This window comes from Lynx rufus, unplaced genomic scaffold, assembly GCF_022079265.1.
Source record: "Lynx rufus isolate CCGP_SWC_20201006 ecotype Redwood Valley unplaced genomic scaffold, mLynRuf1.p SCAF_1, whole genome shotgun sequence".
NCBI lineage: Eukaryota > Metazoa > Chordata > Mammalia > Carnivora > Felidae > Lynx > Lynx rufus.
The window spans coordinates 32,376,634-32,520,812 of record NW_025814823.1 but is presented as its reverse complement, the minus strand read 5'-3'; the positions used below and the strand labels follow the sequence as shown (position 1 = coordinate 32,520,812).

At 33.4% G+C, this 144,179-nt stretch overlaps 2 pseudogenes; one reads left to right on the top strand and one right to left on the bottom strand.

Annotated features, from left to right (window-relative positions):
- Positions 1 to 35,999: 35,999 nt before the first annotated feature.
- On the top strand, positions 36,000 to 120,131 carry LOC124508458 (ATP-dependent RNA helicase DDX3X-like; annotated as a pseudogene).
- Positions 120,132 to 139,569: 19,438 nt separating this feature from the next.
- On the bottom strand, positions 139,570 to 140,894 carry LOC124512257 (elongation factor 1-alpha 1-like; annotated as a pseudogene).
- Between the last annotated feature and the right edge of the window lie 3,285 nt (positions 140,895 to 144,179).

Genomic DNA, 144,179 nt, shown 5'->3' with positions numbered 1-144,179 from the left:
CTAAACTGGTATTTCACTTTATTTTATATAGCATTACTTTGAGAAGTAATTCATCAAAGCATGGCCTTAACTTATATACTGACCCATGGGTATTTCACTGTATTTGTTTTTTGACATTTTGCAATTTTGTAATTTTGGTTATTATTTTTTTCTGACAGAATATTTGCCTTTAATGTTAAGATTTATTTTTTTTTTAAATATCTGGAATTAGAGTTTTTGCCCTATTTTATGATATGTATCCTTTTTACTACATTGAGATTAGGAACTTGTCTTTACTCTCTCGGATTTCTATGGAAATTAACTGAGTTTTAATTCAAGGTCTAATTCATGACGATTTTCAGCTGATATTTTTTTCAATTAAGTTAATCCATTTAAAAAATTGTTTTAGGGACACCTTGTTGGATCAGACTTCAGATTTCAGTTCAGGTCATGATCTCACAGCTCACAAGTTCGAGCCCTGTGTCAGGCTCTGTGCTGACAGTGTGGAGCCTGGAGCCCACTTTAGGTTATCTGTTTCCCTCTCTCTCTGTCCCTCCCCTGCCCCTGCTCACACTCTGTTTCTCTCTTTCAAAAATAAATAAACATTTAAAAAAATTTTTTTAATTGTCTCATCTTTTGTTTCCAGAAAATAAAATTGCCTATTTATCTATCATCTGTATCTGTATCTCTGTATCTTTCTATATATAGCTATTTAATGAAAGAGTGCAGCTCTGGGGCACCTGGATGGCTTAGTCAGATAAGTGTCAACTTTGGCTCAGGTCACAATCTCACAATTTGTGAGTTCGAGCCCTGCATCGGGCTCTGTGCTGACAGCTCAGGACCTGGATCCTGCTTCAGATTCTGAGTCTCCCTCTCTCTCTGCCCCTCTGTCACTCATGCTCTGTGTCTCGCTCCATAATAAGTAAACATTAAAAAAAATTTGAAAAAAGAGAGAGGGAGTGCAGCTCTATAGGATGCAAATAAAAAGCATTACTTTTTTTTTTTTTTCCAATAGCCATTCAAAACCATTTTATGAGTCTGGTTTTTCATAGTTCCCTAAATGAAAGTTCTGATAGTTCCCATAACTTTTATTTACCCTTAGATAACATACTAGTCCCTACAACTTGGATAAAATTTCTACTTCATTCTAATGATGAAGATCTCAAACTTCATGTAAAAAAAATTTACTCTCTCCCTTGGCAGTGCTTCAAGCTACAAAACTTTCAGTGAAGGAATAGGTCATGCTTGATTTGTTTTATTTCCCTCTTTGTGTTATTCCCCCACTTATCCCCCATTGGACTACCTCTAGTTCCCGTAGGGATCCAGCTATAAGAGAGAAGAGTGATATAGGTCAGGAAATAATCTGCTTGACTAATATTGTCTTTATCTGTCATTGGTAGTTAAGGGTTTAAGGAAAGCTCTAATTGATTTTCCCAGGATGCTCCTTCATAATTTCCTCAGAGATATCTTCCTGCAGACATCTAATTGAAATAGCTTCTTTAATAAAGCCAAAGCTGCCCTTTTCCTAATCATATAGCTACCATCTCAGCCTCAGTACCTTCCAGCATGTCTATAGCCTTTCCAGACTGGCCTCACTTCCAGCAGGAAACACTTTGGTTCACGGAGCTTTATGCTAATTCTCGGGCCAGGGGCATCCTGCCTACCCCAAATCTGATTAGAAGGAAATATTTATTATATTGAAAGTGCAGAAACTAAATGGGGTGTTATCATAAAGCAAATATCTTCCACTCTTAAGACCTATAAATCTTAATACTCATTCTTCTTTTGTTCCTAGGTGAAACCTGAACTATTTTTAGAGTTCTTAGAGAATATTAAGTTATCTGGTCATACCCAGTCACAAAAACAGTTTCACCTTGGTAATTAATAAGTCATTAGTCCTAGAAGATATCAACACACAGTGATTTTAGATCATGGATTCTCCAGACACTTTGCATGTGCTCAAATCCCAGTGTCAATGCTCCAAAACTCTGTGACATTGAGAAAATTCATAACAAATGTATGCTTGTTTTCTGATCGTAAAATTAGAAGAATAATAGCATGCACATCATAAGGTTTTGTGCATATACGAAGTGTCATAAAAGTGTTCATAAAACTTGGAATATCTAAAATATATCTTTTCTTGTAGCTTGGGCTACTCCAAGTCTAAAAATTTCATTGGGAAGATGTGGGGGTATACCTTGGGAGATTTATTTCCATTTACACAAATTCCATTTCTCTCTCCACTTCCGTAAATAGCTACTACTTTTTGCCAAGTTCTTGGATCATGTAAAAGAAAAATAAGAGAGTAGAAATATCATACCAGCCTTGACTTTGCATTACCAGTTTAGGGGATTGGCATGTGTCTGTTTTGCTCTCATTATGGCTACATGACTGTAACTCCTTTAATATTTCTTCACTGACTGGTAAAGACCATGTTCTTAAAGTTCTGAAAATGAGCTCTTGATGACTGGAGCGTATATCGGTTAAGTTATTTTGTATAGAATTTAATTATACCAGAAAGTCAAAATGCATGTACTTTATGACCTTTAAATTTCATTTCTAAGTGTCTACCCTAGAGAAACTCTCACACATGTGTACAAGTAGACTGATATGAGAATGTTTATTGAAGCACTCCCTGTAATGATGAAAAAGAAGAAACTACCTAACTAGTTCTCAATTGACATTTAAACTAGTTTTCTCCTATGTTACCTGAACTCTCAATATAACTCGTCACAGTTTCTCCATTAATTTTTATACTCATTATTTCTATACCATTTCATTTGAAAATATTAACTTATTTAAGTTGTAATGTCTTTCCTACATTTGCCTTACTTATCTAGTGTATGCACGTAATTCTTAAGGATGCATGGAATTACAACTCCCAAGTATTGAAGGCCATAAGACTTAATAATGCTTATCTCAAGTGATTATTAAAACTGAAAGTTCTGGATTAGCTTGGACAATAAAAATTTAAAGCATATCATCCTTCTCTGTACTTTCACTACAATAAAAACATTCAATATCTTTTTAATGCTTTTAAAGTGACCTAAGAGGTCCAACATGCTTTGGCCCCAGCCTGGATTTTTCATTTCCATATAACATACTCCTATTATCCTTCTGTGGTTTTCTGAGTGGACCCATAGCTTCTCATGTTAGAGTTTAAAAATGCCTTTGCAAATGTCAAAATCAACACCCTTATATTTTCCTCACCCATCACTCTGTTTCTTTCTCATTCCCCACACATTCTCTCTCAAATACACGCACACACACACACACATACACACACACTCATACACCATGCACATACATACAACCTTAACATAGTCTATACTGTTACAAATTTTTTGTCAGTGTTTAACATCACTTCCTTGGGGAAGTCTCCATTGATGACATGTGGCCATAAGCTCTCATTGCAAACTACAATCTGTTTTCATAGTTATCATTACAACTACAATTAGATAATTATGTTTCAATTACTTTTGTTTTATATCCATCTCTCCCACTAGACTGTGCACATATTGTTAAATAAATGGATGAGTGCATGCATGAATGATTGAATGGATGGAATCAGGCCAACCTAAATTAGAATTTCCAATTAATGTCAATAAGCTACAGGTTTCTTATCTGAAAAACCTATGGTAATAATACATATTTTACAGAGCAGTGAGTATTAAAGTCAAGTATGTAAAGTGCAATAAAGTATGTAATGTATATATAGTAAATTGATAAATCACTGTCTCACTGTCAACTATTAGCAATAATGCTCTTTTCTCTAGAAGACTCTTTAAATATAAAAAAGTAATAAAGTATACGAAAACACTATATGAGAGATTAGATAATCTGAAAACTCTCTTAACTACAAACATTTAGAAACACTTCAGAAATGAGTAGATAATTTTCAAAGAAACTAAGGGAAATTTCCAGGAGTTAAAATCAAGTGGAAAAAAAAAGAACACTATCCTGAATATTTCATAATGTAGATTGATACTTATGGAACCAAGAAGATTAAGTTTTGATGTCTCACTAGGGATAGAAATTGAGATTTTGAACATGAGAAGTAAGAGGTTGAATTGAGATAAATATCTCTATTTAGCATCCATGAAAGGCTTTATACTCAGCAAGAAGCTGACTAGGATAATAAAATAATTAACACAGAGAGACAATAAGGAAGATGGGAAGAATTTGTTAGCACAGTGAGGGTGGGGCAAGAACTATCATCTCAGAGGGATGTCAGGAAACATTTTTTTTTCCCTCAGAGTGTGGTCCAAAACGATGAGTTCACTATCCAAAATTATAAAACACAAAAGGAGGAAAACAACCCAACATACTCTTGAGTTAGCACACATATCAAATAAATCAATGGACAGTATACAGAAACAATATCTTTAACAACACTAACAGAATAGACCAACTTTTGACCAGTTTATAAGTGAAACAGAAGCAAGATACTCATAAACAAATGGAAGAAGTAAAATGCAAGTTTGTAAGTTTTTGGAAAACAGGGTTATTAAATACTAGAGAATACATGCACTAATACTCAGAATCTATCAATATGTTGCTAGATGGCATGGCTAGGCTAAATTAAAATTACAGACGGAATTAAGAATTAATTTGTTACAGCATCAGAAATAAGTAAATGATATAGTTGCAATTTGCCTTTACTCTAAAGTGACATAATATATCTTTGCCCAGATCCTTGTGGGGTACCTCAGTGGCCTTACACAAAACACTTACAGACAAGATCTTAACCCCATCCTATTTCCTCTAGGAGATATCATTCTGATGATCTCTTCCTCTGGAGAGAATCATTTGAACACTACTCGAGAGCATACAAATACTCACAAAGGAGCTTACTGGAAGGGGGGTGGACCATTACCCTACACATAGTACAAGGTTCCCCTTTCTCAGTTAAAATCCTAAACGTTAGTTGGAAAAACCAGAGCCACTCCATCCCTGACATTGTCAAGTAATGATTACTCACCCTCTCAGCATCCACAATGTTACTACTAGCTCAGCATCTTTTAGTTGTCTTTGAGTTCTAGAAGCAACACACCCTTCACCAATAAGTTTTACTGAAGCTCATTTGTTGTTACTTGCAAATCCCCACAGTTTTGTATAGGGGTCCCTCCAGCAAAAAAAGCCCTAAAATCTGTCCAAATTGCAATAAAACAGGTGCTTCTATTAATGCCAAAGAAGAGAAGAAACATTTTCTTTAGAGGCTTTGGCCTGCTGAGTCTCAGGACCACCTATGATGTCCATAAGTTGTTTGTTTATTCTCGTAGAAGAAGTTGCCCTCCTCAGGCCCATTTTATGTTAATGAAAGGGACGATTGCTGGCCTTATAGTGAGCTATTCTGGAAACAAAGTCTCTGATAGGACCCATGCCCCCCATCCTCTGTACCTAGCTGCTTATTGTACTTTGAGACAGAAGCAGCACCCTACTCGTTAGGAATGGGCACCAAAGCCTGTCTGCTAGAGCATAGAGCCAAATCTGAGCCCTCTGGCATATCCAGTATGCAGGAAGGACAGCCTCCCAGTCTTCTGTCTTTTGCAGTCCCAGCTCTGGAAGATTTCAGTCTTCTCCTAGACTCTTGGTGCTATAATCTGAGTGTGACGCCCAAATTTCATTTAGTTGAAATCCTAATTCCCAATATGATGGTATTAGCATGCAGGATCTTCGGGAGATGTATAAGTCATGGGGGTGGAATCTTCATGAATGAGATCAGTACCATTATAAAAGAGACCTTATAAAGCTCCCAAATACCTTCTACCATGTAGACACATCTAAAGATCTACAGTCTATAATCCGAAAGGGGCTCCACTAGAACCTGATCAAGCTGGCACCCTGATCTTGGACCTCTAGCCTTCAGAACTGTGGAAAATAAATTTCTGTTTAAAAGCTACCTAGTCTGTGGTATTTTGTTATAGCAACCTTAATGGACTAAGACACTCGGTTACCTAGGGAATCATTTGGATACAACTAAGTGAATATCAAAGGAGTTCACAAATTTTATAGATGGCATCACTGTTATTAAATATCAAAAAGCTCTGTGGGGAGTTGCTGCCTTTTCATCCCTTAAAGAGAACATACCTAATAAAGAATAGCACCTGAGCCAAACATAATGTAATGTTAGCATAATGAGCCAAGCATCAAGTAAGCATCTTGGCAAGGGATGCCCTAGCCAGAAATAAGCAATAAATGCACGTTAACAGAATTTTGGGGGGTCACCTGCTGGCCAATGGCAGCAACAATGATTCTTTATTTAAGGGAGAAGCCTTGTCTTGCCTTGTATTTATCCAAAATATAAATCAAAGTTATGCTTGTCCCTACATCCACTAAAACAATGACATGAGGTCTAACCAAAACACTATTATTACCTTCATACAGTCTAGACATCACTGGTAATGAATGACCAAGGTTCTGATTTTACTTCACAGAATGCACGATGTTGAACTCTTTTTTTTTTTATTTTTTAATTGTTTATTTATTTTTGAGAGAACATAATGTGAGCAAAGGAGGGACAGAAAGAGAGACACAGAATCTGAAGCAGGCTCCAGGACATGGGGCTTGAACTCACAAACCGTGAGATCATGACCTGAGCCAAAGTCACATGCTTAACCAACTGAGCCACCCAGGCATGCTGTGTGATGTCAAACTCCTAAATAAGCTTTCACCGTGATTTTCACCTCCCTTACCAGTCTCAGTCTGCGGGCATTATAATGCAATAATGGCTTGCTTAAGTAAGTTAAAATACAGTGAAATGAAACATGACCCATTTCATTTATCAATCAAACATTACAGGTTAAGTGTAATAAAGAGTCTGGCCATTTTTTGATCTTTGGCTGCTGAGAGCTTTTAATCCTCACCTCACTCTTCCTCCTGTCATTTTATCTCACATCTGGGAAGACTGGTAAGAAAATTTGGGTGCTCCCTTCTCTTGTGCTGGCAAGAATTTAAAGTTTAAACCATATGTGGGAACACTCAGCAAGGCTTCATCCTAAAAAACACAAGTCAGTCTTCTTTGCCCACTCTGAAACCAATTTCAGACCAGCTTTGGAAAATGGACCTGCTCACTGCATATTTATTATGTAACCAACTTTCACACCTCTTGGTGTGTGTGTACATCATTAGTCCTCACACTGAAAGCTAACACCCTTGTAAGATGATCATAAAACACAGGGTATATAAATATTTACTAAAAATCAGTTGCAAAGACAAAAAATTAAAAAGATAATTGGGTAATAGATCTGTTCAGAAATTTTAGGAAGAGATCATAAACATAACCAGGTGACCATGGATATGCTAATGAAAACTAGAAGTATATAATTTTCCTACATCAGACTAGAAAATATGATGTAGGAAAATTTTGGCTAGAATGGAGATGAAAGGAAATTCTCAAATACTGTTGGTTTTATCTTAGCTTGGAACTAATTTACAATTTAGTAATATCTGGTTAATTTGAAGAGGCATATGCTATATGACTGAGATGATTCTAAACATTAGTTTTGTATGGGATAGTCCAACTATTCACCTGTTTTCTGGCATAATAATGAATATCTCCCCTTTTTGTTCCAAAAATGATCCCAGTTTGGGCAGTAAATTATTTAGTTATTCTATTTATGACCTTATATTTAGACAACTATATACATCCTAAACAAGTACATATACATATGTGTAAAATAAATTCATAAGAATGTTATTATTGTATTATTTATTACAGAAAAATTACAAATATAATTTATTCTCTTTTTCTTAAAAATGTAAACTTGATTTTACTTGGGTGTTATTGTGCCCAGTCAGAAAAGAAAATAAATTACCAAACCTCAATTGCTTTTAGGAACATCTGTATGACACGGCATTGGTTAATCATACGCATATGGAAAACTTCACGTGGAATTTTCAGGAAAACTCTTTAAGAGGGAGATCAGTTGACACATACCTGTATGCACTTTTCTTCCTTTATCCTCCTCATTTCAAAATGACCATAATGTCTATAGTGTGGTCTTCATAATTCAATTAAGAGGGGAAGACCAAGAGAATCACATACCCTTCAGTACTCATATCCATGAACTGTGAATTCAATACTAGGAACAAACTAACTTCCTGTGGATAAACATTATTTGGAAAAAGTGAACTACTTTTTGTTAGATTAATGTTACTCTCCCCTCCCATTATATGCAATTTAAATATCCAAATATTGAATACAACAAAAAATCTGGTATAATCATAGACTGAATCATTATCCATTGGTTAAAATGATTAAACTAGAGTTGCATATAACAACATGGATATATAGTTTTTAAGTTGTGGAATGATAAATCCAATGTTTATATAAAAATTTTAAATATGCAAAAGTGCTCTACTATATTAGCGAATATATTTATATATGGAAAAGTTACATAGGGATAATAGGGAAAATATCAACAACAATATCATTCTTATCTGAGGATAGAAAGAGAGGATAGAGATTAAGGAGGGGACACAATGACTTAATTTGGAACGGCTAATTCCTAGTTTATTTAAAAATAATTATAAAAGTGAAACAAAAAATGGTAAGACAACTGATTTGTCACTGCATAGTGGTTAGTTATATTATTCATTGTATTTTGTGTTTTTTTCCTATAATAGCTGATGATAACTGACAATTTTCATGTATGAAAACTACATAGGAGAGAAAATGCAAAATTCTCATTCACTACCATGAGATTTTCTTTTGGATCTAATATCTTGTGTGCTATAATTAAAGAGGAAATGTTAATATTTCTCAAGGTAGGGTTTTAGTCAGATTATTCCACTTAAATGAAGTTCAAGTGAGAACCATACATTTCATGTAAGTATATAAACAGGTCATTTTATCATTGTTGGGTTTGAAATTACATTCATTAAATCTCAAATACATCCTGCTTTCTCTTGGAATGTTTTACCTATATAATTTCCCAAAGCTACTGCCACTTAATAAATTCTATATTTAATGGTCTGTTTACATATGATAATTATTCTGTTTACTTTTTCTAAAGACCTTTTACTTGTCAATTATCATGTGCCTTTTCCTTCAATGAAAGTTTGAAGTCCTCTAGTAGGTGGATGACAAGCAAAAATTTAAACCACAATAAAGAGATTTCATCCATCTTAATTTTTTTGTTACAGAAAAAATACATGTTTTATATTAAATTCATCTTATTAAGTGAAAACTGCATAGTGGTTAATTTTGTCCATTTTTAGCAAAATTTTGAAATGACTACCATGCTAGTAGATATCATCAGCTATTTTATCAATTTTACCTAAATTAACACAAATAATAATGCTTTATTAGCATACAAAATAGAATATGAACGAAATAATCTTTCAGTTCAAATGGTTCTAAAGGCATCCCTTTTATTCTTTGGCATTTATTTGCAGAACTGGGAGCATACATTTTCTTTATGTGTTTGTGGGATTCTACTCTTTCTTACAATCACTATAATTGATTCAACACCACCAATGTTGTAGACATATACTCACCTACCTCTTACTAAAGAATATCATGGGCAATGAGGCCTAACATTTTGACCCATTTTTCTATTAACATCTGGGTAACAATTAGTATACTAAGCTTCTCTAATAAATGATGCGTTGTTTTTTCTTTCACTGCTTTTGAGAATTTCTCTTTAACTTTGACTTTCAATATTTTGACTATTATATGACTGGGCTGAATCTCTTTCATTTTACCCTTCTTGAAATTTGCTGAGTTTCTGGGTGTATAGATTAATGTTTTTCTTCAAATTATGGAATGCTCTCAGCCATTGACATTATTTCCTTGCATATAATTTCCATTAGTGTCCCTCTCATATTTCCTCCATAATATCCCCATTCCTCAACTTTGGTTGAATAATGGCGTTCCACATTTCTAAGAGAATCTGTTCCTTTGCCTTTTTTTTGTTTTTTTCCAGATTGCATAGTCTCTGTTGATCTATGTTCAAGTTCATTAATTCTTTCTTCTGCCAGCCAAAATCCACTGTTGAAGACATTTGGTCAATTTTTCATTTCACTTATTAAACTTTTTATCTACAGAATTTCCATATGGCTCCTTTCTTTTACAGCAATATCTTTAATGATATTTTCTCCTGGATGTGACATTATTTAATATCTTCCTTTATATTTTAACTGTTTCCTTTGGTTCTTTGAATATATTTAAAATAGTTGTGTGTTTTGTTTAATTTATTTAAATTCAAATTAGCTAACATATAGTGTAGTATTAGTTTCAGGAGTAGAACCTAGTGAGTCATCACTTACATATAACACCCAGTGCTCATCCCAACAAGTGCCGTCCTCCATGCCCATCACCCATTTAACTCATCCCCCAACCCACCTCCCCTCCAGCAACCTTCAGTTTGTTCTCTCCAGTTAAGAGTCTCTTAATGCTGGTATGAAATATTTGTATCCTAAGTCTCAGTCTGCTATGGCTGGGTAGAACTTCTGCCTGACAAGTGAGGGCAGGATGGGACATCAGAGACTTCATTTTCACAGCTGTACCTGCTGGAAGTACAGCTGCTGCTACGTGCTTCAGGGAGCACAGGGATGATGAGGATGTCAGAAACCTGTCCTTTTCAGGTTGAAATTGCAGTGTCACACGAGAAGGTGAGAGGTGAGACAAACCCCATCTTCGTGGCCATGCCTAACCAAGATAGAGCACCCTGTGTAAAGCTTCCACACCACAGAGCTAGAGTGGGAGTAAGGGAGTAGGCCCCGTCCCACATGCCACAGATGCTCTTACTGTTGTCACTGGGATTTTGTAGATTAAATGAAAGATTCTCCAGTGACTGTGTTCTTTTAGAACATTTTCCAGAGTTCTTAAGTGATTTTATTTTATAATTTTCATGAGTGAAACTATTGTTTTGATGAGGAGCAGTTCTGTTGACATTTTTTTTTCTTGTGCCTTTACAGAAGTTCTACACCAAAATGTATTATTTTAGTCATCACAATATAGAGAAATAAATATTATATAATACATGCCTATTACTTCCTACTATTTATTTGATGAGCTTAAATATCATGTTACCTTGGGAGCTAGTCTCACACGTGCAATGTAAATTTGCCTAATCCTCTTCCCTAGTTATATATCAGTTTTCTTTCATATCAGCTGTTTTTATTTACATAGTAATTATAACTTAATATAACTTATATTAATATAAACCATCTTACTGTATATCTTCTGTATCCCACAAGGACCATGTTCATTTATTTACCACTTTTTCAGAGCACACAATATGTATGAATTTACAATTTTAATTTTTTTAAAGTTTTTAACCAAATGAATGAATGAATAAGGGAATACATTTTCTCCAACCTATCTGAATTACAGTATAAATTTAGAGTATAAATTAGAGTATAAATTTAGATGTATACTCTATGACAAAATGTTAAAAATATATTTTCACTCATTTTGATTAATGTGGTATAATACTAATGTAGTGTCATCATTTGTGAAATAAAAAATGTTATTTTAGACAGAGCTACCTTGAATGTAAAGAAGCTCAAACCTTAGGGCCCATTGCTTGTAAAGATCCCTTCAATATTTACCCTATATAATATATAATATACTATATAGTAGGTACTATAATTATATATAGCCTGTGAGTATATAAATTACATAGTATTTCAGTAAATAAATATATACACATACACATATATAATATACAAGCAATGTAATGCCTAATTATTTAGATTTATACACTATCATGTCAAATTCTAAAGGAATTTGAATTACTGTTTCATATGTCTTACTACCTTATTAAATTTATTTGTTTTTTAGAAATAATGATCCTATAAAATTAAAACATAATTGAAGAAACTATTGCAGTTGAGACTCAAGGCATAAACTGAGAGAAAGAAGATTTCATAAATTTTGTAATGTCGAAACTTTTATACATGAAATAGAAACTAAAAATTTTATGGTCATTTTATAAAGACAGGGAATAGAGTCATGATAGTCACTAGACTAGAGATAATGAAAATTACAACAAAAGATAAAGAACACTGTGAGAATCATAACATTGCCAAACTAAAAGTGAAAAAGCAGAAGGAATATGCAAGTAATGGTAAATAAATACACAGTTTATAGGGTCCGAAAAGCACATAAAAGTGTGCCAATAATAGCTTCATTTTGAGGAATTAACTTTGGTAGATAAAATTAACTTGTACAATTTTTATTGAAATACAGTTTATGTTGTCATGACGTAAAATTCATAATAAACCAATTTGAAGTAGATGCTGACAGCAAAATAGTGAGCGTCAGGAATTAAAAATTATTTCAGAGTTATCACTACACAAGAATAGTTAAAATACCTTGAACTCTTACAGCCCATATAATACAAGCACTTAAAGTTTTCCTTCTTGACAAGTCTGAAAATGTACACCACATTACCAATAAAAAGTTGCAGTGTAGGAGTGCCTGGGTGGCTCAGTCAGTTGAGCATCAGATCTCACAGTCTGTGAGTTTGAGCCCTGCATCAGGCTCTGTGCTGACAGCTCAGAGACTGGAGCCTGCTTCAGATTCTTTGTCAATCTCTCTCTGCCCCTCCCCTGCTCTCAATCTCTCTCTCTCTCTCTCTCAAAAATAAACATTAAGAAAATTTAAAAACAAAGTTGCAAAGTGGAGGTATATTTCTTTAAGCCATCAATGCTGATGAGCAAAATTAGCCAACCATGCTAAAGAAAAGGTTGAATTTTCTTTCTGTTCTCTCTTTAGAATATTATTTTAAAAGTTTATTGTCATCTGAAGAGAATTTTTTTTAAAAAATAGGTAACCAAAATGTAAATAAAATGTAGTTATTTTGGAAAGTTAATCAATATCCTTTGTTTTCTTCTAGATTAAATGTTTGTGGTATACATAACAGTTTTATAATTTATAGTTCGTTGTAATTTATCATTTCAAATATTCACTTTCATATGTGATATTCATAATTTTGTAGACTATTATATATAATTTTTTAGTCCCACAAAATTGGGATATGACCCAGGGTGGTGATAAATATTTAATAGATTATCACCTTTTATTCATTCATGTAACATGTATCAAGGTATGTGACATAAACATATAATATGTATCAAAACATTTGACATCAATGTGTAACATGTATTTATAAAGTAATGATAGGGCATTTTCCCTGCATCTGTAAGCAATAGGATATTATAGAGCCCACAGATGAGTCCAAAGTGACTCAATTGTCAAAAGCCCACATCAAAGAGACTTGCATCCTGACTCTTGTTATAAAATTCCCATCAGTCTGCAACAGCTGTATTAAAAAACAAACAAACAAACAAACAAAACAGAAACAAAACAAAAAACTGAATCATGCTCAATACATCTATGAGATCCTGAAACCTGAGAAGTTTTGGGTATTTTAAATTGCTGGTAGAGGCAAGAAAGTCCACATGATTGCGTCTCAAGGAAGAGTTGGGTTGGTTTTGACAAATATGACTATAAGAAAACATCACTGATGACAAGCTTGCCAAATTAGCCAAGGATATTAATACCACTCTAACCAAGGGGACTTGGGGGTTCTTGTTTTGTCACTGAAAGCACGTGATTGTGCCTTTAACAGCATCACCAAATCTCACTGCCAGATCACAAATAGCTGCTACCCTCTCTGCTGGCCAAGGGTATTGTGTCTCACTGGAGTCAAGTTGGAGGCAACAGGAGGAAGGTATGAGAGAAAAAAAGGCATAGGGAGTGATAAAGAGCCTGTCCCAGTTGAATTCCAAATCACTGAAGATTTAACTCCATCTTGTGTGGGATGAGGGGGTGAGCTAAAATCAAATATGAAATCTAATCTTTAAAATACAAAACACATGATTTTAATAACATACAGTTATCATTTTTAATCCAATTATTCTGTGGAAACAAGTAGGTGATTTCTCCAGAGTATAGTGTGTATTAGTTACTGACAAAAAAAATATTCCGTGTTGAATTCAAAAAATTAACAGCAACAATAAATACCTAATACAAATGTGAAAATATTTTAAGAATCATATACTTAGTTGTAGATTCAGATTTCTAGTCTTTAGATATTACCTTATAAAAATAAGAGTAAGTATGCTTTAAAATGTTATTTCAAGAAATGATTATATATTAAATAATCTGGTAGAAACACTGATAAACTATTGCGGTATCTGAGGGGAGGGAGATACTTCTTTCAGTTATTGTTAATAGAAGAATGTTTGTGGATGTTGACCATGAAAGACTAATAGGTTTTTAAATTCTGGAGAGATGTGAAAGAATGTAATTTATGGCACAGAAATTTTAAATGAGAGATATAGTTTGTGTGGGAGATTAATGTCATGAAATATGCCTAAATGTACTCAACACAAACTCACGATAGTATTTTTTTCATTGGAGTGTAAGTGATAGAATTAAGCATCTGTATGCTTAACTCGAAAACTGGATGCATTTCACATGCTTATGATTTTTATTGTACCATAGTAAAAGATTAAAGGTAAAGTTTTACATATTTTATTTGTGTGTCTATTCTGTTGCTATCTAATTCATAAAGTGGCAATATGTTTTCTAGAAACATCTTATTTTTAATGAATTACTATAAACCACATAGCTTTGCTATTAAAAAGGAGGCATGGAATCAAATGACAACTATATAGATGATCCAAAGATGAAAATGATATCAACAAGGTCATATCTGCAAGAAAAACTTAAATCATTCAATTGGTTAATATGTGCCTTCATTTCTCCCTGTTAAGTAGAAACCAATCTGATTCCTAAGCAACACAAAATATAAATTGTACCTTTTCTACTTATTTCCTTTATGGGATATTAGAAGTTTACTTAAAAGAATCCCTGGGAAGAAACAGCAAGAATTCTCAATTATTTTCTATACATATGCATAGGGAACTTCTCTAGGGTAGAAATAAACTGAGAAAAACTCATTCTCCTTGAAAACAATCCTTAGCTGAAAACAGGGAAATTTCCTATGACAAAAACACTTTGTAACAAACACAAAAAAGAAAGACAGTTATGATCTTAACATACTCACTTCTGTTGATTTAAAACTGTTTGGTAGGCATCTTGGATATACTAGAATTCGGTTCAGATATAAAACTATTTAAAAATGAAAAATAAATTTTGTCTCTTCACCCTTGAGATTTTAAAGAAACCTTATGAAAATATAGACCAGTATCAAAATACATTTTATTCTCTCCTTGAGCCAACTATAAGCTCTGTGTCTTCAAAGGTTGCTTTTTTACTTCAGAATGTATGTTTGAAAAATATTAAAGATCTTGTTTCTCTAATTTGATTTTATTAGTGGATAGTAAAGCAGGAGAAATTTAGATTAAAATGCTAAAATGTTTATGTAGGGTGTTTATGTGACACCAATGCATTTGTGTAGAAAACAGAATAAAATTACCAAACTAACATTTATGCTTATATGATAGATAAATGTGTCAATGGATATCTCCCATTTTGTGGAACTTGGTATGTGTGTGTGTGTATATATATATATATATATATATATATATATATGTTTTATAAATGTATGTCATGAATTTGTTTAAAGGATATAATTTGTTTTTGTTAAAAACTGTGAATGCATGTACTTATTGTAATTTTCCTGATAGAACTTTGAGTTGATAGACTGAATACAGCATAGGGTGAAATGGGATTACATTTGCAATTACGAGATAATAGGTAAAGAGTTTGCATCAACTTCAACCAAAGATTATAAATTGCTGAACTGTGCAAGAATTTCATGCTTAACAGAAATCAGAGTACGTTTCAAAGTAAAACTTTTTCAAAAGCCACAATATTTTGAAGGTACACAGTAATGTGATCACTATGGATTCTTCTATATACATGTTTTATAAATACCTGTTTGCTTTTCAGCAATTGTTGCTGAATATTTTAGTGTTGTTTAAATTACATATTTTTTCAAGTTTTCCATGAAAAATTTCTAGAGCTTTAAAAATGTATTCATCACAAATTGCTGAGAGGATTAATCTATGTGTTTGAAAATAATTTTAGGTAAGTATTTTACTGAAGTTCATGATGTTACATTATACATAAATGTGCATAAATCGTAAACAGATTTTCCCAAAATTAATGGACCATTGTAACCAGCACTGAGATCAACAAAGGAGGAGGTCTTGTTTTTTAATCTATTTTTATATGTCTTTTGATTGGGGCATTTAGTCCATTTACATTCAGAGTGATTATTGAAAGATATGAATTTAGTGCCATTGTGTTACCTGTAGAATTGGTGTTTCTGATGATGTTCTCTGCTCTCTGGTCCTTTCCATTTTTGTTTTTGTTTTTCTCTCAAAGAGTCTTTCCTTAAAACTTCTTGTAGGGCTGGTTTAGTGGTCATATTCTCTTTTAGTTTCTGTTTGTCTGGAGCACTTTTTATCTCTTCTATTGTGAACGACAGTCATGTTGTATAGAGTATTCTTGGCTGTGTATTTTTCACATTCAGCATGTTGAATAGACCACTCCTTTCTGGAGGCCAAGTATCTGGGGACAGAGCTATTGTGAACCTGATCTGTCTTCTCTTGTAGGTTAAGGACTGCTTTTCCCTTGATGATTTCAGGATTATTTCCTTGTCTGCATTTTGTGAATTTGACTCTGATACCTTGGTGATGGTCATTTTTTGTTGAATGCAATGGTAGTTCTCTGTGCTTCTTGGATTTGATGTCTTTGTCCTTTCCCAGATTCGGGAAGTTTTCAGTTATAATTTGCTCACATAATACTTCTGCCCCCTTTTTTTCTCTTTTCATCTTCTGTTACTCCTATGTTACGAATGTTTACATTTTAATAAATTGATGAGTTCCCTAAGTCTGCCGTGGTGATCCCTGACCTTTGTTTCCCTCTTCTTTTTAGCTTCAGTATTTTGCATAGTTTTATCTTCTGTATCACTAATTTGATCCTCTGCCTCATCTACCTTCCTTTTTATGGCCTCCATTTGGGTTTGCATCTGGGTTATAGCATGTTTAATTTCCACCTGACTTGATCTTAGTCTTTTATTTTTACAGAAAGGGATTCTCTGGTGTCTTCTATGTTTTTTTTCAAGCCCAACTAGTTATCGTTATAATGGCTGTTTAAATTCTAGTTCAGACATCTTACATATATCTACATTGATTAAATCCCTGGCTCTCATTTCTTCCTATTCTTTCTTTTGAGGTGAATTCTTCCATCTTGTATTTTAGGGGAAGAAAAACCAATAATAATAACAGAATGAAATAAAAATTTGAAAATTAAAAAAAAACAAATAAAGGAAGTAGATCCTAGGTGTGTTTTGGTCTGCTTCTTAAGAGAAACTTGATAGAAAAAAGAGAAAAGAGAAAAGAGAGAAAAAAAATAATAAAATAAAAAATATTTTTTTCTTTCTGTATCCAAGATACAAAAGAAGAGAAAAACAACAAAAACAAAACAGAAGCCACAGCAGCAACAAATAATGAACAAATAAACAAACAAACTAAAAAAACCCAAATGAAGCTAGATCCAGTTTCCCTTAGAGCTGAAATTTTGCAGCATTCTAAGGTCAGTAGACTAAGCTCATGGAAGAGATTTTTGCTGATCTTCTGGGTGAGGGGCCTGCTGCTGCTCTGATTATCAGGCCTACTTGCCCTACTGGGGATTGGTCTGAGGGCACATAGAAGGGCTTGATGTAACTGCTCTGTTCTCCAGTTGGTGGTGCTGTTTAGCTCATTGGAGTTGAAAAGTGTTGGTGGGCTAATGGTGAAAATGGTTTCACCCCATTCTCTAGTCTCCAGAGCAAGAGTTCATGCCCTCAGAGACAAGTTATCAGTCACCCCTTCCATGTCCCCTGCTTCTGTCAGTTCCCTGCCTTCCCCATGTCTGTGTCCAAGCTATCTACCTACCAGGTGGTGCCTCCCTCCAGAGTTTTATCTCAGGTGTGGCTGTGTTTCAGAACCACACTTCAGAGACCCCTAGGGCTCAGACCAACACTGATCCTCTTAGGGAATGTTTCCCCACACTTTGCCTGGTACTGACTTGTCCCAGGAAATGGTCACATGACCACACAGAAGCTTCAGAGTTTGTGATAAATCACAACATAAAGCTGGCACCAGGATTTGCTGCCCTCAGCTGGTGACTTTGTTCCTATATGGGTGAACGTGGTGACTTGATGGCTCCCATTGTGTCTTTTGTCCATGGAGAGGTAGTATCACCTCCACCAAATACACTCCAAGCAGGGAAACTGCTACTCCCTGTGCCACCCAAGGGATCTTTAGACCATGCTGCCCGCTCCCAGGCTCTGCCCCGCTTCCTCCCTAGAGCACTTCCAGGTGCTGACCTCTGACTTCAGACTCTGTGTTCCTCTGTTAATAAAAAAAAAAAACAAAAAACAAAAACTGGCGGTATTGCAATCCTCTACTTTTTCCCCCATCCATGGTTTTGGGGCACAGTTTTTTTTTGTTTTTTGTTTTTTGTTTTTTTTTGGTACAGTACTCTGTGCATGTTTTCTTTCTTTCTAGCTGCCTTCTAGGAGAGTGCTATCTTGTGCAAACCTGATGCACTGCTCTACCCCTCCTTCTGTCTTCTCTTCTACATGAAAATGGCTGCCTGCCCTCTGTGGTACTGTGGCTATTTTCTTCCCCAGTTTGCTTCTCTACACCATGTACCTGCTGCATTCTCTCCCTCAAATTATGCAGACTGTTCTCATAATTCTCAGATTGATTTCCTACGTGTTCAAAATGGTTTGATGTTGATCTAGCTGTGTTGGAAAGATGAGACTAGCACAGGGTTCCCTAACTATGCTGCCAACTTGTCCTTTGGTGATTTTGAACAGCCTTCACCTATTACCTAATTGCAAAACTCCTCAGTTGTCTCCTTGAAGCTGAATTCTTGTAGGATTGGGTGTAGACTAGTCCTTGACTTACAATTAGATTAAAACATATGTTAAATTGAAAACCGATGGGTTGTTTGTTATCGGAATAAATAAGTACATTAATTGTCTTCTTATATCTATGATCAAATCTTTTTTTTTCTTTTTTTTAGTTGCATGTTGATGTGTGTATCATCCGTAAGTCCATCTCTGGCATTCTTACTTTGCACATACTATTTTAATGGTATTAGTTTATTATCTTAGGGCATGGCCCTGACTAATATGTATACATTAGTCCATGTTCCTCAAATATGTACTTAGCTAGCCACATTTTAGTGTTATTGGTCTCCCTTGAAATTTTCTAAATCCACTTGATTCAACAAGTTCAAATTTACACACATTTTTTCCTTCAAAATATAGTATCCATGTCAAGCCAGAAAGCTAGAAATCTTTTAAATTTGCATTATTAATTTTATTTCTTACCACTACATGCAGTGGGTTACCACATCTTAAGAATAGTGAAGTAAATTTAACTTTTCTTTGACTGTAAGTATAATAGAAGTCTCTATTAAAATATTTTAAAAATAAATTTTAAAGAAAAAATACGAAATGATCTTATGACCTAGTGTTAAAATTTACAACTTTGATCAATCTCTTCTACTTTATGCACATTTTTCAGTAGGTTCGATATTATAGGCCATGTAATCTTGTTTTTGCTTTATACTATTCAACATCTACTTTTTAAAAACTGTACACTAAGAAATAATTACTGAATTGAAGATTTAGGCAATTTCCATTTATTTTACTATTATAAATAATGCTTTATTGAACTCCTTGTGTAAGACACTTTTATTTACAGTTATTTCCATATGATTGATTCCTAGAAGTAAAAATAACTGTCAATGATCATGAGTAATCTGAAGACTCTTCACACATATTACCAACATATTTCCCAAAAGAGATATAACAATGTATACAATCTTCAGGAGTGGCCATTTCCTTTTACCCTGGATAGTATTGACTATTTTCATTTTAAAGGGAGTAAAAGACATCAAAAATAAAATTTATGCTTGATATATATGTTACATTAATTCTACTTCTTAACAGTTTCTTAAATCAATACACTCCTCTTTGTTATTACTGCAACTGCCTTGGATTTGGCTCGTATAATTTGTCTGTTGTGTGGCATTTGCCTCTTAAATGGTATTTCAGCATTGGTTCTAATCTTCCTCCATTCTTTTGTCAACATTTTAAAAAATGATTTTCTAAAATTCTAATTTAGTTCTCCATCTCTCATGTGTATAACATAATCTGTAAATAATTCTGCATGCACAATAAATACACAATAGAATCTCAACCCTATGATAAAGAATTCAGAAGAGACCTCATTTCAACAGATAAATGTTTCTGGCCTTTGAGTTGCTGCAAAATCCTACCTTACATTTCTTTATCAGGGCTGTATGTCCTCACACCATGTTTTTATGATTATTTTCTTAATACCTTTTCTGTACCCCCATTCCCAGTCCTTGCCCCTTTGATTGTAAGGTCTGTGAAGACAGGGATATGTCTATCTCATTTGTTCACATAATCTCTAATACCAAGCCCAGTGCATGATACAGACATGACATAATTTTCCAAGTGGATTGTGAATAAATTATCTTTACTGTCTCTTTCTTGACATCTCATTTTCATTCTCACAGATTTATAAAACAAATATTAATAATATATTATCAGTAATTCACTGATATGCAGATAGCTTCCAGGGTATACTATGCTTTGTTATTCTTCTTTTCTTTGAATATGCTTTTTGCTGTTCTATGTCTAACTAAGAAATTACTTCTTACGATGGAACCTTAACATGAATTAATCTTTCTTTCTCTGTAAATTTCTCACCCTGCCTTATCACTCATCTCAGGAAGATTTAAAAGGTCCCACACTATAGTCTCCATAAGCCTATTTGAGAACCTCTATGTTAGCAACTAGCTACAATCCCTCTCTCCCCGTATTTGTCAGTTTCTTGCCCTGACTGAGATTTGCCTGAGGAAGTGTAGCTATGAATCAATTGCTGCTTTAACATTATTTGTTCCATTAAGCAAAACAACAAGGAAGAATCAACTATTTTTAGTGTTTCGTAAGGAGAGTGACTATAAGCTTTAAAAAAAATAAGTGATGTGCCCTATAGACCAGAAGCTGGAATGAGCGTTTACTAGAAATATAGATTAAGAGTATAATTTAGATGAACCATGGAACCTAGTTCATATTGTTGTTTAACATAAGGCTCTTAGGCAGACTGTCTTTGTTGACCTTACAAGGTTCAGGTGAGTGAGGGGAAGACTATGAGACAGACTATTTGTTCATGATAGTAATTTAAAAGTGTATGCTGTATCACCAATCACTGGAAATTATTTGAATATTTTGTACAGGTACAAGCATCTGTCATTTAAGTCATGAAGGCTAAAATGAACCATATCACTAACCCTATAAAATTGGGCCTTCAATTATTACTGAACTCGTGCTAACTTAAAACTGAAATGCTCTTAAGTTCTAATTACACTATGCACCACATCGTTACCTGACTCCACGAATCTAGCTTGTGATCTTGCTACCTAACATCATAGTCAATTAACTCTTCTTATTGTTAACAATTTGAATTATTCCTCTGAAATTGATGCCTAAGGCCATACTAATCAAGAAGTTCCATTCAATTTAACCAAGTTCAGTGCCATATATTCTTTATTTGGTTCCATAATGGGAGTAGAGAGGTTGACTAGGGAGAAAAGCTCACTCTATCCAGTATCAGTTCGACTCTTTCTTAACGTCCCAATTCAAAGGCTATGTCTTGGACTTCCAGAAGAGAGAAGTTTTAACATGTTTTATAGGCAATTGAATATCACTTAAGGCTACCTTGAAGTTTCAGAGATGATAATATATACAACCCCAAATAATATCTATTAATACATTTAAAACAGCATTTTTATTTTAATGGTACTGAAACCTATAGATTGTTTTAAATTTTTAAAACATTTCCCTGAGAATATTTAAAAACTATAGAAGATGATAAAAAATAATGTTTCTGAAAATAATGTGGAATAGGCAAAGCTAGGATATGAGAAAATAGAAAATTAATGATGCTGCTTCCCAGCAGGGATATTGATATGCACATTACTGTGTTACTGGAATAAGACCAGAAGCAATGAAAGAATCAATGTGAGTCTGGTCCCATATTTCAAACATCCTTTTCTTTTACCAAGAGAATAATATATAAGCATACATAAAAAACTACCCTGAACTCTATTTTCTCTCAGATTCATTTTTCTAGTCTTTATCTAGAATATACTGGCTTTAACTAGTTTGATCTCAGAGTACTTGTTTTTCATGTTCTTGATTACTCTTGATAATAGAGAACCTTGCATTAAAACATGAAATTTCTGTTTTGTGGAAAAAGCATAGGTTGTAGGGGCACATGAGAATACTAATTCTCATTAAATCCTAAATCACTTTATCTGAAACACTTACAAGAAAATATTGCCTCAGGTTCAATTAGAAAATTCACCTATCAATGGAAAATTTCAGTGATTCTTATAGTGTACCTTATAATAGTATCATTACATGCTGTATAATACATTATTATACATTATGTACCTTATAATAGCATCATTAATACCCATGTTTCCCTTCACATTTCAGGCATTTTTGGGCCTTTTATATATTAAGACAATTCCGCAAAAGAAGGTGAATTCTAAGTAGACAAAGGAATGTTTTCTAAGGGCCATGCCAACATATTACATGGATGTACCCTAATTAATGAATACATCCAACTTTTAATTTACAGGTATTACTTAAATACTTACAGATATTAAATATTTTGTTTTAAATATAACTGTATATATTTATTTTCATATATGTTAATGTATGAAAATATTCTCATGCTAATTCCATAATATATGCCAACATTTTATAGATTTGGGCACATAATAATATTACCCATATGAAATATTTGGCTAATTCATTTCATTATTCTACTATCAATGTAAGATGATGGTAATTTTTGACATAATTATGCTTAATATTTCTTTTCTAAATATCCTAAAAGTTAAGATCTTTAAATTTTTTGTGTAATCATTTTCATAAATTTTATTTATGCATATACATTTTTAAAGCGATTCCTTAAAATATTTCCTTAAGAAATTTTAATTAGCTTTTTGCTTTAAATAGTATTTATTTATATATATCAATGTATTTACCTTTATCATGGTCTTCATTTCATTTCGCATGGAAGCATGGCTTCTTGCTGGGATTGGTTTCCTTCTGTTGGAAATACATTTGCAATCATGTCTGCTGAAATCAACTCTGCTGTAGACAAACAAAACTTAACTTTTGTTTGTCAAAAAAATTTTTACTTTCATTTTTTTAAGTCAGGTTTACTAGCGTGTAATTTACATGCAGTAAGCTTCACTCTTTAAACGGTAAAAATTCAATGAGTTTTGGCAAATCTTGACAGTTATGTAACCACCACCAGAATTGGGATTTGGAACATTTTTATCACTCCACAAAATTCTCTCCCTCAGGTGCCTTTGTAGTGAATCTCTTCTCCCCACCCACAACCCATGGCAGTCCTGGATATGATTTTGTCTCTATAAATGTTACTTTACCCAAATGTGACATTTTCATCCTTTACCAGCAATATGTGACATTTTTACTGATTCTTTTTTTTTTTATTAACACATATATGTCAGATATTGCTTGTTGTTTTCATCTTTGGTTTTATATATTTTAGGCATTCTAGAAAATATGAAGTCATGTTTCATTATAGTTTAAAGTTTTATGTACCTAATAGCTAAGAATTTTGACCATCTTTGCATGTGTTTATTTGATATCTATTTTTCCTTTTTGGTGAATTGTCTGTTTTTTCCCAATATTGCCCAATTTTAATCAACTATTTTTTTTCTTATTTAATTTTAAAACCTTTTAAATTCTGCTTATCGATCTTTATCAGATGTATGTTTCGGAAAAATGTTCATCTTGTCAGTGATTTATCTTTTAATTTTCTCAACAGTGGTTTTAAAGAGCAGAAATTTTAAATTTTGGCTCAGTATATTAATTTTTTAAACTTTTATTTCATTGATTTATTTTTTATTTATTTTTTATATTTGAGAGAGAGAGAGAGAAACAGAACATGAGCAGGGGACAGGCAGAGAGTAGGAGGGAGCCACAGACTCCCAAGCAGGGTCCAGGCTCCAGCTGTCAGCACAGAGCCTAACACAGGGCTTGAACTCATGAACCACGAGATCATGACCTGAGCTGAAGTAGGATGCTTAACCAATTGAGCCACCCAGGTGCCCCAGTCTTGTACTTATTGTACTATGTTTTGTTCTAAAAACAATCTTTGGATAACCCAGTGTCACAAAGATTTTTCTCTTCTTTTAACTTTAGAATTAAAAAGATAATAATATTTAAGTACGTAACTTATTTCATCTTATTTTTTTAACTATAATGTGGTGTAAAAGATGAAATATATTTCAATTATTTTTTCTTGTGAGATGTTCAATTGTTCGTGTAACATCTGTTGAAAACACTAGACTTTTTCCCAATTGCTTTTCCTTAATACCTTATTCAAAAAAATCAATTGATTCTATATGTGTGAAAGTATTTCTGAACTATTTCTTTTGTTCTATTTTCCATATGTCTGTCTTTATGCTAATATTAAACTTCCTTAATCACTGTCTTAATTTATATATATTAAATCATAATGTGAAGTTTTCAGGGCGCCTGGATGGCTCACTCAGTTGAGCATCAGACTTTGGCTCAGATCATAATCTCATAGCTTGTGAGTTCAAGCCCCACATTGGGCTCCGTGCTGACAGCTCAGAGCCTGGAGCCTGCTTTGGATTCTGTGTCTCCTTCTCTCTCTGCCCCTAACCCACTCGCATTCTGTCTCTGTCTCTCTCAAAAATATATAAACAGGGGCGCCTGGGTGGCGCAGTCGGTTAAGCGTCCGACTTCAGCCAGGTCACGATCTCGCGGTCCGTGAGTTCGAGCCCCGCGTCAGGCTCTGGGCTGATGGCTCGGAGCCTGGGGCCTGTTTCCGATTCTGTGTCTCCCTCTCTCTCTGCCCCTCCCCCATTCATGCTCTGTCTGTCTCTGTCCCAAAAATAAATAAACCTTGAAAAAAAAATTAAAAAAAAATATATAAACATTAAAAATATTTTTATTGTGTCAACTTTTCCAACTTTCTTTTTCTTTGCACAAAATTAATTTGACTGTGATAGCATTTAAGCTATACATCAATTTGAAAAAATTAACATCTTCAAAATATTGAGTATTAAATACATTGAGTCTTCTGTTCATGAAGATGGTTTATCTCTTAGTTTATTTACATCTTTCATTTCCTTATCAATCTCCTTTAGCTTTCAGAATGTATATATTACACACGCCTTGTTGGATTTATTATAAGAACTGATACAAGGCTGGGTTGTCAAATTAATCTGTTGATTGACTCAAGTTATTGTCACAAATATATAAAGTATTAATTATAAACTCTTGTGCTCAGAAATTTCATTGATTCAATCTCAGAATTTTTGACTGGTTTAACAATAATAATAACTAATATTTATTTAGTGCTTATTATGCACTGGATCACTTACAAAGTATTTCACACAAATTTTCTCAGTAATGCCAAAAATCCTAAAAAATGAATGCTATAATTTTCTTATTCTATAGACTCATAAATTGAGGTAGATTCTTATGTTGTTTTAAAGTGTATAGGTCAACACAAATAAGAACGTATGTATGCACATAAATAAATATGCATATATGCACATATATATGCATATACATATATATAAACAATAAAATTCACTAATTAAAGCAGAAAAAATTGATAAATGGACTTCATCAAAGTTAAAACTATTGTTTTTCAAAAACTTCCATTTTAAAAAATGGAAAGTAAAGCCACACTGGAATACAGTGTTCACAGTAGATATATATGACCAAGAATTTGTATCTTGAACATCTAAAAAAAAAAAGTATAAGTCAATAAATAAGAAGAAAAACACAACAAAAGTATTTAGAAAGTTAAAGACACCACACATATGAATGTACACACATAAACATGCATATAACTAATATCCCCAGAAAAATTGTTCAGGTTTTTAGTTATCAGAATAATGCAAATACATATTAAAATCACAATAAGATGGCGCTACACACTCACTAGAAGCCAAAATTTAAAAAGATGGACAACACTAAGTTTTGGAGAGGATGTGCAGAAACCAGAGTGCTAATACATTATTGGTGGAAATTTAAAATTGTCCAACCAATTTGGAAAGCCATTTGACAATTTCTTATAAATGTAACTCTACACTTACCATATGCCACAACAATTGCACACCTAGATATTGACCTAAAAGAAATGAAAATATATGTCAACAAAAATGTATAAGATTGTTCATTGTAGCTTTACTGTTAACAGCACCAAATTAAAAATAATTCAAATGTTCAAAACCAGAATAAACATATGTAGACATAAACATAAAATGGAATACTATACAAGAATTAAATTTTTTTAAACTATAGATATCACATCAGTATAATCTCTAAAGTATTATACAATTATAAGTAACTATGTGATTCAATTCATATCACTTTTTAAGATAGGCAACACTGTGTGTTGTGACTATTGTGATAGTCAAATCAGTGATTTTCTGGGATAAGAATGGGGAGTTGGCTCCAGGTAGATTTTAGGGTGGATGGGAGTTTTCAATGTATTAATTGTGGTAGGTATTACACAGCTTTGTCAAAATTCATCAATCTGTACATTTATAATATGTGCATTTTATTGTAGGTGATTTGTATTTCAATGAACTGATCTTTTCAAATTTTCAAAATAAACCAGGAGTGAGATAGGATAAAATTTCATTATGGCAGTCTTTCAGTAAGCTTAGAAATCAATTGGTTTGTTCTAGAAATGACAGTCAGAGGTTTCTAGGAAAATTGTCTTCACAAGATAAATGAGGAAAAAAACAACATATGTATATGATTGCATATAATACTGTAGATTATTAATGTGAAAGCATGCCTAAACCTTGTTATATATGAGAATAAGACATGATCTCTTTAGTAATGTAAAAATATGTAAAATTTACAACAAAAATATGTTCAAATTTAAACAGATTTTAAACATATTTTGGAAATTTATGGTATTTTTTGAAATTACAAAGCAAGTTATTATCACATTATAGACAATGTCTAATTAATAGTCTAGGGTTTCATTAGATTCTACTTATAATAAATTACTTTCCTATTCGTGTAGGTTTTATGTACTTGTATAGCAAAGTTTTACTATTATATATTTTTATTCTTAAGTAGTAATTCTTAAAGAATATGCAAGATTAATATATTATTTATTTTTATATATAAGTGAAGAATACTTAATATTTATTTTTTAACAATTGAGGTAGTCTTCTGATTTTTGAAAGTAGTTTGACTACCCCTCTGATATTTAGTCATAACATTTAGTTTTTAAACTAAAAACCCTCATAAATATCCTTGTTCTTTTTAAACATTAAAGAATCTTTTTTGAGAGTACTATATTCTTTTGAAGGAAATTATCTGAACTTCAAAAACTCCTCCCTTCACTGTATCCGTTTCTGTTTAAATATGCATTTTTCTTTCAAATTGTAAAGAAAATCATTTCACTTTAAAGTGTCAAGAAAAATGTTTTACACACACATGAATTTTTTTATTTGGAAGATAATAGAATGCTATTAAAATGTTATGAAGACCTACAGAAATACATGAGATTTTCAAGGAATCACTTATACCAAAGCTCTCAGTATTCAATATGTCATATTTTATATGAGAAAATGTGCAGAAGTGAACATTAGTAACAACAATAATAGAACATTTTTTGTCTATTCAGAGCTGGAAAATGTATGCTGATACTCTTGGTACATAATTTCTGTTTCTATGGAAGAATAGTAATTGAAGATTTGTTTCTGTTTTCAATTTATTTTCAACTAAATTAATTTAATTAATTTTCAGAGTTAAAGTTAAAAAATAAATGGAGATTCTTTTTTCCTAAAATGAAGGGTTTATGACAAAACTATTAGGTACTGTTAAAATGTCAAATGTGTTGGAAAATTTTATTGAATATTTGTGGGCAAGAGGGAACGTTTAAATTAAGGAGAATGTGGTAAGACCCCAAACAGCTTATATTCTATCAAGAAATACAGGGGAAAGGGCATGATAAGGTCCAAATAAAATGTCTTCTGGGGAAAAGAAAAAAAAAACTTCTAAGGAATTTGTGAGCATAAACTATGTTCTTACCCTTCTCCAATAGGTTCACTTACACTTTGTATGTGGTTTTTTTGTTTGTTTGTTTATGTGGGGTGTGTGTGTGTGTGTGTGTGTTTTGTTTGTTTGTTTGTTTTACAATTAGAAGGAAGAAGCTCATTGTCAGCAGCACTGAAGGTGTGTAGAACTATGGGGGCAGAAAACAAATGATGGATAAGAAAGAATGCAAAAAGTACAAGGGAAAGAAGCATCTCAAACAAGCGGAGATTATAAGAAAGAAGTACAATAGTTTCCAATATATCAATGTTGAAGGCACAAAGTTATGAGATCTCTGAGAAAGGATTATATAACAAAATGTTTCCAAAATATCAAGCTGAAGTGTGGTGTAAAATTAGAAATAACTTAGAATTGGACAGATACTTCTTAAAGCGTTTTATATCAAAATATCTAATTCACTTAACATGCTCCCAGAGAGAATATTCATGCTTAATTGTCAAATGTCAATCCCTAAGAATATAGTAAGTTGTTAGCTTCCAACAATATTCTAATGAGTGAATGAATAAATGATGGAATGAATAAGAATTTACATCTGCATATATAGGCACCTATACTTCTAATCTTCTGTCTCTCCTCCTTGCTATATAAATAATGCCAATATTTCCTTATTCAGACTCTTGCCTACTTTCTCTTCAGCTCTCAACTTAGAAATCATGTTCTTTATGTCAGTTTACCACAATCCATCCAAGACTGGGCTAGGTGATTTCCTGTGATCAATCATATATTCCTCCTCATACTGTGTTTTATTGTCTTCTGTGCCCATCCCAGCCCTTGGTAGCAGGGAAAACCAGGCATTGTTATTCTTCGAATATAGTCTGTAAACCTTACCTGCACATAGTGGGTTCTCCAAAAATATTAGTTGAATGAACACATTCAAATCTTCGTCAATCAAATTGTAGATCTTGTTTCTTTGAGATCAGTTGCAAGTATTAGTTCCCTTTGGTGTTGTCATATTTGCCTGATTCTTCAAGGTGTGGGTAGACTTGTATTGGTGCCTGTGCATTGAAAAGAACAAACACCTCTTCCATTCTCCAAAGACTGTTTTCTGCAGATAAAGTCCTCTTTCTCTGTCTGTTCCCTGGACTGATAGCATGACCTCCAGAAACACAGTTGTGCAATGTTGGAGCCAGTTCTGTGGCTGTCATTGAGACACAGACAGAAGTGTCCTCTGCCTGGTCTCTATGCCAGCAAGCCTGAGAGGGGGCTGGTGCTTAGTATAGGTCTCTTTCAGGATTGCTAGGGGGTGCAGACTATTTTCTCCCACTGGGAATCTGGACCCTCAGGATCGCTGGTACAGTGGCAAACTATGGCTGCCAGGAAGCTGAAGCTATGGATAGGGCTTTTTCAGAATCTCCAAAGGTATAGACAGAGGTTTCTCCTTCCTAGTCCCTATGCCAGCAGGCCCCCTTGAAGACTTTGGCTGAGAGGGAGCCTACGCCCAGTGCAGAGTCCCTTCAGGATCTCTGGCAACACAGATGGGGGTGTCTGCTGCCTGGTTCCTATACTAGCAGGACTGTTCATGGACTGAATCTGAGAAGGTCAGGACCCTTTCAGAATCTGCAGTCTGACTGAGGTTAGCAGACTCACCTCCAGGGGCCCTCGACCATGGCTGAGAGGAACTAGAGGCAGTTCATGGGCCAATTCAGGGTCCACAGCCAAGACCAATATCTGTATGCCTAGTACCAGATATGCATGGGGCCACGACTACTCCAGGTCTTTTGATATATGGTGCTGGTGATAAACACAAAGCCAAACAGGGGCATAACTGTTCTCAGGAGTGCAGAGCTGTGTCTGGGTTTGTAACCAAGATCATGATCAGTGAGCCAGTTGTCTGGGTGAGAACCTGTCTTCTCAAAATTGCTTTCCAGGGTCTTGGGGTGTACAGGGGTTTCATAACCTTCTGTTTTGATCCCAAAGCTCCCACAAAGACACTTTTCTCCATGGATGGATGGCATATTATTGTTGTTAATAAGGGGTTATGTGCAAAGGAAATCTTATTTGGTCAACTTGCTGATGTCACTCCTAATTTAGTTTTTTAAATGTCTTAATATTTAACTTTATCTTACATTTTCCCCAGCCTCCCATTTATTAAGGGCCCGTCAATAATCTTTAATCTCATAATGCCTCTTAATTTAGAACAAATTGTAGATATTTTTCATAGTTTCTACTCCTACATGCCATTGCTCTACATGAGCCTGATACAAATGTCTGTAGAACCTTCAAACATTCTCAGCTCCAATAATTCAGACTTTTTTATATCTTTCAGAAACATTTAACTCTATTATTCAAATGCATTAAATTGTTATGAGCCAGTTTGTGAAGTCTATTAATAAAAAGCTGATGCCAGTATAAATAAACCAACCAATTTAGTTTTTGAAAAAAATCCAACTTGACTTCACAAACTCTCTATAGAGTCAATCTATAGAGATAGTTAAAATACAAGAATTTGTGAATTTCATATGCATAAACATGTATATATGAACCCAGTAACCAAAGGATAATGCAAAATGAAGTAATTTCAGCAAAAATATAAAATTTATATAGTTTGGTTTGATTTATTCTTTATAGGCTTAGGCACATAGTTTGATGTGGGACAATAAATTATCGATATTTTTGTCAACATTGTAGTTACCTAGGAGGTTAATGGTAGGCCATGGAAATAGGTAAAAGTGGATGAATGAAATAGTTGCACATTTTGAAGTTTCACATGGAGAAAACAGAGAGGAAGAGGGAGGAAGAGCTACTGAATATAAGAAAAATACAGCACTAGAAGTTTGGAAAACGGAACACAGAGGAAGGATCAAAACTTTGAGTAACAGTGTTAGCCATAGGTTTCCTGCTGTTCATATGGATCATTAGCTACCTTTTGAAATGATAATTAGGAACAACGATAATTAGGCATAGATCTTCAACATCTTTATGCCTCAAATTTGGTACATTGTACCTTGAAAGAAAGAAAAGTGACATTTTATTTAAAAAAAAATCTCTCAGAGCATCCGTAACCTGTGCAACATAATTTCTAGGAAGACAAGGATAGAATTATATACCATACCAATTTTTTCCTTCTCGACAGTCCAATAGCCAACTTAATTTTGGTTTTTCATGGTGATTTAAAGAATATGTGAGGAAATTGATGCTAAATTTGAGTCTTTATATATTACCATTTCTATGTATGGTGTGTGTGTGTGTGTGTGTGTGTGTGTATTGGTATATAAACTACACAAAGATGAAATTTTTGTTTCTGTCTCATCTACATGAAGAGATACAATTATGCATTGTGTACATGCTGCTACATAGCAAGGAAAGAGCACATTTGAAAAAAATGAACTTAAATGAAGAGCCACAGTTTTTAGACAATTGTGTGCCAAACTCAGGCAACACATGGATTTTCTACTAAATTACTAGGAATGTGATGCTTCAAAAACATTGGCTTTCATCAAGCAGATTTGAATTTGAATCATAGTCTCTTTTTCTGTGTGTTTCCTTGAAAGAGTTACATATTTATCCCAGAGTTTCAACTTAGGAACCTGTAGTGCAGGAATTAGTAAACTAGATTTCATATTTTAATATCCTTAACGAATAAGCATATGTAAAGTTACAGTGTGTGTATATATAAGACAGCCCAAAATGATAGCCATTATTTTTATTGTTGTTAATGTTATCATTATTGTTAATTGAAATTCACACTAAAAAACAATACTTGAGAAGTAAATTATAAATCATTTTATATTAGAAGGATTATTTAGGATTACTCTTAATAATCAAAACTGACTTTGATATAATTAAAATTAAATGTGAATATAAATGAGTAACTTATTTTACTGCAAAATATTGTCTGTTTTTCTTGGAAAGGACTGTTGTTGTAGTTTTTCTGTAATTTAGTGGCTTGCTATGGTTTTCCTAATCTGATTAATTGTATTTCCAAGTTCCATGTCCTCATTCATAGTAGATGTCGAAGTCCACTGCACATAAAACTTTAAAAATGGTCTTGATATTTCTTTCCTTAAAAATTTTGCCTGGTCATTTTTCATCCAATAGTACTTTTCCCATACTTACACACATCTTGTCATATACAAATGAGGGGTGACCACTGGCACACAGAATCACAGTATCAAAGTTATTTCATTACAGCAGACACTAAATCATCCAAAGGAAAGGTTATGTACTCTTTCTTCTCCCTTGCTCAGGTGGTAGTGCCCCATATAGTTTTCATAAGAAGAATAGCTTATATATTATCAACATGAAAAATTATCTTTTTTCTTTCATTACTGCAGCAGATCCTATCCTATTGAAGAAAAACTGCTCACATACACCAAAGAGTTTCTCGTGTCTAGGACATCTGAACTGAAATTAGAAATTAACTGCATTACTCTTCAAACCACTTAAGTACAGTGCTTGATAATGCTGTTATTTTGTTCCTAGTGTTGACACAGTTTTAGAAACAGTTATTTCAAGTTTATATTGACATATTATCATCAATTATGTTTCACCATCTGTGGATCTAATTAAGTTTACTCTTAAATTTGATTTTACCAGACATCATTCACAAGTCAGACATGTTTACTAAACATCCTTTATGCAAAGAGAAGAAATAGAAAATCAGTTAAAATAGCCCCAAAATAATTTTGATGTTAAAAAATTGAATGTCAAGTAACACTACTTAATTTAGACTATTCTAAGGACTCAGTAGTGGCTGGTCATCCTGGGATAGGGTGGTTGGTATAAGGATATCAATAGATAGCAAGAGCATTCTTGAATTTTATTATGTAGAAAGAAGGTTAAGTTCATTTCTTTCTACTTCCCACTTTATTGTTCACTATAAACAACTATAATAAATGTTATATTTTAGATTTTTCAAAACTGGCCCCTCCTTAGAAACAATGGTACTATTATACTTGATTTTATGTTTTTATACATATTAAACCAGTACCCTGGACTAAGTAGGCTCTTCATAGCCACTTTAAAAATGAATAGTGCAATGAATAATGAAAGGATGAAATGATCTGGTCTTTTCTCCATAGTTTATTTAAATAATATACTTTTTAAAGTTTATTTTAATTTATTTTCAGAAAGAGATAGAGAATAAGTGAGGGAGGGGCAGAGAGAGAGGGAGACAGAATCCCAAGCAGGCTTCACACTGTCAGTGCAGAACCCAATGTGGGGCTTGCACCCATGAAGTGTGAGATCATGACCTGAGCCAAAGTCAAAGGTTAGACGTTTAACTGACTCAACCACCCAGGTGCCCGAAAGAATATACTTTTAAAATAAGTTTTTTTCACTTTCAGTTTCAGGTTTTTGAAGAAATGGCAAAGCACACAAGGAAACAGAATAAAATATGAAATAAGGGAAGTAGGTATATGATTAAGTATCACCTTTCAATTACTTTGGATTGTGAAAGGTGTATTTCAGTCACTGTTTATCTATGGTAAAATATATCCCTCTTTTAAGGAGTATATTATGAAATATTTTTGTCCTAGATTAAAAAAAAACCCAAATAATCCAGAAAGGGAAAAATGTGCCAAGTGATGACAAATAGAGGATTTGTACTTATTTAATTGTAGAACTATTTTCCAAAACCTGAACATAAGGCAAAAAAGGAAACAGCAGTATTCTATTTAGTGACTTTGCACTGAACCATATTTATAGTCATCTTTACCAAGATTAATGTAAATAAAATCTCTGGAATTATTTTTCAAATAAGAGATTTGTTGGAAGACAGTGAACATTCTGCAGAAGGATATTCTATTGCAGTCACTGGGCTGGGTTATAGTAAAAAAAGAATATTTAAACTCAAAATAAAGAAAGGTATTATCTAGCATACTCCCCAAGTATTCCTGTGAAAATTGACAGAAGAATTGCATCTCTAAACCAATGTCAAGAAAATCACTCACGTGTAATTTCATTTTCAGCAGATATACTCTCGGCAGTCAGAAGGAAATATACAATTACAAGTAAGAAGATATCTGTGGACAGATATTTGCAAATAATGTTAGTATTAAAACAAACCAATATATGGAAAATTGGATGTTTAAAAAAACATCACACCACCAAAATGTCATTTAAAGATAACCAAGGTGTATAAACCTACCCAACAGTTAATAAAGTTAATCTGTTCTCAATTACATCCATGCCATCAGGGTATGGATCTCTAATCCTTTATATCACATCATCATTAGTATAATTAAGAAATACTAAAAATGGACTTAGTATTATGAATGTTTTAAAGGCATTAATTTTTATTATCGGCAAACTAGATCTTTTTTATATCAGTGGGTAGAAATCAAGAATTATTTTCATGGAGAACATAGTTCACAGAACTGAAATAAGGCAAATGGTAAGTATATAAAGTGTTGGGTATTTGAATTACACAATAAAAGATTCTTATAAACCCATATTCCCTTTGAGCAAAGGGACTGGCTTCACTAATTGTGTAGTAAGTCAACTCTCATAAAATTGCCAAACAGAAAATCTATATGAAAACGGCAATGGAGTGCCAAAGATGTGAGCATTTAAAATGCCCCTGTCTAGAATCCCAGGCAAATTCATATTTCAACACATGGACAAATAAAGCAGTGTGATCAATATTATATTGAAGCCTCTAAATACAATCCCTAAAACCTATAATCAAGTGCTAATAGCTACACTGTAGTCAATGTACTCTGGAGCAGTATTTCTCAGAATGAAGGCCTGATGGTTTATCAAGGTTTGTAAAAAGAGATTGTATAGGTAAGATGCAGGAGAGATTTATCCTGTCTTTCAGAGATGAGAGATTACAGAATCAAGCCCTTAGAATTATAGTGACTCTGTGTGTGTGTGTGTGTGTGTGTGTGTGTGTGTGTGTGATTTTTCATAGAGGAATGTTGGTCTCCTCTATCTCCTGGGATACATATCAATGTAGTCTTATTATGTCATCTTTCACTGTGTTTTAATTGTATGGTGTTATATCATTATTTTAACATCTTCATTGAAGTTGGAGTTGGAGAGCTTAGTGATGCCCCATGAACACTAAACTGTGAAAATGCAGTAGTGGTGTAGGTGAGAATCATGAAGTCATGGGGCATTGATGACCTAGGAGAAGCGTCTGAGGATTAGCTTCTTACATGGAAAAAAAAAAGCAAAATAGCATATATGGTAGTTAATTTTAGACTAACCTCTTTGGTTATGTTTATTCAGATACCAGCTTGGTTTGCTTTTTGTCTTGTTACTCAGTTTCCAAATATCAGATTTTTTTCCCAAGCATTTTAATTGTCATGGTTGTAATTTACACCATAGACTTCTGGGATTGAAAGCAAACTACTCATTCACTGTAGCCATTTACAACAGGGTACAACATGTTTCCTTTCCAAACGTTTTGATTTTTTAAAGCCATGCCAGCATGGCATTTAGCAACTCTGCTTCCCGTATGCCTAGCACTGTTTCAGTTTTCTTTGATTTATTATATCTGAATTCCCCACTAACCTGATGAATCAGAAATAATTCTGTGCTAGAAAATCTGCTAAAACGAGATAAATTATGTTTATTTTATCCCCATATCTATACCCATATTACACATGAAAAAAATGGAAACACAGATATTTTCTTAAATACACACTAGTAAGTGGCAGAGCCAGAATTTAAGCCCAGGCTTCCTGACTCTAAAATGTACGTGTCAGTTAATATGCATGTTCATCCAGGCATTCATAAAGGACAATTAACCATTTGGAGCAGAGAAGGATGGGTGGACAGCAGAGTTAAAGCTTTTTGCTTCCTCCTCAAATAAAGGACATGTTGGATGTTGGTGTTCTTCCTTCTTCATTCTTAATTGGTTGAAGGTAACTTGTAGAAAAGTCAAAGGTTAAGATGCCAGAGGAGGAGAGTGACCAGAAGAACCATTACACCCAGATAATGGGAAAAGGATTTAGCAAAAAGTAAGTTCGGGGGATCTTAGCAGAAGTGGCAGAAATCGGATCTCTGTCAGTGATGGGTAAATGAGATGGCGAGAAAGAGAAAATATGGAATTCAGACTATTTAGGGAGGTTTGGATGAAAACGGGGACAGTCTGAATAGCAGCTGGAGCAGAAAGTGAGTCATGGCAATGAGAACTTAGGCTCGCTTTTTAAGTTTGAAAAGGACACAGGAAGAGTTTCATAATGAAGCATTGGGTAACTTGATGATCTCAGAATGAAGTAAGGATACTGCATGGTGTTTATAGATCTTAAATAGGGGTTGAAAAATTATAATCCTAGTATAAATAAATGCTTTCTTATTCATATGGATGCCTAATCAAAGTATCTATCACTTTGAAAGCTTAGACTCTTGTGGAATCATCAGAGATCCTTTGTATGGTATTGTCATTCTCAAATACTTGGTGTTATAGACATCAAACAAATATATTGTTATCACTGTTATTATTACTGTTAAAATAGCACATATTATTAAAAATTGGTCCATTGTGATGAGGGAAACAAAGACAAGAGAAATGTAGCTTAAATTAAATCTCTGTACAGCTTGCAGCTCACTGATAGACACTTGGAACACGCAGAGCATGATCTTCCCAAGGAGCTCAAGGCTGCCTTAGTGCCTAAATGTTTTTGTTTTATTAAAGACTAAAAGTAACCTTATCTTAACAGTAGCTAGCCCCTCAGGATTCTGAAAGCCTTGCTTCCAAATTCCTTACAGACCTGTACTATCCCTAAACCTCACTAACTTAAAAATATATGATCAGTCACTCCTCCACAACCCCAATGCAGCTCTTTCTGCCCATGGGTCCTGGACAGAAATCACCTCTTTGCACCAAAATAATAAAATCACCTCTATAATAATATAATAAAATCACCTCTTTGCACCAAAAACGTCTCAAGAATTCTTTCTTTGCTGTTTGCTCATGAGCCCCACTTTATAATTTCATCAATTGTACCATACAACGTAAATGTATGTAAATAATTTGGTTATTTTGAATGAGGCCTGAATGGCCCTATTTGTTTTGTTGAATGAAGATTATGAATTAAAATGAAATTTCTTTGAGTGTCTGGGGGGCTTAAGAGTCGGTTAAGTGTCTGGCTCTTTTTTTTTAAGTTTATTTATTTATTTTGAGGGAGAGATAGAGTGTGAACACGGGAAGGTCAGAGAGAGAGGGAGAGAGAGACAATCCCAAGCAGGCTCTGCACTGCCAGCACAGAACCCAGAGTGGGGCTCAAACTCACAAACCGTGAAATCTTGACCTGAGCTGAAATCAAGAGTCAGATGCTTAACCAGTTGAGCCACCCAGGCACCCCAGGCATCTGACTCTTGATTTTGACTGAGATCATGATCTCACAGTTGTGGGATGGAGCCCCATGTTGGGCTTCCTGCTGTGCCTGGATCCTGCTCGGGATTCTCTCTCTTCCTCTCTCTGCCTCTCCCCTGCTCACATGTATGCTAAGTCTCTCTCTCTCTCTCTCTCTCTCTCTCTCTCTCTCAAAATAAATAAATAAAATTAAAGAAATTTCCAAGATTCAAACAGCACTAGGGTAATATACAACAACAAACTGAATAGTCATATTGCTAAATAAAAGCTGTACGTTCTTGAGCGACTGTCAAAATGAGGACAGTGACAGCAGTAAATATTTTATTATGCATAGGTATGCAGACTATGAAATTCTTTTCTTGTTTTTTTTTTTTTTCCTCTAGTATTTTGGGTAAAGAGTGTTGATGGGGCTTAACGTTCTGATTTTTAGTTCATGGCTAATCGCACCTTGAGTGGCTGCCTTTTGACCTGGGGAGAGAGATGAACATCCCGAGCTTTGAGAAGACTACAGTGATTGATGGGACAATGTGTCTCTCCTTATTTTGGGACTGTAAGGGCAAATATAAACTACAAATAAAAGGCTTAATTCTCATTGTTGAAAATGATGTTTTTAGAACATGTAGCTTAGAAAACTTATAATTGTAAATTCATTCTCTTGTTTCTTTGAAATGAATATAAATCTTGTTAAAATTTTAGTAAGGCTCTTGCCAGCTTTCAGCCCTAAGGATTTCTTTCTCAAGGAATTGAGAACCATCTCCTTGAAATATAAACATCAGAGAAGATAATGTCCGTATCTCCAGTTTCTCTGGGGGAGTAGGAGTCTAACATTGGTGGACCAAATTGCAAATTGCAAATTTCCAGATTGCATAATTACCTTCTGTCATAAAGATATGAGAAGTTTACTTTCCTTTAGATAAAATCAATTAGCTAACACAGATGTCCACCCCAATTTTCAAGTGATTTTGGATTAACTACGTGACGAATGATGCTGTTGAGTCCTTTTATTTGAAGACCAGTTCTCAAGTGTTTATCCTGAGAACATGCAAGTAACATGTTGTAAATGTTTGGCTATATACAATGATAAGATTTCTTCCTGCCTTTGCAATCGCTTCGTGGATTGCCTATGATGTGCATCATCACCTGGTTCAATGCATATTCAATATATAATAAAACTTTGTTTTTCTTCTACCTTTGTCAGGAGGTTTTCTGGGTTCAGAGATTTTGTTTTTAATTATATTTTCCCAATAGGAGATAAGGTGAGATGATATCATTTTGTGTAAAAGATAATTACTTCATGTTTGGTGAAAGTGCAAACTTTTGCTTTGTGACACATTGGAAGAAAGGTTAAAACATTTACTGATTAACAAAATGGGTGGAACCTGAAGTGAAGACATTTGCCTTTCTGTTCTTATGTAGCTTCCCCATACCACAGATTTACCAACCACATTTTGTGGGATCCCCTGCCAACTCTTTTCCTATGAGTTTGGCCAATAAAAAGTATTGCCAGGAGATTGGAGAATAGGAGAGAGGAGAAGCCTAGGGTATTTCTTTCCCTGTTTCTGCAGCTGGAAGGTTCTGTTAAGAATGGCTGCCTCTTCACTGACTCAGCTCCATTGACCTACCCCAGTGCTGGATCCTGGCACAAAATCCCCTCCCTCGGTTCCTTCAGTTTTTAGGATATGTAGTAGGTTCCAGCTCTTTCTAACTTTGGAATTCCTCAAAAGTTCTTATTTGAATTGGTACTTATTCCATTTTTAAACCTGATTTTCTGAATTAATGTTCTATTGCACTACCTGGTTTGGACTCCCATTAGTTTTTTACATTTAAAATTCTTATGAGGATTTTAAGTACACTAGTGTTTATGGTTTTCCACTTTAGGGGAGATATAAAAATATTCTTCTCATGTTATGAATAAAGTGCCCACTACTGAGATGCCTGGGTGGCTCAGTTGGTTAAGTGGTCAACTCTTGATTTAGGCTCAAGTCATGATCTCACAGTCATGAGATCAAGCCCTGTGTCCAGCTCCCCTCTGAGTGTGGAGCCTGCTCGGGATTCTTTCTCTCCCTCTGCCTGTGCCCTGCTTGTGCATGAGCCTGCACCTGTTTGCTCTATCTCTCTCAAAAAGTGAAAATTAAAAAAAAAATTAAAAAGAGAATAAATCATCCACTATCATATATTCTAAGACTAATTAGTCTCAAATATATACATTCATATGTTAAAAGGGAATCATAATATAATGGAAGTGGCATGCCTCTTGCTTTTTAGCAAGCACAATACCTGAACATTTGCAACCATTTTAAAACTCATATGACACATTTTTAATATAATATTCGCTTATAAAAACTAGGTTGTAATCAGTCTCTTGTTTGGGGCCACCATTTTATTTCGGTCATTTATATAGTTCACAAATAAACATCCTCTGACTATAATACTGTCACTCAAATAATTTCTGGACTAATTTTATCCCTCTGAACATAATGCAGTCACTTAAATTATTTTGGGAATAATTTTTAGATGTATTGTGCAAACAGTGTTTACAACATGAATTTCTCTTAATATGTAGTAGGGCTTCAATAGGAAAAACTCTCAGAGGGTATTGAAAAGAATTGATAATAATTGCAAATATACTATGGATTTAAATTATTGCATGTGGTTTAGCACAGGAGGCTTCATCTTAATTATATGTAGCAATTCATAAATGACAGGTAGGTGATAGGATTACTCTTTAAATTTCCAAGTGCTGCTCACTATGAAAATGTAGAAATTCTTATTAAAATAATTTTATATTGTGTGGATGCTTGATTTAGATTTCTCTTTGTGTTGTTTTGTTCGTGTTATGCTGATATATTTCCTATATCCCAAACTGTTTTCATGGTCTGCTACACAGTAGGTTTTTACAAGGGCTTTAATTCACAATCACAGTTCAAGTAATAGCTCAAAAAGCAGCTGAAGTACCATGTTATCACAGAAAAAAATGTGCCAAAAATTAAAAAGCCTATGATTTGACAGAATCAGTTTGATCAGACAGAATCAGTTTTCAATACAAACTGTACATTTACCAGTAATCTGGGTGTTAACGTGCAAGTTAACTACTTTTTTCCTTTGGTTATCTCTTTTTGAGGAACTATAAATGATTTATTATACAGCAAAATACTGTAATAAATGATATTACATAATATTTTATGCTCAGTTACTATGTCACATGTATATTCTCAAATTTCCAAGTACAGAAATTAAAGATGTAAAGGTTAATTGACAATACAGGTAAATAAATATGGGGTTTATTGCCATGTCTATAGAAAGTGAAGAATTAGACCCTAAGTCAGAAAATGAATTCCCTATTATTGCCTGTTTTAGAAAGAAAAAAAAAAGTGGCACAATTGATGTTCCTTGGATTTGCAGCACCCTGAGTTAAAAGGAATATACCATTTTATATTAGAATCTCTTTCATGGATACTTATACTTTAAATGCTTTAAAGCTCATCCTCATGGATTGGAATGGTAGACACAATTATCCCAAGGGACAAATGGACCTATTCTGGTACTTTCATCATCCTAGATATCTGAGAAAAGTCGGAGTTTACTGGATACATGATACTGTATGACAAAGTGATATAATGCCTTTAGGCAGATAGGATGGGGAAAAAAATGACCTCACCGAATTCTCCTGGTGGTAGGTTTTTAACAAATAGCAGGGAAGACAACTTAAATTAATGTAATGAACAAACAGGTGAGCAGCACACTCTAAAAAAATCCTTTAATCTAGTTTCAGAAGAGATGACAATTAAGTAAAAACCTGCAGAGCATGATCGCAATTACACAAACCCCCTGCCTTGCAAACTGTCTGAACTTAATCAGGCATGATTTCTTGCATAATAACAGAAACAAGGAACATGTTAAGTAAGGACATGCAAATCCCAGAGAACAAACTGAAAAGGTGAAAGACATATTCTACATATGTAATGTTCCTATACATATTAATTGTGCAGACAATTCTTATGGGGGGGGAGACCTGAAAGACAGGAGATTATGACCATATGTACACATACTATGATATGTTTCTTTCGGAGAATAGCAAATAAATCCTCTATGATATTTTCTAGTAGAGCTTAAAGATAATGAGCTCTGTTCACAAGGACTAATAATCTCTATTCGTTATTTAAGAATTGTGAATAACAGGATTTTACACAATTATTTACAAGGGTACTTATGAAATAAACAGAAGTAATACTATGTTTCCTTTTGCCAACTCTCCTAACAAACGCTGAACAGCAGGCCAAGAAATTTCCAATTAAGGAGAAGAACCCTCTTATTAATAAAGGACTGTTATCATCACAGATGCAGGCACATTAAGGATACAAAAAGGCCTCCTAATCTATCCCTCTGCCACATCTGGATGTCCCTTTTACAAAATGGTGCAGTTTATCCCATGTCATTTAAAATCTATAGAACATTTTATCTCCACAATATATTTGGCGTGAATATTAATCCTGTTACTTAAACGGTTTATGCAATGAATTCTACATATGTAACCTAGGAAATATAAAACTTAAGTAGAAGAGCTATAGAAACATAACATTTAGTATATTACTATCTCATTTTTATAATGTTTATTTTTATTCATTTTAGAATGTAAGAACATAAAAGATGAACAGGAAAAGAATACCAAAAACTTACAGCTGTAAAATTAATATTACTGACAATATCAAATATTGACAAGGTTGGAAAGCAATGGGAACTTTCACACTCTACTGGTAGGAAAATATATTGGTAGAACCACATTGGAAAACTGTTTGGGTGTAGGTAGTGAAGTTGAGTATAGACATGAGATGTGACACTGGCATCCTACTACTAAACGTATAGCCAAAAGAAATTCACACATACGTGCACCAAGAGATGTATGTAAATATATTCATAACAGTGCTATTTGTAAGAGCCAAAAATTAGAAAAAAATTTTTGATATACTTTTCCAAATCTTCTATCTTTTCACATTTGTGTTCTTAGGTTTTAAGGTACTAAAAATAGGCAACATGTGTTTTATTATTTTGCATACTGCTTTTTAAATTTTAATATTAAATACTAATCACTTTACGTACAACTGAATGTGTTTCAAAAATAATGTTATTCTGTAAATATGCAATAATATATTTGAGTTCAACATTCTGTTACCTATAAATTGCTCCTATGTTTTCTTGTTAAATTAACACAAAGGCAATGGCTCTTCTATTTAAATGTTATTTGCATTGCTGCTTTTTTCTCTCTAAAGATTAAATATTGCTTATCAATACATGAATACCGATAAGAGTACTGATACACATTGCAAAACTTCTCATAAAGCTTATTTAGAAGTCACATTCCAAACAATAATGTACAAGAGTGTCTATATTAATAAATATTAATAAAATGTTGCCATTGTTGATTTAATAGACAGTAATACCTTGGATTGTGAGTAACTTGTTCTGTGAGTGTTCCTCAAGTGAGCAAATATTTCTAATAAATTTCAACTTGATAAACTAGTGATGTTTTGCAATACGAGTAATATGTGATGCCGAATATCACATGATCACAACTGAACCAATGGCTCTTGAAACTCGCTTTGATATACAAGTGCTTTTTTTTTTTTATATGAAGTTTATTGACAAATTGGTTTCCATACAACACCCAGTGCTCATCCCAAAAGGTGCCCTCCTCAATACCCATCACCCACCCTCCCCTCCCTCCCACCCCCCATCAACCCTCAGTTTGTTCTCAGTTTTTAACAGTCTCTTATGCTTTGGCTCTCTCCCACTCTAACGTCCTTTTTTTTTTTTTTTTTTCTCCTTCCCCTCCCCCATGGGTTCCTGTTAAGTTTCTCAGGATCCACATAAGAGTGAAACCATATGGTATCTGTCTTTCTCTGTATGGCTTATTTCACTTAGCATCACACTCTCCAGTTCCATCCACGTTGCTACAAAAGGCCATATTTCATTTTTTCTCATTGCCACGTAGTATTCCATTGTGTATATAAACCACAATTTCTTTATCCATTCATCAGTTGATGGACATTTAGGCTCTTTCCATAATTTGGCTATTGTTGAGAGTGCTGCTATGAACATTGGGGTACAAGTGCCCCTATGCATCAGTACTCCTGTATCCCTTGGGTAGATTCCTAGCAGTGCTATTGCTGGGTCATAGGGTAGGTCTATTTTTAATTTTCTGAGGAACCTCCACACTGCTTTCCAGAGCGGCTGCACCAATTTGCATTCCCACCAACAGTGCAAGAGGGTTCCCGTTTCTCCACATCCTCTCCAGCATCTATAGTCTCCTGATTTGTTCATTTTGGCCACTCTGACTGGCGTGAGGTGATACCTGAGTGTGGTTTTGATTTGTATTTCCCTGATAAGGAGCGACGCTGAACATCTTTTCATGTGCCTGTTGGCCATCTGGATGTCTTCTTTAGAGAAGTGTCTATTCATGTTTTCCACCCATTTCTTCACTGGGTTATTTGTTTTTCGGGTGTGGAGTTTGGTGAGCTCTTTATAGATTTTAGATACTAGACCTTTGTCCAATATGTCAAGTGCTTTGGATTACAAGTATGTTTCTGGAATAAATTATGCTCACAAACCAAGGTGTTACTATAATTTAATTAATGTTCATTTATTTTTATTCAATAATACAACTTACTAAAAGTGTAAAGCAGTACTAAAATGGAAGTAAAAGCACTAACTCCCATAATCTCTTTTCCTCCTGATAATGATGTAACTATTTAGTGTATCTACAACATATTTTACCTATTTACCAACAAATTGACAGTTTCAGGATTTTTGTGAATACATTGCTGAGTGTTTCATAAATGAATTAACATATTGAAATACATTTTTGAATCTAAAATAGTTATGTATCTATGAAACGTATGTCCTCTAGAATATATATAAATACATGCACATATTTAAATTTTATTTATTTATTTTTAGAGAGAATGTGTGTGCACACAACTGTGTGCACACATGAGCAGGAGAGGGGCAGAGTGGGAGGGAGAGAGAATCCCAAGCGGCTCTGCACCATCAGCACCGAGCCCAGTGTGGAGCCTGATCTCATGAACTGGGAGATCATGACCTAAGAGAAGATAAAAAGTCAGATGCTTAACCAACCGAGCCACCCAGGTACCCTTCTTCTAGAATATATTGAATAACTACCAAGATGATTTACACAAGTTGCTTTAACACACCAAACCATTTCTTAAAAATGTTTTTATGTTTATTTATTTTTGAGAGAGAAAGAGAGACAGAGCATGAGTTGGGGAGGGGCAAAGAGAGAGGAAGACACAGAATCTGAAGTAGGCTCCAGACTCCAAGCTGTCAGCACAGAGCCCGAAGTGGGGTTTGAATGCACAAACCATGGGATCATGACCTGAGCCAAAGTCAGACACTTAACTAAGCCACCCAGGCACCTGATAATAAATATTTCTAAAATAAATAGATGAAAATTTAAACATTAACCACTAAGCAACTGCAAAATGAGAAAAAACCCTTAAGATATACTAATTAACAAAAAGCAATGTACAGGGTATATAGCATGCATATAATTTGTTTAAAAAAAAAAGAACTTCCAGCTTTAGCTACAATATATAACTGTTTTGGACATTGTCACTCCTATCCTAAAAACAAGGAAAAAACATTTAACAAATGGAAATTCAGGAACTTTTCTTAGATCCATTAGAGATTTGAAATCACATCCAATGGAAATTTGAGAGACAGACAAGTACAGAGAATCAAAGCTGAGATTAACTTACCTGAAATAAATCACAGGAGCTAGTAACTGGTAAGAACATTAACCGGTAATTTGGCAAATTGATGGAGACTGAATATAGACTCTCTTGTGAGTTAAAATCTGCTAGGCCCTAGTTTTTGAAGTCTTTTGAACTTTATAAGATTTTGTCTCTATGAACCATACCAGATTTTCATGATGAAGATCTGAAAAATATTCTTTTATGTTTCATGCAGCAGCAGGGAAAAAATCTTGAAATATGCCCAGAATATTCTCCATTACAAAGATCTCCCCTTGAAAGGAAATTTACCAGATACTTATCTGCTATAGAGAAAGAGCACATATCCAATCCCAGCCCCCTTTAACCTGCTCCTCTGAAGTAGAGAGGAAAAGGATAAGAAAGACACTCAAAAGTCAGAGCTTGGGAAGTCAGGCTCACCAATAACTTAAATTTAATCATACAATTAACAAATACATTCTACTGTCAATCCCTTTCCACCACATTAATAGAAAGAAGTAAAAGGGAATGCTAGAAAAAAATTAAACTGTAACAGAAATAAAGAATGCCTTAATGGTCTCATCAGACAGTTAGGACCAGGCTGAGAAAAGAATCCGTGGGACTGAAGATAATGTCAATAAAAACTTCTCAAACTGAAATGCAAAACAAAACAAAATGAATGGATGAAAACAACTAACAGATCATCATGAACTGTGGGGTAATTACAAAAGGCATAGCATACTTTGCTAGAAAGATCAGAAGGAAAAGAAGGAAAGGAGGAAAAGAAGTATTTAATTAATAAGAGCAGGAAATTTTCAAAAATTAATGACACATCAAACCACAGAACTCAAAGCTCAGAGAATGCAAAGCAGGATAAATACCCTACATCCAGGTTCATCTTAAGAGACTGCAGGCAGCCAAAGACAAAGGGATAATCTTGCAAACAGCCAGAAAGAGAAAACCATCTTTCCTACTGATGAAGGATAAGAATTACACTGGACTTGGGGCGCCTGGGTGGCGCAGTCGGTTAAGCGTCAGACTTCGGCCAGGTCACGATCTCGCGGTGCGTGAGTTCGAGCCCCGCGTCAGGCTCTGGGCTGATGGCTCGGAGCCTGGAGCCTGTTTCCGATTCTGTGTCTCCCTCTCTCTCTGCCCCTCCCCCGTTCATGCTCTGTCTCTCTCTGTCCCAAAAATAAATAAACGTTGAAAAAAAAAATTTAAAAAAATAAATAAAAAAAAGAATTACACTGGACTCCTCATCAGAAACAATATAAACAAGGACAAAGTAGAATAAAATACATAAATTGTTAAAGAAAACAACCTCAGAAACATAGAAATCTGTATCCAGCAAAGTTAGCCTTCCATAAAATGAAGGGAGATAAACACTTTCTCAGATAAACAAAAACTGAGAGCATCTATTACAAATAGATGTAAGAGATGTTAAGTATTTCAGAGGGAAGGGAAATAAAATAGATCACAAATGCAGATTACATAAAGAAAGGAAGAAATCAGAGAAGGAATTAAAGTAAAATAAAATCTTTATTTTCCATACTTTTAATTAATCAAATATATAACCTTAAATTAATAAGAACCACAATGTATAGAGTGGTCATAGAATATTCATAAATGAAATAAATGATAGCAATGATTGAGAGAATTGGTCTAATCTATTAAGTCTATCTGCAGTAACTGAAGAGATATAGTGTTATTTGCAAGTAGAGTTATATTGGGGTGCCTGGGTGGCTCAGTGGGTTAAGCACCTGACTTTGGCCCAGGTCACGATCTCACGATTTGTGAGTTCAAGCCCGGCGTCCAGCTCTGTGCTGAAAGCTCAGATCCCAGAGCCTGCTTCGGATTCTGTGTCTCCCTCTCTCTCACTGTCCCTCCCCTGCTCATGTGCACACTCTCTCTCTCTCTCTCAAAAATAAATAAACATTAAAAAAATGAAAGTAGAGTTATATTATTTATAAATGTATAGGGAAATATAGAAAATTAAAATAAGTAGTACAACTGATATACTAAGGTATAAAAGTTCATAACATCTTACAAAATGATTTAAGTGGTTTATTAATTTAAACTGGATTAGTAAGAAAAAAAGGAAAGTAAAAATGAAACAACAAATGTAAAGAAGATAAACAGCTATAAACATACTAGATACTAATTCAACTGTATCAATAGCTACTGTAAATCTAAAAGGTCTAAATATACCAATTAATGGACAGAGTTTAACTGCATGGATTTTAAAACACCAAACAAAACAGAGACACAACTGTGTTGCCTATAAGAAACCCACTTTAATTATAAATACATCGTTTAAAATTAAAGAGGTGGAGAAAGATATATACGATGCTAACACAGCTCAAAGAAAACTGGAGTAGCCCTATTTATTCTTGAAAAACCAGTCTTTGGAACTACAATAACATTATCATGACAAAGAAGAACATTACTTAAAGTTAAAGGAGTCTATTCTCCAAGAAGACATAACAATCCTCAACATATGTGCAACTAACAGTAGAACATCAAAATATGAGAGAATAAAACTGATAAAAGTACAAGGAGAAATCTGCCAAGCCACTATCATAGTTGGATATTTCAACAGCCCTATGTCAGTAATTGGCAGATTCAATTGGCAGAATGTCAGTAAGGATATAGTGGAACTGAATGGAACCATCTATGAACTGCATCTAATTAACATTTCTAGAATATTTCATCAATCAATAGCAGAATACAAATTCCTCTCAGGTACAATGGAACATTTGCCAAGATAGACCACATTCTTGTCCAAAAACACAGGCTTAACAAATGTAAAAGAATAGAAATCATACATATCATGCTCTTAAACCACAGTGGAATTAACTAGATACCAATAACAGAATGAGCTGAAAAATTTTGAAAATATTTTGAAATTAAACACTACACATCTAAGTACACATGGGTCAAAGTGGAAGTCTCAAGAAAGGTGAAAATGTATTTTAAACTCAATGAAAATAAAAATACAAGTTATCAAAATTTGTGGGAGGTAGTGAAAGTATGCTTAGTGGAAAATTTATAGCATTGAATCCACATGTTAGAAAAAAAAGATGTAAAATCATCAATCAAGGTTTTTACATTAGGAAACTAGAGAAAGAACAGTACTATAAGCATAAAACAAGCATAAGAAAACAATAATTAAAAGTTAAAATTGCAATTAAAAATAGGAAGCCAATAGCTAAAATTGCATGAAAAGCTTGTTCTTTAAAAATATTAATAACATGATAAATATCTAGACAGGCTAATCAAGAAAAAAAGGGAAAAGACACATATTACTGACCCCAAAATAAAAGAGAGGTTGTCACTACTGACTCTGTAGACATTTAAAGGATAATAAATAGATAATATTTACAAATTACAAATATGACCACAAATTTAACAAAGTAGATGAATTTAACCAAATCCTAAAAGATCAAAATAGCAAAACTCACAAAAGAAGTAGGTTTTCTGACCATACCTTTATCCAGTAAGAAATTGAATCAACAATTAAATTTGGAAAAATAAAACACCAGTCTTAGATGGTTTCACTAGTGGCTTCTATCAAAGCTTTAAACAAGAAATATCAATTCTCTCCAATCTGTTCCAGAAAACTGAATCCAGAAATTTCCAGAAAATTGCTACCCTTAATACATTCTATCAGGGTAGCATAACTCCAATACAAAAAAAAAAAAAAAAAAAAACAGATAAAGCCATTACAGAGAGAAAAACTACAAACCAAAACTAATGGATGCAGATTCAAAATGTATTAAGAATATTTTAGCAAATAAAACCCATCATTACATAAAAAGCATTATTTTGCATCATGGCCATTTGGGATTTATTCCTATGCAAAAGCTTGTCAACATTTAAAAACCAATTGGTGTATTCCACTACATTAACAGGCTAAAGAAGAAAATCAAATGATATAACAACTGATAGAGAAAACATTTGACAAATCTAATACCCATTCATGACAAAAATTCTCAAAAAACTAAGAAGAGAGGTAAATTTTTCAAATTGCTATAAAACATCTACAAAAGCTCTACAGCTAACATATTTTTTAAAGTTTATTTATTTATTTTGAGAGAGAGAGAGAGAGAGAGAGAGAGAGAGAGAGGAATAGAATCCTGGGCAACTTCAGCGCTGTCAGCGTGAGATCTAACAAACCGTGATCATGACCTGAGCCAAACCAAGAGTTGAAAACTTAACCAAATGAGTCACCCACGCAACCCTATTACTAACATGTTCAATGGTGAAAACCTAAATGTTTCTGTCTTAAGATTAGGAACAAGGCAAGGATTATTCTTTTCATTACTCCTATTCAACAGTGTGAGCAATCCAGCTAATGGAAGCTAATATAGGATGAAAAAAAGAGAGTTCTATAGTTTGGAAAAGCCAAAAATAAACTGCCATTATTAACAAATAATACGATTATCTATGTAGAAAATCTCATATAAAAAATTCCTGGAATGAATAAATTATTAAAGTAAGGTTAGAATAAAAGTCATTTCTTTCCTATATATTAGCAATGAACAATTGGAATTTGAAATTAAAAACACAAAATCACTTACTTTAGCACCAAAGAAAGAAAATAAAGAAAAAAAGAAATGCTTAGATGTAAATCTAACAAAATATGTACACAAATTATTTTCTTTAAGATTTTTTTTAAGTAATTCTATGTCCACCATGGGGTTTGAATTTACAACTCTGAGATCAAGAGAGTCACATACTTTACTGACTGAGCCATCAGGCACCCCCATTAATTATTTTTGAAAAGTAATGAAACTCTGATGAAAGAACATAGATGTAAATAAATGGAGATAAATGTTGTGTTCATGAATGGGAAGACTTGATTTGTTATGATGTCAGTTGTTTCAAATAGACCTACTGATTTAACACATTCCTAAGCAGCATTCAGAAAAAATTGTTTTGCGGGTATTGACAAATTGTATCTAAAGTTTTTACTGAAGAGTAAAAGATCTAGAATAGGCAAAACAATGACAAAGAACAAAACTGGGGGACTGACATGACTTGATTATAATGCTACTATAATCACGACAGTTTGGTATAAGTAAAACAATAGACAAATATATCAATGGAACAGACTAGAAAGCTCAGTAATAAAAGAGCAGAGGGTGTTCAATGGAGCCATAGCCCTTTCAACAAGTGATACTAGAACAATTGGATCTCCATATACAGAGAAATTAATCTAGACACAGATCGTAAACCTCTCACAAACATTAATTCAAAATGGATCACATACCTGAATGAAAATACAAAACTATGAACATTCTTGAAAGTAACAGAGGGGAAAATAAATGAACTTGGGTTTAAGGATCAGTTTTTAATACAATCCACCAAAGCATGATTTGTTAAAAAATTGAGGTTGGTCTTTATTAAAATTAAAACCTTCTCTTCTGTGAAAGGCACTGTGAAGGGAATGAAAAGCTAAGCCAAAAACTGATTTGAAATACTTGTAAAGCACATACCTGATAAAGAAATTGTACCCAAAATTTATAAAGAGGTCTTAAAACTCAACAATAACAAAACAGATAATCCAGTTAGAGAAAGGGCAAAGCATCTGAACAGATATCTCAGCAAGATAAACATGCAGATGACAAATAAGCCCATGAGAAGATGGTCAACATCGAATGGTAAGACATTGTACAATGAAACAATGAGACACCACTTCACATCTATCAGAACGGCTAAAATCCATAAATCTGAAAATACCAAATGCTAGTAAGTATGCAGAGCAAAATAAATTCTCATTCATATCTGGTTGCAATTCAAAATTGTATAACCATTTTAGACGACAGCTGGCATGATTTTTTTAGAAAGCTAAACATAGTCTTACCATATGATCCAGCAACAGCGCTCATAGGTATTTATCCAATTGAGTTGAAAACTTATGTCCACACAAAAACCTGCACACTGATGTTTATTCCAGCTTTATTTGTAATTGCCCATCATTGAAAGCAACCAAAATCTCCTCCAGAGGTGAATGGAAAAACTGTGTTTAATTCATTCAGTGAAATATTTTTCAACGTCAAAAAAGAAATGGATTTATCAAAGCATGAAAAGATGAGGCACAAAACAATTTTAATTACATAGTGCTAGTGAAAGAAGCCAGTCTGAAAAGGCTACAAGCTGTATGATTCTACTATATAGCCTTCTGCAAAAAGAAAGACTGCAGAGAGTGAAAATACCTGTGGTTGCTGGAGTATTAAGGGGGAGAATTGAATATGTGAAACACATGATTTTTAGAACAGTGAAACTATTCTGTATAATACTGTAATGGCAGATCCATGACATATATTTTTCAAAACTCATAGAAAGCAAAACACAAAGAATTAAACCAGATGTAAGCTATGGAATTTAATTAATAGCAATGTATAAATACATATATTTTTTGTAACGAAGATACCATATTAATGTAAAATGTTAATAATGGGGCAGTTGTGCTGAAGGGTGGGTGTATGGTCTATGGAGACTCTTTACTTCCTGCTCAATTTTCCCTAAATCTAGAACTCTTCTAAAAACATAAAGCCTATTAATTAAAAATAACAAAAAGTATATATCTAAAATATCATAATTTGCATGTAAATGAACAAAATATTCTTGGAATAATTTAGAAGAAAATTATACCAGGTTGCTTTGGGTAATGAGTAGCTGTGGGACACTAATGGAAGGCAACTTTTTACTCATTTCCTTTTGTAGATTTTAAAAAGGTATGAAAGACTTGCAGTTCAAATATAATTAATTAAACTGCATTAAAAATAGGAATAGCAACAATTCCAAAATGACTTCAGCCTTATCCAAACCATTTATTGTGTATAGTTCATACTTTGAGAAGACTTAAACAAGGAATATGCATTTTCAGAAGTACAGTTTTTTCAGTCCTTTTGAAATTTGTCAGTTTCAAAAATAAAAAAAGTCAAATAACTACACATTAGTACTGTAAAAAAGCAAAGTGCTAATATCAAGAATTTTATTTCTCAGTCTAATTAATTTTGCCCTCTCTTGTGCCCCCAAATCACTTATTTGATCTGAATGTAAAACAGTGTCTATAATTTATCTTTCTGAATAAATATCAAGTAACTTCTGTTAGTGCAAAAGTTAGAAAAAAAAAGAAAAAAATCATTAAAGTTAACATGATTAAGTCTCTTCCTTGGATATTTGTTCCAGGGCATTTTATTGAGGAATCTGTTGGAATAAAATACACTTTCTTTGTATCTCTAAATAAGCAAGGTCTGAAAACCTGGAAATTTTCTTGAGATTGCTTACAATTTCCTACATTCCAAATTTTGTGTATTCTTATTATTATTTTATTTTATTTTATTTTATTTATTTATTTTTAATGTTTCAAATTTTTATTTAACTTCTAGTTAGTTAACATATAGTGTAATTAGTTTCAGGAGTAAAATTTAGTGATTCGTCACTTACATATAACACCTAGTGCTCAACCCTCTTTAATATCCATCATCCATTTGGTCCATCCCTCCACACACCTCCCCTCCAGCAACACTGCTTTTTCTCGACAGTTAAGAGTCTGTTGATATGCCTGGGTGGCTCACAGTTGGTGAGATCAAGCCCCGTGTCAGGCTCCTTGCTGACAGCACAGAGCCAGCTTGGAATTCTCTCTTTCCCTCTCACTCTCTCCCTCTCCTGCTCAAGCATATGTGTGCACACACACTCTCTCTCTCTCTGTCTCTCTCTCCCTCTCTCAAAATAAGTATATAAAGTTTATTTTTTTTAAGAAAGAGTCTCTTTTATGAATTGCCTCCCTCTCTTTCTTCCCCCTATATTCATCTATTTCTTAAAATCCACGTATGAGTGAAATCATATGGTATTTGTCTTTCTCTGACTGACTTATTTTGCTTAGAATAATACACTCTATTTTAAAAATGAACATGATAGATAATTTTCAGAGAAGTTCTAGAAAATGAGATCCTCGCCACAGGCAAAATGTCTGGTAGTGGGATTGGATTTTTGTTAAACATATTTACATTATTTTACTTTCTTCATAGTATCCTGGTGTCCTGTAGCATTTTAGTGAAAATATTTATGTGATTGATTATTTTATTTATTATTTTTTTCTATTTATTACTCTCTCAGATATATTTGTACAAAGAGAGGACAAAAATGTTTTGTTTCATATAGACTTACTATTTTTGCTCTTATTTCTTATAATGTATCAAAATGGCATGAATGGCATAATGTTAAGCGGTAAAAAGCCCATCTGCAATTTCACTACCACATTAACTTTTCCAAGTAGTTTTATTTGTTCAGCTAGTTTACCCTAGATGCAATGAGAGATCCAAATGTACAATTTATCTGTTACATTTTTTTCTGTTACAAAATCATAATTAGATAGTTTCTTTCCTGGTGAACATATTTTAATGATCAAGAGTAATTCTATTACATAAATTTTAAATTAAAAATTTATTTTTATTTCAGTGTGGCACTATTTTGAAGTTATTGTAATTTATTGATTTTATACAATTTAGCATATGTAACAGAAATTACAGTTTTGCCAAAAATATTTCCAGTTTCATGCAATAATAATGATAAAATTTGGTGATAAATATATGAGTTTATTAACCTGGTTACTTTTCTATTTCTAAGGAAATTTCTTTAATGTACACATCATTTTTTTTTCCTGGGTTGATTTTATTATTGAGTAACAATTGACATACAATGATTTGTGAATAAAGTACAATTTAACAAACATTTCCAATATTGTTACACCAATATTTACACCCATGAAACCATCAACACTACAAGCAAGATGATGATCATATCTAGACCCTTCAAATGTTTCCCCATGTCCTATTGTACTTTTCTTCCTCCTTACCCTGTGCCCAGGCAACTACTAATATGCTTTCTCATTATAGACTCATTTGCATTTTCTAGAGTTTTATATTAATGGAATCATGCAGTATGTATTCTTTCTTTATTTTTACTCAGCTAGTTATTTTGTGATTCACCTGTGTTGTAGCGTATGTTACTAGTTCACTCCTTTTATGGCTAAATAGTATTCTACCATAGGTATATACAACAATTTGTTATTCATTCACCTGTTAATAGTTATTGGGCTGTTTTCAGTTTTGCCTATTGCAATCAATACAGCTATAAGCATTATCTCTAAAAAGTCTTTGTGTGGGTCTATGCTTTCATTTCTCTTGCAAAAATGCCTATAAATGAATGATTAGATAATATGGTAAATGTGGGTTTAATTTTTTTGACTACCTGACTTCCAATAGCGTTCTTTCATTTTACATTCCTCCTAGCAATTTATGACAGTTTCGTTTTTTCATATTCTCACTCTTTTAATATAGTCAGTCTTTTGAAATTATAACTATTCTAATAATTATGCAGTACCATTTCATTTTGTCTGTAATTTTCATTTCCTTAATGAACAATGATGGAAAGCATCTTTCTAAGTGTTTAATTGCCATCCAAGTATCTTCTCTGGTCAAGTCCTGTTCTAATCTTTTGGCCACTTTCTATTGAGTTATTACTGAATTTGAGGACAACACATGTAATTGCATTTTATGTTGTTTATTGAATACATGACTTTCAAGTGTTTCTTCCCAGTTTAAGGCTGATCTCTTCATTCTCTTAAAATTGTCTTTCAAATAGAAACTATTTTTAATTTTGATGAAGTCCAATTTATCAATTTCTCTGTTTTTGTATAAACAAAAACATAAACATTTTGTATAAACATAGAAACATATTTGGTATCTTTGACTAACAGCATTTTTTAATGTATTCCTCTAAACATTTTATAGATTAAGTCTTTACACTTTAACCTATGATTTATTTCAAATTATATATTTTATTTGGTGTAAGATTCTTGTCACTGTTCAGTTTTTTATATACAGATACTCATCTAATCGAGCACAACTGTTGAAATTTTTTTTCTTTCTCCATTTACATGTCTTTCAACTTTTGTCAAAAATAAGTTGTCTATATGCAAATAGATCTACCTCTGAACTCTTTTTTGTTCCATTCAACTATGATTATACCAATACCAAAATGCTTTGGTTGCTTTAACTTTTAAGAGTCTTGAAATTAAGTAGTGTTAGTCCTTCATCTTTGTTTTTCACTTTTCAAAGTTTACTTGGCTGTTCCAAGACATATGCATTTCCATATGAATTTGGGATTTTGTTGGACCTCCAGATCAGTTTACAGAGAACTGCTACCTGAGAAATACTGAATCTTCCAATCAATGAACACGGTGTGTCTCTATTTTTCTCAAAATCTAATATTTAGTTTCTCTCATCAGTCTTATATTTCTTCAATGTACAGGTTTTTGCATTCTTGTCATATATATCCCTTAGCACTTCACTAAATTAATTGTATTATAAATAGGATTTTCTTTTAATTTCTGATTTTAATATCTGCTGGTATATAGAAACACAATTGCTGTTTGTATGTTGATCATGTATTCTACAACCTTGCTAATATAATTTATTAGTTCTGGTAAGATTTACAGATTGCATCAGGATTCACATGTATTCTACAACCTTGCTAATATAATTTATTAGTTCTGGTAAGATTTACAGATTGCATCAGGATTCTACCTAGATGATCATGTAATCTGTGAATAAATATAGTTTACTTTTTCTGTTTAAATGTTCATTGTTTTTCTTTCTTTTCTTTTTTCTTTTTTTGGATTATTTTGCTAGGTTGAACTTTTAGGACAATTTGAGCTGAAGTTTTGAGGTCAGATACCTTTATCTTGTTCTTTTTTAGGGTTTCCCCTAAAAACTCAACTTTCAAAATATTCAACTATTTTATTCAAAACAATTCAACTATTCAAACTTTCACAATTAAATATAGTGTTAGCTTTCAGTTTTTCATGGATGCCCTTTATTGGGTTAAAAGGTTTGTTTCTATTTCAGGTTTACTGAAAGTTTTTATTTAGAATGGATCCACTTAAACACATTATTTTTTCTGTATGTGTTGAGATGATCATGTGGTTTTATGCTTTTGTCTATTAATGTTAACATGCTGACTGATTTAAAAATATTACACCACGCTTGAATATGTGGGGTAACTCCATTTTGCCATGTGCTAAAATATGTGTAAAATAGGTAAGTGATATCCTATTTTTTACATATTGTTGAGTTTGATTTGATTTTCATAATTTTCATGTCACACACACACACACACACACACACACACATATATATATATATACATATTTTATTATTATTATTTGTATTTTGGGTAATAGTTCTCTGGATATTTGTTCAAATTCTTCCTTTCAGTTTTGACCATGAGGATGTGATTCAGCTGACTCCTGTGCTTACTGATGTGCCCCCCCACAAATGCGCGCGCGTGTGCGTATTTATTTTCTTAACACTTTCTTTTTTCTGACGCTGTAGGGTGACCCATGCTTGCCATGTATTTCCCATCCTAGTACTAGAATAAGCTATTTCAGTAAGGAAGACTGATTCCTTTCATTGAAGAAAGGTATTGGAAGCTAAGATAGTGATGTGAGACCAATGCTTGCTGCTCCTAGAGTGTCATTTCTTCTAGGTTTTTCAGCAGACAGGGCACAGAAAAACGTGTGTATACTAAAGCATGCATAAACACATATCTGTAAGCATTCTTATATATAACAATATGTTATAGGTTAATATGTAGATTAAGCTAAACATCAATATTTCCTGATGTCTCAAACTCTAACCTATTACCGCATAGAGCTTTCTAGCCTCCTCTTCTGGCTTATCTGTAAATTCCCATTCTAAGAGTGGGAAACTTAACTTCCACCATCTACCATTTTTTCAAATTCAGTTCCAGTATTCCAGTGTGTATACCAGTATTACTTTGTAAACCTGTACACCATGGGGAACATTTTATCAACTAAAATACAGTCCATTTGTGCTTTTAATTTTACAGATTCTACTCATTTCCAAAGTTAATTTGGTCCCCACCCTATCTCCTGCTCCTCTTCTGATTTTTTTCAATATATTGTAATAAAATTGAATTCTCTGATCTTTATTCCTTTTTGGTTCTCCCACCTCCTAAGTGATTTTTTTTTAGCTGCACACATTAAGGTCCACTCTTTATGCTTTTATGTTCTATGGGTTTTTACAAATGCATAACGACATGCATCCAGCATTAGGGTACCAAAAAAAATTTTGCCAACATAAGGTTTCCATAAGGATAAATAAGTTATTTATCACCTCACTCCTGTAAGCCACTGACACCAAGCGATGATCTAGTTAGTGCACCTATATTTTTTTTCCCTTTTCTGGATGTCATATCATTGGAATTATATGCTATGTAGATTTTTCAGACTCTGTTCTTTCAGTTGGTGGTATTTGATTACGTTTCTTTCAAATCTTTTTGAGGTTTGAGAGCTCATTTTTTTTTCTTATTGCTGATATTCCTTTGTAAGGATATACTACAGTTTGTTTATCCATTCATCGATTAAAGGATTATCTTAGTTGTTTCTAGTTTTTGGTCATTATGAATTAAGCAGCAATAGATACTTGTCTGCAGATTTTTATGTGATCATAAGCTTTGAAAACAATTGCATAAATACCTACTGACAACTTTGCTGGATTTCATGATAAGACTGTTTAACTTTGTAACAAACTGCAGAAGTATCTTCCAAAGTGGCTGTAGAATTTTGCATTTCAATGTATAATGAGTGAGAGTCTTGCTGTTCTACATCCTTGTTAGCATTTGGCATAGTCAGTTGTTGTTTTTTTTTTTAATTTTAGCCATTCTAAAAGATATAAAGTGGTATCGAATTGTACTTTTAATTACACAGATGAAAAATAATGTTGAATATGTTTTCATAGACGTTTAAAGTCAGTATATCTTCTTTGGTGAGGTATCTGTTTAGATCTCTTGCCTTATTCTTATTTTGTTTTCTTTTCTTACTTTGAGTTTTAAGACAGATCTTAACTATTTTGGTTACAAGTACTTTTCAGATATGTGCTTACAAGTATTTTCTCCCAAATTTCTAGTTGTCTTCACTTTTTTTAACTGCTTTTTTTTAAATGTTTATTTATTTTTGAGACAGAGAGACAGAGCATGAACGGGGGAGGAGCAGAGACAGAGAGGGAAACACAGAATCTGAAGCAGGCTCCAGGCTCTGAGCTGTCAGCACAGAGCCCGACACGGGGCTCGAACTCATGGACCATGAGATCATGACCTGAGCCGAAGTCGGACGCTTAAATGACTGAGCCACCCAGGCGCCCCTGTCTTCACTTTTTTTAAAACAGTGTCTTAAATCAGTTTAAATCAGTTTTTAATTTTAATGAAAAGATCAACTTATCAATATTTCATACCATGGATTATGACATTGGTCTGCATCTAAAAACTTATTGCCAATCTCTAGATAACTAGATACTGTCCTATGCTTTTTTTTATAAGTTTTATAACACTAAATTTGAAAATTAGTCCTGTTATCCAATGATACAGTTTGAGTTGTTTTTTGTGAAAGCTGTAAGGCATTTGATTAGATCTATTTATCCATCTATTTCTTGCTTACACACTTACAAACTAAAAATTTTTTAGCACTTTTGCTGAAAAGAATATCCATTTTCTACTGAGATCCCTTTGTACCTTTTTGAAAGATCAGTTAGTGTGAGTCTATTGCTGGAATCTCTCTTCTGTTCTATTGATCTATTTGTCAGTTCTTTTGCCAATACTAAACTGTGTTGACTATGGTTGTTTATAGTAAGTCTTGAAGTCGGTAGTGTCACTCCCCCAAATTAGTTCTCCTTCCTCAATATTATGTTGGTTATTCATATAAACTTTCTATGTCCAAAGAAGAGTTTGCTGGGATTTGACTGAGGATGCCTTAGTGTAAATGTTTATTTTAATCTGGCTAGGAGTTAGGCTGTTTAATGTTTATTGTAGTAGTATATGTGAGAGGTTTAAACTTCTCTTGTGTTCTGATTTTTTCCCCTTTTGTCTTTGGATATCCATAACTCCTCTTCCTCCTTGTCTTGCAGGTCTTTTAGCTATAATCCAGTTATACTGAAGCCCTGTTGATGTGGTAGTAAGTGTTGAGGGGGGAGGTAAAATATTCTATAATCTTACAATTAAATCTGTCTTCTCCCATATCCCAGGCTCCTCACAAATGTTTCTCAACATTTGTTTATTACCTTAGTTAAAACTGGAGGGCTAGTGTGTGCTGGAATAGGATATTTTTATTTTATCCAGGAATAAGTTTCAGGTTAAGTGTTTACTTCGCTTGATTAGACCTTTGTGATGGAGAGCGCGCCTGGGCTGTTTCAGAATGGCTACTTTTTCCCTTCCCTCTGCCAGAAACAACAGGGTTTTTCTTGGCTCTTCAGGATGAGAACCTGATGATGCGTGAGCAGGTTAGCTCCTTAGCTAAGAACTTAACTCTTAAATTTAAATTCCATGAATACATTAAATAAAGTTTCCGCTAACAGAATGCTAGAGTCTATGGTGATTTGTCCTTTGTCTTATACATTAAAATCCTGTTATTTTCTCACCTACAACTATTATCAAATTTCGATTAGAAAATCATGTATTTTCATCTGCCTTACCCAGAATTTTCAAAACGCTCATAGTACTTTATGTTTTCTTAATAGTTTAATGATTCTCCCAACCTACTTGAAATATTCCTTTGCAAAATAATAATTTAGCAAAAGGCACTGGAGTGGTATATTGGAACACCAATTAAACTATTTTTAAAATAAAATCTTATAAAGTTATCCAAATGACGATCAGCCTAAATCACTAAGTTGGTTATTTATTTTTATTATTGATCATTAATTTTTTCATCATCACAAAATTGAAAAACACAATTTTAATAAATAAAGCATTTTTATTCCTCTTTATAATTCTCTATTATACCAAAGCAGTTCACAGAAGAAAGTAATTACATAAGTAGAAATAGACATAAGGTTATCAAGGATTCGGGTGCCTGTCCAAGGGTTTTGCATGTACTCACATTGTTGCTTGACAACAAATCCATGAATAGATGCAAGGTAAACACAAGAAAATTGTGAAACATGAAACAATGGCTCTCCAACACGATTTTCGCAAACTAGACACTTGGTTAGCTAGGTAAAACACCAATTCTTCTTTGAAGATAATTATGTACATTTAATTGTGTTCTAACCAATGGAATACAACTGTTAGTGATATGCTAAAGTTGGTCAAAAGGAAATTTTTCACCCTCACAATTATTCTTCATAACTCTTTCTGAAGGTTGAAAAAGCAGACTTCATCATGGTCTTATTTTGACCATGAAGAATAGGGCAATATCTAAGTGAATAAATGAACAAAATGATTCTTAGTGCTGTGAAACACATTGCTGGGCAGATGTGCCATCATGTGGACTGCTCAGTTCTAGAATATTATGTAACTTAGAAGTAATCATCTCTCTTAGCTAAGTCACCACAATTTTTTGTATGCTTGTTACCATGTCTTAACTTGTACCCTAACACATTGCCCTAGTTTACCCAGCTAGCAAGTGAGAAAAGTGGAAATGGAAAATCAAAACATGGAAGTCTGACTGAAACACTGAAGTTCTTAATCAATACATCGTATTTTCTAAAGTGATGATAAACAAATGATAATTCTTTCCAAACTTCTACAACATTCTGGCTCTTTCCAGTGACACTTTGCATATACTGGCTTCTAAACAGACCTTAAAATTAGTTTCTAAGCAAAACTTGATGTCTAAATCATAGGAAATTGGGGAAAAAAACCATAATCCTTATAATTTTAGAAATTCCTAAAATACTTCATTTGTGGGTATAAGTCAATTTCACTTGTAATCAACTCTTCTGATTATACAGCATTTCTGATTATTCAGAATACAGAAGAGATTTGTGGTTTTCTTACAATGACAAAAGTATACATCCAAGGCAATTTACATTCTACAGATATGCAGTTAGCAGGTGCAAGAAGTGATTCTCTTTAAACTGGTATTATTGCTAAAGATTGGCAATATGAAAAGTGATTTCTTATACATGTGATCAAAGGCAATCCTTCTGGAAGAAATAAAAACTCTACAAATTACATGACAAATGTGTTTGTGAAATATGCCAAAGTCAAACAAAATCTAAGGTAGTATCTTTTACTTTTAAATCAAAGTTCATCTTTTTTTAATTTTTATATGTCCGAATATGAACAAAGGTGTAATTTTTATGCAGAATATTATGAAGACTGAGGAATAAAAATATATATTATGATTCAAAATATATATTACGTTATTCAAATGTTTTGTTTAAAGAATAAACAAGGAGCGCCTGGGTGGCTCAATCAGTTAAGTGTCTGACTCTTGATATGCGCACAGGTAATGACCTCACAGTTCATGAGTTCAACTCCCACACCAGGGTCTGCACTGACAGTATGGAGTCTGCTTGGGATTCTCTCTCTCTCCTTCTCTCTCTCCTCTCCTCTGCTCATGCATGCTTCCTCCTTCTCTTTCAAAATAAATAAATAAACTTTAAAGAATAAAGAAAAAAGTGTTTAAAAAGCATTTTGTGTCACCCTTGAAGAAAATATTTACATGTAGCTATTATATCAATATATGTTTATGACAGTTAGACTATTGTTTAGACCATGGCCCAGCAATTCAGCAATTTTTTTAAAGATTCCAATTATCAGTATTTAGACTTTGCTGGCCATATGGTCTATGTTGCAAGTACTTGATTCTGCCAATGTTGTATAAAGGCTTCCACAGACAATAAATAAATGGATGGGCATAGCTGTGTTCAGCAAATTTTATTTACAAAAATAAGTGATGGTCTGTGAATCATAGCTTGCTGACTCTTGATTTAGACCAGTGCTGTCCAATTGAACTTTCTGCAATGATGGAAATGTTTTATGTGTCTGTTGTGCAGTGTGGGAGTCACTAGCCACATTTGACTACTGAACACTTGAAATGTTACTGAGAAACTAAATTTTTAATTTTAATTTAAACCAATTACTTTAAATATGAATGTAAATAATTACATAGGGCTAGTGTCTGTCTGGTGGACCGTACACATTTAGACATGCATATTAAACATTAATGAACACCCACATTATTTTTCTTTAGTATAATTATTTCTATTCTTATGTAGTTAGTTTATAATATGCTATTTGATCTTATAACAATCCCTTTTGAATTCATAGGACTTTTAATTCTATGAACACTTAACAGACACTGTATATTAACTGTAGATGACATTGGTTTTGGGATTTTGTCTTTTTCTGGAAGCCAAGACATTTTTATGCCATAGAACAAAGTTCTTGTGGACAAAGGATGATTACAATAAAATTATGTTCCACTGTGATATAAGTAATAATGTGCATAGCCTTAATAACAAAAATCTAAATAAAATTACTTTAACCAATATCAAAATTCTAGAAACCAGAAAGTTCCATTATGATTTATACGGGGCTCAACATTGTTTTCCAAGTTCCAAGTTCTTTCTGTTTTTTCAAATTGTCCCTCTCAGAATATTCTTTCTAGAATAACTTTCCTCATGGCTTATAAAGGGAACTACTGCAATACTAGGAATCATATGTAAAACTGAAAATATCTACTCAAAAGAGGAGTGTATCTCATAATGAACAAGTTAAACCACTCTCAAGATTATTCTCAATATATTTTCATTAATTATATTGCCCAAATTGTTGCAAATACCATTACATATTTTTTTCACTGCCATATGCAATTGGACTTCACAATGGGATGAGACAAAATTGTAGTCCCACCCTTTGGTTGAGAACTGTGTTACACATATCCTGAATCCAACAAAGTTGAGATACCTGAACAAACTTTGGATTTTGTTAATAAGGAAGAGAGGCAAAAATTTGTTGATGATCAATAAAAGTTATTTTCAACAACTGCATATTTAGGAAACAAAGAATTGGAAAAGTACTATGTAATAAAAATCAGTGTAGGAAAAAAGTTTGGAGAATATGTAATGTCAAAAAAAATAGATTGCTTAATTTGAAATAATTAGTGACTATTGTTAATTCATTTGTTGTAAAAATGGTTTTAATAAATAAGTTGACACTGTGTTTCAAAAATCTTACTAAGAAATTAATTGAAATTGGCTTAGACATGAGTACTGTCACATGGACTGAAACTGACTAACAGACCATAAACATAAACTAATGATAAATGGCAACACATTGACAGGAAAGCATGTAGAAAGTCTTTTCAGTTTAAAAAAATTAACATCTCTATAAATACCATAAAATGTAAAGATTTTTATTAATGGGAATTAAATTAATTTTTTCAAAGAAATTATAAATCCAAGTAAATTAATCCAAAGAGTTTTTACATTGTTTTTTATTGCTCATCGCTTTTTTGGATGCTTGTAATTGTGACAGAAAAGAGTTAATGAAAGATTGCACACAAGAATTTTTTATTCTAGAAAAGGCTTGCAGCTGTGAACATCCGTGTAAGGCTTAGGTTTGTGGTTTATGGCTTAAAAGACATTTCCCTTAAAAGGCTTTTCTGGTGTGAGTCAAACTGTCAGCATTTTTTAATAAAGAGGTTATTTAAAAGTATCAATTTTCCTTTCTTGAGGTTGTTTTCGTATACCTACTTTTTCATCTTGAATTGCATTTTAGTTGCTAATATTATGTCTGCACAGACTATATATCTGTCTGACCTTTATTATACATTTAAGTAGCCATGCCAAAATCACTGAGATAGCCTAAATGAAAGATAGTCTCTGAATTCGTGGCAATTATAGATAACTAAAAAACAGTTTTTTGAATAAATTTCTAACTTTATTTAAATAATTTCTTTCATGTTACTATTTTTCTTGCACTGTTCCAAGGCTTTACAATATCTTCTTTATGGATAAAAGTAATTATATTGATATCCATAATAAAATGTATTTTCTCATTTAGAACAAATCAAAATGTTCACACTTCCCCCCATTATCTCCCCAAGCCCTATACCCTAGATTCCAATAATTAGTCACAAAACTGCTGGAGCAAAGTACTGAAGCCATGGTGGCAAAAGACACCATGGAACCACCATATTGGCTTGACAACTTTGGAGATTTTACATTAGAGAGGGACGCTTCTATTTTCTTCAACCCACTACTATTTTAATTTTTTGGCTATATGTAAGAAAAAGTAATACAAATATATATATATATATATATATATATTTGTATATATATATATATATATATATATTTAGAAAGCAGTATATGTTTCAAAAACATGCATACAAATACGCACACATACATCCCACATGCATCTACCCATACCCACAAAGTCTATTTAATAACAAATTAAAATATTAAAAATAAATTGAAATATGTGATGAGTGGCTTCCATCCTCAAAGTCACTTTATGGTCCAAACCTAGGTAGGTACCGATCTATCACATCTGAGTTACATGCCTGAAGAAGGGGAGAGAGAAGGATAAAGGGGGAGACCCCTTCTGACTGAGTTAGCTCCCCTAAGTAGCCCTTTCAATGTCTTAAAATGTTTCGCTTGAAGTTAATAAATTAGAACTTTATCACATAGTCATGCAGAAAGGAGGTTGGCAATGCAGTCTTTACTCCAGGAGGTATTTCCTAGCTAAACATCAGAGCTCTCTTTCTAGTAGGAGATGGATGTTTTTTAGGCAACTAATGATCTGTGAAACCATACATAGCATAGGCTGAAATGAGAAGTAGAGCTCACAAGCCTAATAATCATCTTAAGAGTATATTTTCCTAAAATGTAGATCTGATCATGTATATGTTAGAAAATCACAGTTTTTCCCCAGTATTTATTTTTCCCTAAAGGATCGTATTCTAAATAAATTTTGACAAAATCTTTATGATCAATTATATCACAGTCTGGAAGCACAATGATCTTAACTTGAACATTAGTGTCTCTGTGTATCCTTGGAATTCCTCTTGATTTTAGACTTTTAAAAGGCTACATAAATGGTAGCACAAATACCACATTCATTACACAAAGATGATCACTTTATTATACTCTCAAAACATTTGTGTCTACTCATGGCCAATTTAATATTATAACACATCTTATAAAATACCAAGCTTCCTCCTCCTCTGGTCATGTCCTTTTTTGAGTATCCTAAGTGATAAATGAGGAAGCAGCCCACTAAATTGAGGGATTTTCTTTACACATGAATTCCTCAAAGCCATGAAATCAGGTGTTGTCAACTCTAAACTTCACTTCCCAGGGAGATTTCTGCACAAATTTTGTAAGCTTAAATTCCTCAATCTTCTTCCCATATCTTAGTCCCTTCTCTGATGTTACATTATCATCCCTCTACTTTTGACAAACAATAAGAAGTATAAGAAATATTATTTTTGATATTTGAAGGTGTTTCAACTTTACCATTTTTCCAAGTATCTTAATTCATCTTTTGATATTACAAATTTGTCATGACTAAAACTTTTGGCCCTCACAGTCAATCTTAAATTCTGGAGTTTACTTTCTATCTCTAACACACACACACACACACACACACACACACACACTACACACACACACACACACTCCACACAGAAACACAAAATTTAATCAATAAAAAAGAAAATATTCTTAATCATAATTTTATTTGCTTCTCCCTTACTAACTTGCTTGCAAATACATTGAACACCTGCTATGTACATACCCATGGGGTAAGTACCGAAGAATAATTTTAAAAATCAAAAATACTATGTAGTTGTTTTTGTTTTGATTTTTGTGCTTTATTTTTGCTTTGCTTTGATTTTCTTTGCTTTATTCTAAAATGACTTCCTCTATATTTGGATAATTAACATAGACATAAAACACCATATGAACAAAGCTAATGCTAATATTAAAATACCACAAAACTAAAGCTAATGGTACTATTAGCTGAATGTAAGAAAATTCTTGATAAAAGAATACAAATAAATACATTAAATGGATAATAAAGAATTAGATCTAATTCTGTTGTGCTTATGGTTATTCTTTATGGAAAACTGTGAATTTTATATTTTTTTGATATCTTTTCAGTCTAATTTAACCTTTAATGAAACATGGTATTTGATATGTCCCCTGGAGGTATGTGTATGTTGTTCAAGACATTAATTGATTTGGAGTTTATGTAACATAAGAGAGAACATCATGTAAATCTGTACAAATGTGCCCTGCTTTCTTGTTTATAATTCCAATATTTTCTCTTTTTTTGTAATTACCAATCTTTTCTACAAAATCGAAGGTCCAGGATGCCAAGGCAAATCACTTATAGGTAAGAACAAGCAAATGCCATTTCCATTCTTAAATCACTTTCATCCAAGACCACAATTGAAGGGATTCACATCAAAACAAAAATATATTATTAGAAACAGATTTTCAAGATTTTCCTGAATAAAATTAAACAAGATTATTCAGATGAAGACACTATATTAACTTCATTATTCCTACAATTGCAAAATTGTGTTAGTTCATTACAATGAGATTTAGTTTTGATATTAATTTGCCCATATGTAAATACACAAATGGTAAAATTGAAGGAGCCTGAAAGAGTGGTGTTTCATACTATACATATTAGGGCACTGAAAATTTTTAGTTGTTTTACAATTTTTAGTAAATAGGGCTTAAGAATGTTAAAATCTTATTCTTTTCCATTTGTATGAATAATGAAAATTGAAGAGAATACTTCTATACTCCACCAGATTCTAGGGTATTATTATTCTAATTTGCATTGAAATTCAATCTTCTATTACATGGAATGAATATATACCAAGGTTGACATATCTTTGGCTGAAATTATAATCTAGATTGCCTGAAATCATTTCCCCAGTCTTCCAAAACATAAATCCATAAAACCACTTACTAATATCTTTAAACTAATGTTGTTTTTCCTTCCTGTGTACCTAGAGTATTTTTTTTCAGTTTATTTATTTATTTTGAGAGAGAGGGCAGGGAGGGGCAGAGAGACATGGAAAGAGAGAATCCCAAGCAGGCCCCATGCTGTTAGTGTGGAGCCTGAAACAGGGCTCGATCCCAGGGACCATGTGATCATGACCTGAACTGAAACCAAGAGTCAAAAGCTTAACCAACTGAGCCACCCAGGTGCCCCTTTTTAGCCTATTTTTATAGTACATATATTAGTACTTGAAAATTTTTTTTTTCGTGTTCATTTTTATTATTGAGAGAGAGAGAGAGAGAGAGAGAGCAGGAGGGGGCAGAGAGAAGGAGACACAGAATCTGAAGTGGGCTCCAGGCTCTGAGCTGTCAGCATGGAGCCCCACGAGGGTCTCAAACTCATGAGCCGTGAAATCATGACCTGAGCTGAAGTTGGTCGCTAAAAGTACCTGAGAATTTTAAACATGGCACATTGTACATGCATTTTGGTTTGTAATTATTGAATTAATTATTTTTCAAAAAATTCCATGACAGTTTGACATTTCTTTATCAAAGACTTCTTAGAATTCATTTATAAATAAGCTGATATTTATTCTCTACAGAGCAGTCTCCATATATAATACTTGAATTAAATGTCTTCTTTAACTAAAAGCATATATGAATTATTTAACTTACACTTAGGACAAAACAGTAATGAACTACTTACTTTCCAAGTAGAAAAGATAAACATTAAAGAAATTATATAAGAAAACTTGGCAAATTTTACCCAGACGTTCTTATATCTGCTAAATTAATTATTATTCATATTTACTAATCAAGCCCTAATCAATCTATATCAAACACACTTCATGTTTTTGGTTTCAAAAAATAAGTCTTCCCTTAATTAAAGGAATATGTCATATATGTAAGCTAAGTGAAGGAATTTTCAGGAATACTATATCATCCCTAAATTATTTTTATAATCCCTATATAAGCACATCCATTTAAACAGTGTGTAATAGCTATAAAAGTTGTGGATAAGTGTCAACTGTACCAATATCCCAGCTGAAATTGCAGTAAGGATGTCTGATACCTTAAAAAAAAAATAAGATAAAGTAAAATAAAATGAGAATGACTTGGATTAGAGTCAATGGAATATGACAAATTAGGGCACAAATTTTGGAATAAGACCCCAACACTGAAAACACAACATTAATTTAGATTAGGAAACATGAGCAAATTTCTTGAAAAACAAATATTTGAAATCTCACTCAAGAATACGTGTTTAGCTATTAAGAATAATTTAATTTGTAATTAAAACTTCTCCACAAAGAAAACTCTAGATTCAGATATCTTCATTGGAAAAAATATACCAAATATTTAAAAAGGAATAATACTAACTCTACTCAAACATGCCCAGAAAATTCAGAAGGGGTATATATTAGTAGAGGTTCTCCAGAAAAACAGAACCAATAGGCTCTATATTAAAAATAGACAGATACAAGAGATTTATGATAGGAATAGTCTCATATAGTTATAGAGGCCAAGAACTCTCCCACAATCTGCCATCTGCATGCTGGAGAGTCAGGAAAACCAGGGTTATAATTCAGTGCTAGGCTGAAGGCCTGAGAACCAGGGGAGCCAATGGTTAATTCCCAGAGCCCAAAAGCAGGACAGCCAACAGCTCTAATGTCTGAAGGCAGGACAAGATCAAAGTTCCAGCTCCAGAAGAAAGAAATGATTTACCCTCTTTTTCCTTTTTTTTTTGCTCCAGTTGAACCCTCAAGGGATTGAATGATGCCTGTCCATGTTGGTGAGGGTGAACCTCTTTATTCAATCTATTGAATCAAATACTAATCTTTTCCAGAAAACTCCTACAGATACTGCCAGAAATAATGTTTCACCAGATTATCTGGTCATCCTATAAGCCAATCAAATTGACGCATAAAATTCATCATCACAGGGATATTTAACAGTTCACTGAATGATGTCAACGTTATCCTGATACCAAAACTAAAATAAGACATTATAAGAAGATAAAACTAGGGGCACTTGGGTGGCTCAGTTGGTTGAGTGTCCAACTTCAGCTCAGGTCACGATCTCACAGTTAGTGAGTTCAAGTCTCACATCTGGCCTGCTGCGGTCAGCACAGAGCCTGCTTCAGAAACTCTGTCCTTCTCTCTTTCTGCCCCTCCCCACTGGCTTGCTCTCAAAACAAATTTAAAAAAAAAAAAAAGAAAAGAAAACTAAAATTCATATCCCTTTTAAATATATATGCTAAAATTCTTAACAAAACCTTAGCAAGTCGTATTAAAAATACCTCCCTCTCCCCAGAAAAAAATAGAAAATACATCTTGGCATCTTGACTAATTGCAATATATTTCATAAATACAAGTTTGTTGTTACACATATAAATCAATCATTTTAACTTATGTTCATAGACTTTAGAAATCATCTGAAAGCATCAGAAAAAGCATTTGGCAAAATTTAACATCCAGACATGATACTAATGCTCAGCAAGTTAGAAATAGAAGGGAATTTCTTTAACTTAATAAGGGGCAATATAGAAAATTTAGTTAACATCATACTTAATGATGAAAGATTAAGTATGGGTCAGTGTGGTGACATGACAAAAATTGGAAGGAAACAGAAATCAGAAGAACTGACAAAAAGAAGTACATATATAAAATAGGAAAATGTGAAAAAGTATATTTTGAACCAATGGTATACAGTAAATATATAATTGCAAACATAAATCTTAATGACTTGACATTGTTTTTGCCATAGTGTTAACATGTCTCTAACAGTGATATGTATCTACTATACATTGGGGCCAAGATTGCCAGTTTTCCTCCAATATGATTTTTTCTTTTTTACATAGTAATAATATTTTAGCCTTTTCTGGCAGTCAACCTAAAGATCCCAGTCATCTTAGAAGCAAGATATGCCCTTGTAGCTAATTTCTGGCAAACAAGTGCGTTAGGTCTTTAATATCCACATTAATTAATGTCCTGAATTCACATTCAAGGTTTGTAAAATACAGGATATTTTTATTATTTACTTATAAGTAAACAGTATCCCTCCGGTTGCCAATACCCAGTTCTTACCCCTAAGCATACTGATAAGAACTAAATGAAACACTCATATACAGAGGAAGTCTACATTTTAGGCTAGAAACACACACGTAAAAATGAATTTGGTGCATTTGTACTGCGAAAAGGAGCAACCATTACACTTCCCCTTCTGAAAGAATTCCCTTGGAATGGTGATTGTTAGGAAGAATCTTTAACATTTTGGTTTATAAATAAGTATCTTCAGATAGATGATAAGGGTACATGCTCAGTAGTGTTGAATGAGTCCGGTCACTGTTCTGATTTTCATTTTTCTACATAACAAACTACCCCAAAACTTATCAGGTAAAATCAGCAACTATCTTACTACATCTCATGATTTTGTGGGTCAGTGATATGAACAGCTCGCTGGCCAAGTCTTCTGCTCTACATGATTTTGAATGACTTTGGCATGTGATATTCTGTAGGTGGCTTGACTTGAATGGAGAACCCCAAATGCCTTTACTCACATTATAGGCATCTTGGTAGAGAGGCCTGCAAAGCTAGGCCCATCGCCCTTTCCACTGTAGTCTCCGTATTTTTCCATGTGTTCTTTCTACCAGGTGAATGAATGTCTCACACAGGAACTGTAAATTCCAGGAGCAAATCTTTCAAGATTTATAAAATGAAACCTCTCAGCTCTTAAGGCCAGTGAAAGGAAATTGGCACAGTGTCCATTCTGCCATAGTCTATTGGTTAAAGCAATTATAGAGCCCATTCAAATTGAAAGGGAGGAAAAAGCACACACATTACTTGATGGGAAAAATGTCAAATGTTTCCATCTTTAATCTGCTAGAGTCTCTGTCATTGAGAAAATTCCGTACTCACTTGGATAAATATAATTTTATGTTAGAAATATTATTTTACACTTTAAGCAGCTACAGTGAAATAGAGTATCTTTTTTATAATGGTTCATTATGCAGAATCTTTTTAAAGTAATTTTAATGTTTACTTATTTTTGAGAGAGAGAGACAGAGTATAAGTGGGGGAGGAACAGAAAGAGAGAGAGACACAGAATCCGAAGCAGGCTCCAGGCTCTGAGCTGTAAGCAAACAGCCTGACACGAGGCTCAAACCCAGGGACCGCAAGATCATAACCTGAGCTGAAGTTCGACACTAAACTGACTGATGCACCCAGACACCCCAGTTATGAAGAATCTTTTTGATGTTATTATTCTTTAAAAAAATTAATGCTTATTTTTGAGAGACAGAGAGAAAGAATCTGAAGCAGGCTCCAGGCTCTGAGCTGTCACCACAGAGCCCAATGTGGAGCTTGAACCCACAAACTGTGAGATCATGACCTGAGCTAAAGTCTGATGCTCAACCGACTGAGCCACCCAGGTGTCCCTTGATGTTATTATTCTTAATATGACCTAACTAGATATCAAACTCACATCTAGAATATCTTGATTAACTGATTGTATTTACTTTTCTATTTCCAATCTAGACCACCTTTCTCAGTCATCTTGTACACCATTTTTTCTCAAAAAATTATATCACTACATTTTCCTTAAAATTAAATAAATAATATAAATTTAAAAATTACTCTTCACAAGTTGGGCATTTTACTCTCTTTGAATATAACAGCGATTGCTAAGCCTATTACTTCAATTTCCTCATAATAATAATGATAAAATCTCACTATTGGGTAATTTTCTCAGTGTTATGAACAATACTAACAATATGCTGAAATAAAGTACTAGATAACTTGATAAAAATTTAATATATGTGTCAGTGCCCAAGATGCTTTGTCATATTGAGTTTTAACCATACTTTAAAAAAATCTCAGTGATTAAATATATATATTTAGTGTGGGTTAATGCTCACATCTCTTTTTGATGCCATATTAGAGTCGCAAGATTTTATGCACAGAAACTGTTAAGACTTATGGGACTACCTCTAATACCATGGAGCAAATGTTTTACATTAACAGAAAAGCTAGAGACAAAGTTTACAGATTTTCTTCAGTTCTATTTCTATTGCAAGAATGAAGAATTGAGGTATTATGGTGATGTGGAAAACATTTATTTGATGTCACTTGAGGAAAAACTAATAACAGATAAAAGAATAAACTGTAGTTCATGTGAAAGGTACAAAAAGAAAGGGGTTACAGGCTCTTTGCAGCACTTGAGAGAAGTAATCATTTCTTTTGATTGCTTGACATTCCTGAAGAGAATATCTTGCATACAATTTTATGCTAGTATCTGAGCATCTATTTTTATGATAAAGACATTTTCCAAGCAATCAGAACTTCAACACCTAAAAAAGAAAAAAAAAAAAGACTAGCGTGTTTTAATAAAAGGCATTTCCCAACATGAAAGGAAAGTTTAACTTAGCCTTTACAAACTTCTTTAAAGCTAGTCCCAGAAATTTGGCATACTTTTAGACCTAGCTAAATGTGGGAAATGATATTGATAAGGCAGTAATAACATTGGCCCTTAAAGAACACGTGTAACTTCAGAATATTTCTGTCAGGAACAAATGTATAAATGAAAACTGAGGCACAGAATTGAAGTGAGAAGTAAGATAGGCTGGCATTTAGAAGAGATGTTCTAATCAAATAATATTGAGATTCTGTGCCTGATACAGAAGCCGTTATAAAACAAAGCATGACAATGCTAGATATGGAGAATAAGCTTTTAAAATCAGTGAACTAAGACTGGATCTCTGTTTAAAATGTTTTGTCTCGGGGCGCCTGGGTGGCGCAGTCGGTTGAGCGTCCGACTTCAGCCAGGTCACGATCTCGCGGTCCGGGAGTTCGAGCCCCGCGTCAGGCTCTGGGCTGATGGCTCAGAGCCTGGAGCCTGTTTCCGATTCTGTGTCTCCCTCTCTCTCTGCCCCTCCCCCGTTCATGCTCTCTCTCTGTCCCAAAAATAAATTAAAAAAAAAAACGTTGAAAAAAAAAATTAAAAAAAAAATGTTTTGTCTCTTCCAATGGGCATTGTTTATATTGTGTTTTATTAGTGAGCAAGATTAAGATCAAGGTTATTTATTGTTCTTTGTTTTTACTTTTTTTTAATGATCATTGTCCATATATGTGATAGAAACATAATATCTAGAATTAAAACAGCAAACATATTGTCAATAATGGAAGTTTTTATGTGATAAAATCCAAGATTTTAGCATTCTTTTACTTTCTAAAATTTGATAAAGTTTGCTATTTAAAAGATACTTTATAATGAATATCTTCAAACATAAAAGAAGAGATAATGGCAAGATAAACCATGATACATTACCATGTAGATTTAAGAATTACTCATATTTTTGAACATTTGTTTCTTATTTTTTTCTTTTCATTGAGGTATTTAAAGCAAATCCAAGATATCATGACATTTCATCTCTAAATATTTCAATATAAAATACTGAAAAATAAGGACATTTTCTTGAATAACTGCAATATCATTATCATAGTGAAATAAATTTACAATAATTGTTCTGCATCAACTAATTAGCAGCTACGTTAAAATTTCTGTAATTGCCCCCCAAATGCTTTTTTTGTAGTTCATTTGTTTTGATGGTGATCTAAACAAGGCCTATATATGGGAATTACTTGTTCTGTTTCAAATAAATATTCTTTGTTTTCATTGTTATTGTTAAAATTGCTGTTTTTGTTCTAGTTTTAGAATCTATATGATTGAATCTATATGATTATTTTATTTTTTCATTTTCTTTACCTATTTCTTAAATTGCAGTATAATTCATAGAACATGAAAATGACCCTTTGAAAATGTAGTTCAGTGCTTATTAGTATATTCACAAATATGTGCAACCATCACCATTTTCTAAAATCCAGAATATTTTCATCATTCCCTCAAAAAAGCTCATATCCATTGTCAGTCACTTTTCAATTTCTCTCTCCTTCCAATGCCTGGCAACCCCTAATGTGTTCTCTATGTATTTGATTACTCTGCTTTGATCATTCAATGTGTGGTCTTTTGTGCTGCCCTCTGTGTCATAGAATAATGCTAAGAATATCATCCAAATAGTACTGCGTATCAATACTTTACTTCTTTATGGCTAAATAATATTTCATTTTATGGAAAATCCACATTTTTTTATCCATCCATTCATTGACATACTTTGGGTTATTACTACTTTTTGTCTATTATGAATAATCATGTTCAACTTTGCACGTAACAATAAACTTTCAGTTCTCTTGGGAATAAACCTAAATTGTTAGGTCTGTAACCAAAATCACAGGCAATAAAAGCAAAAACAAACAAGTAGGAACTATCCCAAACAAAAAAATCTTCTGTACAGCAAAGGCAACAATCAACAAAACAAAAACACAACCTACAGGAAAGGAAAATATTTGCAAACCACATATATGAAATCAGGGGTTAAGACTGAAAATATATAAATCATTATATATTTTTAAATATATATATCATATATATATATCATATATATATCATATATATATCATTAAACATATATATATATATCATATATATATCATTAAACTCAAATAACTAAATTAAAAATGGACAAAGGAATGAACAATTTTCCAAAGAAAACATACAAATGGCCAACTGGTGTATAAAAAGATACTCAACATCACTAATCATCAGTGAAATGCAATTCAAAATCACAATGCATATTGCCTCACATCTGTTAAGATGGTTGTTATCAAAAGATAGGAGATAAATGTCAGTGAGAGTTTTGAAATTGAGGAGTCCTACGGCTTTGTTCTTTTTCAAGATTGTATAGCTATTACATCTAAACAATGCTTGAGGTGACTCTCATACGTGTTGGTATGTTGTTTTCATTTTCATCCATCTCAACGTATGTTCTAATATCCTTTTATATTTCTTCTGTAACTCTTTGATGCTTTAAAAATATGTTTAAAATTCACATATTGTGAATTTCCTGAATATCTTTCAATTACTGCTTTAAATTTTATTCAGTTGTGAATAAATATATTTTGTATGTTTTCAATTTCTTCTAACCTTATTGAGACTTATTTTATGGCTTAATATATATTATGATTTCTCCTGGAGAATATTTCATGTGCACTCCAGTACACACGAATGTGTATTCTCGTGTTTTGGGGTAGAGTGTTATATAGAAGTCTGTTAGGTCTTATAGTTTTGTTCAAGCCTCCCAATTCTTTTTAGTCTTCTATCTAGTTGTTATATGTGTTACTGAAAGTGAGATATTGATGCCTCCAACTCCTCATTACTTTTTTTTTTAATCCCCTTTCATTATAATGGATAGTCACACATGAGGAAAGAAAAAAAAATTCTGGACAGTGCCATTATACAGCAATGGTTCTTGGGCCCAAGCTGATATGAGAACTGTTTGGTCATAGACTGTAACATAAATACCAAAAATGAGAGTAAGAATTTAGATGTTTTGCTAACAATTTAATATGATAATTTTGGTTCTGTTGACAATATTATGAATTTTTATTCAATATGACTTTTACTTCATTTTATTTTTATATATTTCCTTTTATTATATTTTTAAAAAGTAATGGTTTGTGATAGATTGAAAAATATTTTCTTCTACATAGATAGTTTGGAAAAGATTGAGCATTAGCATTCTCACCAGCAGTAATTTGTCTTTGGGCCTTATCTTAATTTTTAGAAAAGACACTATTCTCTTTCTACCACCCCTGCCAACCTAGGGAAAAGATCAGATCTCTCTGTCACTGTAAGTATGCAGGTGGATAGATAGATGGATCATAGCTAGCATAGATTTCTTATAGAAACTTTCCATTTTGTGTATGTGTTCATTCCACATCTCAGTTCTAACTTTATAAGAGATTACAATTCCATATAAAAAGAATACATATCTAGATACTGATAGGTCAAGAATTGAATGAGAGGAGAAGAAATAGAGATGGTGTCTACAGACCTTAAAGGGAGGTAAAGTGTCAAAAATTGTTTTGTGTTTGTTTCATTAGGTCATTAGTTTTAGAAAGTTTTTGAACCTATTATAATCCTTAGGGGAGTAGAACTAAAGATAGAGCAATTAAACATTGAAAGCAGAAAATAATAACTATAAGATAGGAGTATAAGTTGGGAGCAGGGTGAATGGGTCAATCTTAAGTAGCAGAAAGGAAACATACCATTGTGACTATCATGATGGTACTAGGCATAGATAGCTGTACGTTTGCATGAGTATGTATGTATGCTTCTTCCTATTATTTGTTCAGGTATTATGTGAGATTTATTACTCTTGAATACATTATTCTAATGATATTGAGGTTGAAGGGATACAGGTTGTTCAATGGCATGTCTTTGGAACCCCAGAAGCAAAATTCAGAGTGTATAAAAAAAACTCCTCACTAGTTGGGTGAAATGTTTACTCATATGAAACCAGTCAATTACTTCAGGCATTTGTACTTTATTTGCATAAGTTACCATTCATGAAATTCTGCTTTTGTTTACCAAAACAGTTTAAGTGTGCAGGAACAAAAAATTTAATTTAATAATTTTTTAATGTCTCATAACATTTATTCCTAAGATATCATCTGAAACTTTAAATGCTCTGACATGTAAGGAGAAAAATGCAAATTACCTGTATAGGTATAGTATGTATATCATATATATTGTAGTGTAGAGTGGAATGTAAGTTTCTATGGTAATTAATCTCCCATGTGGCATCCCAGATAACATACAGAAAGCAATGACCAATTTGGATCACACCATTTTGGAAAATTCTACTGATAATTTGTTATGTACCATCATGATGGGAGAAATCTATATCTCCTGTAATACTGAGTGTGGGGAGGACACTTTTATAATCTTAGTATCATTGAAACTGTATCATTAAAATGTCTTCCCATTTTCACCCCAATTTTCCATCAGCCATCAAGACAACAACATGATATACACATAAAATAGAATCATTAGGAAAAACGAAAACAAAGTTAGGAGGATACTCACCTATAGGTGACTGTCCTTGTAGAATAACCATTTGAGTAGATTTTTCCCAGAAGTCTAGAGCATCTCATCATTCATCACTTATCTGCTCATAAGAATTGTTTCCTCTAGAAAATCCCTAAATCTGTGCATTTAATATGCTATTTTAAGACGCAAGATTTCTTGCTCACTATGTTCGGTATCTGATTATCAAAGATTTAACATTGTGCAATTTATATATGCCATAGAGGAAATGTGACCTTTCTCTCATATATATACAAAATGATAGATGATAGATCAGAGAATAAAAATATATGATATAAGGGAATGAGTGCTCTAAAGAACTCGTACTCAGTGCATTTATGAAAATGAAGAGAACAAATAAAAGCTGTCAGGAAACAGGTAGATTCTCAGTAATGATACAAATGAAGATGAGCCTTGTCCCAAGTCTTGTATATTTCATCACCAATCATCTATCCTATATTTGAAAGTTTTGGTTATTATTATACTTCTGCAACACTTAACTCCAGGATTTTTCAGGATAAACCAAAAATACTGATTTTTATACTGTTCTTTTCTAAAACTGAGATGAAATTCACATAACATAAAAGCAACCTTTTTAAAGTGACCATTCAGTATAATTTACAGATTTACAATTTCATTCAATTCACAACTCACAATGTTATGTTGGATTTTTCATAAACATCACCCCCATGTTTATAGCAGCACTATCAACATAAACATATTTAATCATGTTGAGGATTTCCCTTCTCTTTCTGGTTCTCTGAACTGTTTTGTTGTTTTTTGTTTTGTTTTGTTTCTGGTTTTTTTTTTTTTTTTTTTTTTTTTGTCAGGAAAGTAAGTTAGGTTTTGTCAATTTTTTTTTTTTGCATAAACTAAGCTGGTGTGTGTGTGTGTGTGTGTGTGTGTGTGTGTGTTTTGCACTCTTAAGTAATATTATTGAGTCTGTTTCTTAATTTCCACATACTTAACGAAGTTTTCAATTTTCCTTCTGTTAATGGATTTCTAGCTTCTAGCTTTTAAGATCTATTGAGCATTGTTTTGTGGCCTTACATATGGTCTATCCTGGAGAATGTTTCTGGGTACTTGGGAAGAATATGTGCTCTGTTATAATTGGGTGAGGTGCACTATATATGTCTATTAAGTTTAATTAGTTTACAGTTGTATTAGCTTGCCAGGGCTTCTGTAACAAAGTGCCTCAAACTAGGTGGTTTAACCAACTAACATGTATTGTCTCATAGTTTGGGAGGTTGGAATTCAAAAGCTCAAGACATGAGGAGGGTTGGATCCTTCTGAGAGCCATGAGGAAGAATCAGTTCAGAGCCTCTCCTTCAGCTTCTGGTGCTTTGCTGGCAGTCTCTGGTATTTCTTGGCTCAATGGAAGCATCTCTCCAATCTTCGTCTTCATCTTCCTGTGGTGTTTTCCCTGTATGTGTGTCTGTGACAAAATCTCTTTTTATTAGGTCACTAGTCATTTTGGAACAGGAGCTCTCCCTACTCTAGTATAACCTCATCTGAGCTTCACTAATTACATCTGCAACCACCTGATTTCCAAATAAGGTCACATCCTGAGGTACTGGCATTTTGTACTTCAGTATATGAAAAGGACACAATTCAACCCATAACAATGGGATTGTTCCAGGCCTCAAATTCACTATTGCCTAGTGTTGGGAGAGCTCATTAGCTAGTTGAGTGGTTCCGAATTGAGATGCTCTTTGGGATTTTGGTCAGGGCCCTTGGAGTCCATGAACGGTTGGTAGGATGGGTAGCCAATTGTTGAGTTCCACCCCTTTTCCCTGGTCTTATCTGTTTCCAGACTATTCCCCTGTGCCAATCTACTCAGGGTTCTGCATGGGTGAGACAGGAATGGACCTCTTAGGCCAGGTCCCACAAGGCTGAGGAAGCTGGGATCTCACTGCTTTCATGTAATCCTGTTTGAGAACTTGCAGGCTATGAGGTCTTTCCTGGCAGTGAGCTGTACCACCTTGGAGGAACAGTGACCCATGTAAAGCAAAACTGTTCTTTTTATCCTTTTCAATACATCTATTAGCATATTTGCCTCATTGGAACCTCTCAGCTGGACTTAATGGCTCTTATAAAGGTATTCTCAGGGTGTCTGGGTGGCTTAGTTGGTTAAACACCCAACCTTGGCTAAGATCATGATCCCTTGGTTGGTAAGTTCAAGCCCGGCATCAGGCTCTGTGTTGACAACTCAGAGCCCAGAACCTGCTTCAGATTCTGTCTCTCTCTCTCTGTCCCTCCCCTGCTTGCACTCTGTCTCTCAGAAATAAATAAACATTTTTTTTTACATTTATTTAAAAATGCATTCTCACCTAGAGATATTTGTTAAAATTGTTTTTCTGTGAGGTTGAAAGCTACAAGCTCTTATTCTGTCATCTCGCTTATGTCACTCCCTTATTCTTAAATTTCTTTCCACAGTGTTTTTTTTTTTTTAATTTTTTTTTTCAACGTTTATTTATTTTTGGGACAGAGAGAGACAGAGCACGAACGGGGGAGGGGCAGAGAGAGAGGGAGAGACAGAATCGGAAACAGGATCCAGGCTCTGAGCCATCAGCCCAGAGCCTGACGCGGGGCTCGAACTCCCGGACCGCGAGATCGTGACCTGGCTGAAGTCGGACGCTTAACCGACTGCGCCACCCAGGCACCCCAACCACAGTGTTTTTTTTTATTAAGTTTTCCTTATACCAGTCTTATACCTCCTTTGTTAAATTTAACACTAGTTATTTTGTCCCTTTGAGTCCAATTGTAAATGGAATTGTTTACTTAATATATTTTTCATATTTAGTTATTATGGTCCCATTCAAACAATTGATTTTTATCTTACTTTGCTACTGAGGTTAGTCTTTTTTTATTAACTCGAGTATCTTTCTTGTGGAATCTTAAGATATTGTATGCATGGAATTTTACCATTTGTAAACAGAGATTATATTGATTTTATTCTAATGTTGAACTACCCTTGCATTCCTAAAATAAATTGCACTTTGTCATAATGTATAATTTTTTAAAAATATGCTATCGAATTTGTTTTGCCATATATTGTTGAGAATTTTTTCATCTTATATTCAAAAAGTTTAGTAGTCTATAATTTTCTTTTCTTGTCATTTCTTTTCTTTTTTAATGTTTACTTATTTTTGAGAGGGAGAAGAGCACGAGCAGGGGAGGGCAGAGACAGATGGAGACACAGAATCTGAAGCAGGCTCCAGGCTCCAGGCTCCGAGCTGTCAGCACAGAGCCTGACATGGGGCTCAAACTCGCGAACTATGAGATCATGACTCGAGCTGAAGTCAGACACTCAACCAGCTGAGCCACCCAGGTGCCCCTCTTGTGATTTCTTTATGTCTTGATATCAGAATAATGTTGACCTCATAGAATGAGTTAGGAAAAGCTCCATCCTTTTCATTTTTGAAGAGTTTGAGAAGGATGTTGTTAATTCATCTTTAAATTTGTGGTAGTATTTGTTCCTGGACTTTTATTTGATTTGATGTATTTGGTTACCTATTCAACTTGATTATTAGTTATAAGGTGCTGAGATTTTCTATTTATTATTGAGTTTGTGTCTCTAGACATTTATCCAATTAATCTAGGTTATTTAATTTGTCAATATATGACTGTAGAATTTTCTTATAATTTTTTTTTATTTTTAATACTAAGAGTAGTAATGGTTTAATAGTAATAACCCTTCTTTTATTTCTGATTTTAGTTATTTCCATCTTTTTTTCTTTGTCAGATTAGCTAAAGGTTTGTCAATTCTTTCGATCTTCTTGAAGAACCAATTTTTGGTTTTATTGATTTTCTCAAATTTATTTCTATTTTGTGTTCCATTTCTCTACAATTTTTATTACTCTTTTATCATCTGGTTTTTGATTTTGCGAGTTTTTCGTTTTCTAGTTCCACAAAGCATAAAATTAGATTACTGATTTGATAGTTTTCTTTTTTTAATGTAGATATTGACAGCTCTAAATTCCCCAGTGTATATTGTCTTCACCATATCCCTTAAGTTTTGGTATGCTGTGTTTTCATTTTCATTAATTTCTGACTTCTTTTGTCGTTTCTTCTGTCTTATTCATTGTTTAATAATATGTTGTTTAATTTCTACATATTTGTTTATTGATTTCTAGATTTCCTCTTTAATGGTCTTTGAAAACACTTTGTATAATTTAAATATTTTTAAATTTATTCAGATTTGTATTTTGGCTTAACATGGTCTCTCCTGGAGAACATTTTGTATATTTAAAACTATGAGTACTTTGCTACTGTTGGCTGGAGGGTTTTATATATGTTTGTTAGGTCTGGTCATCTTTAATATCGTCCAAGCCCTTAACTTCCTTATCAATCTTCTGTCTAGATGTTATATCCATTACTAAAAATTATGTATGGAGTTTTGCAACTATTATTGTAGAACTATCTAGTTCTCCCTTCAATTCTATCTATGTGTGCTTCATACGTTTTGGGCTCTGTTGTTTTTTGCATATATGTCATACTGCTTTTTTACTGAAACTTAATAACCTCCTAGTTTATTAAGACTTTGGGCCTTTATGTTGAAGTTTCTCCTCTTTCTCCTACATTGTATTAAACATATTTCCATCAGATCCCTTGCCTCATTGTTAGTATGACTTCTGATTGCCTTCAGGGAACAAGAGGGAAAGGTGTATAGAATAATGGATTTAGTAGTTCGTAAATCTAATGTAGGTGATCAATAAATTTGTTTGAATGAGTGAATGGAAGTAATGAAATATGCCTTAGCATTTATTTTACTTCTAGCAGAAATGATTATTGCTATTAAGCAGTTTATTTACAATAATATTCAAAAGGCCCAATTTTCCACATTCATATTTTAAAATTATAATCTTTCTATGGTGTTTTAATATACTTTGCAATTCTTCACCATAGGAATAGTGTTGTGTCCTGTTTGGTACCTAGTATTGTGCTCTATAGTAGCAGTTTAAAATTTTTCTTAAGGCTAGAGCTGGTTTAAAAGTCATTCTAATCATTGTGTCCAGCTGGTTTGTAAAAGCAAACAAGACTGATGATAACATTAAACCCAAGGGGCTTAAACATAATGGGAGTCAGGATAAAATTCTGCTTTTCCATTCGTTGTAGAAAACTGAGAAGGATCAACACGTTTAGATCACTGTACCTCTCCATTCTTAGTGGATTCCTGGTACCAGGGTACTCCAACATCAAAGGGAATAAATTCAGAAAACTTTACCATATGAAGGCATGAGAAATAAGTTTTATGTTTAGGTGTAAGCTAGAATCTACTTGTGTATGATGATGATGATGATGATGATGATGATGAATATAGTGTATTAGAAACAATACTACCTTATGTTTCCATTAATTCTCAACTTGCAAAACATTTTAGCATGCATTAATTATTTTATCTTTTTTGGTATCCCTATGAACTAGTGGAAACAGCTTGCATAATCCTCCCTTTATGAAGCAGAAAACAAATCCTCTGATACAGTAAATGCAATCTTCAAGAACACACTCAGACTAAATGGAAAGTCAAACCTAAACTTCCTCTTCCAACTCCTGCTTCTTTTGTCATTACATATACTACTCTGGCAAAATTTGTCACAATCTGTTAAAATAAGTGTAACCAAAAGTTTTCCTTATGTAATGTGAGACAGAGCAGGTTAAATGTATCATATTCTCACATTGATTCTACTTTTAATGAATCAAATCCTTTAATGTTTGACAATGTTTATAAAAAAACTTTTATATGTGATTCCTTTAAAGTTATCTATATATGTGCATTAAAAAGGAAATCAGACATTTCCTGAAATATTTCCAAAACTCTTCCTTTCCTGCAGAAAGCAATTTTAAAATTGCATAAAGCAATTTTTTTGTGTGTGTGTTTTTTTTTTGCAGAAAGCAATTTTAAAGAAAGCATTTTATTTTATATTTTATTTTATTTCAAATTTTTATTTAAATTCCAGTTAGTCTTTATATTTTATTTTATTTCAAATTTTTATTTAAATTCCAGTTAGTCAACACTTAGTGTAATATTAGTTTCAGGAGTAGAATTTAGTGATTCATCACTTACATGTAACACGCAGTGACTATCACCAATTTGGCCCATTCCCCTGCCCACCTCCTTCCTCTCCAGCAACCTTTAGTGAAGAGTCTGTTTTATGGTTTGCCTCTCTCTCTTTCTCCCCTGCATACATGTGTTTCATAAGAAAACATTTTGACAAAAATAATTCTTATTCATTTTCTCAAAAAATATAAGAATTAGAACTTCTTTTTTTTAATGTTTATTTATTTTTGTGAGAGAGAGGGGGGCAGGGAAAAGGGAGATACAGAATCTGAAGCAGACTCCAGAACCAGCCATGAGATCATGACTTAAGCAGAAGAGGCTTAACTGTCAGAGACACCCACGTACCCCAAGAATTAAAACATCAGCACATTTTAAGAAGCCATCATAATCTGCCTATTTCAAAAAGTCAAATGAAAATGACAAATTAGATAAGAAAACCTCATTTCTCTCATTTTCAATAGTAAACAGAATTAAAGTTTAGAGGATTTGAGATGATAACTGTGTTTGAAATAACTTCCCTGTATCACAAAATGCTTTTTTTTGTTTTGTTTTTTTTTTGTTTGTTTGTTTTTGTTTGTTTTTTTTGAAGCTACTTAAAAAAAGACAATGGTGCCTGAGTGGCTCAGTCAGTTAAGCCTCTGACTCTTGATTTCTGCTCAGGTCATGATCTCATGTTCTGTGGGTTTGGGCCCTGTATCAGGCTCTGTGCTGATAGTGTGGAGCTTACTTGGGATTCTCCCTTTCTCCCTCTCTCTCTGCCTTGCACGTTCTCTCTCTCTCTCTCTCTCTTCGCCCCCCCCAAATAAATAAATAACCTTAAAAAAAAACAAATGGATTAGTTGAAACTATTTATATGGATGCAAGAACTATCAGTGGAAATATAAATTATCATTTTTACACATCTGAGAATTTGCTATTGAATGTTTTTTTCTTCTACTTAAATTATATCCCTTGCTAGTTTAGGTAATGTCAATTACAAATGAAAATAAAAGTGGTGTGAAAGGATATAATGTGTATTGAACTCTTTAATCAACTGAAGGAAATGCACATTTTATATGAATACACCTATTGGACCAAGTCTCTATATAAATGAATCTGTGGAAAATATTAGTTTTAAATAATTTTATACCATAATATCAAAAATAGGATAGTAAGCATAGTTTACTTTAATCACAACTCAGAGGTGAATCTTAAGGGAACATGAAAAACTTATGAAATAAATTACCAGGGGTCTTCAGAATTGTAATAATGCAATAGCTTGATATAACTTGGTAATGTTTAATATTAGATATTCCAGGGGATTTTGTCATGGAATAAAGCACTTTAGCTTTACTGTACCACTTTTTAAGTGTAAATATAGATGTTAAATGTCATAACTTTATCCTATGATGTTTTAATCCCATTTTCTGAAGAAAAAACTAACTCATAAAATATAATGAACAAATAGAATTCCAATATTGCAAGTGCCACATAATTGTCTCTTATACTGACTGGGTTTCCATGACTTATGATATGTATTACCCATAATATATTTTTGTGTTAATCTGTGCTTAACTAAATAGAAATACAATGTTAAAGAAAAATTATTTAAGTGTATTCACAATATTAAACAACAATTTCAAGGATTGCATGTCTAAAAAAAATAGTAATGGTAAAGGAAATTAACATTTATTTATCTACTACTAGTAACCAGGAACTTGCCTAAAAGTTTATATATTTTTCACCTGATTTTTTGATCAAATATATGAAATAAATATTGCTATTTCTATTTTACGTACTCAAAAGCACAGTCCCTGAGATAAGTAACAAGTGGCCCAAAGATATAAGGAAATAGAGAAGTAAAAATACAAACATGTATGTGGCTAATTCCTCATGTTGTCCCTTGCCAACTATTTTAGACACATTTATAACATCTACTTATTTAGGTTCTCTGAGAAGTGAAGCAGTTAGCCATTTGGTGAACAAAAGATACATAGTTAAAAACAAAATTTTTTTAGTTTATATACATGTCATACCTTTTATGACTTAAATTGCCTACTAATTTCAATGGACTTTTACACAAATATGACAAAATTAGCAAAATTTTATTTCATTCTAATTTATTTAGGTTTCCTTAATTTAAAACAATATATTCTACAATAGTTTTGTTTAATTTAATTCTTAGAAAAAATGTTTTGGCTTAGCAAGGCAGTTTGCTTCAGTTTTCATTACAATATTATTTTCTAGATTGGAATCTTTTAAATTCATGCCATGTCAAATATCAGATGCCATCTATCAGCATGATATGTGAAATTACAGGATGACATTAAAGTTGTAGTATGATGACAGTTTTTTCTGATTAAATATGCAGCATTTTATTTTCAGAGGGAATTTATTTTCTATTTCTTTTAGCATTCTCTTTTGGAAGGCAATTTATCATGTTTGATCTACATTGTTCATTATTTAAGATTTTTGCTGGTATTGTTTTGACACCTAATGCAAGAATCTTACAAAACTGAAAACATTTTTTTCTGTATCCCATATTCTAATTTAATCTCATGTTGTCATATTTCATTTTGCATAGAGGAGTTTCCACTAGTGGCTTTAAATGTAACAGAGTTGAAAATGAAAACATTTTAAAATAGGTTTATCTTTCATTATTATACCAATTTCATCTTTTTGAGTATTGAAATCATACACATCCAGACTCTAATTAAATGTATTTCTAATATATCACACCCAGGGTATATGCATTTTAAGGCACAAAATAAAAGAGTTGTGCTGTTACATTAAAAGAAGTTTGGTTTAATAGAAAATGCATTTCCATCATCAGGGACCTAATTACCTATTTATGAATGAAGATGAAAGTTACAGAACCAAGACAGGTACTTTGTTGTTAAATAAAGCCTTAATTTTTAAAATCCAGTACAAAGTAGGAGAATTGGGATTCACTCTATATAGGAAATCTATCCCTCCGTCCTTCATAATTTAGATTTTTGGGACTTTCTAATCACTGAATTTGATGCATGCTCTATTGACTTGAGAAGTCTGAGAAGCAGCAAATTTCCAACATATCCTCTGTGTCATTTTTTTTTTTGTCTGTTAAGAGTTATGACATAAAGGCCTGCAGTGAAATGCACAGATTTTAAGTATTATATTTTAGTAGCTTTGGCAAATGTGTATACTCTTATATCCCACAACCCTATAAAAATACAGAATATTCATCAGAGAGCCAATTCTGTCCCAAATCCTGATAAACCATAATAAAATAGCCTTAATTAGACCTTCATATAGTGGAAATACAAAGGCTGCTGGAAGATATAACAAACTCCTATAACATTAACTCTGTAAAACATTATTTTTCTTCTTTTATGCATTGTCTATGGTTTAAGGAAAGATGTAACGCCTTGAAATGCAACTCTGTAAAATTTGTTTTAGTTTAATTATGTTCTGATTAATGGGAGGTAGATGCCCACATTTTTTTGAATATATGATTGAATGTTTGTGCAGATGTATCATTCAAATTTCAGAGTCATTTTCTGTGATATAGCCTAGGTTATTTTTCAAGCTGGTGTTGGAGGATAGTATGGATTTTTTGCTTATCTTACAAATGACTATCTTGTTAAGCATCCTGAGTAGGTCTGATCAGTGGATTTTTTTTCTTCTTTTGTTTTTCTTGCTTGATGGTCCTGGTTTAAGCAAATAATACTTAAAACACACATAAACACTAAATTTTATATTTAAAAAACCCAAATGGAACAATTATCCAATCATACAAAGTTAAAAAGTCAGTCTCATTTTTGTCATTTACTAAGTTACCTCCTCTCTCTCTCTGAAAAACCATTTATTTGTCATGAATTTTGATGAGTTCCATGGGGTTTAAGACAATGGTGGTATTTTTAATTCAATGTTAGTGCTTTTGAGAAACAATAAAGTGTATTAACATTTGACCTTTAACATTTATGCCACTAACTAATGTAGACCACACTTGTATCCTCAGGATTCTTCCTGGGTCAACATTGGACCTTTCTTTAATAAGCAATATAAATAGTTATAAATAAAATAATTTACACATCACTATAGAAATAAAACTTCTGACTGGGTAGTAAGACCACCTTATCAAATAACAGTATAAGACTCAGAGCAATAATACATTCTTTCATCCTTGGAAAACTTATAGCTAGTAATCTTTAAATGCATACAAAATATTATGAAAATACTACCACTTGCCAATTGTATTTTAATCAAGCTTCAATGTTATATTTAATAATGATTTATTATGAAACCTAATGGTTGAACTTATTATTAATACATCATTTTTTTCTTTAACCAAACACATATTTATTAAATGTTTCTTTGATTTCTTTCTAGAAAACTGCATTCCTTAGTTGGCAACCAAAACATAAATATCCTAATTTTCACAACTCCCTACTTCCCCTACTCTGTGTTAGATTTTAGATGACAGTCTCTGAGCGACAGAGAGCAAAAGACAAAACTACAAATCAAACTAAGATATGGTAGGGCAGTGTTTTTCTGAGAAGGTCAGAGTATCAAGTATGCTGTCATAGAATAAAAGAGCTATTTGTTGGGAGTAGTAGGGATTTGTTGGTAATGCCTTCTCTCTTTGGGGCATTACCTGCTGATACTTCAATTTACTATCCATCAACATTCTTTACTGATTTAAAGGCTGTGAATGGAGGATTGTGCTAGATTTATTCATTTTTTCTTCATTCTTTCATCTCCCAAGTTTTCAATTATCTGCTATGCACCAGTTGTATTCTAATGTCTGAGCTTATCTCTGTTATCTGTCTTTGAGAAGCTTGCAACCTGAAATTGTGGGAACATTGTCAGCAAATGCAGTATGTGCTACGTTAGAGACATAGACAGAGATGTTCATCAGAGCAGAGCATGGAGAACTCAGTCAGACTGTACCAGGCAATCTGTAGAAAGAGAAATACTGGTTACATATTAAAGAGTGACTAAGAACTCATCAGAGGAAGAAAAGGAAGAAGGACAATAATATCTCTGCTTCTGTGCTTTTGAAAGATGTGAGAGAACTCCAGTTCTTTAAATTCTTTATCTTAGAAACCTTATTTAATTAAATAAACGATATGGTAAAATAAGATAAATCATCTCTCTTAACCAAATTTTGCTGAATATCCGTGTCAGATTCTTTTGGGAATAAAATAATCACATGATCATCCTGGTTTTTATGAACCCTTGTCAAATAAATCTTTTTCTGATGAAGTGTTAGAGAATATCCTTACATTTTTCTCTTCCCCTGGATCCCTGAATGTAAAGCACATTAAGGGCTCAACTGATAAAATCGAAATACAGATGAACATTATCAAGTTATCACCTGCAAATGTTTTCTTTGAAACCTCAGTGGAATTTAGCAATTTTGATTATATTCATGTACTGCAAAAATCTCTTACAGTCTTCTGTTTTGGTAAATATTCTCATTTGTGGCATTTACATTTTCCTTCTCTTGTTTTCCAACTTTTCTCATAAACGTGGACATTCCATACATTCAGTTGTTTTTTGCACTTTCATACCTACATTTCATCATGTATAATTCATTCATTCACAGTTTCAATTATTTTATTGCCTTTTACTATTTTTTCTCATTTGTATATAGTTTCAAATGTATAGAACAGTTGCAAGAATGATACAAAGAACATCCATGACCCATTTATCCCAGATACTATCATTGTAAGCATCTTGTCTCCCCTCTCTTTTTTCCCGTCTTTTCCTCTGTCTCTTCTCTGTTTCTCCTTTTTCCCTTCACCATACAGGCATGGAAAGAGTTGTACAAGTGGAATATAGATTTTAATTATGTTTCATTATGCTTGTGTACTGAATGCAGCACATACTCTAAAAACCAGGGAACTGTCTAATTTTATTAAGGTGCAAAACTCTCCATCAGGAAGCCAACATCCCAAATCTCATTTAAATTACACCAGCTGTCCCAACAAAGACTGTTTTCAACTCTGTGCTAAGGTCCAATTCAGAAGGAACATTATATTTAGTTGCCATATCTCAAAAATCTACTTATTTCTGGACTATTTCTCTCTTGTCTTTCCCTGTCTTGTATGTCTTTGACAGTCTTACAAGACATAGGCTGACCACCCTGTAGAAAAATCCTCTATGAATTCCTGGCCAGTATTTTCTCATGACCAGACTTTGGCAATGTGCTTTTGGCAGGAACACTGCAAAATGATTTCTTAGCTCTTCTCACAGCATCATATCACATGTGCACTCTGCAGACCATCCTCACCCCTGGTGATGTTAACCTTAATTAGGTTTTTCTGTCAGACTTCTCCATGTAAAGTCATCTTCCCTCCCTTTACGTGTCATATATTTTGAGGAAGATATTCTGATGGTACTACTACTGTATGCTAAGCATCTTCTATGCTCTTGAAAAATATCAATAGAAAAGAAGAGTGCTGTCAAAAACTGACCTCTGTGCTTCTGGTCCAAAATATATCATGAAACAGAGTTCGGGATACAGAGGAGCAATAGCTTTATTGCTTTGTGGGGCAAAGGAAGCTACAGCAGGCTATTGCCTTCAAAAACTGCAAGCCCTCCAGTAGCAGGGGGCTGGTGGGTTTTATAGGGAAATACAAGATCTAGCTGGTTTCAACAGAAATTGTGTGTTTGATTCCAGGCTCCTTTGTCCTATCTTTAGGGTGGTACCAGTCTCCTGAAACAAAAGGCTAAGAAGGGAAGAGGGGAGATTTGCGGAAGACAGGAAAAAGGTTACTTAGTTTAAATTGAACTTTGAAGCATTAGTGTAGCCATTTTGATTTTTGTTCAACTTTAATGCTTCTTTCTTCTTCTTCTTCTTCTTTTTCTTCTTTTTTTTTTTTTTTTTTTTTTTTTTGCTTTAAGACCAAACTTTATCTGTCATTTGTGCCTAGGTCTGACCCCACCCCCCACTTTCTTTTAACGTTTTATTAATTTTTGACAGAAACAGAGAGTGGGCGGGAGAAGATCAGAGAGAGAGGGAGACACAGAATCTGAAACAGGCTCCAGGCTCCAAGCTGTCTGCACAGAGCCTGACACTGTCTTGAACCCAGGAACCATGAGATCAAGACCTGAGCCTGAAGTCGGATGTTTAACTGGCTGAGCCACCCAGGTGCCCCAACTTTAATGCTTTTAAGGGGTTTCATTAAGCTAAAAAAATTCCTGTTTACATAAAGGTTATATTACAGCTAAGGAAGAGAAAGCCTTCAGTTAAATAAGTAAATTGTGCAATAGGTTAGGTCTTTGTAAGTTAAAAAAACAAAAACAAAAACAAAAACAAAAAAAAGGCCAAGATAAGCAGAATTTGTAGGCTTATGGAAGGGTTCCAAGGTTGAGTTGATTTTGTTTGCTTGTTTATTAAAGTAGCTTTATTTAGATATAATTCATATATCATGCAGTTAATTTCTTTAGAGTATGAAATTTATTGGTTTTTAGTGTAATCACAGAGTTGTACAAACATTATCACACTCCATTTTAGAACATTCTCCCCCTCAGCCCAAAAGAAACTCCATGCACATTAGCAGTCGCTTCTCATTTTCCTCTAACTACCCCCTGGCCCTGTGCAATCAGTAATCTATTTTCTCTCTTAATTTTTATTTGAAACTTCCTTTTAAATTTTACAATTTGTGCTCTTTTGTGACTGGCATTGTGTTTTCAAGTTCATTTATGTTTTATTATCTATCAGGAATGCATTCATATTTGTTGCCATAGTAATCTATTAAGTGGATACATTGCTTTGGATTTATTAATTCACCAGATTTTGGACCTTTGTTTCTGGCTTTGGGCTCTTATGTGTAATTCCTTTTAAACACTGTTGCACAAGTTTTAGTGTGGGCATATGTTTTTATCTCTCTTGGGTATATGCATAGGAGTGAAATTTCTGGGTCATATGGTAAGCTCTATGTTCAATTTTTTGAGGGACTATCAAATTTTTTTCAAAACAGCTGTACCATTTACATTACCACCTACAATCTATAATGGTCTCAGTTTGTGTTCATCCTCACCAATCCTTATTACCACCTATTGTTTTTTTTTCATTTTACATCCAATTTGTCTGAAGTGGTAGCTCTTTGTGATTTTGAGTTGCAGCTTCCTAATGGTTGACGATGTTACACATCATTTTAGGCCCTTATTGTCAATTTGCATATTTCCCATGGGGAATCTCTCTTCAGATACTTTTTACATTTTTTGAAAAATAAGATATCCTTTTATCATAGTTATAATTGATCTTTTCATGTTCCAGGTACAACTTCTTTAAATATGATTTGCAAATATTTTTTTCCACTCTGTGAGTTGCCTTTTCACTTTTTTGAAGTTATCTTTTAAAACAAAACATTGTTAAATTTTCATGAAGTCCAATTTATCTACTTTTATCTTTTGCTTTTTGTGTCCTATCTAGAAGTCTCTTTGCCTAAAATACAGTTAACTAGATTTCTTCTTCTTTTTAATCTAATAGCTTGATATGTTTAGCTCTTATATTTAAGTTCATGATTTCTCTTATTTTTTTGTGTATGGTGAGGAAGGAATCCAACTTTATTCTTTGCATATGGGTATCAGTTGCCCCAGACTGTTTGTTGAGAGGACCATTCATTTAGGATTGAATTATCTTGGCTTGTGTAAAATATTGACCATAATATGAAGGTTTATTTATGGACTCTTAAAAAAAAAAAAAAAGACTGCTGCAAAAGCCAGCTGAGCTGTTATGAATTTGTAGATGAACTTATGGATTATTGTCTCCTAATAGTATTAAGTATTCTAATCTATGAGCATATGATTATTTTTATCATGAAAGGTTGTTGCATTTTGTTCAAATGATCCTGTGGTCTTTGTTAAATATAAATATGTATTTCTACTTATTAAATTATTGATTTTTGGATGGTAAAACAACATAGAATTCTGGAATAAATCCCAGTTAGTCATGGTCTGTACTCCTTTTTATGCACTGTTGATATTACAACTCTGCTTTTACATTGGATGATTTAATCCATTTATAATTAATATAACTATTGATATATTATCAATCACATCTACTATTTTGATTTCTAAATTTCTCACGATTTTTTTGTTCCTCCAAACACCCCCATTTTTTTGCATTAAATAAATACTTTCTTATTTAACATTATAATTCCTTTATAATTCCTTTAATTTCGTCTTCACTATAGTTTTTTGAATTATGTTCATAGTGGTAATATTCTGAGATTTATAAGATAAATCCGTTCTTTGCAGAATTTCCATTAGACTTATACTAATCTAATTTCAGTGAGATATAGAAATTTACTCTTATATACCACTATTCTCTCATCTCCCTTATTATGCTACTATTTTATACAATATTACATCTATATAGGTGAAAAAAACAATAATATTATTACTTTACATAATTTTATTGGTTTTAAAGGAGATGAGAGGAAAAAAGAAAGTAAAAATATGCTTTTGAGAATTTCCTTACCATTTCTGTGTGTCTTCTTTTGTTTCTCTGAATTTGAGTAATCATCTGGTGTCATTTTCTTGTTCCAATAAGAATGTACTCCCCCCAACTTCTCTTGGACTTCTTTTATTCCCAACAATACATGTTGTTTTATGCTATTGTTTTATTTGTGATTCAGAGTATTAAAAATATGCTATAATATTGTTTGATATTTACCTTCATGATTACCTTTAATGGTACTCTGTTTTTCATTGTTGTTGCTGTTTTTAATATACATTTTAATTACTCTCTGGTGTTTCTTTGTTTCAGCCTGAAAAGCTTCTATTATTATTTATCATAGTAAAAGTTTGTTAGCAATGGATTTTCTCAATTTTTGTTTATTTGTAAATGTTTTTATTTGCCTCTATCATTGAAACATAGATTTACTGTATATAAAATTCTTTGTTGACAGGCTTCCTCTCCCCCCTTTCTTTCAGTACTTTGAATATGATGTCTTAATGCCTTCTGGCCTTCATTTCTTTTTATGATAAGAAGTAAGCTGTTATTTTTCTTGGCATTTGTTTGTAAGTGAGGAGTTATTTTTCTCTTGCTATTTTCAATAATTTTGTCTTTCAACATTTTTGTATGACTAGTCCAGATATGAATCTCTTTGATTTATCCTATTTGGAGTTAGAGATTCTTTGATGTGTGGATTAATGTTTTTCATACAATTTAGGGAGTTTTTGTTATCATTTTTTTCCAATATTTTGTATGCTCTACTCTCTTTGCTCTGATTTGGGTATGTTGATGTCCCAGTTGGCTTCCTCATATTTCTCTGAAGCGTTTTTCATTTGTATTTATTCTTTTGCTCTCTGTTATGCAGATTGAAAAATCTTAATTGATCTATCTTCAAATTTCTGGATTGCTTCTTCTTTCTGGTGAATTTGTCATTGTGGCTATTGTGCTTTTCAATTTCAGAATTTCCATTTGCTTCTTATTTTTGAATTTTCTGTCTTTTCATCAATATTATTTTCTTGATAATACATTGTCATACTGTCCTATATTTGTATAAGTATGTTTTTTTAGTTCTTTGAATTTATTTAAAATAAATAACGTCCTGTCTGCTAAATCCAACAAGTGGCCCCTCTTGAAGACAATTTTTGTTGCATACTTTTGTTCTTTTTATGGATTACACTCTTCTGTTTCTATGAATTTCTTTTTTTGTTGAAAATGGACATTTTAAATAATGCATAATTCTGTACACTGACCCACGAACACTAGGACTTTTTGTTGTTGTTTGCTTATTTGTTTACTGATTTGGCTGAGCTGTTTTAATGATTCCTATTACCTCCATAGTGTGCAATCTCCAATATTGCTTCTCAAATGCACAGCTCCTCTAAGATGACAGTGGCTTTTCTAGGGTTCTCTTTGTCTCTTTCCCTGACCTTTCTGTTAAGCTTTATGCTTTTGTTGCTATTAGACCCTGAATAGAAAAGACTCCTTCATAAATTAAGAGGAATGACCAATAAATACCTAGTTTTCTATGACGATGGTAAAATGAATGCTATTATTTTAATATCTTCAACCACCAGCTCCCTACCAGTGTTTTCCAAACATCTATTTCTGTTTACATAGCTCTTACTAAAATTAACTTTATTGCCTCTAACTCATATCTAAAACTAGCATCTTTTTAAAAATAACTATGTCGTGAGGATAGCATAAAGAAGAATAAGAGTCCGTGTTGTTATCATTGAACCTATTCTAGTACCTTCTATTCTAATTTTTCTCAATTTCTCAACTTACAGTACATTTTTAGCCATTACAATGACCATCGTCTATTTTTCTTTTTTCTCTTTTGGCTGAATTCACAAAGGGACAATTTCATTGGGTTAATGTAGTTGCCTAGAAAGTCAATATCAGTGTTCATATTTATGAGATGGATTGAAGAACAAGATTACTCTTCCCAAAAGTTTGGATGCTTGCAAAAATTTTTTTTCTGTTAACTGGCATTATTTGTCTTTATAGGAATGCAAGGATGGGACTATTTAGTTTATTACAGCTTTATTTGGTTATCTGTGTATCTCCCTCCTCTTAAATCTTATGTAGTCTCTAAGACTATAGTAGACTGTGAAAAGGGCTTATTCTGGTGCTACAGACAGAGAGAGACACTTTTCCATTCCCCAAGAAGACATAATATAATTGCTTCACTGCAGCCAAAGAAATGAATTGTGAGATAATAATAGCATGTAATTCAACCTTATAGTTTTACAAATGAGATGAAACTGAATTGTAGCATTTGATATCATCAACAATTTAAAACCGTTATTTCTCTACACTCTCTAAAATGAAAGGTCACTGGGGTATAAAATCCGTACTACTATGATGTAGAAATCATAATTACATTAACATATATTTGAAATGTTTAAATTAAACCACTGAAAGTACTAGCTTGGACACTTTAACACCTCTGTCTTGCTGAGTTTTAACTTTTCAAAGAGTAATGTGTAGCTTAGAACTTATTTACTTTCAAATCTAAGTAGATAAGATATCAAAATCTATGTGTACCACTCTAGTTTGTGTTTAGATCAGTATACACTTTTGGCCCAGAGCATGCCTTTTTCCAACATACATACCATATACACTATTACTAAAAACAACAACAACAAAAACTAATGTCTTTCACTGCAGCCACTGCTTTCTTTGCTGCATACTTATTTCTCTGCATTTGACCAATTTTCCCTAGGCCTCATTTCAAAATCCTCTTTCCTACTTCCAGTAATCTGATGTGCCATTGCTGATCTTCACTCCCATGTGTAGGGCCTCATGGCCAAAAGTTTCATCTGTGGATCATTTTAATAGGTACATTAACCTAAATAGGAAGGAATCATGGTTGACAGTAGACACCCAACTGAATGCATCTGGCATCACACAATGCCGGCCCAGAATAAGCTGACCCATAAGTTATTACAGCAAAAAGGAAAACAAATGTGAATATCTTCTCCTGTGTTACTCGAATAGCCCAAATAATAGCTGTAATCACAGGTATTTCAAGACTCTTCAGAATGACTGAGAAGCTACTTGAAGGAAAATTGGTTATTTAATTTTATTTCCTTTCTTAATATCCAAAGGGTCCACCGTGATAACACACTTAATGCAGTGACTTTATGGTAAGTATTTCAAAACCATTTAGTCAGGAAATATATTTTAAAATATGGCTTATTTAATTTTAAAAAGTCGAAATTGTGAACATTGATAACACCTTTCTTCTAATATTCTATTTATTTTAATTTTATAACATCATGAAATTGCTCTTATTCTGCTAAATACCAAGTGAGCTCCATGAAGTTAAACATGTGATAAGGCGTGAAGATATATCTCAATATTATTTCTTGTCAACTTGAAATAAATGGTTTTACATAATAGTTTTCAAGAAAAAAGACTTAATATTATATGAAAACAATGTAAATTAATTGAAATTAGTCTACTCTTTGTGAAAAATTGAATAAAATGTAAAAGTCAATTAAGAACATATTTTTTTTCTGTATGTCTATCTGTCTGTCTACCTATTTATCTAATTTATTTATGACCCCATATTTCTGACCTGAAGGGTAAAATTATATTACAGTGATAGTGACTGTTAGTTGACTTATTTATGTACTTATATTTACCTTTATACTATGAGACATGGAAATCCTATTAACTTAACAGACGTTAAATACTTTCTATCAGTAAAGTGATTTACTAAAGAAATGTAGGTCTGAATCTAAGGATAGGTATGTTATTGTTGTTGATTTTTCTCATCATTAACCATATCTTATTTATGTTTAACTGCTATCATCTTTTTATAATGGATATATTCAGCAGAACAAACTACTGTTCAACATGAGTTAATGCAAAGTTTTTGCTGGTCAGAGGTCTTGAATATATTTTTTAAAGAGAGCTAATCCAATTTTTAACTTTAAATTGTCTTAGCTGGTGTATAACTTATTTTGCATGTAAATCATTAAGTTTTAAAATTTCTTATTATTTAATTTGCATTACCTTGAAATAACAATAGACTCATTAGATTTCTAAATTTCATTTTCTTCTAAAATGCTGCAAATTTGATTGATCTTTATGCAAAAGTGCATAGTAAAATATATCCTCTGATATTGGTATCTCACAGTGAGAGAAGAAAATAGAAAAAGAAGTATAGAGTCTTCTTATCTTTCTACCTACTGTTTCTATTATGTATGAGGGAGCCATAACATCTAAGCATTTTCTCTGTCACCATCTAAAACAATGTGAGATCTAAAAGGTGTATGCACCTAATAAGAGAGCTTCAGGATACTTAAAATAAATAGAATGGAATGAACAGAAAGGACAAACACACACGATAATTGGATACTCCCAAGTTTTGTCCTAATAAGTGATATAATAAGTCGGAGAGAATAAATGTGATGCAGATGGTTTGAACAACACTGTCAACTGACTTGGGCACTCCATCCAGTAGGGGTCCCAGCAGAATATGAATTCTTCTCATGGGCATGTATGACACTGACAGACCACATGTAAAATACTTCACTACATGTACAACAATTATTATCACATAAAAACATATTCTGACCACAAAATTTAAACTAGAAATCAATAATCAAAAGATATCTTGAAATCTCCAGTAAATTTCTAAATTCCCCATGAATTGAGGAAGAAATAATAAGAAAATAGAAAAGATTTGAAATGAATAAATATAAAAACAAATCATAAATATTTGTGAGATGCAGCTATAGTCATTCTTAGATGGAAATTCATAGAATTATGAGAGAAGAAAAAATACTCTTAAATCAATGATCTAAGCTTAAGTCTTGGGAGATAGAAAAATAAGAACAAAATAATTTAAGTAGATGGAAGAAAATAATAAATATAGACATAGACATCAATGAAATTAGAATCATAAAAATATCAGATAAAACCATAAAACCAAAAACATTTTCCTAGAGATTCATATAGCCAAACTGATAATAAAACAAGAGAGAAACCATAAATTATTAAGAATGAAGTTGACATTTATGCATATACTTTACACATTAATTTTAAGAAAATATTATGGAAATAATGGGAATATTATGAACAATATTATGCCAACCAATTTGATAATGTAAGTAAATGAAATGGATTAATTTTTCGAGGGACTGAAATTAAAATACTCAAAAATAAATAGTTTTCATAGCTGTATAGCTATTAAAATATTAGATTTCACAAAATAATTCCCATATAAACTCTAGGCCCAGATAACATTACTGTTGAATTCTCCCAATATTGAAAGAAGAAATGAATCTATTCTATACCGTTTCTTCCAACAGTTGAAGGGGAGAGAGAGAGCCTTACCAGCTCATCTTTTGAGGCCAGAATTACCTTACAGCATACCCAGGCAAAGATACAGCAAGAAGAAAAAGCTATAGAATAATATTATTTATGAATATGGATACAAAAATCCTTAAAATATTAGCAAATCACATTCAATAATTAACAGGAGGAAACTCTTCATGACCAGTTTTTATATTCCAATAATGTAAGGGTAGTACATTTGAACACCAAACAATATAGTTCATCATATCAACAGTCTAAAAAAAGGAATTCGTCCAATCTTACTAATAGATGCAGAAAAGGAATTTGACAAAATATTGCATCTCCTCGTGAAAAAACTCTTAGCATATTAAGGCAAGTAAGGAACTTATTTTGGTACAGCAAATACTTGGTGCCCAGGAAGAGAGGAGCAATATGCACTTGGGGAATCAAGAAAGACAGTTTATTTCACACCAGTGCTGGCAGAGCGGAGTCACCTCCAAAGGCTGAGCCTTGAGCCTTGGCCCTGGCATCTTTTTATGGGTGGGATTGCAGGGGCTTGAAAGGAAAAAAAAGAAAAAGGGGAGGGGGCACTTATCAGTTGTGCTATATGAGCAGGTGGCAGATGCAGGAGGCAAGCAAGATTACAGAAGCCAAAAGCAAGCAAGGGGAGTATCCAGCCTCCAACATCTGGCTCATCCCTTTTATCTTGTTTTTACCAGCTTTCCTTCTCAATTTAACTTAATAAAGGAAATGTAAAGAAAACTCTATGGCTAACATTATAGCTAATAGAAAGAAAGAAAAAGAAAAAGAAACTGACAAAGTTTTTCACCTAAGATCAGAAAGCAGGCAAAGACGTGTCTACTCTCACTCCTTATTCGACATTATACTGGAGGACATAAGTAATATAGTAAAGCAAGAAAATATAATAAAATCATAGAGACTGAAAAGGAAGAAGAAAACCTTTCTTTATTTTCAGACAAAATGACAATGTGATTATCTATGTAGAAGATACCAGGGGTGCCTGTAGCTCAGTTGGTTAAGTGTCCAACCTCAGCTCAGGTCATGATCTCACAGTCCATGAGTTCTAGTCCCACACCGGGCTCTGTGCTGACAGCTCAGAGCCTGGAGCCTGCTTTGGATTCTGTGTCTTCCTCTCGCTCTGCCTCTCCCCAGCTTGCTGTCTCTCTCTCGCTCTTTCTCTCAAGAATAAATAAATATTTTAAAATTAAAAAAAAAACCTAAGATTGTACATAAAATATCCTGTAGCTAATAAGTTAATTTAGTAATATTATAGGATAAAGGCAATGTGCAAAATAAATTGCATTTCCACATAATGATTTAGTGAAAATAATCATTGGGCATTATTTTTGTAAATCCATTTATATATATATATATATGTGTAAATATATATATATATATATATATACACACACACACACACACACACATATATGTATATATAGCATCAAATAAAAATTAATTTTTAGGATAAATTTAAGTTAGCAAATTAATATATTTAATATAAAAGATGCAAGACTTATGTGATAAAAGCAACAAAACATTTGTGAGAATATTTAAACCAGAACAAAATAAATGAAGATGTGTAATAAGTATATTGATTAAAATAATTAATATTGACTTAGCAATTCTAAAAGGCATCCTACAAAATAGGAGAAGATACTTGCAAATGACACATCTGATAAAAGGTTAGTATCAAAAATATATAAAGAACTGATATAACTCAATACCTAAAAAGCAAACAATCCAATTAAAAAATGGGCAGAAGACATGAATTTACATTTATCCAAAGAAGACATCCAGATGGCCAATAGATACATGAAAAGATGCTCAATATCTTTATCATCAGGGAAATGCAAATCAAACCACAATGCATTATCACATCACACCTGTCACAATGGCTAAAATCAACAGCATAAGAAACACAGCTGTTAGTGAGATGTGGAAAAAGGGGAAATCTCTTGTACTTTGGTGGGGATGCAAACTGGTGTAGCCACTTGGGGGAAAACAAAATGGAGTTTCCTCAAAAAATTAAAAATAGAGCTACGCTATCATCCAGGAATTGCACTACTGGATATTTACCCAAAGAATACGAAAACACTAATTCAAAGAGATACATATACTCTATGTTTATAGCAGCATTATTTACAATAGCCAAAATATGGAACCAGCCCAAGTGTCCATGAATTGATGAATGAATCAAGAAGAAAGAAGATGTGATATATTCAGCTGTAAAAAAGAATGAAATCTTGCCATTTCAACAACATGGATGGATCTTATAATGCTAAGTGAAATAAATCAGCCACAGAAAGACAAATACCAAATAATTTCACTCATGTAGAGTTTAAGAAACAAAAGAAATAAGCAAAGGGAGAAAAAGAGAGAGAGAAAGAGGCAAACAAAGAAACAGATTCTTAACTATAGAGAAGAAACTGATGGTTACCAGAAGAAAAGTAGGTGGGTGGTTGGGGGGGGGGATGGGTAAAATAGGTGATGGGGATTATGTAGAGCACTTGTCATGATGAGCACCAGGTGATGGATGGAACTTTTGAATCACTATACTGTATACCTGAAACCAATATAATACTGTATATTAACTACTGGAATTAAAATTTAAAAAGAATAGAAGAATTTATATTAGACAATGGCAATTTTCCTCAAATTGATTTATAGATCTAATGCAATCTCCATCAATATCCTTGAAGTATTTTTTACAGAACTGTCAATCTGATTCTAAAAGTATACATGAGAAACCAAAAGACCTAGAATAGTTAAATAGTTTAAAAAGAAAAAAGTAAAAGAGAACTCATCTGAATTTGAGACATGGTATAAATTTACCATAAATAAAGCAGTGCAGAATTGGATGATAGATGGATAGATAGATAGATAGATAGATAGATAGATAGATAGATAGATGCAACAGCATAAAAAGACTAAGAAAAAAAACAGGTAAACATGTATGGTCAATTGATTTTTAATAAATTCCCAAGTAAATGCAATAAAAGTCTTCTCAGCAAATAGTGCTAGAGAAGTCAGATATCCACTTAAAAAATAACTCAAAGTGGGGAGCACCTGGGTGGTTCAATTGCTTAAGCATCTGACTCTTGATTTTGGCTCAGGGCATGATGTCACAGTTGGTGGGATCAAGCCTCATGTCAGCTCTATGCTGACAGCACAGAGCCTGCTTGGGATTCTCTCTCTCTCTCTCTCTCTCTCTCTCTCTCTCTTTCTCTCTCTCTCTCTCTCTCTCTCTCTCACACTCTCACTCTCTTCCTCTCTCTCAAAATTAATAATAAAAAAAAAACATTAAAAAAATAACTCAAAGTGGGCCATGGCTCAAAATCAAGGGTGAAACCATAACTTTCTATAAGAAACTTAGAATATATTTGTGATACTGGGTTAGGGAAAGGCACAATACCATAAACTATAAACATGATGTATTGGATTTCATTCTTAAAATAATGTAAAATGTAAAGACATGCTACAGATTGGAAGAAAGCATATGCAAAACATGCATGTGTTAAAGAATTCTTACAACTGAATAATAAGGAGACAAAAAAACTCAATTAAAAAAGAACTAGGCAAAAGATTTGAGCGGACATGTGACTAACAGAAAGATAAGGATTATAAATAAGCACATGAAAATATGCTCAATGTCTTCATTTTTGGAGAAAGGCAAATTGAAATCATAGTGAGATATCACTACAAACATTCTAGTATAAATAAAATGAAGATGAAAGATAGATGACAGATAGGCAGATAGATAGACACAAGTAGACAGATGGATAGATAAACAGTAACAACCCTGACAATACCAATGGCTGATAGGATACAAAACAATTGTATTTCTTTTATATTGCCAATGGGAATTCAAGTTGGCACAGCCACTTTGCCAAACAGTTTGACAGTTGCTTATAAAATTATGTGTATACTTCTAATGTGACCCTGTAATCCTACGCATAGATATTTATACAACAGACATTAAAATATCCCCACAGACATCTGTACATGAATGTGTATAACGTTTTCCGTGATTGCCAAGTTCTAGAAACATCACCGATGTCCATCAACTGTCATATTGATGAACATATTGTGGTACATCTATAAAAGGAAATACTATTCAACATGAGCTATTGATGCAAACCCCTCAAAATGGATGGAGTGCAAAAGTTTTGTGTGATCAAAGAAAGAGAAATGAGAAAGGCATACTATCTGATTCTATTTATATAAAATCTTGAAAAGGCAAAATAATAAGGATGGAAATCAAGTTACTAGGTGTCAGTATCTGAGGGAGGGAGTGGATATTGATTGCAAATGACTCCAAGCAATTTTTTTTTTTTGAGTTTGTGGTAACATTCTATATCCTGGTGTTGGTATTGGTTACCTTACTGCATACATTTGCCAAAATTCCCCAAACCATATACCTAAGAAGTGTGACTAAAAAAAATGTAAGTCATATATCAATAAATGTAAAAAAATAAAATTAAAAGTTGTAAGCAATAAAGATTTAAAAAACAGTTGTGGAGGTTACAGTGACATATCTCTATTTCCCTTTTTCAAGGCATCACACTGTTAATGTGTGTTCAAAGCCGCCATTCAAGAACCCAATCTTCAAACCCATGGCTTAAGCATAACTGGGATACACTTCCAGAAATTTTGGCCATTGTGGAAGAAATAAACCCATTTTATGATAATCTTTTACGGTAGCTAAAATCCCCACAAAATCAGAGGCTACTGAAACTTAGCAAGCTAGGTTCCTTTGATGCCATTTAAGGTGAGGAGAAGACAGAGGACATAAGAAGGATTTATAGGGAATAAATTACAAACACTAGCTCCATCTCAGAACACAAAAAGGAAAAAAATATCAGGTGGTTTATGTTTGCAATTTGTCATGCATGCTATTCCACGACTTTGACAGTGATGATTATGTGAATCAAACAGTAAATTCACCCTGGTCTATTATGTACATAACTCCCCAAAACTATTTTGGTGAAAGCTTTTCTTATGCTTTAAGGATTTTCATCTGTATACTCTTCAACATAAGGCAGATTGTAAAACTCTAAAATTCATTTTGAACGGAGAGTTATTTGTTCTATTGTGAAATATAGATGGAAATCAGATTTTACCTATGAGTAAAAGGAGCCCCTATTGCTAACATATTTTACATTTTCCTGAATATGAATATGTACTTATTTATCCCCTTAGATTTAGATATTCATATCTGTATAGTGCAATTGATTCATGTTCTGTTTCCTTCCTTTGTCCCCTTTCCTATAATAAATGTTAGTGATTTGTTTGAAATAACTGAAGCCTCACCAAGTACAATACCTATTCCTAAACAATGTACCTTCGTGTTCCATCTGTATGAAAATAAATAAATTATATAATGAATACATGACATTAAGAGACAAAATACAGATAATTATCACCATGTATTGAAGTAATAAATGCACATTTTAAGTAAGTAATTTTTTCTTAGATGTTTTAATGCTAAGATAAAGCTCTAGCACTTTCTTCAGGTTTTGTATATATCTACTCTCTAAAGGCAGACTATAATTTATAGCCTGGCTGTGTTTCAAGAACTTGTTTATCATTACTTATGAGAAACCTGAAACATATTTTCCCCATATGAACAATAGTATTGTAAAACATTTAATTTTCTAAGCCACCCTTCCATGTTCTGTTACTATGATTAGGTAAAATACTTTATTTGAAGTTAAAAAGAACCAAAAACCCCTAAAATAACATTGTTCCTGGGCAAAATGGTGTGAAAGTCAACCATTTTCAAAGAGTTCTGATTAAATTCACTGGAAGCACACTTCCCTATATATGGAGTCATGTGGGTTTGATGTTTGATTCTTACTGGGTCACCATTGGTTGGACATGCTTGGACATCTGAATCACAAGTTGCTCTTTAGGACTGCCAGTATCAGATATGAAATGTAAACATATTGGAAGTCATCATTGTCTTTATGACAAGAAAAAGCGATACAAGCTGAAAACCTGTGGCTTTTCTGAGACCCATCAGATTATTGACGTAGTTGCACAAACGCCTACACTGAGATCTTGAAAAATCAGCACATCCAAAGAGATAAAAATCCTGAAATTTTATTACCTGCAGCAGAAGCTGCTAGAATCAATAGGGTGGTAGGAACACAAAAATGTCTATTTTATAAGGTTGCTGTAAGTTGAGTGAAGCATATAGTGAGAGTGAGAAACTCCTGGGGCTCACTGTCATAAGTCATCCCTCATAGGTATGCAGAGTTTTATGTAAGGATTCCCTGCAGTTCCTCAAGGATTGGATCTGAGAAAAATTCTTTCCTGGCATGATCAGAGTGAGGGGACAGTAATGACCTGGAAAACTGCTGAAACTCTTCTTCTTTTAAAAGTTCTAATTTTGGGGGCACCTGGGTGGCTCAGTCAGTTAAGTGTCTGACTTCGGCTCAGGTCATGATCTCACAGTTTGTGAGTTTGAGCCCCACATTGAGCTCTGTGCTGACAGCTTAGAGCCTGGAGCCTGCTTCAAATTCTATGTCTCCCTCTCTCTCTGCTCCTCCCCTGCTCATTCTCTGTCTCTCTCTCCTTCAAAAATAAATTAAAACATTAAAAAAAATTTTAAATAAAGTTCTAATTTTGGGGCGCCTGGATGACTCAGTTAGCTTTGGCTCAGGTCATGATCTTAGTTCACAGTTCAAGCCTCACACCAGGCTCGCTGCTGTCAGTGCAGAACCTGCTTTGGATCCTCTGTCGCCCTCTCTCTGTCCCTGCCCCACTTGCACTCTCTCCCTGTCACTCAAAAAATAAACATTAAATTTTTTTTTTAAAAAGTTCTAATCTTGAGGGGGAAAATTTACCTAAAGGGATATTCTGAAATGTTACCTTAACTGGAAAAAGAGAATTATGTCCCAGTTACAGGTTTTTTGTTTGTTTGTTTGTTTTATCAAAGGGGAAAAATCAGCAGAATATAAGGTTTCAAAAAATAGATGTGAATGCTGCTCATAGGAAATGAAACAGATGTTTGGGGCAAAAGTCTATTTCATTGGAGGGGGAACAGAAACACTTGTGAAAGCCATACCCCCAAAAGTAGTCCATGAAAAGACAGACAAAATCATGAAATTATAGAATACTCCCTCCCCCATGTCCCACCACCAAACCATGAACCTCCAGGATAATAGCTATGAACTACAGCTAAAAGAAATGTCAGACACAGAATCTCTCTCAGAATCTGCACAAAAGGAAACCTTAAAGCATAAGAAGACAAAAATAAGGACACTAAAGGAATTTGATGTCTATGGTACCTATATCCAAAATATATAGTAACATAGCCCAACTCTCAGCCAGATTAACATAAATCCTCACAATGAAGGCCCATTTATCTCAGTCCTTATCACTCTATATAGCATGTTGGCATCACTTGACAAAAAAACCAAAACACATTGAAAGGCATGCTAAACGGCAAGAAAAACAAATTCTGAAGAATTAAAGCAACCATCAGAATGAGACTCTGAAGTCATGAATTACTGAATTCTACACCTGAAACCAATTTTACCATATATGTTAACAAATTAGAATTTAAATAAAAACTTGAAGAAAAAAAAAAAACAGACTGAGATATGACCCATGTCGGAATTATCAGACAGGAGATATAATTAATTTGGTGAGGAACCAAAAGGAAAAAATAAACAGTGCAAAAGAATATGTAGATAATATATTAACAGAGACATGAAAATACTGAGAATGAATTAAAGGAAATTCTAGAAGTTAAAGATACAGGAACAAAACTGAAAAATGGCTTGAACAGGTTCCTTAATAGATTCTACACAGCTGAGGAAAGAATCAATGAACTTGAAGATAGGTCAATAGAAACTTCCCAAACTAAAACCCAAAGCGAAAATGAATTAAAAAAAAAAAAAAAAAGGAAAAGTGCACAACATCCAAGAACTGTACAATAATAATGATAATAACCAGGAATAACTTACACATAATTGGAAAACCAGTAGTAAGAAAAAATGGTAGAAGAAATATTTATTTATTCATTTATTCAATGTTTACTCATATTTGAGAGAGAGTGTGCATGCGGGTGTGAATGGCTAGGCACAAACTGGGAAGGGGCAGAGAGAGGGGAAGACAGGACAGGAAGCAGGCTCTAATGCTGGGCTCAAACTCACAAACCCCAAGACCTAGACCTGAGCCAAAGTCGGATGTTTAACCGGCTGAGCCACCCAGGTGCCCCAGAAGAAATATTTAAAGTAATATGGCCAATTATTACTAAATTAACAATAGGTACTAATCCATAAATTCAAGAATCTCAGAGAACCACAAGCAATATTAGAAAAACAAAAACAAACTTCCCCCCCCAAAAAATAAAACTAGGCATATCATATTTAAACTCTGGGGGGAAATAGAAGAGAATATTAAAGGAAGAAAAAGGAAAAAAATAAACGCTTACATATAGAGAAATAAAGATAAGTATTTCAGCAGACTTCTCATTAAAAAAACATGCAAAAAAGCAGTATGGATTAAAATAACTGTTCAGAGATGGAAAAAAAATCTAGAAATCTATTCCAATCTATATCCAGGGAAATTATCCTTCAAAAGTGAAGGAGAAGTAAAGACTGAAAAAAAAAATGAGGGAAATCATTTTTTAGCAGACTTGTTATAAAAGAAATATAAAATAAAATTCTTCAGGCAGGAACAAAAAAGATATAGGTCAGAAACTTAGAACTACCTAAAGAAGAGGGTTGCAAAAACCATAAATGAAAACAAAATAAAATCATTTATGTTCTTTATTCTTTGTTGATGTAAAAGACAACCACTGTTCAAAGCACTGTACCAACAATGTGTTGCGTGTGTACAACATATGAATAATTGATATAAATGGCAGCAACGTCATAAAGCATACCAGAGAGGAATGGAGGATAAATTCATAAAGGTAACTGCGAAGTTTGGTTCCTAGTTAAAAACCTATGTGTGGCTTATTTCACTTAGCATAACACTCTCCAGTTCCATCCACGTTGCTACAAAGGGCCATATTTCATTCTTTCTCATTGCCAGGTAGTACTCCATTGTGTATATAAACCACAATTTCTTTATCCATTCATCAGTTGATGGACATTTAGGCTCTTTCCATAATTTGCTAATGGTGAGAGTGCTGCTATAAACATTGGGGTACAAGTGAAATAAGCCATACAGAGAAAGACAGATACCATATGTTTTCACTTTTATGTGGATCCTGAGAAACTTAACAGAAACCCATGGGGGAGGAGAAAGAAAAAAAAAAAAAGAGGTTAGAGTGGGAGAGAGCCAAAGCATAAGAGACTCTTAAAAACTGAGAACTGAGGGTTGATGGCAGGCGGGAGGGAGAGAAGGGTGGGTGATGGGTATTGAAGAGGGCATCTTTTGGGATGAGCACTGGGTGTTGTATGGAAACCAATTTGACAATAAATTTCATATATTGAAAAAATAAATTAAATTAAATTAAATTAAATTAAATTAAAAACTTCAAAAAAAAACAAAAACAAAAAACCTATGTGTGATTTTTCAGGCCTGAGTACAGGCAATTACAAAGGCTTTACTTGTCACATCTTACAAAGGAAAGCTGCCCTCTCCACACAGACATGGTATACTACAGTCTCTGAAGGAAGTTGAGTCAAGGTCTGAGGCCCCCTGGACAGTCATGCTCTTCACACACGTGCATTTCTACTGCCATCACCTCCATTTCTAGGTCTCTTCATCTGAGGCCTTGGACAGAGGTCTTTTTTAGGCTCCTCCGCTGATGTCTCATATGGGGGAGGAAGAGGAAGTAGAAACCATGAAGACACTTTTCCCCAACCTCAGTTCCTAGTACTTTTCCACTCCTATCCTTTCCCTCTAGCTCTCCCTGATTTCAGGGTCCATGAAAGTGCCAGAGACTTTAGGCCAACAGTGAGCCAACCCCCACATTTGCATTGCCCCTTGATTGGTGGGGGCAAATGGAGCAGGAGTGGTTCTGTGGGGTAAAATGGACTAGGAGTGGGGGATGGGCTTCCTTGGTTTTAGCCTTTTGCTTATTATCCATTGAAGCAAATGATTAAACACTTAACTCTTCCACTTTTTTGGCTTGTTCCTTTAATTGGCCAATTGACTTCAGTCAGCTCAGTCTCTCTTTCCCAACTCTGCTGAAATCCGTTCAGCAACTGCATCACACATGAAGCTTTACAGTGAAATTTCATTGTGTATATACATTACTTACATATACATGTTGTGAATACTAGAAGAAGCACTAAAATAGTTTTAAAAGAGGATAAATAATACACAAAGAAAAAAATATAAATTACAATTAAAAAGTTGGAGAATTTGAAACTTCTTTGTTATAAAAATCAGTTAGGGTGGAGTTGACCGGAACAGTACTATCAGTTAACTTGGTCATTTTAGCATTTATAGAACACTCCGTCCAAACCCAACAGAAAACACATTCTTCTCACCCACACATGAAACAGTTGCAGTTAGACCACATTCAGGCCATCAAACAGAAGTTGGCAAACGGATCAGAAAGCCTGAGTGCGCCCTCCTTTGGCGCTCAGGGGAAGGTCAGAGCACACCCAGCCCTCACATAGGAAACCTTCACCACAATCTCACGCTGCAACCCCAGTCAATATGCTTTTCCTGCCTTTTCAAGTTATTTTCAGACCTCCTTGGGAGTCAGCCCTGTTTCATGCCTTCTTGGTGCGCATGTGATGTCATCATTCTACACACTCAAACCATTAAATACGTGTGTTTGTGTGATTTACACACATTTGAGCTAAAGGTAGAATATAACATAATAGGTACTCATAATAGTTACTCACAAATTTTATCGTAAGGAATTTAACATTTAGTTTGTCCTAAAATAAAATCCAATGAAATATTCTTGCTAGTCCTAAACCTTTTCTAAAGAGAAAGAATTGTGATTTCTCTTTAGATGCATTTAATTTAGCGAAGCTTATAGATGATTTAAGAATAGATGATTCTTTCCAATTCATTGAATCTTTTCAGGTACTATTGACTTGCTCATCCCATCTTAAGCCCATATATTTTTCTATACCCTCACTGTTTCCCAAATATGTAAGAAAATATATCTGTGGATCTGAGTAAAAATCTTTCTCATCCAACACAAATTCCTTTAAAAACCTAATAAGAAAGCAATTGGAAAAAGAGACAGCGGTTCTTCTTTACTTTCTCTCATCCTTCCTGTTTAATTTCTTTCCCTCATGACTTGGATTTATTTTGGTTTGTGATCACATGCTAATTTGCACAGTTCAGTTCACCCAGATGGAGCATATAGCTACCTACAGGGGTAACAGTACATTTCTTTAGATACTTTCTCAAGGTCTAATGGTTTATATATCCCCAGGATCAACTTTCTTAAGCAGCAGGCAGTAAGTATCTTCACAATTGTTAAGTTATAAAAGTGTTTCCTAAACTCTGTGTCTTAACTTCATGAGGTTCCTATTTAATAGCTGTATGTCCTTATAATTCTATAATATCAGAAGAGAGCAAAAACTCACAAAGAAACACTTTCTGGAGGGGAATATACTTATGCAGAAGTTTGTAGAACGTATCACATTTATATATTAGGTACATCTTAGGTTCTGTGTGTATTGCACAATTTATTTATCTTATCACAAGCTCAGCTACTTTGGGTACTAGGTTTTGATTAATACCTTCAGGAAAGATAAAAGTTTTCTTTCACACAAACTGAATGTTTTTATGAACATATCTAACACCCGATCCGTTTCCTCTTCTTCTTGCTTGAGGGTAAATGTAAGGCAAAAATCAGTTTGCCAGTAACTTTTAAAATTTAATTTAAAAGGAAGGGATATTCATTTAAGGGGAAATAGATTTTATTATCTGAGGCAATTTTTGCAATTAAGATACTGAAGAGTTCTGCCAGTAGAACAGGTCTATACCCTTCCAATGAAAGGGAATTGCTTTAACATGAGGAAAGCTTTAAAGTTTCACTCTGTAATTTCACTTGCTTTAATGGAAATACTTTAACACCTCCGCTCCTATCAGCCCCTGCCTCATGTTATAACATCCCCATCTAGATCAAAAGCAGAAACAGAAACATTGACATTATCCAGGGTGGTCTGATTTGTATTGTGAAATCACACTTCAAAATGTCTTCTTATATTATTCTAGCTGACACTCAATATTCTATTAGTTTCGGGTGTACAACTTAGTTATTTGACATTTGCGTACATTACAAAATGCTCACATGATAAGTCTAGTTACTGTCACCATACAGTTATTACAATATCATTGACTCTACTCCCTATGATGTGCTTAACATCCTTAGGATTTATTTATAACTGTAAATGTCTTTTATACTTCATTTTTATCAATAGTTGCTACCTTAACAAAAACTAGTCTAAATGCAATGAAAAAAAAAAAAGGAAATGTTATCTTCCTCACGTAGGTAGCTGAATTCATGTGCTGTCTTCCATTTTTTTAATACTATTTCATACAATTACACGTTTTCCCCCTCTGGGACCTTAGAAAATTGTATTGTGATTTGCTTGCTGAATGCATTAACTAGCAGGGGGTAGAGCACCATGATATGATTCCTTGATGCTATGCTCTCTTTATGTGCTACCTCTAAGGCTTCAGTTTTCACTCAATAAGATGATCATATTCATGGGAGTAGCCAGAGTAGGTTTTTACATAAAGTGAAACTTCCCAAGAAATATCAGCTATTTTAACTCTTGGTCAGTAATTTAATGATTAAAGGAACTTGATCAAACGTGAAACTGTTTGCTCAAGCTTTCACATTAAGGCAATGGAAAAGCCTGGACTAGATTCTATTTCTACTGATATGTAATGTCCATGTCTCTTTTCTGATACCTGCTACTTTGATCACTTTGTATCTGTCTGCCACTGATAATCTGCATTTATATAGTACAGGTATTTTATATACTGCAATACATGGTGATTTCATTATAATGTCTTCCCCAATAGATTGCACTCTACTAAAGGAACAAGGAAAGAGAGAGAGAAAGATCATGACATTCTCTTAAAAATCTCTAGTGCTTAGCACATGATTGCAAATTTCTAACATCACTCAATATTTGGTGATCTGAATGAAAGCGCTATATTAATGACATTTTTGTAATGCAGGTATTGAAATGAAATAAATGAAATAAATTAATTAAATGCCACATGTAATCAGAGTATATTAATCTAGAGTCTCACAAAAATATTATAATTTAAATCATACCATTTCTCTTCCTCCTAGTACTTAGCATTTTATTATTTTTACTATAATAGTATCACTATAAAAAAACAATAACAAATTCTCAAAGCATCCATGCTAAAGGTCATCTTGTAGGCAACATCTCATCATAATTATTTTTTGATGCTTGTATCAGAAATGAAAAAATACTCATTCTTTATTAAATTAGGCCTTAGGGAGATCTTTGGTATATTGACGTAGTGGTTATACTATTTACACTGCAGAGGTATAAGAACAACAGGGAATGATATCTTTGGCAAAACACTGTTTATTTTTAATTTTTTTAAGTTTATTTATTTATTTTAAGAGAAATAGAGAGAGACAGAGGGTCACAAGCAGGCTCTAAGCTGTCAACACAGAGCCTGATGCGGGGCTGGAACCCACAAAGCCGGGAAATCATGACCTGAGGCGAAACCAAAAAAGTTGGACACTTAGCTCACTGAGCCACCCAGGTGCCCCAAAACACTTTAAAAACAAAATGCCTAGGTTAAAGTTGTCCTATACCTCAATTTTCAGAATCGTATCTAGTTAAAATCTAAACTTAGAGGTAAAGAAGTCCACTTCAGTAGAGAAGTCATTGTTTACCCTGGAGGTGAAGCCAAGAAAACTGGTTAGATTTTGGGGTGAACATATGAATTCAATTAACTTCACTGGATTCAGTGCAAAATACGGTGGGGAGGGACAGAGTTTCATATGGAGAGTAGAAAGAAGGATTTCGGACACATAGCCAGTGCTGTAATCTAAGCCCTGTCATGTTACATGTATTTTTCACCTCAGTATAAGAACACTTCAATTTCTCCAGATGTTCTTAAATAGAGATAATTATACATGTATTAACTCAGCTATAATTTTGGAAAAGTAAATTTTAAATGAATATCTCAGTATTACCAAAGTAAATTTATTTACAACTGGTTTTCCATTGCTTCAATATGATAGCATAATAAATTTACATTTATCCTCTTAACTTTTATAGCATTATATATATATATATATATAATTCTTAAATTTGTGAGCATGATATTACCTATTTGAGTTGGCAGTAGCATATAGAAAGAAATGTATATGCTTCATAATAATAATGATATTTGTAATATAAAATGATAATAAGTAGTAACATTTATAATAATAATAAAACTAGTATATCATTATTTTTATTTTAAAGGGCTTTATTTTTTTAATTAATATATTTATTTTGAGAGAGAGAGAAAGAGAGAGACAGAATGCATGTGCAATTCGGGTAGGGGTAGAGAGAGAGAATCCCAAGCAGGTTCTGCACTGTCAGTGTGGAGCCCAATGTGAGTCTCGAACTCATGAACCATGAGATCATGACCTGGGCTGAAAACAAGAGTCAGATTCTTAACTGACTGAGCCACCCAGGCTTCCCTTAAAGGACTTTTATAGACAGTTTTAAGTTCACAGAAAAACTGAGAAGAAGATGCAGAGATTTCCCATAAATCTCCTGTTCCTACACATGTAGAGCCTTCCCCCCCATTATCAACTTCCTTCACCAAGAATGGCACATTTATTACAGTTGATAAACTGATGTTGACACATTGTAGTCACACAAAGTTCATCTATAGTTTACATTAGGGCTTGTTCTTGATGTGCATTGTATGGTTCTGGACCAATGTATAAAAATATATGTCTATCATTATAATATCATACAGGATATTTTTAGTGCCATAAAATTTCTCTGTGCTTATTCTATTCATCCCTCCTCACTCCCAAGCCCAGTTCCTGGAAAGCAGTGATCTATTTATTGCCTCCATAGTTTAGCTTTTATAGAATGTCATATAGTATATAGGCTTTTAGATTAACTTCTTTCACTTGGTAATTATGCATTTACGTTTCCTCCATGACTTCTCATGGCTCGATAGCTCATTTCTTTTTAGCACTGAATGACAGAATAATATTCCATTGTCTGTATGTACCACAGTTTATTTATCCACTCACCTATTGAAGAACATCTTGATTGGTTCTAAGTTTTGGCAATTATGAATAAAGCTGCTGTAAACATCCCTATTTTATGTGGATATAAATTCTCACCTCACATCTTTTGGATAAATGTATTTTGAAAATAGTATTTTTACATGTAGTTTTTTGTTGTTGTTGTTGTTGTTGTTGCATTTATCTTGTTTGATGTTTTCATAGCTTCCTAGATCTGTGGTTTGGTGTCTGACATTAATTTGGGGAAATTCTTGGTCATTATTGTCTTAAATATTTCTTCTGATCCTTTCTTTTTTTCTTCTCCTTCTAGTATTTCTATTATCCTATGTTATACCTTCTATTGTTACCCCACAGTACTTGGATATTCTATCTTATTCTTTTTCAGTCTTTGTTCCCTTTGCTTTACAGTTTGGGAAGTTTCTATCGAGATATCTTTAAGACCAGAAACTCTTTCCAGTCTACTAATAAACCTATCAAAGTCAGTTTTCATTTCTGTTACAGTGATTTTTTTATCTACAAAAAAATTTTTGGTTCTTTCTTAGGATTTCCATCTCTGTTTATTTTGCCCATCTGTTCTTGGATGCTGCTATTTTATCCATGAGATCCCTTAGCATATTAGTCAGAATTGTTTTAAATTCTCCTTCTGATGATTCCAACATCCTTGTCATGTCTGGTTCTGTCTCTTCAAATTGTGTGGGTTTTTTGGTTTGTTTGGTTTCTTTTTTTTTTTTTGCCTTTAGGTATGTCTTATAATTTTTATTTTTAGTCAGACAGGAGAGACTGGTAAGAACTGCTATAAATAGGCCTTTAGTAACGTGGTAGTGAGATGTGTGGGGGGTGGGGGAGCATTCTACAGTCCTGTGATCAGGTCTCAGGTTTTTAATGAGCCTATGCCTCAGGACTGTGAACATTACAAGTGTTTTCATTTTTTTCTTACCCTCCCCCCACTTCCTTGGATGGGACACGTGGGCTAATGTAGTATGAAGTTGGGTTTTTCCTTCTCCCAGGTAAATTAGGTTCTGATAATATCTTATCAGGTTAAACAGTTTCTCCTAAGGGCAGGCCATGTCTGGTATATTTCAAAATAGCTCCTTTTTCCTTACCCCTGCCGGAAGCTGCAAGAGTTTGGTGAGAACCTGGTTGAGCCTCTAGAGGTAAACCTCATATTGTGGGTGTCCCCCGAGGACTGGGTTCCCCATGGAGTGTTTTGTTTTGTTTTGTTTTTGCTTGAGAGAGAGAGAGAGAGCCTGCAAGTGAGCAAGTTGCAAAGAGAGTGAGAGAGGGAGAAAGAGAGAGAGAGAGAGAAGCCCAAAGTGAAGCGAGGCTGGAGCTCACAGGACATGGGCTGAAACTCACAAACCATAAGACCATGACCTGAGCCAATGTCAGATGCTTAACAGCCTGAGCCACCCAAGCACCCCTCCCTGTGGAGTTTTTAACACTGAGTTGCACACACTGAGCCTCCAGCAATTTGGCAATTACAGCTCAGGTCTCTTCCCTGACACTGGTTCCTGCAGCAGTTTCTGCTGGAGTTTGTACTCTGCTAAGTTTGTTATTCTGTGTATTTGTTTGTTGGTCAGATTCTCTTAGGGACAGTGGTTTGCCTTGTGCCTTCACCTTTCTAAGGGATTGTAGAAGAGTGACAATTTTGTCAGTCTCTTCAGCTTTTTTACTTGTTGTTAGGATGGAGTGGTACCTTCCAAGCTCCTGACATGCAGAACTGGAAACCCCAGAATTATTTATTTGCTATATGTTCATTGAAATTTTACTAAGTGCCAGGAATCTACTACAAGGGGAGTCAACACAAATAAGACAGACAAAATTTCTGTCTTATAACAGAATTTACCAATGGACAACTGAAAAGACATTTAATATTAACTGCTTTAATTTTAGAGTTAAAAAAGGCAGTATAAGTCATTAAAAAGAGGCAAAACCTAATTTTGCCATCAATGCATACCGAAGTATCACTGAAATTTGGTATTTATATAATCTAATTGATCCCATAACAACATTGCCAGAAAAAAAAATATTGTAGAATACTAAAGATACTATGACACAAAGAAGTAAAGTAATTTTCTTATAAGCAACCTATAAGGCAAATGAGAATTCAAATCTCATAGCAGATGCTATGCTCTGAATGTTTTTATCCCCCAAAGTTCGCATGTTGAAATCCTAACCTCTGGAGGTGATGGTATTAGTAGGTGGGACCTTTCAGAAATGCTTAAGTCATAGAGATGGAACCCTGCTGAATGGGGTTTAATGTCTTATAAAAGAGGTTTCAAAGAGATTCCTGGCCCCTTTTGCCATGTGAGGACACAAGAACACTCATTTGACCATGATGGCGCCCTGGTCTCAGACTTCCAACTCCAGCAGAACTGGGAGAAATGATTATCTAGTGTGTATACAGTGCCCAGTCTGTGGCATTTTGTTATTGCAGCCTGAATGGACTAAAACAGTAGATAGTAGACTTGTAGAAACTTCAGTGAATTGTTTTCATAGTATATGGAAATGAAGAGAAAAGGTAAAACCCTATATTACTTTATCTTTTTTTCACAATTAAGTTTAATGAAACTGACTGAATATGATAACTCAGAGATAGAGCTGGTTGATGGATATGGCTAGGTAAGAAATTCTCTGGAATTACTTTGTTGCAGAGTTTTTCTTCGGCATTGTATATTAATAATAAAAATCTAAATGATTCTCAATAGCCATTATTTAGGAAATCAGATAGTTTCCTTACTTTTATTTTTGAGTGGGAGGAAATGAGTAAAAAGATTAATAAATCATAATTTTAAAAAATATGTACCTAGTGACATGGCTTTCAGTCCTGGGGCTGTGAAGGAGATAATCTTAATAGTTTGGCAATACGTGGATCTCTAGAGATTTCCTCATTGACCACCTCCTGCTCAGTGGTAATAAGGGGACCAGTTGCCTTATTATTCATTGGATTAGAAATGCAGGTATTTGAAGAGTATGTAGACTTTTATTGTCTCTGTTTTTTCCCCCTTTTTTCTTTTTTACAGCTAGTATGCTTGTTTGGGGATTATTTATAACTTGAGGAAGAAAAGCCTGAGGACCTAGTTTTTCATATTTCTAACTTTCAGGGAACAAACTACTAAGTTCAAGGGACCAAACGACCACTAATCTCCCCTAATTAAATCCCACACTACACAGTTTTGGGAATGTTTGCTCTCCATTTAAATAACCATAAGGAAAAATGTTTTGATATTTCATTTGAGAGCTGAGGGTTCAGAATGTAAAGTTAAGCTAAAGTATATATTGAATGTTATGTCATTTGAACTTCTCTTCTAAAATTATATACATATAGTTTGTTAATCTTCTAATTTTAGTAGTTACGAATTAAGGTATGTAAATATTCTGATTATTTATTTTTAGTCATGCTGTACTGAACATATATAAATTTAGAAAACATTGATTCTCTAGTATGTACCACCATGTTCACTTTGCATTAATATTTTAAAGCAAGAAAAAAAAGAAAAGGAAGAGAAACAAATCAGGAGGGAGGGGGAGGGAAGGAAGGAAGGATTTTCCTGAACTAAAGTTTGATCTTCTCTATTTTCTTTCCTCAGAAATCATATATAAGGTGAAAAAGCATACATCTTTCACATACTTAAACATTCTTCACCAAGAATGCTTAAATTATCACCAAATGCAAACTTCTAAACATATGGCTTGCCCTCTCCTTAAGCCTTTTGCTGCAATTATTTCTGGGACATTTCTGAATATCTGAGAAAGGGAAGAAATTAATTTTCTGATATGCAATGGATTTTTGTAGAGGTAGAAAATTTCACATAAGGTAGAGTTTGGAACAACTGTGTACTCAGAACAAAAAGAAGAAATCTGATGGTTATTTTCCTAGTTAATCCAGAAAGCATAATCATTGTGAAACAGAAAGGCTGAATTCAAGGAATAATAGTATCAATGTGAAACATTCCTTTATTATGCATTTGTGTTAGCTGAAAGGAAGGGTTGTATCTTGTACAGAAAATACGTTGACCTAGGAATCAGGTATGTTGATATTCTCTCAAATCTGTCCTAGATAGCAAGCTTGACATAGGCAAGTCTGTTAACGTCTTTACCTCCATTTCTTCATCTATAAAATTATGGGCCAGGTATATATTTTCGTAGGTCTTTTACAGCTTGAAAATCATGTCATTCTGAAGGCTTGTATTTCATTATCCCTTATCAATAGCAAAGAAACAAAAAGTACAAAAAGCATTGATTTACTTTATCTGTACATAATCCAGAAAACATCACTAATAAAATAATTTATTTTGTATCGGGAATTGGATTATTTGCATTGTATCTTGGGACCTGAAAAATTCTATACATAGAACAGGATTATGGAAATCTATTAACCTGTGGCATTTGCTCATGTTGCATTTTACATGTAATATTTAAAATGAGGAGGGTGAAGAGTTTGCACAGCACCTGTCAACATTTAACCTTGAATATGTCAAGAAATATTAGCTATTATGTTTGTTTGAACAATATGTTCCCAAATCCATATAGTCATAGTGATTCTATCTATACATAATATTTGATACAAACCCATTTATGATCAGAATTGGAATTCAAAACAATTCCTAAAATTATAGTTTTGATTTTGTAGTATTACATCGTGCTACTTGCAAACCATTAAGTGAATTCATAATTCTTTGTTTAGTGGCCAAAAACTTAATTAAGTAAACTCCTTATTAAAGAGAAAAGTATAGACCATAAATCACACTGTAACTCAGAATAGAATAAACAAGTAAAAAAGTTCAAAATCACAGTCCTTTTGACTGAAATGTATATAGTAATGTTTAATCTAAAATGACAGCATGATTAGAGATTTATCAATTAAACAAATATGAAGAGATGATTTTTAAATAATTTAAAATTCATCCAGAAACTGTGTAAAATGTCGAAACATACCTGTATCAAATAGTTTGCTCAGCCATGCTTTATAATTATTGAATAATAATGTCTTAAAACTTTTTTTGAATCATAATTTGTTCAAAAATACTTTTTTTTCAAACATGGTTATATATCTGGAGACCTCATTTTTTGAAACAACATTCTGCACGTTTTAGAGAGCCATGGAAGAAGATTCTGAGTTCTCTGTACTCTTCAGATATGGATCCTATGGTGGTATAAAATGAGCTCAGACTGAACCAGCAGCTTGCTAACACATATATGAATTTTTCTGATAATTCAGCATAGAGGAGTTACAGATGATAGCCAAGGGTGCTATATTCCTCCGCATTTAAGGAACAGAGAAGTTACTAAAACAGTCTATGATAAAGACAGTTCATAGTTTGAATAAATGATGTGCACAACACTTTTGAGGTCCATGGTGACTCAAGAGGAAAGTCTAGTTTCTCAGTGATTGTGGAAGTGGATAAAGGGGAAGGTTTGGTGATCACGGTTAAGGAGACTGATAGCACTGGCAGCCATGATTACGGAAGTGGCTCTGACAAACTTGAATATGGTGGAAACAGTTGATGGTATGACAAATCAGATGAAGATGATTGATCAAAACCCCTCCCATTAAGTGAGTGCTTGGAACAGAAACCCTTCTCTGGAGATAAGACTGGAATTAACTTTGAGAAATATGACATTCCAATTGAGGCAACAGGCAACAATTGTCTCCCACATAATGAAAGTTTCAGTGATGTTGAGAGGGGAGAAATCATCCTGAGAAACAGTTTATTTGTTATACTCCCCTGACTTCAGTGCAGAGGGATGCTATTCTTACTATCAAAGAGAAAAGATATTTGATGGCTTGTACCCAAACAGGGTCTATAGAAACTGCAGTATTTCTCTTGCCCATCTTGAGTCTGATATATTCCAATGGTCCAGGGGGGACTTTGAGGACCAGAAAAGAAAAGAGAAGGCTTGGGAGCTGCAAAAAAATATCCAGTTTTCTTTGTATTAGCACTAATGAGAGAATTGGCAGTACTGACCTATGAGAAAGCTATATCTATGGTTTTTCATACCAATCTAGGGTTTTTCTTTGGATTATTTCTGGTGGTGCCAATATTGGTCAGCAGATTTAAGACTTAGAACATGGATGCTACTTGTTAGTACCATTTAAGAGGCCTTGTAGATATGATGGAAAGAGGAAATACTGGATTAGACTTCTGACAATACTTGGTATTGGATAAAGCTGATAGTATGTTCGCTATGGAGTTTGAAGCTCAAATATGTAAAATACTTGAAAAAATAGCATGGTATCAAAGGGAGATCACCATTCCATGATGTTTAGTGCTACTTTCCCTAGGGAAATAATGATGCTTGCTCATGATTTCTTTGATGAATATATCTTTCTGGCTGTGGGAAGATTGGGTCTACTTCTGAGAATATCCCACAGAAGGAGTCAGACAAATGGTAGTTTCGGCTTGACTTTCAAAAGGCAAGGATTCGCTGACCCTTAGCGTTTGCAGAGACCAAAAAGGGTGCAGATTCTCTGGAGGATTTTTTTTATACAAAAAAGGATACGCTTACACCAGTATCCATGAAGAACAGCCTTATAGAGACAGAGAAGAGGCCTTGACCTGTTCCTTTATGGAAAAAGTCCAATTCTAGTGGCTATATCAATAGTATCAAGAAGATTGGGTGTTTCAAATATGAAACAACTTGTCAATTTTGACTCGCCAATGATATTGAAGAAACATACATCACATTGGCTTTGCAGAATGTATAGGAAAACTGCTACCTTGTTCTCTTAAGAGAAGCATAAATATTACCAAGGGTTTGTTGGATCTTCTTGCAGGGACTAAACAAGTACTGCCATCTTGGTTAGAAATACGGCATATGAACACCACTGCAAGGGTAGCAGTTGTGTGCATTCCAGGAGTCGTAGATTCAGTAGACAATTTGGTGCCAGAGACTATCAACATAGTACTGGCACTAGCAATTCCAGCTTCTGTAGCAACTATGTGTGGGAGCACTTGCCACAGTGGTAGCAACTCTACGGCAGCAGAGACTTTGCTAGAGATGGTTATGGAGGCTTTTACAGTAGTAAGGATTTAGAGGAAATTACAACTCCCAAGGGGTGTACTCAGGAGTTGCCATGAGACAATTGAATCTGCTTGGCAGTGGGTCACTCTGTCCAACAAACTAATAGGGAAACCACATGTAATGTAGCCTGACAATACCTGTATAGCCTCAAGAACTCACAACAAGTTACCAACTGTGATATTCCACTGATTTGTTTAAAAGAACTTAAGGTCATAAGAAGAGATGAAAGGAATAATCAGCCCTCTTCAGAGATACTTTCAAGACATCAGTTCCTATACTTTAGAGTAACTGCCCTCCTGCCCACCCCATCCCAAACTACATTTATAATTTTATAACAGGATCATTTGTTTGTTAATGTACTGTGCCTTTAACTTTACACAAATTTTTGTTTTGATGTCCTGTTGACTTGATAATACTCAAGATATTACTTGTTTTGACAAAACAAACTGATGGAACATAAGCTAAAGTTAAAAAAAAATCTGTGCATTTTAAAACAAGCACACATTTACAAACAAAACTCGATTCCCTATTTAAGTATTTAGGGAGTAGACGGACTTTATTACAGTAAACCTCTCTCTAAAGGCTATTTGACTTCCCAAATATGTCATTACAGAGAACAGCAGATATATGTTTTCCAGATTAAAATATTGTAATGGCAATGCCATCCTTTCTCCTTAATATAAGAATGTGTTTTGCCTTATGATTGCAAGGAGACCTGATTCTAATGAAGCAAATGTCAGACATAAGGGGATGTGGAAAATTACTAGAGAGACTCAGTGAGTCTTGATGAATCTATCTAGTACAGGAAAATTAAACAGAACCTGATTACTGTTTGCTAAGACCGGGCTCATCTGTGCACACATTTAATTTATGGTTTTAATTTACCTTTAATGTAAAATATAACTTCCAAGGTTTTAATATATCACTTGTCCTTAATAAATCTGTCATGAATGTGAGTTCGTCTTATATAATTTTTGCAGGCAATCTTGGAGTCTAAGAAAAATTTAACTAAATCACAGATTTTAATGTTTGCTATATATAAAAAATATGCCTGCAATAATACTTCAGTATTTAGTGGTGATATTTGCAGTGAATGGAAAAAAAATCCAGAGATTAAAAAAAAACAAAACTCCATCCTTTAGAATTTTCTATATTAGCATATTTTAGTAAGGTAGGACATACGACTCTTGAAATGGCTAATCTTCTGGATATTCATTTTCAAGTGATTGGTGTTTACAGAAAAGAGCTCAAGGAGCATAATCTAGGAGGATGAAAAGAAATGAGATGCTATTGTGAGACTCAAGGACAGAAGTTAAAAACTCTTAATCATGAGCTAAAGGTTCACCAATGTCTGCTTATTCTGATCACATATGCCATATTAACCACATTTGAGCTATTAATGATTTTCAAAAATCCTTCCTTAAGGATGGCACTTCAAAAATATTTTAGTGGAAGTTAAGGGAAAAAAAGTAAATAGAGAGAGAGAAAAAACAAAAAGAAAGCCTTGTGCACAGTGATCAGTATGCTTTTCTGGCTTATCATGCTTCTGTGTCATGGATAAGGTTAGATATGTAATTTTTTTTACTCACTTTTTATTTTTATTTATCGGTCAAGAATGTCGGGAATATATACCACACCATTTTTCTGCTGAAATTTGTCCTTTTCTTGGTTCATATTAGAAAGCAAACACATAATTTCAATTATATAATGCTGGGGAGTGGGGAATATAAAATTGAAAACCCTTTCTATACTTTTTTTTTTTTTAGTTGGAATAGAAAATATGTCTACAGAGCCTTGACTTAATTAGAGTACTAAAAGAAAAAACTGGAGTTAGTGCTGAAGGCCTAGGAGAAGGTCATACAGAAATTCCACCACCTGACTGAGAGCAGAGGGCTGGCCAGCACTTACTTGCATTCAGCACAGGTTCAAGCTAAACTGACCAAGTGCTTTACATGCTACACGGTAGTAATTAATTCGGTAAACTTTGTTACATTAAGTTGGGACATAAATGTTTCCCTAATAATTATAGTGCAATGTTAGGTAAACCCAAAAAGTAGTAACATACATAAAAAACAATTCTTCCCAATTGTACGTGTTTAATATATATTTTGCCAAAGTCATAAGTTTTTCCACGAATCTGAAATATCAACAGACTTTACTTGTTGAATTGTGACTGAATTAATTATATAACTATGAGCTTGAGAACACATTTTTCACTTAGCAAGAAATAATTTAAAAATTAATAGAAACACATAATGAATTAAAACTACTTAGGCATCTTACGAAGGGACAGTATAGAGCTATATAGATAAGGATACAAGCTATTTGAGTGTGAATCTTAGCTGTTTTTTCCTCCTAACTGAACTTGGACAAGTTATATAATATTCCTGTGTTTTATTTCCTTATTTGTAAAAGGAAGATAATAATATCTACATCACTATATTATTGTGAAGATTAACAATTTCAGGTGTGTGAAAACAGAACCAGGTATTTTATAAATGTGTGGTAACAATATATGGCAAATCCCTTATTGCAGCAAATATAATATTTCCCTACGTAATGGTCATTAAGTGATTGATTATATCCTTTTTTTCTAAGTTACTGGTTTTAGATCCTATTTTATTTATCTATAATTTTAGTTTCCTTTATTACATGAGGATTTTTAAGCAAAAAATAGACCCAGTATTATTTAAGTATATCATATATTAAAAGTACTACAATGCAATATGATAAAGGTATTCTTTTCAAAGAGATTTCAAGTGAAAGCAAAGAATTTCCTTAAGAAAATGTGAATTTTACAATGCAAAATAACTGAATAGAGTGTATTAAAGTTATTACCCCAGGGGCGCATGGGTGGCTCAGTCGGTTGAGCGTCCGACTTCAGCTCAGGTCACGATCTCATAGTCCGTGGGTTCGAGCCCCGCATCGGGCTCTGGGCTGATGGCTCAGAGCCTGGAGGACACTTCCGATTCTGTGTCTCCCTCTCTCTCTGCCCCTCCCCCGTTCATGCTCTGTCTCTCTCTGTCTCAAAAATAAATAAATGTTAAAAAAAATTAAAAAAAATTATTACTCCAAAAGAACAATAAATTAAAAATATGCTCTTAAAAATATCTAACCTGATCCTATGAACTTTATAATGCAATGATAAAATTGACAGAGCTATATTTACCAAATTAAAAAGGTAGCAGTACTAAAAGTGATGATACTCAGATCATACTCAGAGTGATACTATACTATAAAATCGGTACTTCTGATTACAAAGGAAGTTAGCTTGTAAACAGGTAAATAAATAAATGATTGATTTTGAAGACTTTTTCATATATCAAAAAAATGAACAATAAGATTTAAGAACTATATCCTAAAAACACATTAACACATGATCATATGAACATGCCAGCTCACTGTAGGAGTACATGATCTACTCAGGTATTTGAGTCTACAGTTGCATTGGGCATAGTTCATTAAAATCCACGTTCAAAGAATGAAGGCTTTATGTTGAAAATACGTCATTTTTCCCAATTGATGTATACATACAGTAAAATTACTACCAAAATCATCAAAAAAATACATGGGCAGCCTACATCAGATTCTTATACTAGAAAAACGTAACACCCTGTCATGAGTAATGCCAAAGGGGAAAAAAATATCTATCTATATCTATATCTATATCTATATCTATATCTATATCTATATCTATATCATCTACATCTATATCATCTATATCTATATCATCTATATATATATATATAGATGATATAGATATAGGTATCTATATATAGATATAGATATAGATGATATAGATATAGATAATTCATTAATTTAATCTTATTGAAATGGTCTATTTTATGACAAAATTTGAATTTTGGGAAAACAAAGATCAGAAGAGATTTTTAGACATCATCTGTATTAGCATTTCCACGTATAGAGAGAATCATTATTTCATTCCAGTAATACTGGTAGACCAAAAAACTATAGATGGAGCTAAATTGCTTAATTCACAAGATTCACATGAATTTTGGCTCAAGTATCACTGAGTGATGGTTTCAATTTATATCTCAAGGTAAGGAAGCCTCAAGTAAAAATAGATCTAGGCATTATTTAAAAATTAGTGTTAATGTTTATTTTTGAGAGTGAGTGATAGAGAGAGAGAGAGAAAGCATGAGCGGTGGAGGGGCAGAGAGAGAGGGATACACAGAATTTGAAGCAGGCTCCAGGCTCTGAGCTGTCAGCACAGAGCCTGATGCCTGGCTCCAGCCCAGGAACTGTGATATCATGACCTGAGTCGAATCAGATGATTAACCGACTGAGCCACCCAGGGGTCCCTAGGCATTACATCTTCATATAAGCATTACGTCCTTAAAATTTTAATGTTACTTATCAGAAATAAATCAATTTGGAAATTAAAATGTGTGTTTTTTCTTCTACATTATTAAAATTCAATTAAGTTTTTCTCAATGAAAGCAAAATCCTTCAAAGGAGGGATGGATAACAACCACAAACTGAAAATATGATTCTCTATGTTGTTAACTGAAAAATAAACTAAAAGTTAAAATTAATTGCATAAAAGAAAATTTTATCTATCCAGAAAGCAGTTTTATATATTTTTTCTGGAAATGAAATATCATATAATATTTAATTATCAAAATAACAGATTACTCCTTACATAATACAGAGAAATATATCGAAGTTTCTAAAAAAAATCTATGTCTATGTCAAATATAGTTTAAGAGCAGAGAAAATAATACTTTATATACTATAATAATTGTCATAACAAAAAAGAAGAAAATGTTTTAGCATATTAAATTGTGTATTATAAATTTAATCTGATAATCTAGAATTCAGTGATAATGGCAATAATACATTCATAGATTATACATTATTTATTTATGGTTACATGAAACACAAACTTCCTGAAAATGTATATAAATACTCAACAAATTGCATTTCATTGGGCTATAGAAACTTATAAAGTTTGAATATCAATTCAAATTAGAATAGTCCAAAGTAAAAGCCAGAATACATATTGATCTCCATAAGAAAATAGGGTGTTTACTAGTGCTTTCTCCATTGAAACAGAATTAAGGCCAAAGAAATGCCAAAAGTAACCCATTTTTATAAAGACAAGGTCAGTTGGAGTCAGGAGATTTTATTAGAACTAAGAGGTGATCACGGTATACTTCCTAAATTCCCTGGCTCTATAAAACTACCAGGAAGGAGAAAAAGATAGAAGGCAGTATGGAAAAGCAGGAGACACATATGCGTCATCATTGTAGTCAGATCGTGAGCACGTAATGTCCACACTTTGGGGAGGAATATGTTTTTCCCTCCCATTAACCGAGCATATGTATGTGTGTGAGGATGTGTGCTCCCTAAAACAAGGAGAAAGTTTGTTTGTCAGCTGGAATTCTGCTGAAGCAAAAGGTTTACTGACCTCTCCTGTGCATCTCTGCCCAGTGGAGAAGAGAATTGGAGATGTATCTCAAAGCATTGTGTCTCTAACACAGAAAGGAGTGAGTTTTTCACAGGGCAAGTGGATCCCCAGAAATTAATAGAGGTTGAGTTTCTGTTATCCCAAGAGGATTGTCTGCCAGATTGTGAACACCAACAGCATGAGCTTGTGGATGCATGAGGTACAAGAGGTAAGGGGATTCATGGAGGAGGACTAAATAAATAGAACAGGGTGTCCATGGTAGAGAACCCCAGAGCCTTCCAAAAAACTCACACATCAACTCTTTGAATCAGCAACCCCTCAACCCCTTGGACTTGTGCCACACAGAGGACATTAATGACCAATTAATGTCAGCCATAGAATAAAAAAACAGCAAAGTAGAATAAAGCAAGTGTCAGTTGGGTAAAAAGAACTTCCGTTATACCTTTCTTCTTTCTCCTCAATAGTATGGAAGAGGGAAAAGAGAAGGAGTGACTCAAAGTTAACCAAAATTCCTTTTTCATTTGGACCATTTAGAGTCATAGACAAAACATGAACTGGGGTATGGACTTGAAGAATGGGAAAAATTAAACCAGTTCATCCTTAACTGGATTGATCTTTAAAATATTCAAATTGCTAGATAATTGTGGAATCTGCTCAAGGCACAGTTAAGAGACAAACATGGAGATTTGACAGGTGGTGATTAAATTTAGTTAATGGAAAAAATAATATTTCATTCATAACCCTATGATTTGAGACTTCTTAATATACTAGCTGCCATATTTAGAACATTCTGTAATATCTGTGTTCCTTCTAATAGAGCTCTTTTTCTTTTTATGTACTGCAAAGACTTTAGGTATCTATCTCACTTAAAAAAATGTGTACACATGGGGCGCCTGGGTGGCGCAGTCGGTTAAGCGGCCGACTTCAGCCAGGTCACGATCTCGCGGTCCGTGAGTTCGAGCCCCGCGTCAGGCTCTGGGCTGATGGCTCGGAGCCTGGAGCCTGTTTCCGATTCTGTGTCTCCCTCTCTCTCTGCCCCTCCCCCGTTCATGCTCTGTCTCTCTCTGTCCCCAAAATAAATAAAAACGTTGAAAAAAAAAATTTAAAAAAAAAAATGTGTACACATATGAAAACAAAAAGCCTCTCTGCATTAAAGGAACTAAAGCATCTGCGATAGATGCTTATAGGAATGAGACTCAATTAATGGTTGTTTTTCTTCCATAGATATTGCAGAGGTGACAATGTCATGCTTAATATCATTTCCCTACATTGCTTTAAAAATGGATAGAAGAAGGCAATACATGAATTTCATTCTGTATTTATGTTGAATAGAAAACATAGGAGGGGAAGAACCAAAAAAAGTCTCCAAAAATATCTCTTCCTCCTTACTTAATCAAGAATATTTATTGGCAAAAGAAAATAAATTTTACGAGTTTTTAAAAAGTGATTCTTTTAACTAACATTTATATTATCAATAAAAGTTTTTCTCTTCAAACAAGCACCCTCAATAAAAATACAAAAAAAATTATGTCTAACATATATAGCTTGTGTTCTTAAATGAGTCACCTAGAACATAATAGTATGCTACTAGGAAACATCATTTGCTTTGATATGTTAATTCTGTTTCAGAATATCCACTGAATGCATAGCTGATTACTCAAAGGTAAGATTATATTTTCTATTTTTGTGAAGTGTACTATTCAATAGGTAGGTAGGTACACAGACATAGTTTTTAGTGACATGTATTGCATTTGAAATCAAAAATATTTTTCTCAGTTAAATACTAAGCATCAGAGTTTCTGAATACCAATCCTAAAATAAATTTCATTCTAATATAAGGCTTCATGAATAATGTCCAATTTTATGCAGTATTTTTAAGAACTATTTGTTAGAAATGATGTTAAAGAAATGATAAAAGGGGAAACTAGTGGAATATGATAAAAATGTTGTTCAGGTTTCTAATGGGACAGTTTAACACTTGGAAATCATATATTTTTTAAATTATTAATCCTTTATTTCATGTCATCAATTCAATCAGTTTGTTAGCCTAGTGCTTCTTCCCAGAGGGAAGGTGTTTAGGAGGTAGCCTGGCTTGTTTCTAAAAGCCTATTCCGTTTGAATAGTCTACGAAAGTGGGTTTCTAAGGATACTACGAAGAGTTGAAAGACATGTTGGTGAGGAGAGATAAAGGAAAATTCTAGAAAGAGAAAGAAAACATTTGAGTCCTCTTTCTCCTATTTCCATGTAAGAGTCTAAAGGTGATTTCAAATTCAAGTATTCTGTGGGATATGATGGTCTCAGTGTATGTGGTTTTATTCATTCAGTTTGACAGGACATTTATTGGGCTCTTCCTAAATGAAGAGATGCATCTCAAATTTATTGATTCTAATCAATGCAGATTATACAGACTCACTTAATTCTAGGAAAGTAAACATGTAGAATGTTAAGTATGTTAATATGTAGGTATTTAGAAAAAATATTAACTGACAGTGAAATAGTATTTGCTTAGGTCAACACCAGTTATTAATTATTTTGACAAGTAGCATTTAATTATTGCAGTCTATACCTGTGTCTCAGTATTTAAAAACTATACTACCTAACCCGTATTTTAAACTGTGTCACAACATCTCACTCGACACAGAGTCCCATATTTGGTAACATCAGCTATCAAGAGAATTGCCAGTAATTGCCAGAAACACAAAGTAATTTTAACAGTTCTTAAATAAAGTCTTTACTTACAGGCTATTCACTCATAGCCAATTTTCACACAATTTTAATTTGCTTGGTTAGCTGGTTTCCAGTATTATAAGAAATTAGAAGCTATAATTCACAAGTGGGCAGGCTGATAAATACAGGCACAATAAGAACACTTTTTAATTATGAAAGACTGACAGTGACAGCATAAAGTACCTGAAAGTGTAAATAGAGATGACATTAATATATAACTTGATAGGAATAAATAAGAGCCTAACAAGGAACATAAAGGAGACAAAATAAATCAAAATAAATCCAAATGGAAATTTTATTTTAGTTGTTTTTATGCTGTTCTTGTTAGTGTAATAAGTCCAATTTCCAACTCTTGATTACTTCACAAGCATGTGCGCACACACACACACACACACACACATCTAACAGCACACTCTAATGATCTGATTGTTGCCACAGACATACATCAAAACTCCTCTCGTATATGTTGATTAAAGAAGAAAAGTTTCTATCACAGAAGTCTTAGCAAAAAAGAGGAAGTATGTAATTGTGAAAATATCTCATAGTGAATGTCGCTCCAGTTATTATGATAAAGGCAAGTGTACATATTGGGGAGATATTCTGATACTCTGCATAAAAACAAAACTGCTTCAGGCCCCAAGGGAGTCGGCCATTTTGCACATCAGGCAGCCTAAATCTGTGTGCTCTGGGAATATCAGGATATAGTGAGCATAATCATGGACACTTGGCAAGCTTATGTGGGAGAGTGGAAATACTCTAAGTGTGTCTAAGTATCTTGCTGGGGTAAAACAGAAAGAAGGATAGAAATGCCAAAAGATGACTGCAGACTCCCTTGTAGAACATACTATGTGTAGGATTCTCAGAAATAACTAGCAACTGCTTTGGGGAGTGCCGAGGTCCTGTTTTAACTAACTTAGGGATTATCACTGCAGTAGGTATTTATGACTTATTTTGGTTCTTGAAGATGAAAGCTCTTCAGGAGATTTATATCTGTACAACTATTTATCCCCAGGTAAAGTTGGTGGTAACTTGTTGTCCTGAGTTTTGATTGCTGTACACAGGGTTTTATAAATTTCAACCAGAAATTTATAGGCAAAAGGCCACATCTTATATTTTAAGAGAAATTATCCTCTGAAATCCTAACTCTACCTCTACTTGGTGATCCCAGCTGGACCTCTTTTCACTTGAAATTCTAGCCTACAGCTCTAAGCAGTTTGGTCCTTGCTGATTCTCCCTGGGTCCCATGGTGACCCCTTTAGTCTTCTTAGAATCAATAGTTCTTCTTAAGCAGGGAAAATAAAGCTCCAGGCCAAAATAAGATAGAAAGAGAAAAGAAAAAATAATAAATAACTGGCACAGCTTTCTCTCATGTGATTCCTTTAACTTCATTCACTAAAGGCCACATACTCAGTTTTTTTTTTTAAGTCAGAGAATCATGATGGGAAGGAGAAAATCAATATAATCTTCTTTTCATTGTAAGTTAGGTATTATGCCATATCCTTCCAATGACTCTTGGTCTAGTTCATAAATACATTTTTGTGGTGTTTTTATTATGCCATAGTCTTTTCTCAGTACCCTTTTTGTATGTCCATCATACTAATTGGTTCCCACTACCACTCTAAAGACACAGGGGTACATTAGGTGGATGTGGGGCCAATTTGTATTTTGCCTTATATCATCATCTCATTTCTAAGATAGTTTTTATATTATAGTGGTATTGAGTACTGCTGTAAATAAGTAAGATACAGCCCAAAGCACATCTTAGGAATGACAAAATATGTAAAATATATTTTGGAATTATTATGCATTGATATTAGTGTATAATTATGAAATGATAGGCATGTAAGAATGGGTGTCTTAGTTTAAGATAATGGCGATATAGTTTGAAGAAAGGTAAGGTTTTATATTGTTAGTAGAACAAATAGTATTTGGTAATAGATTAAGAATGGGCTATAAACAGAAATGAATGTTTAGTTCTGATTTAAGAAACTTGATAGGAAGGGTGGTGAAATCAGGTTGTATGTGCTAGGATTGACTTAATTACTCAATTACATGAGAAAAATAGGCAATCAGTTATGCATATTTAAAGCTTAGAAAGGTCTTGAGAGAAATACGTGTTTGCCAAATGTTCCTATAAAAGTGGCATTTCAAGCCGCAGAAATAGTTGAGCTTGCTTAAGAAGAGAGAATGTGAAGAAATGAGTAGATGTCCAGAATTTGGGCTGTACCAATTAGTGATCAGGGAAATGCTGTCTTTCAAATATGATTTAACTTTGCAGGGTCTCTGGTCATATCATCTTAAAGAATCAAAGGTCTGAGTTCTTACCATTTTAGGGAATTTGAATATTGCCATTTTTTTCAAAATGATGATCAGGTTGATTTCATATTATAGCAATCAACATTTATTTCATCTTGCTTAATTTTAGGTTTATCAGCTACCATGAAAAAATTTGTAGTATTTAACACTTTTTATACTTTTAGAGCATGTAATTATGAATAGAGAAACTACTTTATATTTGTTTATAGTGTTAGATTTTTAGATACTTTAAGATGTACTTAATTTAATATACATACATTTATTATTTAATATAAAATATATTTAATGATAAAATTACATAGACTTCGTTATCAGCAGAAATTAGATAACTGGATACTGTTTTATTTGGATGATGAAGAAATTTATTTAAAAATCCACATAATAGGGGCACCAGGGTGGCTCAGTCGTTTAACTTTGGCTCAGATCACGATCTCATGGCTTGTGAGTTCAAGCCCTGCATTGGGCTCTGTGCTGACAGCTCAGAGCCTAGAGCCTGCCTCAGATTCTGTCTCCCTCTCTCTCTCTGCCCCTCCCCTGCTTGCTCTCTCTCTCTCTCTCAAAAATAAACATAAACACTATTATTCCTAGAAATTAAATATCCTATAATTTTCACTTATCAAAAAACAGATAACTCCTGTTGTCTAGATAGATAAATAGATATAGATATAGATATATATAGACAGACACAGAGAGAGAGAAATTATGTCAATTTTTAAAATTCCTTAAGTTTATTCTACTCTTTAAGCATAACTATTTTTGTTTCATTCCATGAATTAAATTGGTACTTATCCAATATTCTTTTGCTGTTAAAATCTCAGATCATTAGGTTTCATTTTAATTCATTTATTACCTGTGCTCTGGTATACTGGTTCATTGTATTGAGATTTTGATCTTGACACATTTTAGAGAACACAAGTCTTACTATCAAAAAATATTTCTGTTGGAATTATCTGTAAGTGCCATCATTTCTGGTATAGAATTTTCAATTATATCTTTTCCACTCAATAATTTAAGGTTGGTCTTCCATTGTTTTTTTGACAATCTGCATTTTGAGGTCCAGCTATTTCTTTGTTGTTGCCCTATTTCTCCATTTAAATGAGGACTTATTTTGCCTCTGAAATTCTCTACATTCATGAGGATATTTCTTCTTTTTTAGTTACTTTTTATAAGTCTTGATTGGTAAATAGTGAACACTCTCTTTGCATATTAAGAATTTCCTGTAGGGGTGCTTGGGTGGCTCAGTCGGTTGAATGTCCGACTTAAGCTCAGGTCATGATCTCACAGGCTTGTGGGTTTGAGCTCTGCGTTGGGCTCTGTGCTGACAGCTCAGAGCCTGGAGACTGCTTTGGATTCTGTGTCTCCCTCTCTCTCTGCCCTTCCCCCGCTCACACTCTGTCTCTCTCCCAAAAATAAACATTAAATAATTTCCTGCAGTTCAGAAAAAAAGGTGTCTTGTGGCATATCTTCAAACACTTTTTGAAAATGTCATGTTAGCTCCTTATTTTTATAATGCCTTGTATGTATGTCATTCATATGAAAAATATTTTCAACTTATTTTTGTTGTTTATAGTTTGGAATTTGGTTTATTTTCTCAATACACATTTCTATAGTGCCAAATTTGCACTTCACTTAGCCTAATGCTAATTTCTTGTTTGACTGCGACATTTATGCTATTGTCTCTTTTTGCTTGCATTTTAGCCATCTCTTTCTTTATCATCTTGGTTTTCATTTGATATTTTATAAAATTTATAGAAATATTTAAATGACTAAACCAATGCCCTTTAAATAATGCCTTTTTAATGATATCAATGAACACATTAGATCTATAAAGTGGCTCTAAGGTTTGCTATTTCTTTCCAGAATGTTTTGTTAGAAATATTACCAAAGTTTCTCTTTTTCCAGCTTCTTTGTTGAATAGAGCCTCATTCCCTCCTACTATAACAAATTATCCCAACCATTTCCCTTTACAGGAGATGACAAATGGTTCAATTTTTCTATAGTCAGTGGTTATTATTACTGATTTAGCAATATTTTACAATTCTTGTTCAGAACTAAGAAAAAATTTCTGTTACTGCTTTATTAAAGCAAAAACAAAAGCAAATTAGAGGTGTAAACCTAATAGTGCAGAAAAACTGGTGTCCATTTATTTAGATGTAATAAAGCAGCTGCTTCCTCCTTGGGGTAAGGAACTAGTCAGCACATGTGGAAGATCGACCTTCATTTACTAAAATTCAGTGTATCTCTCAAACCCTATTGGAACTCATGAATCAGAACAATAGGCATATGTAAAATGTAAATATGAAAAATTGCAACTATTAGGCCTTTGGTAAGTTTAGAACTCTTTATATAATTTCATGCAATGCTTCTCAAATTATCCCATTGAAGTTATTGAACACAATTATTTTAGGTATATTCAAAAGAAAGTCAGCAGATGTATCTCTTTTTAGATACTATAATGTATTTCACTTGAGATGTGTCAATGTAAATGTAGCCATAATATTTTGATGTTGGCTTTTTCACAGAGGAGATTTTTTCATGCAAAGATAGCAGTAATCAGAAGATATATTTGAAAATAAGAGGGAAGTAAGTTTTTATTTATTCTAGATAAGCTAAAGGAAAGTAAATATTTTATGTTCCGTTTTAATGTGGAAAGAGGAAAATTATATAAGTAAAAAGAACAATGATATCTTCCCACAGGAGTGACTCTAGAATACATGCAACCAGTATTTGGGTCAAAATATTACTCAGGGAATAGGAGAAGCAAGCAAATGAAAAGAATTCCCTGAAAGTAACTAAAAACAAATATTTACAGTTTCAGGTTACATGAAACAAAATAGAAAGATTAAAACAATTACCGGTGATGTTTAGTAAATAAAGTCTTTGAGAAGACATTGGAATGTGTTACTGCATAATTTGGAAAGCTCATATCCAATAGAAAGCACCATTTTTATTTAAAGACAAATTTATTTTTAATCCAATAGAAAGCACCATTTTTATTTAAAGACAAATTTATTTTCAAAGACTTAAAGTCTTTTTAAGTTGTGTACTAGAAATAAAATATATATATATAATATTGCTGGGAATTTGCCTAAGATATATCAATAAAACATGATATGAATTTTAAAAAACATTTGTGTATAGTCAATTATTCCTAGATGTTAAAAATTCATAACAATGTATTTCCTCATGACTTTTTTTGAAGAAAACAATCTAATAGTTAAGAATACATAAGAAGCAAAAACATTTATATTTACCTTGAGAATTATCAGAATATCTGATCTTTTATATCTGTGTTTATTTCAGGATCTTAGAGGAACTTAAATAAAAATTGTTGGCCTGCAGCTACTACATAGGGATGTATAATTGATATAATTCATGAGATCCCACATTTTATAGTCACATAAGACTTTAGTAAAGCAAAAGATACAGAACGGCAAGATAAATAAAGCACAAGCACCCATCAGAGACGTCCAAGAATTCCAAATACAGCTGCCAAGATTCTTTTTGTTACACAGGACATGCTTTATCTTTGGATCATGAACCACCAGGACATGTATGAACTATCTTGGACTCAGGGAACCCACAGGCTCATCTGAGGAGTGGTCTTTTATACATTTCTGGTCACATAGCTTATACACCAGACTACTACCAGGATCAAAAACAGAAACCATGAGAATATAACAGAAACGAGGGGTACAAATTATCGGTCTGGACATTTTCCATAAACAATTCTGATATGTTGGTACAGGTCATCCCCTTGTCTGTTTTGGACCCTGGGATATATTAATCAGTAGTTAGTGATTCAACTTTGCCAATGACCAGTCAGTACCGTGGCTCTAAGCATCCCTGAATATAAACACAGGGCTTTAACAGACTAGCTGAGATTAATCTTTTACTTACAAAGAGAAGAATCATACAAAGATTTTGGCAACGTGACATCTCTCAAGTTGAAAGACAGAGGCCATATCCTCAAGGTTCATAAGTAGAATGTTCTGATACTGCCTAGGAGTTTTTACTCTTTGTTTTTACAAAAAAAGGCCATAACTTCAACATTCTTATAATTATATCAAATATAAATTTTCCAGATTATTACCATAATGAATGAAAAACATGCTCTTCTTCCCCAATCTTTGCTTGTTCATGGAATTGTACTATAATTGAATTTAAGCCATCATGCTACAATATTTAACAAAGGTCTCATAAGGAAATATTTGGTAAATAAAATAGTAGAATGCTGGATATCTACAACTATTCTAAATAAAAAAAGAATCTGTATAAAGGGAAAGAGAGCATACTTGAAAACTTCTGTATGTTTACTGATATTCTAAACTTAAATTATTGTCATGATTTGAGAATAATATCAATGAACATATAGAAGACTAGTCCTAATTACATATTACATAGAGACACAATGATTTTTTTTAATTTTATTTACCAAACTAGTTAACATACGGTGTAGTAATTGTTTCAGGAGTAGAATTTAGAGATTCATTGCTTACATATAACACCCAGTGCTCATCCCAGCAAGTGTCCTCCTTAATACCCATCACCCATTTAGCCCATTCTCCCACCCAATACGTCTCAGGCAACCCTCAGTTTGTCCTCTGTATTTAACAGTCTTGTGGTGTGCCTCCTTCTCTGTTTTTATCTTATTTTTCCTTCCCTTCTCCTCTGTTCATCTTAACTTCTATATATGAGTGAAATCATATGATATTTATCTTTCTCTGGCTGACTTACTTCACTTAGCATAATACATTCTAGTTCCATCCACATTATTGCAAATGGCAAGATTTCATTCTTTTTAATCTCTGAGTAATAGTCCATGGTGTATATATACCACATCTTTATCCATTCACAGAGACACAATGATTAATCCAAGAATCTTCTCCACTCCTACCCCCTACCCCCCAAATCCTTGATAGGAAAGCAGAATGGGTTGCAGGATTGATCATTGGTTTTTGTTTTTTTCCCCTATTTTACAGGATTCAAGGGTCGTATGAGACAACATAGGTACTTAATACAAGTATTGCCTACCACATAGTACACTTAAATAAGTGATAACTATTATCTTAATACTGGAGGCAAAATTTCAAACTTCAGAAGACATTTTTGCAATGGGAATATAGAAATCAAATCTCTGTGCAGAGATGTATTATAATGTATTAAGTCATAAAGTATGGATAAAAATAAAAGAACTAAAACTAAAGATTTAAGCCTTGAAAAGCCCTAAATATGGTGAAAAAAGGAAAACAACTAATCAAAGGAGTCATTGTAAAATATTGAGAGCTAAAAAATTATCAAGAGTATTAAACAGAAGTTAAAGGAAGATATTCTTTCTTAAAAATTGTTTTAACTGTACTATAGTGAATTTATAATACTAAATTTGTTTCAGGTGTATAACATGGTGATTTAATTATATATTACAAAATATCATGATAAGTGTGGCACAATATTATTGACTATGCTTTAAGTTATAAAATAAATATGTAAAGAAGGTATTTTCAAGAATGAAGTAACTTGCAAGTTCAAATCTGGCCAAGAGTCACAAAAAATTAGGATGTTCTATTACTTAAAGCTTATTTTAATTTAAGTGATTTTCCTTTCCAATCCAAGAAATCACACTGAACCTTATTGTGACATAGAGTGCTTTCAGTGAAGATAGGTGAAAATAATTATTTGGTTCAAGATTATAGTTCTGTATGCTTAAATATAAAACCTAATTATCTATATGATATTTTTATCTGTTAAGTTTCTGCTTAATAACTGTCAGGCTTGAAATTTTCATATCATATGCTTATGCTATACTGCTTTTCATTTACTAAAATCAAAGGGCTGTGGCATGCTTATTAAGAACAAAATGGTCTACTTATACATCTTTGGTTTTGGTACTCCAGAAACTCTTACCCAATTATAATTACTGGGGAATTTTTCCTCTCCAATGGGGACTAAGTTCTAATAATTTTTCCTACTATAACATTCTCAAATGTCACTGGAATATAGAATATAGAATCATATAGAATACAGAATATTCTATTAAATGTGTTGCCAGATGTAAGTACTCAAATTTAATTTTACCTAATGTATCATGAATGCTATCTTTTTAGAACAGTGGTTCTCAAACTCTAGCATGCAGTAAAATGACACAGAGGACTTGTTAAAACACAGATTGCTGGGTCTTGTTTCAGACTTTACCACCTCAGTACATATGAGGTGGGCCCAAGAAATTACATTTCTAGGAATTCCCTAAGTGATATAGGTGTTACAGCTGATGCTGGTGAGGGACTCATTGTTTTAGAATAATGATTTATACCTGTTTCTTTCTCAAGGTTCTAGAGTATGAGAGAACAATAAAATTAACATTTGCCTTTAGCAAAACATGTTGGAAGGTCCATCTTGAACAAAATATTGAGGCATTTCCTTGTCACGTAATGGAAAACTTTAGCTGCAACCAGCCTTGCCAGCTGTTTAAAATAAATTCATTCAGCTGCCCATATTCATAGAAAGAAATCTTTCCTGGAACTATCATCACTAACAACACATGTAGAGAAAAATCACATTTGCCTAATTATATCAATTTTCTGGAATGAAATAAAAGTCTCACAGAAGTAACAAATACCAGTTGTTCCAACTTAAGAACAAAATATAAATTGCTTGTTTTTTTAAAAACAAAAAGTATAATGGATTAAGTTTAGAGAATTCTATGGCATGTTAGTTTATTAAATATTTTTAAATTGCATTGTATTGCAATCATTAATGTGATCAGACTTTTAAAAACTAACATGTTCCCAGCAATTTTGAAAACATAGTTTTATAAATATACTTAGTACACATTGACATTAACAATGAATGTATCTATATTTTTCTATCATGGCTATAAAACGTGAAGGAAATATCTTGTCTTTAAATCCTTAAGTTCTTTTTTTTGATTTTTTTAATGTTTATTTATTTTAGAGACAGTGAGACAGCACATGCAGGGAAGGGGCAGAGAGAGCCTGAGACAGAACCTGAAGCAGGCTACAGGCTCTGAGCTTTCAGCAGAGACTGACGCAGGGCTCGAACCCACGAACCCTAACATCATGACCTGAGCTGAAGTCGGACACTCAACCGACTGAGCCACTCAGGCACCTCCTTAAGTTCTTTAAGCATTAGATGATACATAAAACATTATGACCTTTGTAAGACATCAATATTTAGTAACAGTATACAGAATTTCAAGTATGTCTACATGTATATGCACAGTTCCAGAAAACACATGTAATGATTACAAAGTGATGAATATATATTATTCATCCATAGGGATGAATTAATTGCTATGAAATTTTAATGCACAATTCTACAATATGCTTTGAAAGACAAATGACTGAAGAAAATAAGAACTGAGGAATTACTATGTGAAAACAGAGACCCTAATCATATGTGACAAAGTTCTTTGTAATTTTGTTTTATTATTTAATGTAATATTCTGTCAGAAATAGGATTACATATGTTCATATCAGCACATAAAAATGGACTTTGGGCAATATCATTGATTTGAAATTCATCAGAAATGTGAATCATGAACTCCCAATTACTTTCCTCATAGCATAGCATAGCAACATTGTATATGATTTATAGTTTTTATTACTATTTGTAGGAGGAGACACAATAGCCTGTGATGACATACTCTGTTCTCAGTATTGCTAGTGTCAGTAGTAGAGGTGCATTATGAGTATATTTGAAAAATTGTATCTGAATTAAATATCTTTACATTATCTTAACTAATATTTCTCTTGATAATGGGAGGAAACATTTAAACAAATCTCTTCCTTAAGATAGTTGCACATTTATGTCTTCTCTTTATCAAAATTAATTAAGAAAGGATAAACTATAATTTTATTGTCCTCTAAGATTATGGCTTACTAAGTAAAACAAAATTAAGTGTATATAGATAAGTGTTACTAAACTTGATACTACCTATTCCATTTAAATAAAAAAATACAGAGAGAATTAATTATCTGTCCCTAGTATTATCACTTACTCTGTGTTTTGACCTGAGAAATGTTAAGCTTGTGTATTTTTTGCATGATAACCATCTTGACAAGTATCTGGACTTACTCTGTGAAGGAAAATGCAGCATTTAGGGTAGGTGATTTTTTGTCTTGTTTTCTAGATGGACAACAGAGAAGAAAAATAATACAAATTGTATAGTTGTTATGTGGCAGGAATTCTACAATCTTTTCATTATGTGGCAGGAATTCTACAATCTTTTCATTATGTGGCAGGAATTCTACAGTCTTTTAAAGAAGCCAAACAAACTTAATTTTACTATGTGTTGGCAAATACAATTCAGAGTTAGAATCTGGGGAACTGTGATTGACCATTGAGGAAATGAGATAGATTCACCTGCTTTATGGGTTTTCTTAGTCCTACAGCCAACATCCCTTTTCTAAATAATGAAAGAGCCCTTTTTGACCAAATGTTTTCTAATTATATTTATTTGTCATACAATATTTTGATAAAAATTTTAAAAGAAATAAACAAAAGACTTTTTGTCTATTTAAGATCCATTTGGGATAGATCCCAAATTTAAGGTTAATGATACAGAGTACTTTGCTTGACACACCAGGATCCTTCATTTTTAAGTTCATGCCTTAGGATCTCTGATCATCTATTTTTGTTTTTCAAAAAGGAAAAAAAAAAAAAAAAAGACCTCCCCCACCCCACATTGCTACTGTTAACTACATGTGTTTCTATGTAAAATTACCTTCAAGTGATATTTTTATTCTATTTTCTCATTAAATTTTTATTTTAATGGGTCTAAAAACTCTGTGACAGATTTTTGGTCAAGTTGTTTCCATTAAAAAGTACTGATTTTAAAAAATAATAACTTAAAACTGCACACACACACACACACACACGCACAAATGGTCCATAAAACATTCTCCTTTCTTCTGGAGGCTTTACAATGAATTGTTATCATCAACCAGCCTTTTACTATTAAACTTAAAAGTCCAATTGACACAAATAGTTGTGAGACCTTTCCTCTACCACTGATTAAGACTGGGGTGGCAGGTCCTGGGAGTGATGTTCATTTAGCCTTCTGAGCTTTCTGGAAGGACTTGCTGTCCCTACCAGCTCCGCTACCTTCTTGTCCACTGCTTTGATGACACCCACACCAATCTTCTGTCTCATGCCATGAACAGCAAAACAGCCTGGAGGGAGGATAGTCAGAGAAGCTCTCAACACACATAGGCTTGTCAGGAACCATATCAATGATGGCAGAATCACCAGATTTCAAGAACTTGGGGCCATCTTCCAGCATTTTGCCAGAATGACAGTCTTCTTTCTCTCAGTGAATCTGCAGGCAATGTGACCTGTGTGACCAACCAGCACAGGTGCATATCCAGCACTGATTTGGCCTGGATGGTTCAGTATAATCACCTGAGTCATGAAGCCAGCTGCTTCCACTGGTGGGTCATTTTTGCTGTCACCAGCCACATCACCTTGGCAAACGTCTTTGACAGATACGTTCTTGACATTGAAGCCAACATTGTCCCCCCAGGAAAAGGCTCACTCAAAGGTTCATGGTACACTTCAACAGACTTTACTTCAGTTGTAACACTGACTGGTGGAAAGGTGACCACCATGCCAGGTTTAAGAATGCCAGTCTCCACCAGGCCCACAGGGAGAGTACCAATACCACCAATTTTGTAGGCATCCTGGAGGAGCAGACACAAGGGCTTGTCAGATGGATGAGTTGGTGGCAGAATGCAATCCAGGTTCAAGTAGTGTGGTTCCATTGGCATTGCAGTCTTCACAGTTAACTTTCCATCCCTTGAACCAAGGTGTGTTTGCACTTGGCTCCAGCATGTTGTCACCATTGCAACCAGAGAATGGCACAAATGCTACTGTGTCAGGGTTGTAGCCAATTTTCTTGTTGTAGGTGCTGACTTCCTTAACAATTTCCTCATATCTCTTCCAGCTGTAGGGTAGCTCAGTGGAATCTGTTTTGTTAACACCAATAATAAGTTGTTTTACACCCAGCATGTAAGCCAGAAGGGCATGCTCACGGGTCTACCCTTTCTTGGAGAACCTGCTTCAAATTCACCAACACCAGCAGCAACAATCAGGATGGCACAATCAGCCTGAGATGTGCCTGTAATCATATTTTTGATAAAGTCTCTGTGTCCTGGGGCATCAGTGATGGTCACATAATACTTACTGGTCTTGAATTTCCACAGGGAGATATAAATGGTGACATCATGTTCACAATGTAACCTCCTTCTCAATTTTTTTGATAGTATTTTTGTCAGTCCCACCACATTTGTAGATTAGATAACCAGTAGTGGAAGAGTTGCCTGAATCTATGTGTCCAATGATGACGATGTTCATGTAAGTCTTTTCCTTTCCCATTATGGTTTAGGTTTAGCGGAGGTTTTCGTAACACCTGTGTTGTGGCAGCAAACCTGTTGCAAAAAAGCTCAAATAATATTTTTAAATTCTTTGATATCAATAGATTTTTTAATTAATATTTTAATGTTTATTTTTGAGAGAGAGAGAAACATGAGCACGAGTGGGGAAGGGGAAGAGAGAAAGGGAGACACAAAGTCAGAAGCAGGCTCCAGGCTCTGAGCAGTCATCACAGAGTCTGACGTGAAGCTTGAACACACGAACCTTGAGATCCTGATCTAAGCCAAAGTTGGACGTTTAACCACCTGAGCCACCCAGGCGACCCATCAATAGATTTTTTTAAGAAGATAATTTACTATTTAGAAGTATCCTCAATTAGCAAAGTTCAGTGGATGATATAATATTTCCAGTAGATTTTCTTAGAGATACACTCAAGAAGTGAGGGTATAATCCTAAAAAAAAAAAAAAAAATATTGACAAACTGAAACCAAAAACAAACAAAAAAGAATTATATATCATGACCAAGTGGGATTTCTCCAAGGTATATAAGACTGGTTCAACATATGAAAATTATTAAAATAATCCTCACATCAGCAGACTAAAATAGAAAAATCACATGATCATATCAGTAGATACAGAGAAAGCATTTGACAAAATACAACACCACTTCAGTATCAAAATTTTTGATAAACTAGGAAGAAAGGGGTAGTTCCTCAACTTGATAAAGAATATCTACAAAAAATTTACAAATAACATCATACTTAATGATAAGAAATATGAAGCTTTCCCACTGAGATCAGTTATAAAGCAAAGATGTCACCTCTCACCACTTCTTTTCAACATGTAGAAGTTCTAGCTAATGCAGTAAAGCAAGAAAAGGAAAGAAAAAGTATATGTATTGGGAAGGAAGATATAAAACTGTCTTCATTTACAGATGATATGATTGCCTATGTAAAACACTGAAAAAAATTCAGAAAAAAATTTTTTACTGGAACAAATAAACAATTATAACAAGGTGCAGAATACAAGGTTACTGTGCAAAGGCAATCTTTTTCATATATATCAGTAATGAACAAATGGAATTTGAATTTAAAAACACAATCCTATTTACATTATCATCCCCCAAATGAAATACTTTGTTATAAATCTAACAAAATAAGTAGAAGATCTACATGAAGAAAACGAGAAAACTCCAATGAATGAAATCAAAGAAGAGCTAAAAAAAAATAGGGAGATATTCCATGTTCAGTAAAAGGAAGACTCAATATTATCAAGATGTCAGTTCTTCACAATCTGATCTACAGATTCAATGAAATGCCAATCAAAATACCAAAAAGTTACAGTGTGGATATTGAGAGACCAAAGACCCAGAATAACTCAACATGGAATCAAAGTAGATCAAAGTTGAAGAACTGATGCTACCCAACTTCAAGATTTAATATAAAACTATAGTAATCAAGATAGTGCAGATTGGTAAAAGAAGAGATAACTAGATCAATGAAACAGAACAAAGAACCCAGAAGCAAAACCACATGAATACAACCAACTGATATCTGAAAAGGAGTAAAGGCAATGGAGTAGAGCAAAGATAGTCTTGCCAACAAATGGTGTTAGAACAACTAGAAACCCATATGTAAAAAAAGAACGTAGACATGCCTACACACTTCACAAAAATTAACTCAGAATAGATCACATACTTAAATACGAAACACAAAATTATAAATCTCTTAGAGGACATATAGGAGAATATCTAGATAATTGAGTATGGTAATGACTTTTAGATATGACACAGAAGGCATGTTACATGTAAGAAATAATTGATAAGATAAACTTAATTAAAATTAAACACTTCTTTGTGAAAGATCATGTCAGGAGAATTAGAAGAAAAGCCTCAGATTAGCAGAGAATATTTGTAACAGACACACCTGATAAAAGACTATTATCCAAAATATATAAGAACTCTAAAAATTCACAGTAAGAAAACAACCTGATTAAAAAATGGGCAAGGGACCTTAAAAGGCACCTCACCAGAGAAGATATACAGCTAGCAAATAAGCATATGAAAAGACACTCCACACTATGTGTCATCCTGGAAAGGCAAATTAAGACAACAATGTGATATTATTAGATATCTATTAGAATGCCCCAAATTTGAAATATTGACTACACCAAATGCTGGCAAAGATGTGAGGAAACAGGAAATCTCATTCATTGCTGGAGAGAATGCAAAATGGTACAGCCATTTTAGAAAATAGTTGGTGGTTTCTTACAAACCTAAACATGCTCTTACCATATGATTCAGCAAATGTGCTCTTTGGCATTTAACCAAAGATTGTAAAAATTTATGTCCATACAAAAACTTGCACATGGATATTTAGAGCAGCTTTATTAAAAATTGCCTGAACTTGGAAGTAACGAAGATGTTCTTAAATAGGTGAACAGATAAACTGTGGTACGTCCACAATGGAATATCATTCAGCACTAAAAAGAAATGAGCTATCAAGCCATGAAAAGGCATGGAGGAAACTTAAATTCATGTTTACTACCATGTGAGAGTTTACTGGAATTAGGGAATACTGATAGGATCCAATTTTTAAACTCTGATAAGGATTTTTCCCCTTTCTCTATAAAGTTTGTAATTCTTAAGGAATTATCCACACTGGTGTGGGAAGATACACATACTTTTAAAATAACTTTCTATTATATACGTCAATAAATGCAGGTAGCACATGTTCTACTTAGGGTCTCTTACATCAGCGTTTTATAGGTTTCTAGATTTATTTCTTCTGACTCTGAACATGATGGAAGGATGAGAGGGTGCATAAAAAGTTATAAAAAGCCACAAAATGAATTTCTTTAACTCTGCAAAATGTAGGGGTTAAAAGGTGTATAGGCAAAATACCTATAAATGAAAGCTATATTGAAAAATCTTTGTTATAATTTCTTTTAATGTTTATTTATTTGCTTTTGAGAGAGCGAAAGCACAAGTGGGGGAGAGAGAGAGAGAGAGAGAGAGAGAGACAGAATCTGAAGCAGGCTCCAGGCACTGAGCTGTCAGCACAGAACCTGATGTGGGTCTCGAACTCACAAATGGTGAGATCATGACCTGAGCTGAAGTCAGACGCTTAATCAACTGAGCGACCTAACTGCCCTGAAAAATCTTTCTTCTTAAATAGACTTATCCTTACATGAGATTGCAATGTGTACCTCTGGTATCATCCCATAGCTTGTACTACAAAGAATAACATATAAATTGTCATTTCCAGTTTTATAGTGATGGATGTTACA